We start from the raw sequence: 143,807 nt of genomic DNA on the forward strand, positions 1-143,807 counted from the left end.
TGGTCCCGACCGAGGGGCCTCTGCACCCGGAAAAGGCCTCCATCATATGGGTCCTTTTGATCCCAAGATTCTGGCACATGTGCTCTGACAGCTTCTCAGCCAGCCTCATCAGCTGGCTGATGTACTCCTCCACCGACTGCCTGAGGCAGTCGGGGAGGACAGTGGTAGTGCTGTCAGGGTGGTGCCAGACGAAGAAGCTGCTCTCCCAGTCGCGGTCGTGGATGTACTCATTGTTGGTGGTGGAGAGGGTCTTGGCGGTCTCTGAGGCCAGGAAGGCGGGCTTCATGGCCTGCTCGTAGTGGGCCTTGGTCAGCGCCTTCACCTTCTCCATCACCTCCGTGTCCACGCTGTGATTCTCGATCTGCAACACAACCAAACAAACTCCATCACTTTCAATGCAATACATAATGGTCCTGTATAAGAAGTTGGTTAATTTGTCACTTTCGTTACCATGAAGAAGCCCCATTTCTCGCAGGCCTCGTGGAGGAGAGCCATGGTTTCGCCTGTCTCGAGCTTGCTGAAGTCGATCACCGGTATCTCCATCTTGATCTCCATCTCTCAAAAATATTCACTTCTTCTTTGCTCTCTTTGATGTGTGTGTGTGTGTGGGTGATGATAATTTGCTAACTTGGTTGGATATATATAGGCGTGGCGTGGACACGTGATGTGAGAGAGGGAAAGTAGAATTAGAGTTTGCATGATTCCCCGTACACTCTCGTCACTTAAAAATATGAACTTTTTTTATTTTAGCCTGTCCATTGAAATTATTAATTTTTCATTTTGAAAAAATCTCTCCTTTCTAATGAGATAAGACTTATTCTTATTTTTTTTGTCTTACTTGCTCTACCAATTATGCATTAAAATGTGTATATGGTAAAAAGTTCATATTTTAAGGAATTGAGAGAGTATAAAAATGAAAACAGTTAGATTGCAGTTACAGTTAATAAAAATGGACAAGTCAGATCGTTAGATTACAGGATGCATGTGATCTCTCCTTTTTTTTTTAACTCGTCAACGCCCCTGCACTCTATTGTATGGTATTGCCCTTTTCTTCTGCTCTAAGTTGCTGTCTTGTAGCTTTAGATCATTGTTTTCCAAAACTAGGTGCACTTATGGTAATGGAGTTTTCTTCAACAATTTTTCTAAAGAATTTTATATGAACAATCATAAATTTCAAAATTTCGTACGTTCTAGACTTCTAGCAATAGGTTTTCTGATGAATTTTGATACGTATCGTTTAGATTAACTAATGAGGGGCTTCGTGGAAATGGATAGTTTATATGTGAAGAAATTTATATTATTAAAATTTATTCTAGTTAAAGGATAAATTGTTAAGAAATAACATAATATTGTCAAATTCTGGTTCTATCTCACACTTTTGAAAAATCTAAAACATAAATTATGAAAAATGAAATTTTCTCAATTATCACCTTTTCTCATTTTTTGTGACTTAATTACACGCTGATGTACAGATGGTTTAAAATATGTGCTTAAAACTTCATTGAAAAAATGATATTTAATTTTTTAAAATCGAAAGAGACTAAAGTAATACATTTCTCTTACTTTAACTATCTCTTTAATTTAACTGTTAAATATTATTTTCTTAAAATAAATGCTTAAAAGAAACGCATAGCTTATCATGTGCAGGAGGATTAATTTATTTGAGAATTTTACCCCACTATAATAAGATGCTGGAAGATTATATTTCATTCGTCTCATAAGAATATTTAATTTTTATTGGACATGAATTTTATTGCACAATGAATAAAATTAGAGAAAAGTTAAAATATTATTAATAGAAAATATGACACTATCTTGTTAGAAAAAAAAATATGAAAATAATACTCCCTCCGTTCCAAGATATTAGACTCTTATTTCTGTTTGGAGTGTCTCAACATATTTGAATCATTTCTATTTATGATAAAAATGTACTTTACTACCAACTCTACCTGCACCATTAAACAACATCTCCTAAATTTCTGTGCTTAAAAAAAAAGACTTTAATATCAATAAGTCTATGCAACCAAATTTTGTACAACCAAAAATTGGTTTATTTGAGAGAAAAAGTAATTTATATATACATTTAATTAAAAAGTATAGACATACATATAGTATAGGGAACGTGCATAATATTATGGTATTTGTGTATAATTTTTAAATTTTTTTTGAACCATAAAATGTAATTAATGCATACTTTAATTCAAATTTGAAAAATAATAGAGAAATAATTCAAATATAAAAATAAAAAATTAAAAATGAGGCCAAAGACTAATAAATTATTTTTAATTTGTTAACTAACTATATTTATTATTTTAATATTTAATTAACATATCAAAATAACTAATATAATCTTATTTTAGTTGTACAAAATTTAGTTGTTTATCATTACTCCTTTAATATATCAGGATAGAAGGAGCAATAGTATTATTGTTGGACAAGAGAATAAGTTATTAAAACCGCATGGAGAAAGGGAAGGGGTTCCAAATTCCAATGGGCAGTAAGATCTGTGGGCGCAATTATTAAAATTTGACGGAACATGTTTCTATGACACAAACAGCCCTACTCCTGGTCTAATATGAGTATTTGGTATTTTGTGGATCGCTAATTTCTTCTAACCAATTATTACAGAGGTATCATTTCATGAGCTTTTTGAATACTAAATGCTCTTTCTTGCTCTATAAAAATTCAATATTCAATGAGCGGACTTGAATCCATCATCGAACAACTAAGACATTTCAAACTTTTATCATTCACTCCCACAAAAATATGCATCCATCATCGAATAAGTAAGTTATTGCAAGCTTTTATTACTCCCTGCCATAAAAGTGAAGTGGATCGTGAATTTTGGATGAACACAAATTTTAATATATAATTGATAAAGTAAGAAAGATTGAAAGATAAAATAAATTATACTTTCTCTGTTCATCATTAAGAGTCTCATTTCTTAGCGGCACGAGTTTTAAGAAATATTAAGAAAAATGGATGGAAAAAAGTTAGTCAAATTGGGGTCCCACTTTATATATTAGTTTTAAATCAAATGTGAGTAGAATGAGTTAGTGGAAGGTGGGACCCTATTACCATTTATGGTAAAAGTGAACCGGGATTCCAATTCGCGAACGGACTAAAATGGCAAAACGGGATTCCTATTCGCGGACGGAGGGAGTATATAATTAATGGAAAATGAGTTTCACCTTATTAGAAGGAAAAAATTTCTAAAATTAAAACGTGCATACTTTTGTGGGACAGACTGAAAAGAAAATAGCGCATACTTTTATGAGACATATGGAATAGTATTATTTGACCAAGGAAATCATTATTTAATAGGGAAATCCTTTTGATTTTTCAAGCTAATATTTGAATATCAAAAGTGATATACTCCATCTGTCCCACTCTAAGTGGAATATTTCTAGTTCGGCATTTTATGTATTACTCTCCCGTCTCGCTTAAGATGATACGTTTTCCTTTTTAGTTTGTCTCAAGACACAGTTCCTTTTTTGAAAATTTTCTCTCTCCAATTAATAAACCAACAACTTTTTCTGACTCCAATTAAAATATTCATATTTCTTTATCTCTCTATTTTAATACTTTCACCCACCTTTTCTCTCTCCAATTAAACACTTTAACCAATACTACCTCCGTCCCCCTAATTTTGACACGGTTTACTATTTCGGTCCGTCCCTGAAAATTTGACACACTTCATTGTTAACCAATTTTGGTAGTAGACCTCATATTACACCAACTCATTTATACTCACGTTTTATTATAAAACTAACTTTAAAAGTAGGACACACATCCCACCAATTTTTTCAACTCACTTTCCATTACATTTCTTAAGACCCGGACCGCGTCAAAGTATGTCAAAATTTGGGGACGGAGATAGTAACTCCTAAAATCCCGTGCCGGCCAAGAAATGTGTCATCTTAGCTGGGATGGAGGTAGTACTATTTTGTGAGTAAATTAGAAAAATAAAGTAAAAGATCGGAAAAATATATAGAGTCATGTGATGTTTTTATATTTAAAAATGCACACCCTCCGTCCCAAAGTAGATGTCACACTTGGAAATTGGCACGAGATTTTAGGAGGTGTTATTTTATGTGTTAGATGAAGAGAGAAAATAGTATATTTATATTAATTAAGGAAATGTGACATATTTTGTGAGATAAACTAAAAAAGAAAGTGTAGTATCATTATTAAATATATCACCTATAATGAGACACATTTAATGAGATAAAATAGAACGGAGAGAGGGAGTAGTTAGCTCATAAAACAGTTTGTATGATCCATTGTCGTCTATTATTGTCCAAACCTAACATTGTGCCTTATATGTCTTTTTCATATGTATATATATTTTGGGAGGGCATTGAGTTTTAGTTTGCTAGTACTACTATAGATTGATTTTCCTTCTTATTTTAACCATAGTTCCCTAATTCTACTATTAATTAAATACTTACGTTTCATTTTTTTCAAACATGATTATTTAGTTTATCCATGATATACAGTTACAACTTACAGGTACATGCCATTAATCATTTTCAGTGAAAACATAGTATATTGTAAGATTGGCTAGTATAGGAAAAATGTCAAATATGTGTTCATTAATATGTGACCATTAACAATTACACATGTGAACTATGGATAGAATCACGCAAAAATATAGTCAAGTCAAAAATAATAATTGGATAAAATCAATAATCGAAGGCAATGTGGTTCTTGTAAATTTAGAGCGTCTTATGTTATTATCTTATGTCTAACACTATAGGGCACGTGGGCATGATAAATAATCAAAGAGGATCACTCGGATCTTGTATTCTTCCAAACACAAATTTATTTCGAAAAACATCTCACATATCACGTAAAAAAATCATCGTGCCCACACGACTCCTACAACAACGCCAGCCCACCTAAAATTCATTTGAAAGAAACAAAAGAAAAAAATAGTTGATCATTGCAAGAGATTTTGTGCAATCCTGAGAAAAATGGCGTCGGCTAAGAACAAGCAGAAATTAGTAATGCGGAAAATATGCCCGAATTTCGAGCGCGAGGACACGCTGGAGACCGTGCTGGAGGTGCCGATCCCGGAGGAGATGTTCGCCCCATTGGGCAGCAACGGGGCTCAGCGGTGGCAGGCGATGTCGGCGTGGATGAAGGCTCAGACGGCTGACAAGTGGTCGTCACCGCTGGTTGTGGGAAGGTACAATGAGATGAGCTTCATTCTTAGCATCGTGGGGTGCCCCATCCTCCCCTTCCAGATCAAGGTGGACCGTTCCGTTGAGCGCGCCGTCAAGCACGCCTCCATCGTTAGTAGTAGTAGTAATAGTAGTAGTAGTAGTAGTAGTACTGTGTGTGAGTTGGTCAAGCAATAGAGAGGATAATGTGCGATCTTTAAATTTATATTTAGTTACTCAAAAAACAGAATTTAAATTTAAAGGCCGCACTAACTTGAACCTGAGATATTTGGCTCAGGCATTAACCTTTGTAGTCAGTAGTACTAATAGTAGTAGTAGTCCTGCCTTTTCGGTGACTGAGCGTGTGTGCATGCAATACAGGAGGCGTCGACGGCCAAGTACATCGTGCAGCAGTACATAGCGGCGATGGGTGGGCAGGCGGCGCTGAATGCCCTAAGCAGCATGTGTGTGGTCGGACAAGTGAAGATCAGCGCCTCCGAGTTCTACCAGGGGGACGAGTCCGTCAAGTCCAAGAGCAACGAGCAGGCTGGCGGCTTCGTCCTCTGGCAGAAGAATCCCGACAAGTGGTGCCTAGAGATGATCATTTCCGGTTCCAAAATCATCTCCGGTAGCAACGGCAACCTCTCCTGGAGACAGTCATCCAACCAACTCAGGCCCATCTCCAAGGGCCCACCCCGATTACTACGCCGATTCTTACAGGTATCTTATCTGATAATCCCTTTCTTGGGCGGCATAGGATTTTATGCTAATTAATTTTAAAATAAGAGAGATGAAATAAAGTAGAGACAAAGATGTTTCTATTTTTAGGAATGAGTCATCTTAGTTGGGACAAACTAAAAAGGAAAGTGTGTACTTTAATCAATTGCTTGTTTCGCCACACTCTGAATCCTACTACTAGCAGGGACTGGATCCACGAGCCGCGGCCAATTTGTTCATAGACGCTGTCTGCATTGGCGAGAAGATCATAAACGACGAGGATTGCTTCATTCTCAAGATCGACACCAACCAGTCCACGCTGGAGGCGCAGAGCAGCCCGAAGCACGAGATCATCCATCACACCATATGGGGCTACTTCAGCCAGAGATCGGGACTCCTCGTTAAGCTCGAGGATTCAAGGCTGCTCTCTGTTAAGACCTGCAAGGAAGATGGAGACGTTTTCTGGGAGACCAGCACCGAGTCTGTCATCGAAGATTACAAGCTCGTCGAGGGCGTCAACATCGCCCACAGTGGCAAGACCTTCTTCACCGTTTTTCGATACGGTGAACAGTCTGCAAACCACAAAAGGGAGTTGCAGGAGACATGGAAGCTTGAAGAGGTTGATTTCAACGTCTACGGATTGAAACCCGAATTCTTTATGCCTCCAACTGAATTTAAGCTGAAATGAATGTACAATCTGATTCTTGTTAGGATCACTAGCAATAAAATTAATTGGTATACTAATGTGTTCATACATGACTTGCTCTTTTTATCATTGTTACAAGTTTACAACAAATTTGTTCCAATTAAATACAACATTCTGGAATTTGCTCATCATACATGACAACACCTTCATCCTCCATCCTCATCAGCGTGCAATTTCGCACAAAATGAAGCCGATCTAAGTGTGATTTCTGCAGCTTTGATCAAATACTAACTATGCAAATACAGCTTGTATGATCATCTTCAGTAAATACACAGGCAATCGCACGTAACCTTCCTTCAACTTCACGTCTTTCGTTCTCATTATGAACCTTTCCATCCCTGCATCGATTTCATATCCAGATGTAGTCAATCTTGCCAACAATCGGCTGTCTACCAGAGCTTAGAAGTTGAAGAATTACGTTGGTTAGCTCAGTCAACTGATAACTAAGCAACGTTTCCATAATTCTTCGTCTACGAGCTTAGTTTGGATCTGCGGATCCGCCTTCCTTTATGCTCCAAACACCTTTTATTGCCTTGAACAGGGCATCTTTTACAAGGAGAGTCATCTTCCAAAATAAATCCACAAGTGAGGTTAAACTTTTTGCTAGTGGCTTTCTCATCGTTAAACTCTTGATCTGTGTGTACACCAGATTTCAGGCTGGCTGCATTAGGAGGGACTCTTACTTTTGTATCCAACTTTAAACTATAGCCGTTGATTCTCAGCCCTTTGTGCACAGCACATCGTTTTCTTCCTGCAACTGGTGATGAAGTGCAAACAGATCCGTGACCAGTGGCAACTCCACAAATATTGTCGCCACAATCAGATTGTACTGGTCTTGCCTGCAACCTCCTAACCCCAAGTATTCTCGAGAATATTGTACTATTACCCGTTCCACTTAAATTAGAGCTGTTTCCGATTTTAATGCCCACTTCCCTCTGATTGGAGAAGAGAAACTTTTTAGCAAGAAGAGAAAACCTGGATGCTTTTTCAAGGCGTTCAAGTTTTTTGTAGATATCATCTTGGCGGCGTGAAACATTGCTGCCCTTGTTCCATGCATAATCAAATCTGTCAAGCAGCTGTTTCTCAGTTATCTCGGCGTCCTTCTTACTTTTCATCTGAAAACAAAATTCGAGAAATGAGACCAAGTCCTATACTAAGACAAATTAGCAACATCAAACATTGATATGTTATCCAAGGATTCAATTTGAGTTTAGACTTTCGATTCACACACAACAGACTACCTTAATTGTCCATGCTTTACTGGAGAAGCACCAAGTATCATTACAATTTACAAGTATACATAGTTTCGACAATTTCATGCACAACTATAATTTTGAGCCAAATAGTCGAGTTTCAGGTACCATAGATTCAAATAATTAGTTAAATATCTCCTTTTTTTTTCTTTACAGTAACGAGATAGAGCCATATTGGCGATATTTTGGGGAATGGGTCACAATTTTCTTTATCCGCGTCCCAAATAAGCAAACCTATGAGAGATTAAGATGAAGAGCAGATCCAAACATAATCATAATACAGTCGGTGCAATGCAAGTTTCTCAATTTTCTGCAAATGGACAATTATGTTGAGGAAACGCAGATATAGTACTTACAGGAGCACATCTATAAACGATTGGCAGCCCTCTTGAGAATATATCTGTAAACAATCCGAGTCCCTTATGAGCAGAAACACTTTGGCAATCAACAGTCTTGCTAGTTGAACATCCATTTTCCAAATGGGCACCATCACGGCCATACTGCTGCAGTCTGTTCCTAAGTTTATCAGCCTGTCCGAGATAAACGGGAATGACAGAAGCTGAGTCCAGTTTTCTGGTTTCTTTTCCAGATTGTGCAACCCCGAGCTCATAAACTCCCGGACATGAAGTCCAGTTCGGGAGGTTTTGCGTCCTGTACCTTTCTACTCCTTCTTTTCCCATCGAATGGTCTTCCCAATCGAAAGCTCCAATTAGAATCTGATCATAACAATGATATACATCAGCATCTAGCTAATGCATCTCGTTCAACATTTGCTTTCAAAACTATAGACTTTGTTTGCAAACAATTGTCAGTCTCATTCCTTTGGCAATTAATATTCCATTCACATCTCGCTAATGCTAAATTGTGATTATAACTTATAAGCATCTATTTTGAAATTTTGAATAATAAATAACTTCCTTGCGTGATTAATCCAGAAATCAAAGGAGGAGATACGCCTATGAGTATTTTGAATTTTTATCTAAATAGATCTACGCCCTAAAATCAAACTCTCAAAGCCCCAATAAGAGAATTCCCCGCATTTTCTCTTTCTGTTGGAGAGTTAAAGTCAATCAGAGAAGCAAGATCAATTAATTCATCAAGAGCACAATTGAAAAGCATGGATAAAAGAGGTTATGCAGCTAGAAATAGAATAAGTGTTAAATTGAGGAATGATGACCTTCCAATGGGAGAAAGCAGAGTCATGTTTGGTACGACGGAAATCTTCTCTCTTCAGCCGTGTGGTGGTGTCGGAAGCGGAGCTGCGCGGTCGAACTCCCATTGAGCTGAGCTGAGCTGACCGTTGAGAATGGTATCACTATGGGATTCTCTGTTCATCCTAATTAAAAAACATGGAATCTGCAGATTTGGGCCTTTTGTTCTTAGTGGGCCGAGTCCAAATCATCCATATGTATGTACTAATAAAATTAAGATCCACTCCAGGGCAAGAATGATTTTAAACATACGACGATTTTATGATTATGATTCAGAATATTATTTTTTGAATTATTTCATCCTATACAATTGAAAATGAGCTAGATATAGTCCTTTTTGGACGGCACCGTGAAAAAGTGACTTTGATAGGTCGCTTTAAGGAGGAATTAGCGGAAATTGAATCGGAGAAGCAATCGAGCTCGTCGGAGCTATCATTGCTATTGTCGTTGAAGCAATTGCAGTGGTTACAAACCCATTTCACGGCGGAGGACGTCTCGTTGTTATCCTCCATGAAATTCTGAATCATTTTATCCAAATAGGCTGAGCTCGAACGAAATCCGGAGGACGCCGGTGAATGGACGGTCAACAACTGCTTAAGCTGAGACTTACACACCGACGACTTCACGACATCGCTCGGGATCCAGACGATCGACTAAATTCTTGTCGGAAAAGGTGATTTTCCACCACGTTGGAATCGCTCATCATGTGGGTGCGGCACCTCGTCGTCCTCGAGGTGGAAGCGCTTGTAGGCGGCGTTGGCAAAAGACAACGCATTTCTTTTTTCTTACTTTACTTTCTCTTACTTTATTATCTCTTCATTTCTCTACTATTTTCCTTTTCTACTTTATTCTTACTTCGCTTAACTAATTTTGAACACAATTTCTTAATTCTTGTACCGAAAAGAAAAGGTTTATACTACAGAGGCATGGACGAATTATTCATTTCACACTCACCCAGAAGAAGCATCCGAAGTTAAATAAGTACTCCATCCGTCCCATAAAAATATGGATATTTTTCATTTTGAGATTTCCAATAAAAATAACTCTTCTACTTTTGGTAACTTTTTTCTATCTAATAAGGCGCGCTTCGTTCTCCACTAACAATACTATAATTACTTTTTATTTTTATCTCTTTCTTACTTTAACAATTTTGCATTAATTAATTTCTTTATCGTTTCAAATGTCCATATTTTTATGAGAAGGCGGGAATAAATTAAACAAGCCTTTAACTATGATAATATATCTATCTCAGATAGATTCACCTGACAAAAATAAAAAAAAGTAAAAATATAAGTCGGAGATATTACTCTAAAATGAACAACAATCTACCGCCTGAGAATTGATATCATTCATCAGTTTCATAGCATCAATCAATTATATAAGGTAACAATCTAAGGTTTGCAGCGATCAAACGTTATGACGAAGCAGGGGAGCACAGCCCTCGGATTAAAAACCAGAATCTCATCCTCCTCGTTATTTCCCAACACCGAATCGAACCCGGGATCTTCCTTATCCACCTCCCACGGGTCGCACGCAACCCGACCCGCCACAACCCGGCACACGAGCACAGCCCGCCTGACGTTCATGAACTCGAAATCCTCCTCGATCTCCGCCGGCATTGACACGTGTGCTGTATAGCCAGTCGGCAGAGTGGAGATTCCGTCCATCTTGGGCGAGAATCCGCTCCGGATGATCCCACACAGGCTGCAGTAGACCCGCCCGCATACGCCGGACTCGAGCTCGTCACACGCGAAGGTGGTGCAGTGGAACCTCAGCAGCTCGTTGCCGTCGGCCGCGCACCGCCCCGCCGCGGCCGCGCGTGACTTGACGCGCTCCCGGTGCTCCTCGAAGCGGGAGGTGATCGTCGGGCTGTTGTGGATTTTGAGGACCCGGTGGATGCCTGGGATTCGGGCTGGGTCGGGCCAGCCCGTTTTGAATATGATCCGCACGACGTTCTCGTCGCCGTCGGCCAGCTCTGAGATGAGGTGGGTGGTGGAGAGGTGACGCTCGAGGAGGGGCGGCGATTGGAATACCTCGCCGCAGGCAGAGCACGGATGCGCGTCGACAGTGAGGTGCAAGGAGCGCGTGGAGGAGGATGGAGAGCGGGTCGGGGGTGGTGGTGGTACTGGGGTGAAATTAGAGGATGCGGATGCGGATGAGGATGAGGAGAAGAGGCGTTTGAAGAAGGAGATGATATAGCTTTTTGGGGCGGAGGAGGAGTTGCGGCGGCGGGGGCGCGGGGAGGCGGAGAAGCAAGGGATGTGGAGGTGGAGGAGGAGGAGGAAGACGATGGGGAGAATGCTAACCATAGTTTTGTGAAGAGAATAATTGAGGTTTGAAACATGGAAATAATGGAGTAAAATTTATTGGAGGGGGGACGAGTGCTGGCTGAATAAAGCTAAAATATGGTGGGTCGAAGCTATCTTGGATTCTAGAGAAAAGAATTTTACATTTCATTAGCTTATTGGTTTTTGGTATTTGATGTTATTGGTAACTTATATGTTTCAAATAATTATTTTTCTTTGTATTAACTAAAATATACAATGTAGATCATACATTGATCTTTGTACGATTTTAAGATTTTTGTCGAACAAGCAAGTAACATGTTCTCTCTGTCCCCAAATATTGTCCCACTTTGATTCGGCAGGAGTTTTAAAAAATGTAATGAAAAATGAGTTGAAAAAGTTAGTGGAATGTAGGTTCTATTTTTATTATTTTATATTAATTTTATAATAAAATGTGAGTAGGAATGAGTTAGTGAAATATGGGATCCACTACCAAAAATGGTAAAAAATGAAATGAACCAAATTTTGTGGACAGACGAAAATAGAAAAATGAAACAAACTTTCAGGGAAGGAGGGAGTAATACATACATAAACAATTAACATAAAAACATTATAGGGAATATCAAAACCTTAAATTATACTATCATGGACACCACTGAATAAAATCTCGTGTCGGAAACCATATGTTTCATATTTATTCAAACTGGAAGTATAATAATAACTAGTAATATAATTCAATTTCCAATAAGATCCATGTTGACATTTTTTACACACCGAGTTGACATCTTGTAAGATTTGATCTTGTCAGAGCCCGCATTTCCTAATGATAGAAAACACAGGTGATTGCTACTAGGTGGGGTTGGGGGGAGGGATTAAGAAGACGGGGAAGAAAGGGGAAAAAATTGAGGAGATGGGAATACATGGACATTCAAAACGAAAGATCACTTATTATATATCATACTACTATTTGGGAAGACAACTAAAAGTAGGAATGGATCCAGTGGAAAGTACTTATAACTCAAAAATATGGTACGAGACTCGTAAGACTCTATATATCAAAGTTTGTGTATCAAAACTTGGTGTATCAGAATATAGTGTACCAAAACTTAGTATATCAGCGGAAGCAATTTGAGAGAAATAATGTCGTCACGTGTGAAGACACAACGCATTCGACATCAAAATTACTAAGGACTTATGTGACTTGGCCTCAACGCCCACCACGGTTCTATACCATCTCAACTTCCACATAGGCAAAACACATGCAAGGCAAGTTTACTCAGTGGACACATGCCAAAATAATTTACGGTAAAAGTTTGTCAAGCCAACTAGAGAGTGAAGTCGAGATTTTGCTTTAAAATGCTCACAACACTAAACATTTTCCATTTTCGTAAAAGTAGGTTGCAACCATTGACCTAAACCTGGTCTATTGTCAACCGAACTTTATTTCAATTCAACTCAAATCTATCATAAATCCATAGCCAATTTTATAAAATAACACTAGTCATAAATGTAATTACACTTGTAACTTATAACCGTGATTATTATTATGAAATAAAAATAATTATTGTGCTAAATAAAAATGTATTGTTATTATAAGTAAAAGCGATTATGTTCATGATCTTGATTACATACAATCTGAGTTGTTTATGTGAAGCAGTTATTTCATACTAATACATGAAATATCTCATTAACCACGTATACAAACCCCTTAAAATAGAATAAGATTAAAATGATACACGTAAACTAAGAAACAGAGGAGGAGATGAGGAATGTAAGAACTAAATAATGTTGACTACCTGATTTCTAATGTACGGAAACACAAAAGTACAGATATTATGTACAGAAACACAAAAGTATACATATTATGCACAGAAGCATAAAAGTATAAGAAGTCAATTACACATTCATGTGCTCAGACTATCAATTGCCGAAGTTGGTATGACAACTCTTGGTTTTAGACTGTTTATTGCATCTCTAATTATTCAGACATTATTCGAACTAACTGAGCGTGGAAGTATTACAAGATAGTTTCAGCTTAAAGGCAACTATTTTACTCAATTGGGAATTATGATCATAAATCAGAATTAGTTGATAGGATGAACTTACTCTCCACAAATGCAAACCGGATATAGGAAATAGAGATTAAGATCTAGAATCACCACTGTAAATGTAAACCTAAGATCAATACTCCAAATTTTATTTCACAACATAGACCATTACAACTAACCAATTGCATGCTTACATCACATTGTTAATTAATTCGACTATTACATTCCCTCCAGTAGTATGACCACCTGATGCACTTTTTATTAGCACTATAAATACCTGCAAGTATACAGAGTATGAATAGCATAGCTAAAGGTCAGTACCGGATATCGATCACGGGGAAAACAATCACAGACTGGCTACCCTCTACTAAAACTCAATTACTATTTGAAAAAACCGAAAGATTTGAAGATTTTTGAAAGCAAAACAATTTAAAAGCAAATAAACAACTAATTGCAAATAAATCACGGGGATAAAAGTATAGAGATAAGGGAATTCCAGGTATGTGCGTTCACAGTTATGGTTATACAAATTCCAACTACAATACCCTAGCACAGTTCTTACTTTGATAGAACGAGTCACCTAGTTTATGCTCATGCGACGCAAACGTTGGTTACAAACATTAGGGTTGTCAATCCTAAATACGTAAATCCTAAAAGCTCCTAAAACCCTTGAAAAGTCATCACTCTCAATTAACAGTGTCGTTTTAAAGGAAGCTAATTGTAGTGTCTATTAATAGGATCTAACTCGCCAACCTCCTCTCATGATTATGTAGCAAGTTATATTAATTCATCACATTCAAACGTGAAGAATTATCCAACAACTTAAGGAAGAAACAAAGTAAGAACAAAACGGATATTAAATAGAAAAGGAATTGTATAACCAAAGTCGTTATTAACACATCCCTATAAATCCTATGAATTTAGTTACACATGATAGAATAATCTAAAAACATAGATAGAATGGAAAACAATTGGAACATAAAACTAAAACAAATAAAACCCAAAGGTTGAATCCTTGTAGCTTTGATGTTCTTGAATCCTTCTCCAACTCCTTGCACAATGAAACACTCTAACTTTTAATCTCTAGAAAATATGTTGCAAAAAGAGGATCCTAACGACGAAGCTTGAGGGGCTATATGTAGGGGAAAAACCGTCTCCTTCAAATAAGACAAAGGGTTGCAAAATATGGTAAATCTTGGAGAGAAAATTAGGGCAAATCTGTTCACCGCATTTTTGTGGTGGACCGCTGCACCTTGGCCAGCGGTCGCCATGTATTGATATGAGGCTTCTGACTCTAGGCGTGTCTTCATTCCATGCACAATATTCCCGGAACGGGCCGCTACAGATGTGGCAGCCGCTGAGCGCCGACGGTCACCAGCAATGTTGCAGCGGTCGCAGGACGCTACCAGAAACTCCAGATTTCCTACTTCGCGTTTTGACTTCCTTTTTATAATAGAAACTCCAGAAACTCCAAATATGCACATTTCTCACAAAACATGTCAAAATACCAACTTTGACATTCAAAACGGACCAAATAATGGCCTTAAATGTTAGGTTTGGTATACTGAAAAGCATGTTTCGAGCAAGTTTCGCTCGAATAGAATCTTGCTTGTATACGAAATACTCTACAATCCACTTTTAACCCGATTCAGTATTATTCGAGCAGTTTCACACGAATAGAATCAGTATATTATTACATTGTGTTTGCTTGTGCATTTATAAGATGTTTTATAAACATTTAAATGTATAAGAAGCAAACAAAGTCTAAGTCTTTTGCTTAGTAGACCGGTTGTGGGCGACGTCCACTTTAAGGTAACACTGTCAGTTCTATGCAATGCTTTGAAAAAGAGAAAGAAGAATTTCACAACCTAGATAGACTTTGGCTACCTATCGTGAAAGGTTGCAATGCCAGTCGATTATTTCTTAGCCTTTCTGAAATAAGATGACGTTGGTGTGGTATAGCACTGAATGGATCTAACAGCAAGACGTGTCTTTATGCTATCTACTGAAAGACTAGGTCTTGATAAAATACTATTTCTTAATCTACATACGTTAACATTTAGCATACTGTATTGATTATGCACTACTTTGACTTATCAAATGGTGCGGGTTTTTCACAACCCAATAATCCCGATATATTGGGTAGTGGTGATTAATATCTAGCGGTGCTAGGATTGCTATTATGTTGAATCATGCGCGAGGTGAGTCTCGTTTGATAATGTCCTCAAGAAGAGCTCGAAAAAAATTTTTATTATTCGGATGACTGGCCAGTTGGAGTTTTATCACTCTATGAATAATAAATAAGTGTTTCTTGCTAAGTCCACTCTTGGAATTAATAAGATGTTAATTAATTAAGTCCATAGCAGACATTAGTTAATTAATGGACATTTATATCCTAAGCGCGAGAAATAAATAAATAACAAACAATGGAAACCCAGATTACTTGTAATTTCGGATTTGGATGGGGAGTGCAATATTACTTCTGTAGTGGCTGCTCGTAATATTCCAATTAAAAACTTATATTAAATTGGGGTTCAATTTAATTAGTAAAAAGCTAATTGGAGGAGCCCCTATCCAAAACCTTCCATAGATCCCTGACTGGGCCCAATATGAACTTAATATAAATAGGAGAATAAATGAGACAGAAATCACCTTTTCCATTGAAAAATAGCGTCTACTCCAAATAAGAGAGAGAGAGATGATTTTTTTCTTGATTATTCTCCTTCGTGAGGAATTTTCTGTCTTCTTTATTCGAGTCCTATTATTTTGATAAGATCAGCCCACCCTGATATCGAGATATAGTTCGGGAACCAGTCAGAAGATCCGTGGTCTAGTATTGAAGATCATCATCGTGGAGAAGACGCAAGCAATCGTCGATTCTTTGGGGAATCAAATCGGTAACTCTAAACCGTAGTATTCATGTTTTATGATTTATATTCTTTGAGCATGAACTATTTGCGTTCTAGCATGCAATTATATGTTTAATATGTGAATTGATTAATCGCATAATCGGTCAACTAGATCCATGTCTGATTTATTTGTTTTGTACAAGTCTTCCGCTGTGCAAGGGGCACTAAACCCCATCATTAAAACCGTGCAAAATTCAAACGTATCAGCACCATGTTCTCAGAGTTGTGACAAATGGACTTTGTATCTCAATTATATCTCTGACGATTAACAAATAACTTTAAGATCAGTTGCACAAAGTTCAAGTTGTGACAACAGCCTTGCATCACAAATTAATGCAAAAAAGAAATTTTTATTTATTAATATAAAAACAATTACGTTGCACTCTGTTCTCAAGTTGACAACAGACTTTGTAGCTCAATTATATGTCTAAAGATGAATAATTAGCTTTAAGATTAGTTGCACAAGGTTCATATACAATCCCATCGAATCGAACCCTACCCTTCTTTCTTTCTCTCTCCATCTCCACTTCTTTAGAAACCCTTAAGCTCTCCGCCTCCTCTACCTAGCGCCAGCCTTTAATGGCGGTGAAAGCTAGAAATTGAGCTCGATTATCTCAAATCGAACCTTATCCCTATCTCTCTCACTTACTCTCTCCATTTCTTCAGAAACCCTAAAGATTCCATCGAATTGAACCCTATACCTCTTACTCTCCCTCTTTCCACTTCTTTAGAAACCCTAACTCCCCAACAGTGCCAAGTCCTCACGGGCCTTCAATGGAAGATGAGTTCTCTATCCAAAGTGTTGATTTGGGTCTCAATTTAATTTGCAGATGCCAGAATTTGAACATCAACCAATGTCAAACTCAAGGTCAATCGTTAGCGATTCTCCAAACATCCTCGTCTAATGCAATGGTTGCAGGTCAATCGTGAGCCATTTTCCAGCAAATTCTCGTCCAATACAATAGTTGCAGCCACTTGAGGAGTCCACCACTTCTACACAAGTGTGCTTGGTTTTGAGCGAGTGGCTAGGCCCTCCTCCTTCACTCTCCCGGGAGTTTGGCTCCACGGGCATGGGATAGGTATCCACCTTATCCTGACCGAAGATGTGGACAAGCTGCTGAAGAAGACGCCCCTCGACCCCAGAAAGAACCATGTGTCATTCCAGTGAGAGGACTTGGAGGCAGCCGGTCAGAGGTTGGTCAAACTAGGTATTGATGTCGTGCGACAGACCATTGTCGAAGCCGGAGTGGTGGTGCATCAGATCTTCTTCCATGAACCAGATGGGTACATGGTAGAGATCTGTAGCTACACCAACCTATGGGTGGTGCCGATCTAGCCGTTCCTGTTTCCCAGTGGTGCCGATTCTAGCTGTCCCTGATAGATCGCTTTCTTAATATCTTTAATTACACTATCATGATTTGTGGCCTTTCTGTAATCGCCCCTATTATATTTTAAGGATCTAATTGATATGAAAGGTTTGGGTTAAAAAAAAACCCAGAAGTTTAGATGTTTCTATACATGAAGATTCTCGGTTTTCTCATTAGCCGATAAAGTTTATTGCAATTCTATGGACTTCGTCAGCATAGACAAATCGCATACCTTTATAATCTTTGAAGAAGCTTTCAAGTTGAAATTTTCTTTTGAGCTCTTCCTCATTAGTAAGGAGGTGGAGAATGAGTTCACATTATTATCAGGATTGGGTTCGAGTAGGATAACTCTATATTGATAATAGTGGTGTACAGAAAATGTATTAAATTTTGAAGTAGAAAATAAGTAGAAAGTGTGGTGAATGATTTATGGTGTAGGGAGAATATAGAGAGTGACTTATATTTAGATTTTTATGAAATAGTGTACAAGGAGTCGTATTTATAAGGAAAAATTGCCTAAAAAGTCATAAATTTTGGGGAAAGTTTGATTTTTCCCACAAACTATAAAAGTTGCACCTAAAGTCACGAACTTTATCGGATCGTGCAAATTTCCAAAACTATAAATTTGCACGATCCGATAAAGTTCGTGACTTTAGGCGCAACTTTTATAGTTTGTGGAAAAAACCAAACTTTCCCAAAAGTTTGTGACTTTTTAGGCAATTTTCCATATTTATAATTACTAAGAAACAATCTAGTATGAAAAACTTAAAATACTTAAGAACCATCTAAATAATTGCATCACACTTATATTCTAGATGATTGAATTTCTCTTTAATATAGTGAGAATAATTAAGAATTATCTAGAAATTTGCACCACTCTTAATACACTTCTATTTTCGCATGTAAGGGTTATTATTCATTTTGACAATATTTCATTTCAATGTATCTGAATGCAATCTTAGAAAATGGTATCAAAGCCAAGATGGTTTAGGTCAGGCTCTAAAAGGACTTGCTTAGGGTCGGGCGCTCATGTTAGACTCAGGCCCTGGATGATCTAAGGGTTAGGCTTAGGAAAACTCAGTTTAGAAGCGAGCCCAGAATGACTCAATGTATCGACTACGTTCCCAACTTTTTAGAAAAGTATTCAAATTAGCCTAGTACATTGATTGAATGGAGCTGTAAAACATGATTAATTGTAACCAATTTTCAAAAATATAATGTCTCATTAATAAATAAAAACATTGTCAATTAGTTATAATAGTCAAAATAAACAGTATTAAGTGGAGTGGATGATCTCTCGTTGTTGGAACAATGTTATGAGTAGTACAAAGGATAGCTTGAAAAGGCGTACAATGGTAATCTTGATTGTAATAAGCAAAATCTCATATTTAAAGACTTCTATTGTTGGTGTCGTACCAATATCATCTACACAACCATTGTATTAAGAAACTATTTACACATTCTTTATTCCATATAAATTTTCTCTAATAATCATTAGCACTCTCTATCTCTAAATAGTTCATAAAATATGAAATGGTCTGTATGTAAATTTATTTAAGCATATATTTAATACATATATAGTGCTAATAGATTTACATAAAGAAAAGATGGATTTATGCCATTTTAGAACCAAATTCTATTTAGTACTTATACGTCATTATAAAAGTGTGTGTCAGTTTTAAAAGATACTCCATCTATCCGATATTTATATTCTCATTTTGACTTGGCACATATATATTTTAAAAAATTATTTGACTTTATGCAGAAAAATAGGAAAATGAGTTAGTGGAAAGTGGACCCCACTTTTATATACTCCATCCGTTTCGCCTTAATAGAGGTGTTTCATTTTCTGAACTCGTTTTGGAAAAATATAATAATAAATAGTTGAAGTGGGGAAAAAGTAAAGTAAGAGAGAGAATAATGTAAAGAAGACTATTCTCTAAGTTATTATTTTTCTTACTTTACTCTTTCACCACTTTAACTATTTATTATTATTTTTTCAAAACGAGTATAGAAAATGAAACGTCTCTATTAACATGGAACGAAGGGAAGTTTTATAATAGAATGTGATTGTAATGAGTTGGGTGAATAGTGGGTCCCCTTACCTAAAATGGAAAAAAGCAAATAATCACAGATATCCCAAAATGGTAAAATTTGACATTATTTCACACACGGAGGGAGTAGTACTTTTATCTTGAGTTAAACTAAAACTTTTAAAATTGTAACTGTAGGAATCATATCGACATGATTCACTAATTACCGAGACCTCTTTTATTACACCGTAATAGTGAGACAGTCAATCTCGTAACTGAACTGACCGTAACATAAAAAGATTCAGGAGCCATTTGGTCACTTTGTTTCATAAAGATAAGGTTTTGTAACTTGGTGAAACCACTCGACTGGTTGTCCATTTGGACTTTTACGGAGCCCGTGTTTGTATCCACAAGCCCACACTGTTCATATGTTTCTGCCGACTCACCCCATGTTTGAGTTAACTAACCTCGATGCTGATACGCTCGGATTTTGCACTATTTTAAGGCCGTTATTTGATCTATTTTTAATGTCAAAGTCACTCTACACGTCCATTATTTGCATATTTTGTCTATTTTGGTATTTTGACGTGTTTTGTGAGAAACGTGCATAATTGAGCCAAAAAAGGGAGCCAAAACGCAAAGTCTAAAAATTTGGAGTCAGACGGCGACCGACGACCGCCGCGGATGTGTGCGGCGACCGCCGGCGCCTCGGAAAAATACGCTTGGAAGAGAAGTCTCGCCGCAACCGCCAGAAGTCGTGCGGCGGTCCACCGCCGAGGGAACAGACACTGTTAATTGAGAGCGATGACTTTTCAAGGGTTTTAGGAGCTTTTTGGAGTTACGTGTTAGGATTGACAACCCTAATGTTGTAATCAACGTTTGTATTGCATGGGCATAAGCTCGGTGACTCGTCTTTTCAAAGTATAAACTGTGCTAGGGTATTGTAGTTTGGAACTTGTATAACCATAACTGTGAACGCACATCCCTGGGATTCCCTTATCTCTATCGATTATCTCCATGTTTTATTTGCATTTAGTTGTTATATGCTTTTTATTGTTTTTAGTTTTCAAAAGTTTTCCAAAACCTACTATTTTTTCAGATAGTAATCGAGTCTTAGTAGAGGATAGACACTTTGTGTTTGCCTTCCCCGTGTTCGATATCCGGTACTGACCTTTGGCTATACTATATATACTCTGTATACTTGCAGGTTTATTTAGTGCTAAAAAATAGTGCATCAGATGCTCATGTCCGATAAATCATTTACGTCAATTTTGCCCTTCGCCCTTATTATATTATGAAATTGTAAAACAGATTTTCCCAAAATCCTCCCAAGATCGACTGGTACAAAGAAAACCCGAGACAAAATCTTCAGTGTTTATCATCTTTCCCGCATTCAATAAAGTTGAGTTCTATCATTTATTTCTCTCGCTTTTTGCACGTGTTATTTATCTCAGTCATTGGAGTTTATTTCTCCTTCAAAAGTCGTAAGCGAGCACCTCTCGTGCGTAACCTTGGCATATCACCTTCACTCCTAACAGAAAACCCTTATTTGTAGAGAGAAAGCTAAGAAACGTTCGAAAGAGAGAGATTGAGTGAGAAATGAGAGAAAAGTGGAAGTGAGGAATCACCGAAATAGTAAAAATGAGTCGGTGAGCTCAAACCACCTAGTAGGTGATACGTGGCTAGGGTTATACAAATTGGGCCAACAATTAGGAAGTGGATAATGTGCTTGAGACATAATGTGATTGGGCTTCCTGAAAAGGGCCACAAATTCCACAGAACTCATCTAAAATATACTCTCTCTATCCTAAAAAAAGACTAGTTTTATCATTTTTTATCGTCCCTCAAAATTAGACCAAGTCTAAATATGAAAAGTTTTCAAACAAATAAAAATCATACACATCATTAAGTGGACCCGGCAATCCACTACCTCTTCCATGTATCTCTCTTTCTTTTTCTCATCTCTCTTATTTTACCAATCACAAATTAAAACCCATGCAATTTACAAATTTGTCTATGTTTTGAGGAAGAAGAAAATATAAAAATAAATAAATATATAGATACGCAGTCTTGAAAGAAATGGGTTTTCATGAAACTTAAACAAAATGCTAAAAAAATTTAAAATGAGGCTAACAAATGAGAATGAAGGGCATCAATGGAAATTCCTCCTGCTATTTTGATTTAATCTCAAAAAAGAGGTATTCTAACCCACCAAAATGGTGGATTAATTTTTCATGGTAAAACATAGGTTTCTTAGCCGCTAGATACATGATATGGGTCTTTAAAATAACTAAATTACTTATCGAACGCATGATAAACCCATAAAACACAAATGACATACCTACTAAACGACCCCTTATAATTATTTTAGAAATTTTTATGTGATTTGATTTTATTGTTAGAGACTGGGCTAATCGCAGGTGTCGTATGCACGTTACCAAATTGGCCCGAATAAAACCAAGCTGAAGCCCAAAGCATGATTTCTTTTCCAACAAATTGAATGAGAAATTTGTAGAGATGTTTAATGCTTCACTTAAACAGTAAAACTGCGAGGTGACTACTTCTCTCTTGACCTCACTTCCCATCTCTCTCTACAAGAGCTAAACGGCGAGTTTGTGAAACCGGAGCTCTCCTTTGATCAATCTCACAGAAGGTAAATCATCTGATTTGTTGTTCTATCTTAATCGTAAATCGACTTGTTAATCGTCTTTATTTTCGTACCAATTCTTCTTCTCTAGGGTTTTAGGCGCACTTTAGATCTGCGATTTTTAACTTTTGGTTTAGGGTTTAACACTATGTAAATTTGCAACGATGATATTTTGCTATGATCCATGGTTAGATGTCGCGATTTTGTTTTTTATTTATTTATTTAGGAAGTCTGTGGAATGTGTCCAATGTAGAAACGTAATTCTATCTGCCAATCGGTAACTGGAATTGCAGCGCGAGTGGGAACTATCATGATCCTTTCGTTTCCCCTAGAAACCTTTTTTCAACTTGAAAATTAGTCTATGCTCAATAGTAGTATTACGTATTTTCTCTTGTTGAACAGAAGTTCTAGTTTTGAATCCTTTTAATTTCATCTTCACTGTCGTGAAGGATATATTATTTTAGGTGGTTTGAGTTATAGGTGGTTTTATTCGAAAGTTTCCTTCATTTTGCAAATTTCCAATTTGTGCTGGAAAAAAATGGTGCAAATGATGTAATATGTTTATCAAATTTAGTGGGGAATTAATGGCCTTGTTATGGATAAGTTGTCCATAACATGCAGCCCGTGGAAAAGAGCAATCATGTGCTACTTGCTGAATTGGTGCTTTGGTTGGTTGTGTTTAATATAATGCGTCATTTGCGTTTTTGGTACTTGCATTTCGCGGAGTAGTTTGGCTAGGAAGTGGTCGGCGACTTTTTTGTATCTATTTTCTTCTGTCAATTTTCACCTTATGCTGGGCATTCTCAAACAAATTATTGGAGAGCTATGTTTTGTTTTCTTGGTTGGATAGTCGTCCACCTTATATTATTAGCTGAATAAGGATGAACAGTAGTGGCAGTGTTACGCTATTTGAGGAACTTTGGATTCTAATTAGCTAGAAAACAGATAAGAATAAGTGCTACAGTGCTACTTAAACATCTTTGTACATGTTGATATGCTTGCTTTGTGCCTCTGTTATCTTTTATCTCTGGAAGAACCTCTTATGAAACTTTTATTGTTCCCGGCAACACTTTAAAACATGAACATTGGGAATGGCAGCACAAAAATCTTGCATAAAAGGATGAAAATGGTTAGTTAACTGCTATGTTTTTGTTGTACAAGATTCACTTAAGAGTTTAATGGCAGCGAGATTACAGCAATTGCAAAGCAAGGCTTGCCAAGCCAAGCAATATGTGACCAAGCATGGAACCACCTACTATAAGCAGTTATTGGAGCAGAACAAACAATATGTAAAAGAACCAGCAACTGTGGAAACATGTAGTGAATTATCCAAGCAGCTGTTTTACACTCATCTTGCCAGGTTACATTTTTTCTTCCTTTGTTTCTCATAAGCTCCTTTTCAGCATTTTATACAGAATGATTTTATATTGATAGCTAGCCATCAATACAATTGTTAATATTAGTAATATGAAGCTCTACCCATTGTCGAGCTAAATACTTGAGACAGATCACAAAGCTAAATGATGATGCTCACTGTGTAATGGTTTCACTGGATTGCTTCTATGATTGATTGGCACTCTTGACTCTTATCACGCAACTCATTTGCTTGATTCTTCTTCTATTCCTGGTGAAATTCGTTGAATCTTGTGATGTGTTTAGAGTTGTTATAGGAATTTGAAATGCATTTTTGTTCTCCTTGGTTTCCTTGGTGTAGTTTTGAAGGTTTATTTGTTTTTGTGCTGCCTTAACTGTTAGTCAGTGAGTTGGATAATGTCAAGCGGCGTCTTTTCATTATGTAATGTCTCCTTGTTACGGCAATTGCAGCATTCCCCGTCGCACTGAGACCTTCTGGAAGGAGATTGACTATGTGAAGAATATGTGGAGGCAGAGGCAGGATGTGAAGGTTGAGGATGTTGGAATCGCTGCTCTGTTTGGGCTTGAATGCTTTGCCTGGTTTTGTGCCGGTGAAATTGTGGGAAGGGGATTTACGTTTACCGGCTACTATCCCTGAAAACACAATGGGAAATAATTGTGGGAATGATTTGACGTACTCATGGTCGGGCAGGTTCATCACGCAACTTTTTTGATTTAAAAGAGAGTTTCAGAAGCTGATAAATCAGTATTAAAATTGAAGTCTTCAATAATCAGTACATCGGTCTTTGAATTTTCTCTGTTTTGAACTTCCATTGTTTCCATTTTACGTTTGATGATACTACTACTGAGTTGGATGTAGCTTAGCTCCTTATAACAGTTTTGGTGTTGCCATGAGAATTGCCTCTGTTTGCATCCATAATGGTTTAATTATTATCATTTTGACAGTGGCATAAGTAATTAGTGTAATTAAATTAGAATTTGAAGTGTAATAAGTTAACACCTAACCAGGGAACACTAAATTAACTCTAATATCTTAATTAAATAGCATAATTTTTACTTAAATTAGAAATAGTGTAAATTGTTTGGGACAATCTGAGAATGAAATGTGCAAGTAGCACGGGACAGAGGAAGTATGATTAATATATTTGCGATGTGATTAAAAAATTGCACTCCATGATTCATTCATTTAATCTAATTTCGAATTTAAATTTTATTAGTATCAGTTGAAGTAGTTGAAGTAAGTAATAGTAATAATATTTTTAAATAAACAAATAAAATTACACAAGAAAAAAAATTGTCAAGAAAATAAGTTTATAAAACCAAACAAGACTTAACCGAACAAGGATATAGTACTTCTACTAAGCTTCTACTCCCCCCGTCCACGATTAAAAGTCCCATTTCTAAATGACATGGGTTTTAAGAAATGTCAAGAAAAGTGGGCGGAAGAAAATTAGTCCGGGAATATTTTTTCTCACGAATGAAAAAATTCATGTTATTTTAATAGTTTGAAGAACAATTTTGTAGGATGTGCTTCAAGAAAAACTATTTTCTAATATTGAAAAACTTGAAGCTCTCAAAATTGTTGTCGAGAAATTACGAAAAAAAAATCCGTATCATAATATTATTTGTGGGAATTTTTTCATTCGTGGGAAAAAACAAATACAGGGTAAAGTTCGTGATATTATTTGTCAATTTTAAAGTTCAAAGGAAAAACTCAACTTTTTGAAAGTTTCATGATATTAGATGTCAATATCCCTTCTTAAAATGAAAACAAACACCAAAACATTGAAAAAATTTCTATTTTACTTTAGTTCTAACCTATCATACCCATACTTTAAGGATATCAATGTAGCCCATAATCCGTGGGCTGACTCGAATAGCCCGTCAAATTTATAGGGTTAGACTATCTCCAAGGGTATACTAAAACCTAAAATGAGATAAGTATTTAGTTTCAATAATACTCAAAAACCAATCTCATTTTTGGTTTTTGAGAAAAAAACACCTATCTTTAGGTTTACACTAAACCAAAACTTAAAAGTTTTTCAAATTTTATGAGTAAAAAAGGCATAATACATAAAACATTCTTTTAAGTTTGTGTTTAGTGTAAATGATTGGAGTAAATGGTTGGAGATGCTCTTAGGACTGGAAATTTCTAGCCCGATAAAATCAAAACCCTATTAGCCCGCACTTGATTAACCCGCAACACGTCAGGGCCAGACCCGAAAACCCGATAAAATTTTTATTATTCTATTCTTTTTACTGCTAATCGACACTCCATTCATTAATTTCTACTAAAAAAATAGCTTTCAATTTTATAATAAATATACAAATTATATATTAAATTTTTATTAATATAATAATTAATAAATAAATTAAAAACTTCAAATTCACTAAAAAAATATTTAAATTTCTAAAACATGCATTAAAATTCCACGAAATATCTCAAATATTAGTATTTGATCATGTTTATGATTGAGTTTAAGCACATATTTCAAATATATCACATAATTAAATATTTTACACTGTTTAAATATTAGTAAATTATGATCATTATTTATTGGATTGATCGCATGTTAATATTATCGGTAGCCACCCGATTAACTTGTTGGGCTAGTCTAAACCCGAGTTTTTAGAGTTAGGATTAAACTTTTATAACATGAAAGAAATCACAACCCGATTAGCCCACACTCGATTGACCCGCAACCTGGGTAGAATTAACCGAAACCTGACAGGCCGGCTCGCCTGACATCCCTACCCATTCTGTATTTCAAAACTTATAGAGAATCTCTCTGTCGTGTAGCTTCAATCAAAAACCCAAACTCATTGGATCTTGAGAAATTTTACAATATGAGATTAAATTCGTTGACCTCTTTAATTTTTGTCATTTTCTTTTTTTTTTTCTAATGAAAATATGAATTAACCAAGTTACCCCATATAGTATTTCTTTCTTAATCATTTTTTTCATCTTTTCTTGTTTACAAACGCTAATAAGATAATTTGAAACACCAATTCTGAAACCCTCGTCACTTGCATATTTTCATCGGACATATCTCCTTCGACAATGAACCGAAGCCAAGCGGACTTCTATCCCTGCTGTACCCACCAACTCGCCAGACTTATGTCGTTGCTGCAATCGAAGCCACAGACACCGAAGCCTTGTACTCCCTCCGTTTCTTCATAGTTGAGGCGGAACTTTTCGACACGGAGTTTAAATGAATGTTAGGTGTGTTAAATAAATAGATAAAAAAGTAAGAAAGAGGAAAAGGTAGAAAGAATAAAGTATAAAGTGAATAAAGTAGATAGAATAAAGTAAGAGAGAGTAAAATGAAAGAGAGGAAAAAGTTACCATATAAGAAAACGACTCAACTACGAAGAAACTTTCTGAAATGGTAAAATGATTCAGCTATTAAAAAATGAGAGTAGTATTTAGTGAATTGAAATATAATTAATTAAATATGAGAGAGAATAAAGTAATAAAAAAAATCAAATACACTAATTTTAATATTTTTTTTCAAGGCAAGTGCGATATTTTGTTATTTTTCCCCACTCCTAGTCAATGGTTGAGAGAAACAGGCACTTGTCACTTGTTGGGCTCCTCCTTGGCCGTTATCTCTACTATTAACAAATTTCATAGTCTCGCGTCCCAAAACCCTCTCCATTCTCTTCTTCTCTCAGTCTCGCGCACACAAATCGGCCATCCCCTCACAAGTATGTACAGAACGGCTTCTTCTCGACTCAGGGCTCTCAAGGTCTGCATTTTCTTATTTTCTCCCCTTTTAACCCTAGCACCCATTCACCCCCCGCATTCACCCGTTGTTTTTGTCTTCGTATCTGTTATTTACTGCCTCCTTATTTTCATCACTGCGTGAATGATTCTATTATTTAGATCTGAAGGCTGCTCAGTGATGAATTGAAGATTTTAATTTGTCGCCTGCCCTTCTTTGCAAGCGTTCTCTAATTTTGAAACAAAATTAGATCTTTTGATAGACAAAATTGGATCTTTTAATTAGATTCCTGTTTTTTCGTGCTGATTTTGGATTTTGTGAAAAAAGGATGTTGCTTCTAATAGACATGTTACAGTATATCAGTTGATTTTGTTATTGGGTAGTGTTTAAAAGGTTATGCGATGGACAGTAGAATTTATCTAACTTTTGCCAATTCCTCAAATATTGTTCAATTCTTCAATTGATCTGGAAATTTGTAGTTCTGGGCTTCATGGATGGTTGACTTTGACTGATATATACATTTTTATGTGACCAAAATACTGTTATCAAACAATAATACTCCTCCTTTTCCTAAAAATAGGAACTTTGGAAACGGCACCATTTAATGCAAAATTGTTAAAGTAAGAGAGGAAGAGAAAAAATGGGTATAGTAAGAGAGAGGAAGAGAAAAAGTAGTGTTAGTGGATTGTGGGGTCCATTTCTAAAATGGAGAGTTTCTATATTCAGGAAACGGACTTAAAAGGAAAGAATTTCCATTTTTAGGAAACGGAGGGAGTATAATGTTATGCACAGAGATGATATCCTGCTTGAAGTAATAACAATTAATTAACATTTGCTACTTCACGTTCTTTGTCTTAAATATTATTTAGAGGGGATTGGTTCTACTTTCTAGTGATCTGTTAAGAAAATAAATAAATTCGGTTTTTTTTTCAATTGACAGGCCGGAACAGGGTCTAGAGGCTTCGCTAGATATGCAAGTACAAGTGCTGTTGCAACTAAGTCATCTGGAGGTATCTTCAGTTGGTTAACCGGTGAAAAGTCTTCTTCACTTCCACCACTAGACTTTCCGCTTGAGGGTATTGTACTTCCCCCTCCGTTGCCAGACTATGTTGAACCTGGGAAGACCAAGATAACTACCCTTCCCAATGGCGTCAGAATAGCTTCAGAAATATCTGCGGTAGGTGTCAATACTACTTTTATTATATCCGTGGGATTTTATTCATCCTCCCCCTCCCCCCTTCCATTTTCCTCTTTTTTAACTATTGGTGATCAGTATATTTCTTCGTCAGAACCCTGCAGCCTCAATTGGACTTTTCGTTGATTCTGGCTCAATCTATGAAAACCCAGATTCATATGGAGCCACACACCTCCTGGAGCGTATGGCCTTTAAAAGTTCCACTAACCGGAGCCACTTGCGCATTGTGCGAGAAGTTGAGGCAATTGGTGGCAATGTAACTGCATCAGCCTCCCGGGAGCATATGAGTTACACCTATGATGCACTTAAAACATATGTACCTCAAATGGTTGAGCTTCTTGTTGACTGTGTTAGAAACCCAGCCTTTTTGGATTGGGAAGTTTGTGAACAGGTACATTTGTGTTTGTTTTCTTAGGCTCACTCCTCACTCTGTTTGGATATTGTACTGGGATCCTGATATGCCCTCTACAGATCCTCAAGGTGAGTGCTGAGATTAGTGAATACTCCAAAAACCCTCACCACCTGCTTCTGGAGGCTATTCATTCAACTGGTTACTCTGGTGCTTATGCAAATGGTCTTTTGGCTTCAGAAGCTGCAGTTAACAGGTTGAATGGCACTGTTTTGGAGAAATTTGTGTCTGTAAGTATAAGTTCTGAACATCATTTTTCTTCATCTTCTTTAATTATAGGAGAATAAGTAAGTTTTTCTGTTATGAACCTTTGATGTTGACTATGATTTGTTTCTAATTGGAGTATTTACCATCATTCCCTCTAACTGATTTTATATGGTTCAGGAACACTACACCGCCCCTAGGATCGTCCTTGCTGCATCAGGTGTTGAGCATGATAAACTGTTAGAATATGCAGAGCCACTTTTATCCGATCTTCCTAAAGGTTCTAGCCCAGCAGTGGCAAAGCCAATATACACAGGAGGAGATTTTCGCCGTAAAGGTGATTCAGGGGTGTGTATCAACAATATCCTGGATAGCCTATATATTTTGCATTTTTATTTCTAGTCTCATACTTTGGATGTTGATTTTGGAAATTAGGCTTTAATATATCATTCTGAATGCATGTGCAGATGACTCATTTTGCTATGGCCTTTGAAGTTCCTGGTGGCTGGATTAAGGAGAAGGATGCTATGACATTGACCGTTCTTCAGGTTTGTTTGCTCATTTGGACCATCCTTAATTCAACCCCAGATGCACTTTCCTTAAGAAGAAATGATCAATAGGAGAGGATGCTTAAGCTAGCTTGAAATTTCAGAGCTACTTTTCGTTCATGATTCGGTTTCCATTTTTAAGACACTTCTGATTTTCATCTTATAAGAAGACACTTTCTTTATCAATCATGTAGATGCTCATGGGAGGAGGAGGATCTTTCTCAGCTGGTGGTCCTGGAAAGGGGATGTACTCAAGATTATGTACGCTCCAGTGATAGTATTTTAATTTTGAAACTGAATTTAGAAACTCTCGTTCAACACAAATCATGACTTGAGCTGTCTTAGATGCCTGTCTTGTTTAATTCAAATTATGTGGCTTAAAAAGACTTTTCTGCCTACATGGTTTAATTTTATGCCTCTATGTCATAAGAAATGCCAGTTTAACGATGTTAGGTGTCTGCACTTTTTCTGTGATTACTTTTGTATCAAATGGAGTTTCACATCTCGTTATCTTAATTATAAGCAGATCTTCGTGTCCTGAACGAGCATCCTCAGATCCAATCTTTTTCTGCTTTCAACAGTATCTACAATCACACCGGACTATTTGGAATTCAAGCTAGTACTGTAAGAAAGCATTTTAGATTTCTGCGTCTTTTTAAGCTTTTAAGGAATATTTGTGTTGTCCATGTTTTTTTATGGGTGGTACCGTGGTAGATATCTTGCTTCTACATCTGTTAAACTTTTTGCTTGGTAGCATGGTAGAACTGGGTGAAGAATTATCTCATTGGCAATCTGCCTATTTTTATTTTATGTACACGTAATGTAACTTTTAAGCAAGTTTGTGATCATATTCAGTATCCCAAATGAGCATATGATTCTTCAGATATTTTGGATGATATTTTCAGATTCTGAAAATTGTTTGTGCTCCTGTCACTCCATCACCGTGAAAAGTGTAAACATCCAACAGAATGACTTAAATTATATGTTTTGATGATTTGATCACAAAGATGTCAATGTATGAATATTATGAACCTGTTTTTGAGGTGACCAAAAACTAATGGATAACTTGCTCTCTGCAGATGATGTTAGACATGGAATATCAGCTTCATGCCTCTATTTTGTGCATATTTAGTTTTGAATCTAGACTGATGAAACTACTTCTTGAATGCAGGGATCTGATTTCGCACCACATGCTATGGAAATTGCCTGCAGAGAACTAACTGCTGTGGCATCTCCTGGAGATGGTTCTATTCTGACCTTTCTTAACTATCTTTTATTCGGTTGAATCTCACAATTTATCAGTGTCCTTGTTTTATGACGACTGTCGATCAAGATAGTCTTTCAGTCCATATACTTTCTTGTACATCATGTATGCACATCTTGCCCCGCAGACAGAATTACTGAGCTTTTGTGGCTTTGATTCTTGTAGTTGATGAAGTACAGCTAAACCGTGCAAAACAATCAACAAAATCTGCCATTTTGATGAACTTGGAATCCAGAGTATGCAATTTTGTGTTGCATCATGGTTTTTAATCTCATGAATTTTTCCTTCCATATGGATTTGTGCCAAATATTCTACTTATTGTTTGGGTTATCATTGCAGATGGTTGCATCTGAAGACATCGGTAAGCAAATTTTGACGTATGGAGAGAGGTGCGTCTAGTAATAATAAGTATTACTTTCAGATTTGCACATTAGTGATTACTGATTGAGTGATATTGATTGGGGCCGATGTTTGATAGTTGATGCTTGGTGTTTCCTTTTTTTAAACTTCCACAGTAGTGTCCACTAAGCCAATCTAATTCTCTTAATTGTAAAGTGTTAAAGGCTTAATATGTAGGTTGTTACAATCGTGTGTTTGTTTAGTCCTTGACGTAATGAAAACATTAGGATGTGGAAATCTAGACTTTGAGCCATAAACTATATCCAAATGGTGGTGGTAGTAATAGATTATACTCCCTCCGTCCCACTAAATGTGAAACATTTGCTTTTCGGCATGAGATTTTATGAAGTGTTGTTTTGTGAGTTAAGTGGAAAGAGAATAAAGTAGAGATTATGTTGTTTCCATTTTAAGATATGTGTCACTTTAAGTGGGACAGCCCCTAAAGCAAAGTGCTTCACATTTATCGGGACGGAGGGAGTACTAAAAGTAACAAGATTTACTTTGGTTTGGAAATATTTGTTTTGAGATGCATCGATGAGGTCAGGATTTATTTCTCATCTTATGAATACATTCACACTCTACTTAGTCTGGCCTGCCAAAATTTCAATTCCAAGACTCTGAAATTGTCTCTCTCAGTTGATGACTCTTCTTCCCTTACTGACAAATTAACTTGTGCTAGAGCCTACTGTTTCTGTTCTTATGAATACTTAATAAAAAAAGTGTGCATCAGTTGATTTAAAAGAATTCTTATCTATGCTTAGGAAACCGGTGGAGCATTTCTTGAAGGCGGTTGATGAGGTCACAGCGAAAGATATTGCTACAATTGCACAAAGGCTTTTCGAATCTCCCCTTACACTGGCATGTTACGGCGATGGTAACCTTCTTCTCAACATTTCTTTCTTTCTTTCTTGTATGGTAAGATTTGATTACCCTCCCGTGCATCTCACACCCCTCCCCTGTATATTATGCAGTGCATCATCTTCCAAGCTATGACCACATTAAACGCAGGTTCAAGTAAAAGTTACCCTTGTTACTGTTGAGATCAGAGAACTGATCGGAGAAGTTCCCCATGTCCCCTGTTTTGGGTGGCGTTTTTGAAACGATGAACAGAACAACCTTTCTCTATGATGATATAAGAGAAAATAAGGATCTCTACTGAAACAATAATTGACGCATATGTTTGCAAAAATCACTTATGCCTGATTCTTTGTATGTTTTGTTTGGGTTCTGAGTGTATGCCAAAGTATTGATCTGTTTTTGTCATTTTCTGCGTGGAGTGGACTTTGACTGGTCCCACATCTTGATCAATGGGTAATGTTTATTTTCCTACTTTTCATCTGAATTTGATAATTTAATAACCGTAATCAGGATGTTCCTTTTTGTACAAAAGGAATTGCCTCTCTTCCAAGGAAGATGACCTCTTTCTTTCTTGGGCGGTACGAGAATTTATAAATTATTTTGTGTGTTAAGTGGAGAAAATAAAGTGGGAAAGAGAATAAAGTAAAGATAAAGATTTTTTTTTTAGTAACGAGTCATCTTGGCAGGGACAAATTTTATATTTTATAATTTTGGCATACACCATCTGTTTATACTTTATCCATCCTTAGAAAACTGACTAGCTTTACAATTTTTGGCTGTCTTTCAAAATTAGACTAGTTTTACACGCCACTAACAATGTGAACCCACAATTCACTTACACTACTTCCGTTATCTTTTTTTTTGTTTTTTTATCTCTTTCTTATTTTTTTCTATTTATTTTTACTTTATCAATTGTACATTAAAGCTTATGTTATATACAAGTTTGTCTAATTTTTTGGGACGGAGGCAGTATAAATCAAATTTGTTTTCTAAATGTGTATAGTAGTATAACTGATAATATTTTGCCGTCGATATATATTTGATTTGAATATAAATATGAATATTTGATTTGATAATATTCTACAGTCGATATATATTTGATTTGAATATAAATACGAATATTCGATTTGATAATATTCTACACCCCTGGCTCCTATTTATTGCCCATTTTTGTCCATCCCTCAATTGTCCACTTATTTTTTTTTTCACCATAAATGGTAAATATGCCCCACACTCCACTAACTAATCCACTTACATTTTATTACTACTTCCGTTCCACATATAGTCACCATTCATATTTGTTATATTTCTTTGTTATGTTTAGTTGTATTTTATTGAGTTAATTAGAAATACTACCACAAGCAATTTATGCTCGTGTACATTATATTGGCCTCACCTTTTGGTCAGCAATGTGAAAATGCTTTTTATCACACTTCTCCGGCCTCCCTCCCCTCTCTCAAATTCACACATAAATTTTGATCCTGTTGTCCTAAAAGTGGCCCATAATTAAAATATAATTTAACATGATTTCCAAAATGATATTCATCGTTTGTATGTTTGGTTAAAAACAAGGATTCCAGTGAAGCCTTACATATAAGGAATGGTAAAATGGAATATAGGCAATAAATTAGACAGAGACAGTCACGGGCAACAAGAACCAAAAAGGGCGATGTTTGTAATCTGAATAAAGTGCATTTCATCATCAGAAAGCAACTTGTGGCTCAGATCCCTCGTCTGTCCATAAATGTCAGTGGAATCACCCGTGATCTTTCGTCACATTCCATTTCCCATTCTAACTAAACTAAACCAATAACTTTCATTATCATCATTATACTATTATTCATTCCCTCTCTCTATATTATTCTTACTTGTTGATCGCAAATCAAAATCAAAATCAAAATCAAAATCCATGTCTGGTTATTGCAGGCTGTTGTTGCTGTTGTTGTTGTTGAGCGCGATTTCGGGGGCGCATTCGCACAGCAAGGGCGTGAGGCGATCAAAGCCGCGGTGGCACGTGGGCGTGAACATGAGCGCGGTAGAGTATTCGGAGCAGCAGTTCATGAAGTGGGTGAATTTTATGGGCAGCTTGAAGCACTCGGTGTTCAAGGCCGCGAAGAACAAGATATTCCCTTCATACACTCTCACGGTCGACAAGAATCCGCTGAGAGGAGATTTCACGACCATTCAAGACGCCATCGATTCTCTCCCTCCCGTCAATCTTGTCCGAGTAGTCATCACGGTTCATGCAGGCCTCTACTCGTCAGTCTTTCCCCTTTTCATTTTTATTACTCATATTAGTAGCAATAGATTGAATGTTTTATTGATCAGGGAGAAGGTGACGATACCTCAGTTGAAATCGTTCATAACGATAGAAGGGGCGGGAGCCGACAAAACAATAGTTGAATGGGGCGACACGGCGCAAACACTCGGCCCCAACGGCCGACCCCTCGGCACATACGGCTCCGCTACTTTTGCAGTTAATTCCCCTTATTTTATAGCCAAGAACATCACTTTCAAGGTATGGATCGGAATCGGATCCCTCTTTTATTTATATTCATACATGTCATACTCCCTCTATCCAATGTTACTTTCATTTTTCTATCCCGGCTCGCTCGTCTCAAACTAAGTACATTATTTGTGTTTAATTAAGTATTCTATTATTATATGATATTGATACTAATTTAATTACACTAAAAATCAATCTCAAATTAATGACCTGAAATGAAAAGTGCAAGTAATATAAGACAGAGGGAGTACCATATAATAATGAGGCATGCAATGCAGAACACGACGCCGGTGCCAGCGCCGGGAGCGGTGGGGAAGCAGGCAGTGGCATTCCGGATATCGGCGGACACGGCGTCGTTCGTGGGGTGCAAGTTCCTGGGGGCGCAGGATACGCTGTACGACCATGTGGGGCGGCATTACTACAAGGACTGCTACATCGAGGGATCGGTCGACTTCATCTTCGGCAACGGACTTTCCTTGTTCGAGGTCGGTCTCTCTGTTTAATTTGTCTCTCCCTCTCTTTAATAAAGTTTTGTTGTTAACACTCGTAGCTAAGAGTACTACAGAACTGCGACGTGCACGCGATAGCGCCGGTGACGGGGGCGGTGACGGCGCAAGGGAGAAGTAGCATTCTGGACGACACGGGCTTCTCGTTCGTGAACTGCAGAGTGACGGGGTCGGGTGCACTCTATCTCGGGAGGGCGTGGGGCCCTTTCTCCACCGTTGTCTTCGCCAACACTTACATGGACAACATTATCATTCCGAAAGGCTGGTACAATTGGGGCGATCCTTCTAGAGAAATGTACGTTCCATCCCTAATTTATCCATTCTAACTTTTCAATCTCAATCATTTTTATCAACCACTTGCTCCTTCTATCTTCCAACATGTGTCCCACTTTGATCGCATTAAAAAAATATAATAAAAAATGGTTTGAAAAATTAGTGGAGAGTGGATATTATTTTTATATAGTTCAGCTTTATATTAAAATATGAGTGAAAATGAATTAATAGATCCACTACCAAAAATGATATAAATAAAATGGAACAATTAATATGAGATAGACTAAAATGGAAAACTAGGGCACATAATAGAGAGATGGGGAAGTACCAAGCATCTCTTATCTTTCTCTTTTTAAACAACGAGTTTGTATTCCATCCGTCCGCGAATAAGAATCTCATTTTTTTCGGCACGGTTCTAAGAAATATTAAGAAAAATGGGGGAAAAAAGTTAGTGGTATATGTATCCTATTTGTATTTATTGGTTTTAAATGAAATGTGAGTGAAATGAGTTTGTAGAATGTGGAGCCTATTACCATTTATAGTCTAAATAAATTGAGACTTATATTCATGGACGGACTGAAATGGAAAAATGGACTCCTATTCTCGCAGACATATGGAGTATATATAATGATACTCCCTTTCGTCCGTCCTAATGAAATAATCCATATCCATTTATAAAAATCTTTTTCTCCTATTTTATTTTATTATTTATGAGCTCATTATCCACTATATTATTTCAATCACTTTTTCTCGATCTTTCTTACTTTATACGAATTAAAACTGTGTCAACTCTTATCAGCTTATTTCTTTTAAAGAAAAAGTTAGTTATGGATAGGATGTAGCATGGCACAAAATGCAACAGAATTACCAAGGGATAGAGCATTAACAAATTATGTGAGAGCGTGGGACGGTGCCAATCATTTTAAACACGGATAAATATATATTCTGAGCTAATAGATATGGCTGCACCTTAATCTATCCTCAAAGAAACCTCCATCTTCTCTTTTTTAATCATATATGTATCTTCTTAAATTACATTAGCACTATTTTTTTTCTTTATACAAAAAAAATGTTGTTTAGTAGTTGTGATCACATCATCTTGACCACTGAATTTGTCTCTTTATATATGGATGGATGGTATTTGCCTTTGTCGTATACTTGTAGTGGCATTTCACTTTTTCGTCATTGTGTACATATTTATCTTACCCACTTTCAAAAATCATTGGATTTTATGTTTAGTTTTTCATTTACATTATGGCCTAACTATTTGAACCGCCTCATCTGTTGATTAGAATCAAAATAATTGACTGATTCACTTGGCTGTATCTGATTTTTTCACATGTTCCTCTCTCCTCCACTTTTTCCCATCTTCTGATTTCAGCTTTCAAACAAAATGAAATGAGTAGGAACTTATTGATGTTGCTTGTAGTTAATTAGGAGTATATATTATGCATTTAAAAACTGCGTGTAACGGTGTCAAACACATTGTAAAATTTTTAACTTCTTAACATAGTGTCAACACATTATAAAATTTTAAGATTTTGATGTCAATACAACGTCAACCATCGACACCGTATTGACATTTTTTATTTCTGTTATTTTGTCACCTTGTCACCTGTTGACATTTTTTAACAGTACAGATCATAGTTTAGAATTTGCATTTGATTACATCTTTTATAGGAGTATATGTTATTGATAAATGTGTAAATGGTTATGTAGGACTGTATTTTATGGACAATACAAGTGCACAGGGCCAGGGGCTAATTTTGCAGGAAGAGTTTCATGGTCAAGAGAGCTTACTGATGCAGAAGCACGACCTTTTATTTCCCTCACTTTCATTGATGGGTCTGAGTGGATCAATATGTAAATCATCACCTCCTTTTACATAATTATATTTTCACATACACTTCTTTTATTTTCTTGTTTAATACTCCTATCGGAGGGTGCTCAAACAAAAATAATAATCCATAATCTGTATAAATATGAGAGTGGGGAGCTTAAAATAAATAACTTGCTGGCAGAGCTTTTGTATTAAATGAATTTAGAATAAATAACAAGTAGTGTAAGATTTTAGTTGTGTCTCGTGATATACGGCGTCGTACTTGTTAACTCTATTGGCCCATGTAGCCTTTCATATTTGTAGGTGGGAATGTCAATTGGGCTTACTCAGTGGATTTGGGGTCAATTTTATGTGGATAGTGGGTTAACTGAGTGTGGATTAATCAGATTAAAATTTTATCGAGCTACAGATTTTTAACTATAATCTTGAATGTTCATTGAACTAATTGAATTACTAATGATAAAATTAATAAGATCAGTTCAATGCACAATGATGAAAATTGTCATATTTAGAGAATATAAAACAGTTAATTATGAGGATTTTGTGATATAGCTTAAACTCAAACTTAAATAAATAGGATACTTCATTTATCTCATTAAAAATGGACTATTTTTCTTTTTGGTTATCCCATTAATAATGACATGAAAATAACATTATCTTTACTTTTTCTTGCTTACTTTATTCCCTTTCCATTTAATTCACTAAATAAAACTATATAAAATTTGATATCAAAAACTAAATATTTTTATATTTAGTGGTACGAAAGGAGTATAAAAATAGAATGACATTTAATAAATTTTAAATTGTTGAAAGATAATGTATAAACATATATTAATATGGATCATTGAACATCTAATTTAATATTTCTAAAATTACAATGAAACATAAACTCGTTTTTAGTAATTAAAACACATATAGAGGTCTTCCATCTGGCTTCACATAATTGGAGAGTCAAAAGTCGATGGAGGCGACACGAAAAGAAAATTCTTGGGCTTTAGGTCCTGGTGAACCATGGGAGATGACAATATCAAAATATGTATCTACATTTAAGAGCATCCACCTATATTGGATGCTTTTTGGTGGAAAACTTTTTTTTTTCATAGCCCCATTTTATTTGTCCACAGTCACGAAAAAAAGTGTCCGCAGTAATAGTGGACACTTTTTAGTGGACAAATTTCACTTTATTTTATTTGTTGTATATTTTAATTCAATTACAATTAAAATTATCGGACTATAAATAATTAGAGAAAAACGGCTAGTGCAATAAAATTAAAATTGAAAACTAAATTTTCGTCGGATTAAAGTGAGGGGAACATTACAACGAAAATTTGATCTACGGAAAATCACACATGTTCTTCACGCTACGCCGCCTCCCCTACGTGCCCAGACCTCTTCAATCAAATCGACCTGGAGTCATGTGCTGTGCTCCTGCGTATATCAGCGAAACGTTGGATCAGATATTCATTACTACGTGGTACACCCATCTGCATCGGCGCGGAGACAACGCCGTGACTTGAACTTGCACCATCTTCCGGTGCCCAACGTTCTGCAGCAAATCCTTCATCTTCTATTATCATATTGTGCAATATGATACATGCTACCATAATATTCGCGACATCATCTTCGTGCCAAACTCGTGCCGGGCAGCGTAGAATGACCCATCGCGCTTGGAGCACACCAAAAGCTCGCTCAACATCTTTCCTAGCGGCCTCTTGTTTTCGCGCAAAATATTGTCTCTTAGCTCCAGCCGGTTGGCGAAGTGTCTTGACGAATACGGGCCAACAAGGGTATATTCCATCTGCCAAATAGTATCCCCTGCGATACTGCGTGCCATTTGCTACAAAACTGATCTCTGGACCCTCTCCCCGGCACTCATCATTGAAGATAGGCGACGACTGCAGGACGTTGATGTCGTTGTTCGAACCTGCAACACCGAAATACGCATGCCAGATCCGCAAACGGTAGTCAGCAACGGCTTCGAGGATCATCAACGGATGTTTCTGCTTGAAACCGGTAGTGAACTAGCCTTTCCACGCCACCGGCAGTTTTTCCACTCCCAATGCATGCAATCAGTGCTGTCCATCATCCCTGGGAAACTGTGCACCGCACCGTGCATATCTAGCAGTCTCTGGCACTCATCGGGGTTGGCTTTCGTAGGAACTCCGGACCAAAGACTTCCCGAATGCCCTTATAAAACTGTCGGAGCACATTTAGACTAGTCGTCTCACCCATCTGTAGGTATTCGTCGAACATATCAGCCGGGCCGGCATAGGCAAGCTGCCTAATTGCAGAGGTGCGTTTCGCAAAGTAGACAGTCCGATCCGGCCAGTGCAATCACTCCGGAGCGTGAAGCACTCGAACCGGTCCGCCAATGTCGTCGCTATATGGGTAAAGAGCGGTCGCGACATTCTGAAATGCCGACGAAAAATCTCAGCCGGGTAACGAGGGTCAGCGCTGAAGTAGTCGGCCATAAGCCGATCAGCCGCTCCGACATGGTCTCGTGGGATTGTCCGACGATGACGAATCGCACGAGGGATCGCCGCCGCCGCCGCCACCGCCGCCGCCGCTTCCTCGTCGGCCTCCCTCTGCACCTCTTGAATCAAAGAATCCCATGCTTGATTCCACAAATCATCCATAATTGAAAAGCTTTTAGAGATAGAAAATTTGGATAGAAAGTGAAATAGGTGTGAAGATGTGTGTGGAGAGAAGATGAAAATGGGAGGAATATTTATAAAAAAACCAACAAATTCGAAATTTAAAAAAAAAAAAAAAAAATTTCGGTGACCGCCGCGGCGGTTTCGCCGCGCAATAGATAGGCGCGGCGGCCGCCGCGCTTCTCTCTCATGCGGCCCGTCCTCGCCGCAAAGCCGGCGATGCCCCTTCCGCCCCAAGATTTTCGTCCGCCCGCAAGGCGGACGCCTTCCCCCCTATAGATCGCCACGGCTAATCCGCCTCCGGGGCGGCCGGCGCGCCGCCCCTATAGTGGTTGCTCTAAAATCCGTACTATCACAACTTTTACATTTTCTTCCGCATATTTTCCGCCCCTAGAAAGTATCCGATCTAGTAGCTCTCCTCCGTTGCAAAACTCCCAGCATTGGCATCGAGTGAGGTTGGCTGATGACTAATAATAGCATGTTCCCATACGACGAAGTCTTGACCCACAACACGAAATAAAATCTCTTGTTTTGGAATAGACTCCCTAGACAACATCTGCTAGGGGCTCCTTTTTTCCCTTGCCCATAACATTAAATCCTTCTACTTTTTGCATTTCTATTTATCTTGCAATCGATCTTCCATGAAGCTTAGACGTTCAAGCTCGTTTGTATTATAAGCTTTACCTTCTGATGGTGGAGCCAGTATTTCCTCTTCGACTGCCCTTTCCGCTTCATCGACATACTCGAAATGGGCTACCCCATAACCTTGTGCAAATCCAACCTCCTCTTCAACTACTAACAATACCTCTTCGGCTCTTCCTCTCCAATTCAATCTCGATTAAGTAATTTATCAATTGCAGTATCATCATAATGAATTTCACGAGATTGTACTGATTCCTCGATATCATCGGAAAATAACTCGACTAAGCTATACCTTATATCGGGCCTGCACGGTGGAGAGATCGCGGCTGATGGTGTTGTCGCCGAGTGGGGGCTCGGTGGATGCCAGCGATGCGGTGGTGCTGGGCTCCTGGTAATGATGGTGTTTCTACCAGTAGGCGTCCGCTTGTTGCACTGGCTGCTGGTATTGATGGTGATCCTTCCCGCAGGTGTGGTGCTGTTGCAGATCCTTAGGCTGGTCGCGGCAATAGACAGCCTGATGGCGGTGATTCGTTGAACTCTGCTGTGGTGGCGACGGCTAGCCGGTTGGGGTAAATTGTCGGTAGACGTGCTGGTCTTGCTGCCATAGCAACGCATTCGTATTGGGCAAGCGTGCCTACGTATATGGATCGGTGTAGGGCTGGGACTGTAGTGGTCGGTGTAGGGTGGATATAGCGGTTGTCCGTATGGTTTGGTGTAGAGTGGGTGTGGTGGCTGTTTGTAGGTGTGCTATTGTGGCATCTCCAGCCGAGAAGGCGATACCCGGAGTTGTGGCGGCTGTAGGACAACAACGGGTTGTTCATGGAACAATGAGAGAAACTCGTCTTACTCGTCCAACCTCTTGTCTATTTTGTTGAAGATCGACAACCATTATTCGATCAAATAGGTAAGACAAAATGATTTCCTCATAGTAAGTCATGGATGGAGGATGAGAACGAGATGAAAGCACCAGATGTTAAGGGTGTTTCCCTTATTGGGGTGATCGGCTTTTGTACATCGTTGATCAAGGGTTATCGTGCGGGAACTTTGTCCGTCGATCAAGCGAGAGAGTTTTTCTAGCTACTTTTTGCGTGAATAGTAAAAAGACGTGAAAATAGAAGATAATTGTATTTCTTAGTTAATTGTACACAATAACAATATCTCTAATGCCATTACCCTAACTTAATGAATAAGAAAACAAATATTAAGCATATATGAGAAATATAGAGTAAATCAGTAATAGACTAAATAATAAGATATTGGAGATATGAAAGATTATGGTGTCATATTAAACTTATACTCTCTCCGTCCCACTCTAAGTGACACATTTCCAAAATAGAAATATCACTTTCTCTACTTTTTCCTTCTCTCTTATTTTATTTTGTACACTCAACTCACAAAATTACACTACATAAAAACTCGTGTTGGAAAAGAAATGTGCTCCACTTAGAGTGGGACAGAGGGAGTATAACAATACATTTTCTATATCTTTCACTGAACTTAAAATTTTTATATTAATTTATTGATAAATGTTGACTACTCATAAAACAATGTTTGCAAAACGGTAGATAAACCCTAGACTGTCTATGTATATAAAAACTAGAAATACAATGTACCGTGCATTGCACAGGTGTGATATTAGTTCTTTTACAACATTAACCATGTATTTATGGTAGCTGCAATTTCAATTTTTCTTAACGACCTAAGAAACCGCTATTTCAAGTGTCCTTACGAGATAACTTATTCATTTTGTTTATAAACTGTGTTAATCATATACTCCCCCTGTCCCTAATAATTTGTCACTATTTGACCTGACACGGGTTTTAAGAAATGTAATAGAAAATGGGTTGAAAAAGTTGGTGGCAAATGGGTCCTACTTTATACTTCCTCCGTCCCCGATTAAGAGTCACACTTTGACCGGGCACGAGTTTTAAGAAATGTAAAGGAAAGTTGGTTGGAAAAGTTAGTGGAATGTGGACCCATTTTTTTTTATTGGTTTTATAATAAAATGTGAGTGAATTGAGTTAGTGGAATGTGAGACCTACTTACTATTTATGGTAAAAATGAAGTGTGACTCTTAATTGGGGACAGATCGAAATGGAAATGTATGACTCTTAATCGGGGACGGGGGGAGTATATTAGTTTTATAATAAAATGTGAGTGTGAATGAGTTAGTGGAATGTAGGGCCCACTACCAAAAATGATAAAAGTGAAAGGTGATAAATTTTAAGGGACAGACGTAAGTGGAAATAAATGACAAATTTTCAGGACGGAGGGAGTAACTTTTTTTTTTTTTCTCTTTCTTTCTTTCTGGGAACCATCACACATAAAAATAAATAATTAAAAGTGAACTACAAAAACAGTCCCTGAACTATGAATTTATTTCACCAGTAGTCCCTGGATTTTAAAAATCATGAAATAAAGCTTATTTCATCGGCGATCCTTTTGCAATATTTTCCCCGAAAATACACCCAGAAGTGAGATGAGCATATTTGTCCATTCACAATCACCTTTTCAATCTGATATTATTTCAATGATGAACTAAATCTTATATTATTTCAAAATTATATTCTTCTTACCTTTGCTATCCTTCACTTTGTTTTTCGAAGTTTTGTTCGAGCTGGCTACATAGTTTTATTTCTTTGTATATAGTTGTGAGTCGAGAAAGAATACATAAATTAATAATTTTAATTAAATATAATTTTTTACTCCCTCCGTCCCGCTTAAGTGACACGTTTTTCTTTTTAGTTTGTCCCAACTAAGAAAACATATTTCCTTTTTTGGAAACTTTCTCTCTCCAATTAATACACCCAACAACTTTTTTTCACTCCTGTTAAAATATTCATCTCTCTTTCTCTTTCTATTTTAATACTTTCATCCACATTTCCTCTATCCAATTAAACACTTTAATCAATAACTCTTAAAATCCCGTGCCGACTAAGAAATGTGTCATCTAAGTCGGGACAGAGGGAGTAATATTTAACAATCTAAATTTTAAATTTAATTTTATAAAAATAAAATATTTTAAATAATAAACAAAGTGAAAGATGACAAAAGGAAGAAGAAGATAATTTTGAAATAATATCAGATTTAGTACATGTTTGAAATAATATTAATAATGCAAAAGGACCTCCAATAAAAAAATCTCAGCTCAAGGTCTATTGGGAACATTTTTAAAATCCAGGGAGTGCTGGTGAAATAAACCCTTAGTTCAAGGATTGTTTTTGGTGTTCACTCTAAAAGTAAATAAACGTCATTTATGTGTAACATTGTCTTTCTATGACGTCACTTATAAGTTATATTCTCTCCATCCATAAAAAATAAGCACATTTTAAGACGACACGTATTTTAATGAAAAATTGGTAAAATAAGAGAGATATGTAGAAAAAGTGGGGAAAATGAGAAAGAGGAGAAAAAGTAGGTAAAGTATAAGAATAAAACTTTCCATTCTTAGATATAAGACTATTTTTTATGGACGGAAAAGTACTATAAAATAGGTAAACCATGAATTCATAGAAGTCTTCGGAAAACTAAGACCCAATATTTGTTTGTCCTTAGGATTGCCATTTTACTACTAGACCATCAAGGGATTGAAATCTGTCTTCTAATATAAACAAATACTCCCACTTTATCAGTTTCAAACAATTTATTTTGTCCCGTATTAGAAGTCTTAATTAGAAACTCTCATAAATTGTAATTGTACCACATTCAACTAACATTTTATTATAAAATTAATAGTAGCATATAAAATGAGATTCACATTCCACTATATTTTTTTACCAACTTTTTCTTTATATTTCTTAGAATATTTATAACTCAATTAGGACCGCTAAAGTGAAATGGATGGGATACTGGATAATTCTAAAATAAATAAAATGGGTAGATCTAATAATATATAAAATCTAAAAACGACTGGTAAAAGATAAGTATATGGAGTACTAGTATATATAGGTATCAAACAAAATATGGAAGGATAAAAGAAAGTATGGGCCAGTGTTGATGGATAAATACAAAAGTAAAGCAGCAAGTATCATTGAGGTCCAATAAACCTTTACTTTCAGTACAAACATGATACCATCTCAGAATTTCAATTTTCACCGATTTGGGAATCGACTATCTCACTGCCTCCAAAATTCCCATAAAACACAAAATGAAAGTAGCAGTATTATTTTTATCTGTCAATAAGTACCACGGTGAAAATATTTTTCTACGTAAGTTGGTGGCCAATTATTGGAGGAGATTATTTTACTGTCTTGGGATTCGTCACCTCTGTTTTTAAAGGTACATTAAATTTTTTTTCTTTGCCTAGCAGCAATATAGTAGAGGTACCTAAATGTACATTATTCTATTTTCAGAATACTGCAAATCATAGTGTTATCGATTTTCTTAGTGCTAAAATTGACAAATTATGAGAGAAATTAGAATTGAAATATGAGGACAAAAAAGATTAGCTAATAAAAATTAAAAATTCCTGCAAATCTAATATGTTGGCTGCACTAAAATTGTTTGTCAATTGGAATAAAAATCTGATGACTTACCAAAGTTGGACATGACAGCATTTTTGAAACTAATGGCTTCCTGAGCTTGAGAGCATGACCTCTGCATCCTCACACCACTCAGGCTACTCCTCGACTCCATCATTTCTAGCAGCGACATCCTCCTCTTCGGGCCGGGCTCGGGCCTCTGCTTCGGCGCGCTCTGCGACCTCACCTTCGCCTTGAACGACTGCGTCTTCGCCATGTAGCTCGGGTTCTCGCCCCTCTCGCTCTTCGCCGGCGTCACGCTCCCGCTGAATCTCGGCGTACTCTGCGCCGTCGACGACACCTGCTCCCCCCATTCCGGGATCCGACACTGGAACGGGGACGCCTCCGCCGCCATCCACGAGCTGGCCCGCCGGGTTCTCAACTTGGCCCGACAGCCCGTGTCGACCTCCACGATTTTCGGGCTCTCGTCGAACGAATTGGCCGCCGTGTCGAATGACGCGGACAGCCTCCTGCTGTGGAACGACCACGGATGCTCGCTCCCTTCATCCTGAAACTTATAGTTACCCGTTCACATTTTGCGGTAAAAATATTAATGTCTGAAGCTAAAGGTCTCAGGTTCGAGTCCTCTCATTTACTCATAAAAAAAAAAAAAAAAAAACTAACCAGGGCATGGTAGGGAGGGGGGAATTCGTCATTGTTGATAAGGCGTCTCATTTTCTGCGCTCGAACGCTAGCCTGGGCTCTTATGAGGGCTTGCATGCTATGAAGAGTTGCGGCGGCTTGTTTACGGACCAGAAATCCCCGCACGAGGGCCTGGATTTTCACTAGGCCCTTCAGGGCCCGAAGAGCCTTTCGGGCCTTGATAAAACAAAAATTTAAAATAATGAATCGGAATCGGAATTGGAATCGAAAAATTAAATAAATAAATCTTACCAAGAATCCACGAAAAAGTGATTGAATCTTGACAGCGGCGCACTTCTCCGCGGTGGCGCTGCCGCCGCGGGTGGTGAGGCGGACGACGGCGGCGGCGGCCTGGGCGGCGGCGACGGCGGCGTCGGCAGCGGCGGCGGTGGCGGCGGCGACGGCTATAGCGTGCTTGTTCTGCTCCTTGTCGTTGTCGGTGTAGAAGGATCTGAGCCAGGCGGCTTCGGCGGGGGTGATGTTGGGGGGAATGGTGGTGGGGTTGTGGCAGAGGTGGCCGGAGCTCCAGCGGGTCAAGTCGGGGCGCTCCTTAATTTTGAAACCAAACAGGGCCTTGAGCCAGCGCGCTGCTTTTCCCATTTAGAGGTTCAAGAATGGAGAATCTAGTTCTAGCTAGCTAAGTTCCTGCGTTTCGTAGAAAAGCTGCTTTAAAAGCACACTGTGAGGAAAAAGCAATATTTTTATTTTTTTTATATTTGGGTAGGGAGAGATTAAAATGATAAAGTGAAATAATACAGCTAGCAATGTAATTTTGCTGTGTAAGGTAGGGTGCTGTAAACTGTGAAGTACGAAACTACGTCAATAAAGTGAAAGGGGAGGCATTGTTTATTTTGGTATTGAATTTTGGAAAATACCAAACACCCAAAATAAGTACTAGTACTAATCTTAACTATTTTGCTTTCAACTCATACTAGTATTAGTTTAGTTTAAGTTGTAGATATTTGTGAAACGGGCTCATAAAATGTATTATTGGTTCTATTCTAGAACGGGAACAGACTACATGTTTGGACACTTTCTTTATTTTTTCAATATTAATGGATCAAAAGATAACCTTGGTTGTACATGTAATTTTTGGTTTTTTTCGTTATTTGGGAGAATCTGGAATATAGGTTCTCTTACGTGGAACCTTTTTTTGTTATACAGCTTTAGGAAAAACGCAAAATGAATCAGTGTGTTTGGAAACGCGATAAGGAAATGCGTTTTTGGTCACGCAAATGATCACACAATATCTGAAGTGGCCTCGACGTTCTCCGGCATTGCAATGAAATGATATACTACAAAAGTAGGCAATAGACACGCGCTTGTTGTATCAGATATTCAAAAAAGTATATCATTTTTATTAAATTATTATCATGCTCACGCTCTTCTAAATTAGTAGTCAATGACGATGCAAGTAATCCGCCATTTTAAAACTCCCTCGCACTAGGTACAATACAAAACAATTGGTAACCCAATATAGTCCAATATTAGTCCCCCATATTCATCATATTCCACGTGACAGGTTTGCCATCGAATTTCTGCACATCCTCTAAAGTCACAATAGCCTTACCAATTGATAGATGAAAGAATGTCACCGCTCCACCAATCTAATAATAAGAAAATGATCTAATTCACGAGGTTTTTTACAATCGAACATCCTAATATATTGAATAACGACAGGGTGAACATTATCCATGCCCCACGCTTCTTCCACTCATACCTTTGGCAATTTAACTTTGTCTCTTGTTCCCAGCCCAAACACTTAGACAAATATGAACACTCTGCATATATAATATTGATGGGTCATTCGGACTACACAATAGCGGATTTCTTGAAGAAGACACCATTCAGTAATATCTACAAAATTAGTAAATTTATTTACAACAAAATTCCATCAAAGTCAACAACATATTTACAATACACACACCTCAAAATTACTTACACAACACAACCCCATAATATACTTTACAAAACTCTCAATCCACACCATACATAATCTACTTCACACATTTCACAACACAAAAACAAACACTAAATTCAAATAACCTACAAAACTTCACAACTAATGAATAATAATAACGCAATTAGTATAAGATACATACATGAACATGAAAAATAAGGAAAAGAACAAAACTTACCAAATTTCTAGCCGGAAATAGCCTCTACCGCTGGTAAAAAGTAAGTAGATGTCGTTGTCCACAATGGAGGAGGTATTGGCTAATTTGGTATGTAAAGGCAAACACGCAAATTTCAAAACTCAATTTAAATTCGCATGACTAAACCCTAAGACGCATATTTGAATTGCATGACCAAAAACGCATTTCCGGTTCGCGGTTTTAAGCACACTGATCCGTTTTGCATTTTTCCCGAAGCTAAATAACAAAAGAGAAAAGTTTTCCCCAATAGGGAACCTATTTCAGGATTCGCCCCAAATAAGAAAACACCGTAATTTTATTTGTTTTCAAGATGTGTGGGAACATTGATTTGTGTTAAATTTTGATACCAATGCAGCACAAATTTTGTGATTTAGATCCAAATTTTATGTTAATTTTAAAGGATTAAGAATGAAAATTTATAATTCATTTTTCAGTCTAATTAGCTCACAAACCGAAGAGGATTGGTTCGATGAATTGACTTAAGCCATGCTACTACTGTCTATTCTTTTGTGTTGATTTTGATTAAATGAAAATCTACGTAATATTTTTAACTGATTTATATAATTTTATATTATACATATAGCATCCTTATAAATACAAAAAAAATGCATATCTAAATTTCTATAGCGTTTAGCATTATTATTCTGATGTACTAACCCGAATCCTAAATGTTTAAGGTTAAAATTGAGAATTTCTTACCTAATACAATGAGGGTATGAATAGCTCTCACCTAATTAACCCACAGTTCGAAAAGGACTGATCTAAATTTGAATCAGATTAACATTGTACATAAAATAAGATATTAATTCAAAGAAAATGACTGACAAATTACAGCATACATTTTGCTTCAGTTTGAATGGAATATTGACCTGGCCCAAAACTCAAATAGTAGTAACTAGTAAGTTGGTGCCACACATAATTTAAAATATAATACTAAAATATTGCATTCCAAGAAAAAATGGTTAATGTAGACCTCGTGAGTACCTTTGTATTACAAGACAAAACTGAGCGGCTAAGTTCAGCGATAGCAACGTTAGGATAAGAAATCCAACATCTCTTTTTCTATATATACACGTCCTAACAGTAACACTTCTTATTTTCCCTTTTCTTTTATATGTTATCAAAAATATTTTATTTAATTTTTACTATCTTTAGTAAATGTATTTTATATTCCACTAATTCATTCTACTCACAATTTAATTACTTCCTTCGCCTTTGAAAAATATAAATATTTGATTCAACACAAATTTTAAAAGTGATTGAGATAAATTATAATTAACTCAGTTTAATTCAACGCTTACAAGTTAACTTTGAAACTCCTTCTCATGGATTTAATTAAGAGTTACATCATTGTACTCAATTATTAAAACACGAGATCCGCTAAACCTATATGGTTGTGCACAAAACAAGCCGCAAATTCCTTAACAGGGAATATTCTTGTCTTGAAATCAGAATAGCTTTTGTGATTAGACATTATTAAAGCTAAGGTAAGGTCATATTTCATTTCATCCAATTAAGGTAGTATCATTGATTTAATCACATCAGATTAAGAGAATATGTTCTGGCTATTTACAGGAACTAGAATAGTATGGAGATGGTGGGTGGGGCCCACGAGGACACATACACATCTCTCTCTACCTTTACTTTTCCCGCGTCTTGTACAAAACAAAAACATTTTACTACAGTATATAGGATGGTCCCATCAATGCCGGGGGACTTGAATTGAAGATATATGTATGTATTAACATATTCGAAATTTGTCCATACACAATAGTAATTTCAATTATTAATCCATCACGAGACAAGATATATAACAATATAACTACGATCCAAATGAATCTAGAAATATTTTTATAGGTAGACGAAAGCAAAAATAACTACTCTCTCCGTCTGTTATTAGGAGTCTCATTTCATGGTGGCACAAGTTTTAAAAAATGTTAAGAAAAGTGGTTTGAAAAAATTTAGTGGAATATATGTCCCACTTATATATATTAGTTTTAAATGAAATGTGAGTGAAATGAGTTAGTGGAATGTAAGAGCCTATTACCATTTATAATAAAAACGAACTGGAACTCTTATTCATGTACGAACTAAAATGAAAAAAACGAAACTTCTATTCGCGGACGAAGGAAATATTATATATGGGAGATAAGTTTGTCCACCGCGGGACTTCCCATCTAGAAAGACTAGGGTTTTCGTGTTTTGTATTTTGCATGAAAGGATAAAAACAAGAAACTATGAAAGATTCTTTATATTTCTTTATGATTAAAGATTATGGAGGACTCCACACATTTATAATATGTGTGGATACAAAAATATCCTACGAAAAAGGTAAATTAAATCTAGCTAATACTAATATCCTAAGCATACATGAGAGAGATATGTGTGACGCCCCAACTTTCTAAGTATAGAAAGCTTGGTTTATTGTGCAATTGGTGGGAGATTGAAGAAGCGGGAAGAAGAGGAAAACAATTGTATAAATGGACTTGGCTCGAAACCATATAAATAACTTGAATAAAATCAGAGTATCATCTCGATAATTACATGAACTCGAAAGAAATACTCCCTCCGTTCCATAGTAATGGAGGTAAAACTTTTCGGCACGGAGATTAAGAAAAATTGTGTTAGGTGAGTTAAGTAAAGAGAGAATAAAGTGAAAAATGAAAAAGGTAGAGAGATGAAGATAGAAAAAAGTAAGAGAGAGTAAAGTAGGTGTGGAAAAATGTGTTGATTTTTACTAAAAAGGGAAATGACTTTATTACTATGGAACGGACGAAAATGGAAAAACATCCCTATTACTATGGAACGTAGGGAGTACTATTTTAGCACAAGCAATCAATGAGCGAATGATATCATGTGTGGAGACATGATGCATCCAAATTCCAATCACTGTTCTACCAAAGAACATACGTAATCTCTACTCAACCAACACCGTCCATCGTTGTCACTGCTCAACCTGCACATTTTTAAAACATATGCAGGGCTGAGTACTTGATATACTCAGTGAACACATGCCAAAATACATTTTCATAAAAATATCATGTCAAGCCCTCATTCAATGACATCATGGTTTTAACTTTGAAAGAGCCCGAGTACACTAAAACATTTTCTCGTAAAAATGTGACTGTGCAGTCAAACTCCCTTTTCCTCATTCACCATATCCGAACTATACATGACATAGAATACGGCCGCATTCGAAGTCACTAGATCGGCCAACTCGAAGGATGGCGTCGGATCTACATGTTGTGTACACTAGTCCGAGTAGGGTTTGCAGCCCTACTGAGATCCGAATTCGATTAGCTATACATGGTAAAAGCCACTTCAGATAGACACTCCATAAAACAAAACATGGTATGACATAACATACGTAACATTTATTTTCTCATAGAACGTGCTTGAAACATAAAGCCCACCTCGTTCGTTTAAAATCCTTAACTTGCGTTTCTCGCTCCAACCTTAACTCGTTGAGAAAGCCTTTTCTCAATTTTCGCAGCCGCCCGAGGCATCGCGGGCAACGCCGGTCGGCCGTTCACGTCTCCAAAATCCTTACTCCTTCGTAAAATTTTCTTAAATTAATTCCAGCCCAAGAATTACATAAAAAGCAGCCCAACTATTTAAATCTTTTGGTCCAAAGCATTAAGTAATTTGGCCCAAACTTTAACAAGCCCTAAACATATAAAAATAAAGTTAGTCCAACCATTCCGGCCCATCCCTTTTATTTGATTTAGAGGAGAGGCCCAATCATCCCTTTCCATCCTTCACGCCTCCAATTTGATCAAAACATAGCCCACTCTCTTCTCTCACGTGAGTTGTTTAGCAGAGATGGAATAGAGTAACTATATATGTGTCGTTGAACCATTATTGGAAATCAATTTGAGAATAAAATTGTGGTAAATGGTGGATTAAAATCTAAATTGATTTGGTTTAACTGTCCAACATCAATTCCAGATAGTGGAGGAGAAAACGTCTGTAATTGAAAGAGGAATTGGCGGATTGTAGTGAAAGTTGGAAGAGTGTGAGTACCATATTGTAGAATATGGTTAATCTGTGTCTTTGATTGTGAGAATTCAATCCCAATTATGTGGGTAATAAATTTGGGTTAATGGCTAATAATTTGGTGTAAAACATGATTTAATGTGTTTAATTTTCTGCAATGTGGCGCTAGGAGAGAAATAATTCACGGCGGAAGAGGAGGAAATACAATTGGCTCAAGAAGATATAGGAAGGGTTAAATAAACTTGAAGCCCAACTCTATGTATTTTATTTTGAAACGATTAGGCCCACAAATAAAAACTAGAGAAATTCTCCGACCTCCGTTGTTTATTCCATGTAATATACATAATTTGAACAACTCTTGATTGACAGTACCGTCCAATACTCCTTAAATCAAGAGTAGGAATTAAAGAAAAATTCAGTTACAAACTCGACCTCAACTCTATGTCTAGGTTTTGCCACTACTCGCGTTCGTGTTGATGCAGGCGCTGCCGATTTAAATAAACTCGTATCACTGCTACTTCCGTGGAAATTTATAGATTCTCTTCATGACCAATGACTCACTGCCTTATTCCATATATATATAAAAGACATTGTTGGAGTATCAAACATGTGATCTTTTATAGCATGGAGCACTAGTCGTTCAAGTTGGTTGACAAAATGAAGGCAATGATTGACGTCCTCTATGATCTGTCCGAATATGATTTTATCGGCCACTTGAGTAGAAAGATATTTCATTATTTGAGGCTAATGTTAATACAAACAGTGCGATCTTCAACAAAGAGGATATTAAAAAAGATGCACCCGCAGATTTTGTGTAAAATCAAAATAACTAATTCAAGTACGAGAAGGTGTGGGGAATTGCTTAGTTCCACTTCAATATTTACGGATTTATAGAATGTGCTAATAAAGTTGCAAAGATGAAGGTGAAGTGGAAGGTTAGGAGCATTGGAACGAGTGTTCGACTCAATTTTATGAGGTGACCGAAAAATGGGTTGAACTTGCATATACTATAAAGGGTTGTACAAAGACACATTGAGGACGATTGAGACCCGGTGGCAAAAGAACGAAAATTTTGTCGACCAACTTGGATTCAAATCAGGATTTGTGTTATTATTTTTTTTTTAACTTTGTCTACGTTGTTTATTTATTTAATTTATTTATTTTACTATATAATTTTCAAAATTATGAAAGTGTATTTAATTTTGAAAATATTGCAATCAAAATATTTATTCCATATGAAATTGAAAGTATGGTATGATTGTAATTTGTCATAGCTTGATCTGTGTGGTGAGGTTTGAAAAGTTGATACGTGCACGTGAATAGTAATAAGTCTTATAATGATTTTGTAGTATGTATTGAGACAATACTATTGACTATAGATGGCGATGACCTAATCATTACGTATTCTTAGGCGATGAAATTAGGGTACGCAGCCAAGTCGTAGATGGGTTTAATAAATGAGCAAATTACAATAATTTAAAATGGATCTCACACCAATTAGTTGGGTAGTGTATTAATGGTGTGGATACAATTGTACTATAAAATGGTTACAATTTTGAATTTTTATTAACTAAACAGTTTCCAACTCAAATTCATATCGCGTAAAGGTTTTACACCTAGCTAATTTTCCTAAGTGTTTTGAGGTTATTGTGTAATCTACATCAAGCAATTACGTGTTGGGTACTATCTTTATCATTTAAAAAGAAAAGGAAGACTAACAAACTTAATGATTGTTTGTACATATTCTAGAAATTATTTTAGCTAGAATAAACTTGTAAGACATGGATGGGTAATACCATTTTGGTATGTTCGATCTCTTCTTTATTTTAATTTGATTAGAAAAAGTTTTGTGTATGCCGGTTAAATATTTGGATTCAGTTCTTATTAATCTCCTTTACTAAAAAACTCTGGGCCTTAGCTGTCTATATTTATATAGTAATAAATGATAAATCTAAACTTTACAAGTCTTTAATTAGTAATGTGATAAGGAGCGGTGTATTTAATTGACATTAAGGGGATAGAATCGAAGTCAAACTTTTCTTGTTACTTTCATTTTGACATTAAAACAGGCTGCATACGAACATTATAAATAGAGATATAAATTAAATACGGTATATACAAAAGTCGAGATTGAGAGAATTAAACTCAAATCTAGATCGATGGCACAATCATCTACAATGATCGGTGGCGACGGAATCTACAGCTACCAAAAGAATTCTACCTTACAGGTTAATATCTCATATATTTTCTTATTTAAACTACGGCAAAATACATTTTTAGGTCCTTATACTTTAGTCAAAATGTTTATTAGATCCTTGTCCAATTTTTTCGTTTTAATAGGTTCTTATACTTTTCACAATATTTTTATCAGGTCATCGTACAATTTTTCGTTTTAGTAGGTCCTTATACTTTTATCATAACTTTCATTAGGTCCTTATACAATCTTTTATTTTAGGAACTTTTTTACATTTATCTTAGATAATAATCTAAATTTAATTAAACTTAATGAACTTTTTAATATTCCATTATTTAACTTAGCATAATCTATAAAGATAATACCATCTTGTTATCCAATAATCTAAATAAGTTGTAGAGAATAATAAAAAGATTAACCGTGATGATTGAAGATTAAAATGGAAGTTTTTTTTAGAATAACTATCTGAATTTTCAATTGATTATTTATATTTATATTGAAAGATACGTTTCCCAGAATAATCATAAGATAAGATAAGTTAAATAATAAAATTAAAAGGTTCATTAAATTTAATTAAATATAAATTATTATCTAAGATAAAAGTAAAAGAATATCTTAAATTAAAAAATTGTATAAGGACCTAATAAAAGTTATAATCAAAGTATAAGGACCTACTAAAACGAAAAAATTGTACGAGGATGTGTTGAAATTTATGAGAAAGATATAAGGACCTATTAAAACGAAAAAATTGTACAAGCACCTAATGAACATTTTGATTAAAGTATAAGGACCTAAGAATGTGTTTTGCCTTTAAACTACCTCCAATAAATATCTTATTTCACTTTTACTATTACTTTTAAAAAATGGACCTTACATTTCACTAACTCATTATATTTACAATTATAATAAAACTAATACTCTCTTTGTTCCAATATGTACTCTTTTCTTTAAATTCTGTCCCACAAAAATATACTCGCACACTTTTTAAATTTTGACACTCTTTTCTCTCTATTAAGGTGAGACCCATTACTAACAATACTTTAAATTTTCTCTTATTTTACCAATTGTACATTAAAATTCGTGCCAAACAAAAACTGCATATTTTTGTGGGACAGAGGAGTATCTAAAACTGAGGTTTATATTCCACTAATTTTTTCCATCCACTTTTTTCACAGAGTCAAACAATTTCTTAAAACTTTCACTGACCAACTATGAGATATTTAAGGGGACCAGGGGGATTAATAATACTCCCGTCGTCTTAACTAAGTTGAGTCGTATTCCTTTCTTTAATGTTTCAACAAGGTTGAGTCATTTCCTTTTCTCGACAAAAAACAAAATATCCAACCACTCTTACTTTATTAAATCAACTAATTTTTTTTTTCTTTCTTACTTTATTATTATCTCCATACTCATTTTTCAACACAATTTAGCTCAAAAGTTTTGGTACAATTATGTTGGCACGAAGGGAATATATCCCTTCTTCCATTCCAACATTCTTTTTTCTCTCCCAACTCATTAATTTGTTACCATTACAGAGGGATGGGTTCGAAGCAGCGAAGAAGGTGATAATCTCAGCAATCACTAACAACCTCGACATAGAAAAGATACTCATCCAACCCTCAAAAACAATCGCCATCGCCGACTTAGGATGCTCAGTGGGCCCCAACACCTTCTTCGCCATGCAAACCATAATCCAAACCCTCCAACACAAACACCACCATTTCCAATTCCAAGTGTTTTTCAACGACCAGACTTCCAACGATTTCAACACCCTCTTCGCCTCCCTCCCTCACCCCCGACCCTACTTCGCCGCCGCCGTGCCGGGCTCCTTCTACGGCAGACTCTTCCCATCTTCCTCTCTCCACATCGCCTTCTCCTCGTCCTCGCTCCATTGGCTCTCGAGGGTGCCGCCGCCGCTGCAGCTGAGGGACTCCCCCGCGTGGAATCCCGAGAGGATTCACTACACGGGGGCGTCCGACGCGGTGGTGGAGGCCTATGCGGATCAGTTTGAGGAGGACATGGGTGTTTTCTTGAGGTCGAGGGCTGAGGAAATTGTTGAGGGTGGGATTGTTATTATCATTATGCCAGGTGTTGATGATGGAGTTGTTACACATGATGTTGGGATAGCCATTACTTTTCTTGGATGCATTCTCATGGATATGGTCAAAGAGGTAATATTACTCCCGTCCTTTAAATTCTGTCACATTTTGATCGTCCTTTAAATTCTGTCACATTTTGATTGAGCATGGATTTTAGAAAATATAATAAAAAATTGATTGAAAAAATTAGTGGAATGTGAGTCCTACTTTTTAAATACTCTTTCCGTCTCATATTTTATGGCACGAAAATTAAAACAAAATTGGTAAAATAAGAGAGATTGAAGAGAATGGTAGTTAAAGTAGTGTTAGTGGTTAGTGAGACTCACATTACTAATAGTGTTTAACGGTGGTATAAGTTGTAAATAAGTTGATGTATATAGTTAATAAATTGGGATAACTTTTTAAAAATGGAATGCACATACTTTAGTTGGAGACCGAAAATGAAAAGTGCATATATTTTTATGAAACAGAGAGAATATTAGTTTTATAATAAAATGTGAGTGAAAATGAGTTTGCGGAATGTGAGGTCCGCTACCAAAAATAGTTAAAATGAAATATGATAAATTATGTGAGAGACGGAAACGAAAATACGTGACAAATTTTAGGGGCGGAGCAAGTAAATTTATTTGAACTTTTTCTATTTTCGACTGTAGGTAGATCATAATTTTGCTTGATTAGTTACATAAGGAACATCATACTAAATGACAAAGATTATGAGATAAAATATTAAATATGGCCGGTGTAAATTATATTCGGAAGTGGTTAATTGCTTTGTTAGCAAGAATAATTGGTTAATCTCTATTTCACATTTAAGCTACTGGAGTCGGTCATATAATTAATGGCTTGTGTTGTGTAGTTAGATATGGAGATCGTGATTATTTCAAACTTCGTTCACACTGAGGCGATGAACACTGATTTTTTCGATAGTCTCAAAAGTCATAAGTCGCCGAACTATTTGACCATATTAATTAGAGTCATAAGTAGCCGAACTATTTTTACGATAGATAGTTGTCATGCATACTTTATTTTTGAGTTGAATATCAATTGTTAACTGATGATATTTCGTTTTAGATTTCACTTACTCTTTTCACTAATATTTTATTATTAAAATAATATTACCTACTTAAAAGACAAACTTTTTAAACAATACAAAATTAAACGCATAATTGGTCAATTAAGAAAGAAGAGATAAAATTAAAAAGAGGGAGATAAAATGAACAAAGTAAAATAAATGAAAAGAAGAAGTAAGAGATGGAGATAAGAATTGGTAAATGTTATCGACTAAAATGAAAATAATTTCTATTTTTAAGGATGTAGTATATAAAGACTTATATTCTACTAGCTTGTTTAATCCAATTTCTTTTATATTGCTTAAAACTTATATCTAGTTAAAAGTGGACACTTGATCAGGGAAGAAGGAGTACATTGTTTATCAAATAAGCCACTTTCAAGAATTGAAAAGTCAAGTAAAAATCTACTCATATCTATAAGTTGTGTCAATGGATACTCAAACGACGAGATACTTTTGCTAATAATGCTTAGGCTATGTTTAGATAGAAAATTAGTATAAGCATGCCTTGAAATTGATAATACTATATACATATATATTTGGAAAACAGGGTATGTTAAGCCAAGACAAAGTGGACACATTGAACGTTCCTCATGTATATCCAAGTGTGAAGCAAATGAGAAGAGCTATGGAGAAGAATGGATGCTTCGAAATCGTGGAAATGGAAATAAGGAATGCAAGGTCAAACCAGGAAGCCCCAATTGACATAGAGAGTGCAGTAATGCATCTTAGAGCTTTGGCAGAATCAACAATGGCAAATCACTTGGGATCTCACATTGTGGAAGAGCTTTTCAATCGAGCAGTTGAGAAAAAAACCTTGTTTTCTCAGATGTTGTATTCTGCTGGGATTCAAATCGGTTCTCAGCTTTTCGCTCTTCTTAAACGCAATGATGTCTCTTGCTGATGTAGTGATTTGAGGCACAACAGCCAACTATGTTTGTCATAATAAATGTTAACATATGAACACTACATGTATGGAAATAATATGATTTCTCTTTGAATCGCTTTGTTGATAATCAAGATTTTTTAGAATTTCTAGGCTCACAGAGTTGCAGATATCACAATTCTGAATTATATTGTAAAATTTAGTTTTAGGTGCCTTTAAATGATTGATAGGAACTTTTACTTATCAGTTTATACAATAGTACTTTATTAGTTCCTTTATAGATGAGTTTTCTTTTTGGCCTATTCCAATAGTTAAATTAGTTTTCTTATCGTCTGTTGCTACTTACCAGTGAATATCAATCCGTTGCAATATTGTTTATAATTTATTGCCAACGACATTTGTTTGTTGCTACTTAGCGGTGCAAATTAGTCCGTTATAATTCCGTTGGTAATTTATTACCAACAACATTTGTATGTTGCTACATACTAGTGAATATCAATCCACTGTAATATTGTTGGTAATTTATTGCCAATGAAATTTGTTTGTTGCTACTTAGCAGTGCAATTGAGTCCGTTGTAATTCTGTTGGTAATTGTTTACCAACAACATTTGTCTGTTGCTACTTACTACAGAATATCAATCCATTGCAATATTGTTAGTAATGTATTACTAGCAACATTTGTTCGTTGCTACTTACTAGTGGCTATCAATCTGTTGCTATATACGCTGCTAATTATCACCCGTGATTGAAGAATCAAAATTCATCATAAGTTTGCTACTAATTTCGCTAGTACAATTACTAGCAGATATTCCGCCCCCAATCTGCTACTAATAGCGACATACTATATCTGCTACTAATTTTCGCTGGTAAATGACAGTTTTTTGTAGTGCTCTTTTCTCATATTTTACATTCTCTTACTTAATTCTTTTTTTTTATCTCTCTACTTTTTCTCCTTTCCTACTGTATTATTTATTTACTTAACTCACTTAATATTCCCTCCGTCCAATCTAAGTTGACTCAACTTTTGGCCGCGTAGATTAAGATATTATTTTGAATAATAGGAAAGATAAAGATGAGTAAAGTAGTTGACAGAATAAAGTAACAATGATTAAATATTTTATTTTTTGTCAGAAAAGGAAATGACTTAACTTAGTTGGGACATCCCAAAAATGAATATGACTCAACTTAGTTGGGACAAAAGAAGTACTATAATTTTTCATAAATCATGTGCCGAAAAAAATATCCCTACTACGATTGGACGGAGAGAGTATTTGCATAAATCTGAAAATTCATAAAAGAAAATAAGAAAGTTGGTAGAGGCTTAAGAGCAATCACAATAGGTGTGCCGTCACGCCGCCGTGCGGACGACTCCCCCGTCGGCGCCTATTGGAGCCGAAGGCAGCGGGACGGCGGTCGACGGGCACCACAATGAAGGGAAGGGGCGAGCGGCGCTTGCTCGGCGCCTATTACGCGTCGTCCGACCGCCACGCGGGCACCGTCCGCTAATTTTGATTTTTTTTATTATTTCAACTCTATATATACAACTTATTGCAATTCATTTATTCACACCTCTCATTCTCTCGAGTATAAATTTTCTCTCTACATATAATTGTTAGGACTACTGCAGCGGAATACACGGAAAACAAACAGGTCCTTAACGGATCTATTTAGGTGATTATGCATTCGATTCCAATTTTATGCAATAAACATAGATCTATAGATCACACATCAAATATTCACATAAACATGCATATTCGACGTGAATTAAATGTTACCTCATAATCCGACATCGGATTGACGTTGCTTGCTGCACCTCCGGGCGATCCCTGGTTTACCGACCATGTATCTTCCGATCTATTCCATTGTCCTTGACAATTCATCCGTGTGGGCGGATCTTGAATAATCAACAATAGCTTTGGTGAGATTTAGGAAGAACACCACACAAAACAATCTATCTCGATTTAATTCTATGGATTAGAATGAACAAGACAAGGCTAAACCAAAACCCTAGATCTCCTTGTTCTATGGCTCGAAAATCGAGGCAAGAAGGAGAGAGAGGCCGAGTGATCGGCGGCTAGGGTTAGGGTTTGAGTTGTGAATTGTGTCAATTGTATATTAGGGTTTCCACATCTCACCACTATTTATAAAAGACTTATTGGGTTAGAATGGGGATCCATGGAGTGAAATAGATGTTGGGCTCACCCATTAGATAAATATCTAATTAAATCAAATGACCCATGATTTAATATATTATCAATGGAATATTATTTTATTCCACTAAAGAATAATATTGCACTCCCATCTAAATCACCAAATTACAAGTAACTTGGGTCCATTTTATTTTATAATATTTCCCGCGTTTAGGATTATCTTGATCCGTCAATGGATTTCTAGGGTACAATAAATACGGCGACTGCTACCAAGGCGGACTTAAAAGCACTAAGAACATAGACTAGGGTTTCATTTAAAGAGATTTGAAAAAAGGTTTTAAACAATATAAAAGAAAATAACCCAAGGTTTTCCCGAAAATCAATGAAGAATAGATACCATAAACCATGACCCAAAAGTAAAGGGGTTTGACATAAATTAAAACAAAACACAAATATGCCGATCTTCAAATTAAAAAAGGAATACGTTCAAAACAACCAAATGATAATAATAAGTTTCATAATTCGGGAAAACCAAGAGAAAGTAAAACCCATGTATAAAACAGAAAAAAAGTTCAAAATATCCATCTTTTTTAAATTTAAATTTTTCCCAACACCCCCAAACCCCGGTGCCATTAAATTTTTGAAATAAGAAAAACACATCGAGAATTTTTATATTTAAATACCCCGTGGAATAATCCAAAACATTTTATTAATTATCCACCCCCTTTCCATTATAAATCATGCATGTATCAACGTTTCCCCTTTTTCCCACCGATCCGGTTTACATTTATCATTCAAAACCAAGACACGTTCATCATATACTTTGTACACTCAACAATCTTGGATCTAACATCAACTTATGTCACACATGAGTGTTATTCACACGTCACATATACACACGCGCACACACGCACGCATACACACACACACACACGCACATGCACCTCCTATATACCATTTATCCCACTTTCACTCAATCTAGATGCATGAGGGTTCAAGAATACCGATTAATCGGTTAGATGAAGAAGATTAATATATAGGTACCTTTTCTTGCTAAAACAAACGGTAGAAACAAAGTAGGGACTTGATTCTTCAACGATTCTTGAGGCTCAAACTCTACTTTTTCTCAAAAGATGAAGAATTATTGGAGAAAAGCAGAAGAAAATTGAGAGAGAGTGGAGAGAGAGGAGTGGCATGTGATATGGGGTGGGGGGCGATTTTTGGGGGTCTAGGGTTTGGTTTTGCTCCTATTTATAGGGTTCAATAAAATCTCTAGGTAATTAAATAGAATTTTTGGGAAGATTTGATTCTCCTCAATTAAATAAATAAATAAAGATTTGGAGAGATATGGTGGGAGAGATTGGCGTTAATATTGATGAGGAATAAGGGGATTTCGAAATCTTAGGCTATTTAATTAGCCTATGATTTAATTTAGATATTTCATGGAGTAGAATAAAATATCACGGAGCAGAATAAAAATAATAATTCTCCCACTAAGAATAAGGAATAGGCGTTAATATTGATTCCTCCATAAGGAATCAATTCCAAATATTAATTCAAATAAGATATGGCAAGATCTCCTTGAGATATGGTAAGATTTGCTAGAATATTTATATTTATTCATGGAAGAGAATAAATAAGAGATCAAATAATATAATTAAATATTCTCCTCTCCCATAAATAAGAGATTTTTGAAAATCTACTTATAATAGGCATGGGGGTCGAAATTTCATGAAGGAAAATAAGGAAAAATCGGACTTTGGATTTAATTTAGGTAATTATCTCAAGCAATAATTAAATCCAAGAAAAATAGAATTCCTTCTCCAATAGTAGTCGGGATCGAAAATTTCAAATAAATAAATAATGATCCTATTAAATCTCACTCATCCCTTAGGTAAATAATTCACCACAATATTATCAACAATATTGACTATTTAATTAAAACTCAACTCCAATTCGCAATTAGGTCACAAGGAATCATGCAATAAATCACTCATCATTTAATTCACGTCTCCCACGTCATCAATAGTATTAAATAAAAATTTTACGGCTCTAAAATTAGGGTTCGAAATTTCGGGATGTTATAACAAACCCCAACAATAATGAATCACGATAGCTATTCCCTCGAACAATGACGAATTGCAGAGATGTTTTTTTTTTTTTTTATTTTGACGAAGTATGTTTGAGTTTTTCAAGGTTTTTTGGTGCAATTAATTTCATTTTTATAGTTTTAATATTTGATAAACACCAACAATTAAAATGAATTAATTTGAGGGCTGTGAGGTTGGTTGATGTGGCAGGAGGTATTTTTGGTAAGGCTCTCCCTATAGTGGGGTTGGCAGAATCAATCCTCCGCTCATTCTCTCGCTACACATGCTTGCAGCTCCTCAATCTGCAATCTTGTTCCAAAATTAATCCAATCTGCAATTGGGTTTAATGCATAATTGATAAAGTAAGAGAGAGGAGAAAAATGATTAGTTAAAGTAGTGTTAGTGGATAGTAGGATCCATATTATTATTAGTGTATAATGAGTTGTAATGGTGTGTCATAGTGATATACGTTGTAAATAAATTGATGTATATAGGTAATGAGTTGTGGACAACTTTTCATAAATGGAAATGCCCGTATCTTTATGTGACAGACTAAAATAGAAATTGTGCACATATTTTTATGGGATGAACGAAAATGGATATTTCACATATTTTTATAGACAAAGAGAGTATGTTTTATCCATTATTTGCATGATTTGGTTTTTGTTTGATCTCGCTAAGGATTCGGTAGGACAAGTTGAAAATAGGCATGTATGATCATCTTGAGTGAAATTTCCATGCAATGCTCCATAATTGACCCGTAGTTTATTATATTTGCATATGTGATTACTGATGGATGTAATCACGAAAAATATGGTGACTACCTCTTTAGTCCTATGCCTATATGGTTAATGATAAGATTGATCAGGAATACACTGTGTGACCGCATATTTGAGCACTCATTTGGTTTGAACAAATTTATTTGGTGTTGTGTGTTGCTCAAGTGGGAAATTGTTGGAAATTTGGGCTTCATTGGGTTTTTGGCTTCAGAAACCAAAAACTTTCCCGAATTTCGATTTTTCCCACAAACAATGAGATTGGATTTTAAAACCACGAACTTTCACTTCGTTCGCTTTTTCCCCCGGCGGGTCAACAGCCAGACACGGTTTGTCTCTGTGTCAATTTTAATCGTATTTGTCATTAAAGTGATTACTTGGATCCTATTTGGCAAAATACTACATATAGTCACAAATTTCTTTCTTAATAGATAATTACTTTTACACATAAAACACAACTTAAACAAATACTTAAACAAAATACTTAAACAAAATACTTAAACATCTCCACATATCTTCCCCATTTCTCACTGCACACTGCACAGCCGCGCGCTGCCGTCTCCACTCGAAATCACGGCGGCTTCAGCGCCATCGCCGGCGTCCCTGTCCCCGCTGCTTATAGCTCTGTTCCCATCTCTCTTTCATTTCTCTTTCTCAGCTCGCCCTCACGATCAGATGCAGCCACCGGGGAAGCTCACGTCCAGCCTCCGCCCTCGTCTAGATCTCGTTCCATTCACGTGGTCACATCTCGCAACGATCTTCCGTCGCCGTCACTGCTGCTAGCCTTGTGCAGCCTCCACCGCGGCAGTGCATTGCTACCCATCCCCGTCACCGGCGTGGCTTCGATTCTTCTGTACTTCGACCACCCCAAACAACTCATTTACGAAAGGAATCGACCTACGGTTTGTGAGGACGGTCACGAAGATGGAATGTAAACTCACAAAATTGATTTGCCTACCTGAGATGGAATGAAGATGGCTGAATTCGAAGTGAGGATGAACAAAATCAGACCTCCAATTCGGATTTTAGGGTTTAGGAGAGTTGTGTAGTGTTTTAAATGTGATTGAGTGTAAACCGACGTCGTTTAAAGGTAAAAAAAAAAACCGATGTTAAAGTCATTTTTGCGGCTGTCCACGTTGAACAATTCTGCACCGGAAATGTGTTATTCGGGTCGGGTTTGGAAATAGCGAACGAAGTGAAAGTTCGTGGTTTTAAAATCCAATCTCATAGTTCGTGGGAAAAACTGGAATTCGGGGAAAGTTTTTGGTTTTTAAGGCCAAAAACCTATTAATTTAATGTGTATGACCATCCTTCAGTTATCCGAATAAAGTGATCCAATAAAGATTAAAATTTGGCTAAAGTGTATTTACTTAATTGTGGAAATAAGTATTGATATCATATGATATTTTCTATTTGTTGAGGGACCGAATATAAAATAAAATGGTCTTATATTTTAAATTAAATATAAATAGGGTTATAGTCTTTGATCGTTTGGAATAGAGGTGCCCACGGTTCAGGAACCGGCAGTTACGGTTCGGAACCGCCGGTTCCGGTTTTGGAAATTGTTGAACCGGAACCGAACCGCGAGGGTGTTTCGTGGTTATGGTTTCGGTTCCAAAACCGCCGGTTTCAGTTCCCTATTACCCAAGGTGTAAAACCAATGGATAAAGGCCTACAACTAATGGACAAAGGGCTTGACTTTCAAAAGCTAATTTTATCTACTAATCCTACACTAAAGGCACGAAAATTAAGTGAGAGGAATGACTAAATGGCTGCTACACAACTAACTAAGCAAGAGAAACACAAAATCAACACTTAAACTACCTAATCATGCATTGAAAACAAAAATTAAAAGCTGAAAGTTAAAACACTTAAACAAGATGAAATAAGCTTAAAAAAAGAACAACAATGGAGGATGAAATACAAGACAAGAAATTAAGCAACAAACATTAAACTTAAAACATGCAAACTAATTTATCTAGGTGATTTAAACTCTAAACAAGAACACAACTTTTTTTCTTCTTTTCTTCTTCAAACTTTCGAAACTAGCAATTAACTAAAACAATTAAAACTGAACTAAAGACATTGGGAAAGATTTTTACTAAGCAAGAATGGTTTAACAAACACTAGAACAAAGTAGAGCATATTTAAAAAAGAAAAATTTTTCAACAACTTCTCTCTTACGTTTTTTCCTTCCCTCTTACTAATAATATGGACCTCACATTCCACTAACACTACTTCTCTCTTACTTTATCAATTTCACATTAAAACACATGTCATTCACAATGTGTCCTACTTTTCGTGGACGGATGGAGTAATAAATAGCATTAAATTTTTTTCAAAGTGGTAATGCACTTGACACGATTTTTACTTGTTTGCAATAGTTATTTAGTGATTAATTTGATATTCGTAGTCGTAGGTGACAATCTCTTTCAGGGCAGTGATAATCGTACATAATTGTACGTACATAATCAAACTTTTTTTTTTTTTAACATTTTACATTGAAAATCGATTTATAAACATTAATCGATTTAAAATAAATTTCATACTAATCATATTGCAACATTTCGAAAAAAATTGAAATTTTAACTTAAATATTTGTATATCTAAGAGAAACTTATTTTTTACTAAATATTTATAAATTAATTGAAATTAAGCTCGAAATCATGAATATTTTAATAGGAGTGGGAAAATGTGGTTAAGTGTATTAATTATTGAGAGAAAGTTTCCCAAAAAATGAAATGTTTCATCTTAGTTGGGACAAACTAAAAAGGAAAACGTGTCATCTTAAGTGGGACGGAGGGAGTAATAACTTTCAATTTTGTGTATTAAAATTATCAACACAAAGACATAATTATATCAATACAACATGTAAAATTTAAATATCAACGGAAAGACATAAGTTTATCAACACAAGAAGATTGATAAATCCATGTCTTTGTATTGATCACACACCATCAAGTTTCATAAAAAAGAGAGAGCTTCTACTAAGAACCTTTCGTACGCTGGGCGAGCCGAACTTATTAGATCAGTTATGCAAGGTGTGGAGTGTTACTGGCTCCAAGTGTTCCCTTTGCCTGGGACTGTCATCGATAGGATCACCCGCTTGGCGCGTATTTTCCTATGGAGCACTAAACAAGCACCAGTAGCTTGGCGCGACCTTTGACTTCCGAAGGAAGAAGGAGGTCTTGGTTTCCGAAGCCTTATATCATGGAATACGGCGCTTATCTCGCGTGTGCTTTGGAATATCTTCTCCAAAAAGGATTCTCTTTGGATTAAATGGGTGCACAATGTGTACATTGGAAATAGGGACTTTTGGGACTGGACCGCGAGGAAGAGGGACCCGCCACTTATCAAAGCGTTACTAGCCAACCGGGATTGTCTACTCCAAAATTTGCCTCGAGACCAAGTAGTAAGCTTGCTGGGGACTTGGTACCAATCTAGAGGGTCAACAGAAGCATATGAATGGTTTAGACTGAAGGGTGAACGTAGATTTTGGCCCAAATATGTGTGGAAGGGGTATATTCCACCCAAATACTCCTTTACCACCTGGTAGGCCATCAAGGGAAGACTCCCAACCCGAGACAGACTCACATACCTTGACATTGATTTGGTTTGTCCACTCTGTAACGAGGAACCAGAAACAGCCGCCCACATTTTCTTCTCATGCAATAAAACTCGTAGAACTTGGCATGAGATCAAGATGTGGCTCGGTATCAGAAGACCCCTCACAACAATACCAAGTGCCATTAAATGGATGGCGCGAGAGAATGTTGGCTCAACAGTCAAGAAGAAAGATAAATGGATAGCCCTCGCGGCAATGGTAAGTCTCACTTGGAGAGCGAGGAACGCGCTGATCTTTGATACCAAACCGTTCGATCCTTTTCGTTTACTTTTTGAGATTAAAAAAGGGTTACGTACGTCACTCTTTATTCATTGTTTCCAGAAGACCTTGTTGTATCATCCCTTGGGCACTAATTGTTTATAATGAGATGGGTCGCAAGGCTTTTGCCTTGGGTGTGTGTGTATGCCACTGCCATTGGAGTTTCCCCCATGGTAGGATGGCTTTTGCTTTGCGTCTGTGATGTTATGCGTACAACACGCGCATAAACCTTTTGCCAAATCGTCCGAGGGTCTCCCGATGCGACTCGGTGTTGCGGTCTCAAGACACCAGCAAATCGGCCGCACCATCGCGGGCCCATGCGCACAAACCTTTTGCCAAACCGTCCGAGGATCTACCGATGCGACTCGGTAGGATGGCCACATGAGTCTCGTCGTTTTTCTCTCGAAACAATCTGTGGGACGACGGCTATAATTTAAGGTGCCGACTTTGCCTAACAAAGCATTCGAGTGTTACCATGGTGGTGTCCGAGGGTCTGCGAAAGGGACTTGGTGGTGCGGACTTGTGTTCCCACCTGCCGACTCTTCGTCCCGCACCACCGCCTGGCCACTCCCACCCGAGTGGTCCTCCTACATAGAGAAATGATCCCAGTTTTCCGAACTCACCAGTATGGCATATATGGTTAAGAACGATAAACTTCAAGCAGAGGTCAGGGCATCGAATGCACAAAATCCTAACAACGGCCACACCTCCCCTTTCCCCTGCTCCTTAGGGTACTCTTTTTCCTCTTGGGGATTTTATCCCAATGGGTTTTGCCCCAAGAGGTTTTAACGAGGCCCGCCCTCTACCGCTGGAGGGTTCATGTTTGTGGTTTCGGGGGTAGACCCGGACTACCCCCACATAGGTATGCCTATGTTCCCCTTGTAAACCTCTACTTGGCAAGGACGATTGTCTAAGCCCTAGGCTCTCTAGGTTTTCGACAATAGTTTGGTTCTTCATGTACACCGGCTTGATAAAAGCCCTTGGGTATGCCCAAGTTTCAGTTGTATTGTGTTCATCCCACCCCGGCCCGCTAGCTTGACTAGTTGGCTGTATCCCTCGGGTATACCCGAGTTATAATTGTATTTCGTTTTTATTTTAGTGAATTTATTTAAACACCAAAAAAAAAAGAGAGAGCTTCTACTTGCAAAATAAATCATAGAGATCAAGAGGTAGAGTACTTCACTTGTGCAAGGAGTTGGAGAAGGATTTCAAGAACGACAAGGATTCAACCTACGGGTTTTATTTGCTTTAGTTTTATGTTCAAATTGTCTTCCCTTCAATCTATGTGTTTAGCTTATTTCATTATGTGTAATTAAACTCATAGGATTCTAGGGATGTGTTAGTAACGATTTTGGTTATACAATTCCTTTTTCTATTTAATATCCGTTTTGTTTTTACTTTTTTTAATATAGCTTGCTTCATAACTGTGAGAGAGTTCTATCGAGTTAGATTCACTTAGTAGACGCTACAGTTTGCTTCCCTTAAAACGACACTGTTAATTGAGAGTGAAGACTTTTCAAGAGTCTTAGGAGCTATTCGGAGTTACGTCTTAGGATTGACAACCCTAATTTTGTAATCAACATTTGCATTGCATGAGCATAAGCTAGGTGACTCGTCCTATCAAAGTAATAACTGTGCTAGAGTATTGTAGTTTGGAATTTGTATAACCATAACTGTGAATGCACATCCCTGGGATTCCCTTATCTCTATCGATTGTCTCTGTGTTTTACTCGTATTTAGTTGTGAATTGCCTTCTATTGTTTTCTGTTTTCAAAGTTTTCCTAAACCTTCTGTTCTTCCAAATAGTAATTGAGTGGTAGTAGAGGATAGACACTTTGTGTTTGCCTTCCCCGTGTTCGATATTCCGGTACTGATCTTTGGCTATACTATATATACTCTGTATACTTGCAGATTTATTTAGTGCTAAAAAATAGTACATCACAAACCCATATATATCAAACATCTACCAACATGTACCTGGAACCTATTATACCATAACAAAGTAGATACATATGTTGAATAAAAGAGATTATATATCAACATACAACAATGGTTAGAAAGCTAAAACATCAAACAATTAAACTATATACATAAAAGTACACAGGATAAATAGTTTAAAAATAATTTAAAAATAGTTTCATACTTGCATTAGTCATCAATTTCTCGAGCACGAGATATCCAAGATTCTGCAAAACCATCACCATAAAGCCAAATTTATAGAATATTAGAAGCCCTTGGAATTCTGCTCGTTGGCCTTCCTCTGTATCATTTCATAAATTAAATTGATGATAAATGTCTTGACCATTCAAATTATTGTCTATTAAAAAATTTAATTTTATTTAATAAATATTTTTTAATGGCATTCTTCTAAATTTCTTCAAAACTCTCCTTTTATATATATATAGATATAGATATAGATATACATTTCTTATCTGTTATTTTGGTTAATCATCAAAGAGAGTTTTATATAATTATTCATTTATATATTTAACCATAATGCACTACTTCAACACTCCAGTTTATTAAAATCAACATCCTCCCTTAAAAAACGCATTTGGTCAAATATCATGTATAATATCGCAAGTGCTTTTAGTTTAATATGGATAGCATGGTCAACCAAAATAATGGATAGTATTTTATCTGTAACGGTTACCTACCCAAATTAAAAAACAATGCCCGACGGTTTCAAACAACAATAAGAAGCATTTTCAAATGATGAGTCAGCCTTAAACATGTAGAATAAGATTTGATTAATTGGTGCACGCATCCCAAAAATAGATCAATAAATAAATAACACCTAGATTAATCTTCATCAGAAGATAACGATTTGAAGAAATGAGAGAGTCATCTCCGATGAATGCAGGGGATGGGGCGTATAGCTACACCAAGAATTCAACTGTGCAGGTCTTCTATTTTCTATATCTCTCTAGCTATATTTATACTCATTTTATTCGTATTTTCATTAAGCATATAATTTGTAAATTAGAATCGGTGACTGTATGGTCCTGTTCAGTTGATAACTTTCTTAAATAGATAACTGACGACTATATCAACAATCTACTATATGGTCCTGTCCAGTTGATAACTATTTTAAATTGATAACACGAAGACATTTATACATCAACTAATATAGTTGACATATATACGTATGTCTTCTATTGACATGTAAATATAGATGTCAACACGAACACACTTGTATGTCAACTAAATCCTTAACGTATATTATTGATATAATTGTCAGTTATTAATTTAAGATAGTCATCAGCTGATCATGTCCCGGTGACTGTATATGATCAACAGAGAGATGCGGCAAGTGGCGTAAAAGATGCAATAAAGGAGGCAATAATGGAGAATTTTGACATAGAAAAGGTATTAGGTGGTTTGACCACTTTCACCATAGCCGACTTAGGGTGTTCGGTGGGACCCAACACTGTCTTTGCCATGGAAAGCCTACTCGAAACAGTGGAACACAAGTGCCGCCAGCAAGGCTTAGAAGATCGGGAGTTCCAATTGTTGTTCAACGACCAAATCGGCAATGACTTCAACACCCTCTTCGCCGCCCTCCCTCAGCCAAGAAGCTACTTCGCCGCCGCCGTGCCAGGCTCTTTCTACGGCCGCCTCTTCCCTTGTTCCTCCGTCCACATAGCGTATTCGTCATTCGCGATCCACTGGCTGTCTAAGGTGCCGGATGAGCTGCAGCGGAAAGGCTCCGCGGCGTGGAATGCCGGTAGGATTCACTACTCGGATGACTCATCCGAGGCGGTTCTCGAAGCCTATGCGGATCAGTTCCAACGAGACATGGAGGCTTTCTTTAGAGCTAGAGCTCAGGAGATTGTGCCAGGTGGGGTGATGGTCATCGTCGTGCCCGCCGTCCCCGATGGAGCTATCACGTTCAGCGGAGGCGTAGCCTTTCGTTTCCTTGAGTCCATACTCTCGGACATGGTCAAAGAGGTACGTTGAATGACAGTCCTACTTTGATATATTCTATCCGTCCCATAAAAATTGATACTTTGGGAACGACACGAGTTTTAATGCAAAAAATTGGTTACACATAAGAAAATAGAAAGAAAAAGTGATTGAAGTATTGTTAGTGGAAAATGAGGCCTACTTTATAAGAAAGAAAAAACTTGCCAAAAGTAGAAGGTAACTAATTTTGTGGGACACCCCAAAATCTAAATGGAAGACTATTTTTATGTGATGGATGTGATATTAGTTAAATGATAAATATGAGTAAAATTCGTTAAATGGAATGTGTGTTGCACTTGCCAAAAAATAATAAAATTGAAATGAGATATTTATTGGGGGTGGAATGTTATGCTAATGTATATCCATGCGTGTAGGGAGTTATAGAGCAAGATCAAGTGGACTCGTTCAATGTTCCTAATGTATATCCATGCGTGAAGGATCTAAGGAGGGTTGTCGAAAGAAATGGGTGTTTTGAAATTGTGAAAATGGAATTTGGGGAGGTATCCATCGGCAAGGTGGAGCCTGAGAATTCAATAATGATTATTAGAGCAATATTTGAAGGATGCATGGCCAATCATTTTGGAGCTATGGTTGTTAACCAACTTTTCGTGAGGGCAATGCAAAACAAACTCCAATTTGCTGAGATTCTAAATTCAGCTGGGATTCAAGGGACTATTAGTCAAATCATGGTTGTGCTCAAGCGCATTTGATATTATACATCCTACATTTATGACCCTTAAATTTCCCTTCTGTATGTTATTAATATTATTGCAATGTAAAATGTTCAAGTCATCGAAATTTTACAAGTGGTAGGACGATTTCTTCAGGTATAAAGCATGTTCATAAGTGCACTTCACAAAACCATTCTTGAGAAAATATTCATTGATTCTCCATATTTCACATATCCTTCACGTTGCACCACATGAATTTATTCTTTAGGAAAACCATTTAAAAAGGCCGACTTAACATCAAGCAGATAGATCTTTCAATTGTGTTTGCGGCTAGTGAGATAAATTTCTTACACCAGTTGTTTTTTGGTGTACTGGTAGTGTTGTCAACGATCAAATATCATTTTTTTTTTATTGCATTAATTTCTTCATCAAATTGCAATCTTCCATTTCCTGTCTTGTACAACATCTACATAAGCCACATGATCAACATCCATATAGAAACAAATAAGATTCACATTGTCAGCTCCAGTTTCATCAACTTCTTTCGTAGCTCCTTAAATATCACTTAGTTGTGCATTGTTCATGTCCTTTCACTTGGACCTGGAGATGAAGTAGGTGGTTCAAGTTCTTCGATTTTACGTGCATCTTCTAGCTTTCAACTTTCTTATCCTCTCAGCTTCATCTTTGATCTTTTTCAAGCACCACATCACGACTTATTATCACAATCTTCGTGAGTGGTTTATACAAATTATAACCCATAACTCGATCACCACATTGCACAAAGGTTCATTTTTTCATTTGTCATCAAGATTGATTCTTCTAGCTTCATGATTTTTGGTAAAAGCAATGCAGCCAAAAACTCTCAGGTGTGCTAGATTGGGCTTAAACGAACTCCATGCTTCTTTAGGCGTCATGTTACGACCACTTTTGGTGGGACATCGATTCTGGAGGTACACTGTTGCTATAGCTTCAGCCCAAAATTCTCGAGGTAAGTCTTTCCATTTGATTATACTTCTCGTCATATCAAGAACTGTTTGATTATTTCTTTCCCAACAACATCAGTTGAGGTATATATGGAGGTGTAAAATGATGAATGATCCCATTCCCTTTACCAAACTTTTCGAACAAATCAGGAGTAAACTAGCCAACTTGGTTGGATTTGAGAAGTTTTATATAGTGCCCACTCAATCTATCAACAAGAACTTTGAACTCTTTGAAAATTTCAAACAACTTGGATTTCTTCTTCAGAAGTACACCCAAGAGTTTCTAGAATAATCATCAATTAATGTTAAAAAGTATTGATTACCTGTAGTAGAAATAGGTTTCAGATGACCACAAATGTCTGTATGAACAAAACTCAATGGGCGTGATGCTCTCCATATAATTTTTTTAGAGGATCTTGGCCTATAATGCTTGCCATGTATGCATCGTTCACAAACTTCATCAGCATTACCGATATGTAGCATGTCTTTCGCCATATTTTTTGTGGATAGAAGCTTTAAACCACCAAATTTCATATGTCCAAGATGCAAATGCCATAATGATATAATCATGCCATCACACGAAGTGGTTGAACCGTCAAAGCCAGCCAACGACCGAGAGGATACGTTTCTGACTGAAGAAATAACCAAGAAAAAGGAGATGTCACCGAAAAAAGGAGAAGCAACGTGATAAGCCGAAAGGCAAGCAAGTGCATAAAGGCTCTGGAAAGAAGCACACCGAGTTGGGAAGGAAAGTCCGGAAACCGGACCGGTATGAGAGCTAGTTAATTTATTTGTATTCATTATTTAAAGTTTTTGCTTTGGTTATTTTTTGAGAATTATTTTACTGCTTTTAGTTTTATTTTTTAAAAGACATTATTGAGTCGGACGGTTTATAAGCCCCATTCGGGTTTTGTTTGTTGGTTCTTTCCCGAATGACTAGGAGATCGAACCAACCCTAGGGCCCTTAGTCTTATAAATGGGAAAATATCAATGTTTGTTGGTTCTTTTTGTGTTCATCGTGATTTTGGCTGTTTGACGGGAATTTCCCGCAAGCAGAGAATTTGTGAAGCCGACAATCGAGCCTTACTAGCCACCGGAAGTGTTTGTTAATCGCGGGGAAACCCCCTTGCGGTCGCTGTTAGGATTGAGTCCTAACACATGTTTCATATTCATCTTTAACAATAGCTTTCATTCAATTCAACATATCATGTTTCGTATTCAAAGCAAATAATCTATTTTTGGACATATTTACACATGCAACCAAATTACTGCAAACATCATTGATAATAAGATAAGAATTCGAGCATCCACAATGGTCGCTCATAACTAAGGTATTCCATACGCTATTCCATACGCTATTCATGGGCCTCATACCACTTTTATTCATTTTTTATTTCATTCCTTAACTAAGAACAACACCTCCAACATTCCATTCCTTCCTTAACTTTTCATGGATCCACTATTTCATAACTTATTATTTTAATTTTTTCTCAAACAATTTAATTTCAATTAAATATTAAAAAAATTATAAAAAGTGCATTTATATTAAAAATACCATTATATCAAACATAAATTATAATAACAATCGAAATTACATAATTTAAATGCAAAAATTAAAATTTAAGAATGTGGTATTTATAGATGATTTATGGATGAATTGGGAGTTAAAAAAATGAAAACAACGGTATTATTTTTAAAAAAATTAGTTTCCAATAGATAAAACGACGCCTACTTGCTGCGGGGGAGGGGGAGTGGTAGGGTGTTCACTTGGGTTGGGCGCCACGTGGGTTGGGCGGTGAGATTGGAGTTTCTGACCACTGAGTTTGATGACGCTCACTTGTGACTATTGGTTGAAGCGTGTGGGAAGGTTCTTGGCCCGGTGTAGTCGTTGTTGCGACCTGAGCCATATCTTGACATACTTGACTTTGTCTCTTCTTGTGTATTTCTGATTCGATAGGATCTTTCCCTTAGGTTAGTAATTCGATTACTTAGTGTGTAGGTGTTCTCGGAGTGAGTTGGATGTCTAAGTCTAGGGCTCAGATAGTTATACCCTGCACTAATAATAATTGTAATCTTGTGTTTCCTTTTGTATTCGGTTTGTTCCTTCTGAGATTAGCTATCTAAGTACGCGGTGTAACAAAAGAGGTCCCGGTAATTAGTGAATCCATGGTAGTATGATCCTTACAGTTGTCATATATAAAACCATGATCTCCATTCTTTAACTTAATCAATATATAACATATTCCTTGTACTCCAACTTTTGAAGAATTTCCAGAAGTAACATCCCCAAAAATGCCTTATTTTGCTCAATGAAGAGTTTCTTATTTTCGCACATATGGTTACTAGCTCCAGTTTTCAAGTACCATGTACTACATTGATCACCTTCAAGTCCTTTATGAGTAAAAAAAAAGAGGTTGAAATTTCCTGCTCGTTACTGAAAAGTCGCATTCTAGGCCTTGGTTATTGGTTTGTATGATGAGTTTTAACATGCATTATCTGCAGGAAAGTTGCTTAAGTGTGCAGAAAAAGGGGTACAAGTCAGCAAGGAAAGAGCCGGAAGATTCAAGTTAAAAGGACGCTAGAAGGGTGCAATACTGGTCAGGATGCATTCCATAAGGCTCGAGATGGAGAAGGGAGGATTGCAAGAAAATACCGACTATTCAAAAGGGCAAAAGCAACATTTCCACATCAGAAGGCAACCCTAAGAATGAGAGCAAGCCACCCTATAAATAGAAGGTCACATGAAGGAAGAGAGAGACGCTCACTTAGCTAGACAACATACTACACTCTCGGATACCCTATGTTCCTACCGTGGAGACTAGCTTTGCCACTTCTTGTTCCTCGCCTAGTCATGACCACTTGAAAACTCCGGTACTCTGCCAGAGGGAGTTCACCACCGTTCCATCCGGCCGTAGTAGTCGCCAGAATCACTGTTTTATCGTCCGAGGGGCCAAACAATCTTTACTCGCTTTCCGTATTTTAACTCTAGTTTACTTTTTTTGCTTGGATCCCTTGTTGATCGTCGTTATTATTTGGATTTTACGTACTTTGTTTTGGATCTGATCGTTATGAAGTTAAAATTTACCTTTTGTTTATCCTTCGGTTGCAAATGTTTTCTTCCTGCCTGGATTAGTTAGATCTAGTAGTTTAGCGTAAATTTCCAACTGTTTGAGTATGGATTATCTTGGATAGGATAGATCTGGTTTTGTTGAGTAAATTTTCCAAGTGTTTTCTCGTTTATTTCGAAGTGGAATGCATGAAATCTATAATCGCGTAGTTTTGTCACCTTGCATGTTAGGCAGTCTGCATGATCTAGGATTATTGGTTTTAATCTTCTCGATTTAGCTTTTACTTTCATATCTAAATTCCTAGAATGTGTTGATTCAGGATGTTGTTCATGGAGTTTTAGTTTATCTACAATTGTAGCATACTTGTTGGAGAAGATAACATCCAGATCTGATTTGTGGACCGCTTTTCATTTTTCAGCTAAATTCCCTTTTGTCCTCCAATTTCGCCAACTTTTCTGTGGATCTGGCAGTTCGTCAGCCAGTTGGTCGAATATTTGTTACAGTCGTTGTTTGTCCATTTTTAGTAAACTTTCAATTTTAGCATGCACTCCAGTCTTATACACCCGCTTTTCACGTACTCGACTTCATTCCGATATGAGATCGTCTTACTTGTCAGGATAGTATAGGTCCCTTTTTAAGTTTTGTGTCTAGATAGATCTCAACCCAAAGCATGGTAGCTAACCAATCCCTTCCAAATTATCATCTCAATCACATTTCGCACTCATCCATCTCTATGGGATTCGACCCTTGCTCCACTATACTAGCCAGTAGAAGTGGGTTGAGGAATATTGTTGTTAACAGGTTTTTAGGTCCTCGTGCCAGCGACACGCTCAGGTTTAGGATCTCCCCTATTAGTTGATTACACGAGCCTGCACTAAACCTGCTCTTTCAGTTACTCTCTTCACCTTCGACATAGTTTACTTTTGATTTGACGTAGTATTTCTAGTTGTTAGACATTAATAACTATAATGCACGAATTCATAACGAATATATCACTCAACATTTACTTTATCAAACCCTTGTTGATTGTGGGCTTGAGAATAACCGCCTCTATGTCATCCTCGGTAGGTGAACATTTAACGCCCTCCCTCATTTTGACAATTATGGCCTTGTTGAAGCTTCCTGTTGGTTGTGACAGTACAAGTGTGGTGTGTGTGCAGTGTTGTGATATTCAAATAAGGCAGGTTCCCCAGATCCAGCAAGTCCACTAGATCACTTGGTCTAGGAACTCGTAGGTTGCGTTAAGAAGAGTGAAAAAACTCTATCCATTACGCTGCATGCTCCTCTCTATTTATAGGCGCTTTAGTGGGTCCAGCGAGGTATTGATAATGACTTTGTTGCCCTCAGCTGTAGACTCCCCCGTCACGCCAATTTTCCTTGTAAATCCTGCTCATTTCGTCCTTTTTCTTTCGCTAGACCATCACCTTCCTTACTTCCTTGATCTAGCGATTTTCTTCACACACCTGGCTTAGGAAACGTGTTAGACCCAGCAATTTATAACATTTTTTTACACATTACCGATGCATGAAATTAGCCTTATCACTCGTCCTCCTTCATTTTGATAATTTTTTTACATGTCATCCTCGACCATGATAACTTTAGCCTCGATCTCGACTTCAGTTATATCCACCACGGGATGTCCCAGGCTCAAAATTCTTCTCTTTTTTCATTATATGTTAATCGGTAACTTCCAAGCTGCTCTGCAACTGATCAATAGACATGATATTTAGAACATGGGCTACCGACACAACTTGGCTAGCTTGCCGATGATCGTACTACCGTGCTGTTGCAGCAACAACTCCGCCTTAAACTCACGCTAAACTCTTGCCCGAAGGCGAAGGGGAACCGCCGCAAAACATGTCGCGAACGTAGCCATGTTCGCCATGTTCAAAATTCACGAAACATTGATCACATAACATATTCTTGTATGCAATCATTAATGATCACAAACATATATATGTCAATCAAACATGTCATCATTACACATGTTTATATAATTCACACGAAATTAATTAAACGATCTCATATGTAATTGACATCTTGCATCCAAACAATTCACATAACATGAAATTAATCCACATAATCAGAGCCAAAAACCTGGCTCTGATACCAATTGTTAGAGTTTGGTGCCCCTTGCACAACGGAAGACTTTGTACAAAACAAATAAATAAGATACGAGATCTATTTGACCGATTATGCGATTAATCAATTCACATGTTAAACAGATAATTGCATGCTAGAACGCAAATAATTCATGCTTAAAGAATATTAATCCTAAAACATGATTTCTACGGTTTAGAGTTACCGATTTAATTCTCCAAAGAATCGTCGATTGCTCGCGCCTTCTCCTCGATAATCTTCAATACTAGACCACATATCTTCTGGCTGGTTCCTAACTGTATCTCGATATCATGGTGGGCTGATCTTATCAAAAACCAGGGCTCGAATAAAGAAGACAGAAAATTCCTCACGGAGGAGGAAATGAAAATCTCACTGAGGAGAAAATCAAAGGAAAAATAGTCTCCTACTAAAGAGAAGAAAGAGACGCTATTTTCTATAAAATAAGTGTGTTTCTGTCTCCTTTATTCTCCTATTTATATTAAGTTTATATTGAGCCCAGTCAGGTATTTATGGAAGGTTTTGGATATGGGCTCCTCCAATTAGCTTTTTACTAATTAAATTGAACCCCAATTTAATATAAGCTTTTAGTTGGAATATTACGAGTAGCCACTACAGAAGTAATATTGCACCCCCCATCCAAATCCGAAATTATAAGTAATCCGGGTTTCCATTGCTTGTAAATTATTTATTTCTCGCGCTTAAGATATAAATGTCCATTAATTAATTAATGTCTGCTATGGACTTAATTAATTAACATCTTATTAATTCCAAGAATGGACTAAGCAAGAAAAAGTTATTTATTATTCATTGAGTGATAAAACTCCAACTGGCCAGTTTTCTGAATAATAAAACCTTGTTCAAGCTCCTCTTGAGGACATTATCAAACGAGACTCACCTCGCGCGCGATTCAACATAATAGCAATCCTAGCACCGCTAGATATTAATCACCACTACCCAATATATCGGGATTATTGGGTTGCGAAAACCCCCCACCATTTGATAAGTCAAAGTAGTGCATAATCAATACCGTATGCTCAATGCTAACGTATGTAGATTAAGAAATACTATTTTATCAAGACCTAGTCTTTCAGTAGATAGCATAAAGACACGTGTTGCTGTTAGACTCATTCAGTGCTATACCACACCAACGTCATCTTATTTCAGAAAGGCTTAGAAATAATCAGACTGACGTTGCAACCTTTCACGATAGGTAGCCAAAGCCTATCTAGGTTGTGAAATTCTTCTTTTTCTTTTGCAAAGCATTGCATAGAACTGACCGTGTTACCTTAAAGTAAACGTCGCCCACAACCGGTCTACTAAGCAAAAGATTTAGGCTTTGTTTACTTTTTATGCATTTAAATGTTTGTGAAACATCTTATAAATGCACAAGCAAACACAATGTAATAATATACTGATTCTATTCGTGCGAAACTACTCGAATAATACTGAATCGGGTTAAAAGTGGATTATAGAGTTTTACGTATACAAGCAAGATTCTATTCGAGCGAAACTTGCTCGAAACATGCTTTTCAGTATACCAAACCTAACATCTTCAGCTTCCTGTCCGGACACTGGTTCAACATAACCATCTTGAACAATATCCTACATGTCTTGTGAGTGCAACACAACTTTAATTTGAATACTCTGACTTCCATAATTGTGTTTCTAATTTGGGAATATGGGTATGAACCATGTTTAACGTTGGCGGCATAGGTAGGATCGAATGGCTCTAGATACCAGATTTGTTGGATATTTGATATAAATAAAATATAGAAACTCTTAGGGATGAAATATGGATGACAAGTTAAAATTAGACATTTGAGAAAGGCTTATACAAAATACAAACAAAAAAATGTGCTTCAACACTACAAAGTTTCCCTCTTTCTATCTTAGAGCTTGAGCTCTTTCTAACACTCTCCATTCTAATCTTTCTAATATTCTCAATTCTAATTTTTGATGTTTCACAATGAACAACAACGACCCCTATTTATAGTTTTTCATACATGAAAAGTGATCGATTATTGCTAGCGATAGCTTATATCTTCACTATTGACATATACAGATTTTGCATGTTTTTAAAGGCTAGATTTGACTCATTTTAAAAGTCAACCATACAAATTATGTTCTTAATTGCATATGTTATACATGTTGGTATTTGAAGGTTACAGGTTCTTTCCCTAGTTTTACGTATGTAATTTGGAGTGTATCCAACTGATCAGGAAGAGATTCCCGACCCAGCTGAGTCGTTGGTACGACAACCGGGACCTGGCTTCAAGCAAGTTTCCTCAACCCACTTCTACTGATTAGTATAGTGGAGGTAAGGGTCGAATCCCACAAGGATGGACACGTTTGGATAACTGCGGTGACTTTCCTGGGTGTTTTTGGTTAGCTACCACGCTTGGGTTGAGATTTTACCTAGGCAAGAAATAAAGGTGGCACTCTACTGACTAGTGGGTGTGAAAATAACAGGCATGTGGTGGTGTTCGTGGGAATAGGGGACAAGGTGTCTCAGAGGCATATGAAAAGTAGACAGTTACTAAAAGAGGAAATTTAGACTACAAGGCATATCTGGTGGCTGGGTGGCTCTCTGACAGGTCTGGATAGTACAACTGAAAAGTAGGGAACAAAAGCAAAAGTAACTTAAAAGTAAAGTGGTCCAAACTAAAGTTGATTTTGGCGTTTTCTTCTTCACCAAGTATTAACAAAAATCATATGAACACAAACACCATAACTAAACTCAGATTCGCAACCTCAAACTCAAGATCCATTGAATTAAAACGCTCGAACTTAAAATAAACGGTGGAACTGCAATTTACTTTAACTGACTAACATGCAAGGCGGTGATCACAGCGCAGAACAGAAACTCATGCACGAAAATTAGACTGAAACATAACTACAACCTCAGATCGACAACTCCAGGTAAGAAAACACTTAGAAATTAAAAGCAACAACTAGATCTAATTTTCCTAGGCAGAATGAAGCAAACTAGAACCAAAGCGACATACGAAATAGAAACTTCATAATTTAAGCGTTGGAACTTCACAAAGTACTTCAAAAGGCAACAACGATGAGTGTTTGCAACAAAACCAACGACGAAAACAAGTAAAGATTAAATTAGAAAGCAAAATAACGATTGTTTTGCCACTCCGGGCGATGATACTGCTATACTACTACGGCAACTGGCTGGAACGGTGGATCGATGACTTCTCCGGTAGACTCTCGGACGTCAAGTGACCATAGCTGTGGCGAGGAACGAGAGGTTGGACAATGCTGAAGGACTGATCTTCTCGAGAGAATTCTACTAAGTGTGTTTTTTGAACCGAGAACTTAGAGCTCCTAACCGAACTCTAAGGAACCAACTCTAAAGGCGAACTCTTTCTCTCTTTCCAAGTGGCTTCTTTTATAGGGAGGCTTGCCCTTGCTTTTAGGGTAGACTTCCTTCAAGTTTTGACTTTTCTGCCCTTGTTAATGATCATCCCAGCTATCCTTCTTCTCCATCTCGAGCCTTTTCTCTGGCATGCATCTTGGTCAGTATTGCACCCTTCTAGCGCCCTTTTCACTTTGGCATGGATCCTTTAATCCTGCACACTTGAGCAACTGTTTTGCAGATAATACATGCATTTCACGACATATTGACCAGTAACCAAGGCTTAGAATACGACTTATCAGTATTTTTGACGTGTTTGTTGATAAATGATATATAATGACAGAAAAAGGTGCAAAAGGGTCAAGTTACAACAGCCTCAATTAAAGCAATTTTCCCAGCATTGTTGAAGTCCAACCAATGATTCTTTCATACTATTCTCTTTGAATTCAAAAGAACTTCGCGTGGATACCTTGCACGTCTCAATCAAAGTTATGTGGAGAAAGTTATGACCATTCTACGAACATCGCGCAGTGAAGTCAAAACTGACGGATATTCAGGTGGAAATTCAAGAAATAAAATAAATTAGTGCTCAAATATCTCCCATTTCTTGTAGGGCACGAAAATTATAAAAGAATAAGCCTTTGTCTAGCCTATAAATACCTCTTAAACCTAATTCATAATCTTGATTTCAGAGTCTACAATCCTTCCCCTCTCTACACATTCTTCCATCCCATATTCCACACATATTTCATCTATCTTCCATTGCAGCGGAGCTCTGCAATCCAGGCAAGAGAAGACTAAATATTGAAGATTCAACCTTGGATTTTATCAATTTCTTTCATTTCTAGTACTTTTATTATTATTATTATTATTATTATTATTATTATTATTATTATTATTATTATTGTTATTATTATTGTTTTTACTACTTGTCTTTGAGTAGTTAAACATCATCTGTAGATTTTTCGGTGAAGACTATTATGAACATATTTGGCTTTATTGAATTGAACCTTTTACTAGTTCTTGTGATTGTTTTGCTTGTTCTTGTGCTTTTATTGTTCTTTTGTATTTGATAGGTTAGTTTTCGTCACTCGGAATTGATCACTATTTGCACTATATGTTGAATATTTGCGTGAAAAATATGCTTTTTGGCAGGGAATGGATCAATAAGTTCGGAAGCTGCTTAATGAAGGCACGAAGAAGAAAACATGCAAAAAGGTGGAAAAATGTGCAAGAATTAGAAATAAAATGAAAGAATGACAAACTGCCCAAGCTGTCATCTTGGCCAGTCTGGACCCAACGGAAAAACTGCATGAAGCCACTTGAGCATAATTACAAGACAGCTCTATTGTTGCTACACGTGTCCACATCCATCCCTTGGGCATGAGGAAGGGGAATTATCCTTTTTTTTTTCTTATGAACCAACGAGTCACTGATCACTTTCTTTAGTTTAGTTTAGTTAACTTTGTCTCTCTAGGAAACATTCATCTCTTCCTTAAGAAGAGAGATCTCAAACTCAAGGCTGCCAAGATCATTGTTCATCATGGGTTGAAGTAGTAGTAATTTAGTAGTAGTGTTTATTTTCTCTAGTTGCTTGTTATTAGCTTTCAGAGTTCTTTTGCATCAATCTCACTCTTAGTTATGATTGTTGTTCTTGTTTTAAAAGCTTATTTCTAGTAGTAATTTCTTTAAGTGTTTGTGTATTTAATGTACTTTAAAGTTTAGCTCTTGTTTATTTCTGGTTTTAGCTTGTTGTTTAGCTCTAGTGTTGCTTATGTTCTTGTTTAGTTAAAAATCCTTTCAAGCTTTTAAAATGAGTTTCTTAAGCATTTTCTTAGTTAGTTTGTAGTTAAAAACGTGGAGAAAGAGTTGGAAAAGTTAAAAAAAAAAAAAAATCAGCCATGTTATTGTGAATTTTCGGTGCCTCATAGAGTGTCATTTTCGTATGATTTGGCATGAGTTTGATGAGCTCGGTTCTTGAGTGTTCTTCCACCATGTTTAAGTGTTCTTAAGCTTTCTTTATCTTCTTCAATGAGTCTTTATGTTTCAACTTTTAGTTTGGTGTTTTCAATGCATGTTTAGGTGGTTTAATTGTTGATCTTGTGTTTCTCTAGCATTTTTAATTATGTAGCAGCCATCTACTCTCTTTCTCCTCCTTAATTTATGTGCCTTTAGTGTAGGATTAGTAGTTAAAATCAGCTTTTAGAAGTAAATGTAAGAACCATTAGTTGTAATCTTTTATCCAATGGTTTTACACCTTGGATATTAAGGTTTAGGAGACAACAAGTACATGATTCCTTTTCACTTTTGGCAGCCCTTTTAACTTAGTTAAGTTCTGCACTCCACCTTCCATTTACATCTAATTTAGTTTAGCTTGCTTTAGACAACCTTTTGCATGTCACTTTCCTAGTTTCTAGCTTTCTTTAAGAGTTAACACTTAGTAGTTTATTTTCCTTAGCTTTTAACTTAGTTCCTTTGCTTCTGAACTTAGTAAAATTCGTGCTAGTTGTTGCTTTGTTCTTATTTCCAAAATAGTTCTAATTTTTGCCCCTGCTAAGTTGCCCAGTTTATCAGAGTACCCAGTCTGCGTTCTAGTTTAATTGCTTTCTTCTTATTGTATTTTATTTGCATGTTTAGTTCTCAATCTTAGCTTAAGTGTTATTTATATTTCGTAGTTCAGTTCTCACCCCCAATTTAAAGTGTGGCGGCAACGCCAAAACCTTTCTAAGTGTGGAAATACATAACGGATGCTACCGTTCCTCGTGGGTTCGACACCCGAACTTACCATAAGCTAACTAATAGTATTTTGGAAAGTGGGAACTTATAAATCTTGTTGAATAGGAATGGACACGTTCCTACGACACGCGTGCAAAACCTCGTTCCTTTCAATATGACCAACTTTAGAACTATATCCATTTAACTACATTGATCGAGAGATAGCTAGTTTTACGTGGTAAAAGGAACGAGTATAACACATAGGTTTATCTGCAATCAAGAGAGGGGACCCTTTGTGAGGGCTTGAGTCTTAAGAACTTAAGGAGTTAGAATCTAATCTATTAGAATGAGACTTCGATAGTTAGAGTCTAATATAATGGATAGTGATGTGAATCAAATTATAGTCTTTTATTGTATTGTTTTAACACACATTTTTAGGTGAAAAATAGACTCATTTTGATATATTGTAGGACAAAAGACCAATCCATAAGAGAGAGAGGAGGAAGAAAACAAAGGTACGAATCTGATCAGTAATCATCCCTGCAAGATTAACTTAAAATGCTTCTACAAGTCCACCATTCCATTCCCCTTCGAAAGAGCTTTGCGTGGATACCTCACACGCTTCAATCGGAGTCCGGATGAAGAAGATACGGCTGTTTTACGAAGACTGCGCAATGCAGTGCAAAACGCGCGACCTGCGAAACGCGCGACCAGGCGTCAAAACGCGCGACCTGATCGAGAGTATGACAAAATTCCCGATCGGGAATTTTTCAATTTTTCAAGGTGCAGATCGCCCGACCGGGCAAATGGTACTAGGCCTATTTTTCGAGCCCTAGCTATTTAAATAGCTAGGACACGACTTCCAATGCATCTTTTGGCGGCTGGAGGTGATTTTTAGAGAGAGAAAGAGGCTTGGAGTCCATTTTTTGGAGGAAGAAGCTTGAGGCTAATTCTTCCCTAATCTTGCCCATATGGTAGCATTTACTTGTTTTCTTGCATTGTTGCCCACTATGAGTGGCTAGATTTTAGGGATTACTCCTAGTTAGTTAGGGAAGCTTCTAAATATGAATCCATGATTGTGTTTTGATTCATTTCCATATTTTGGTTATTGTCTATGTGTTTATTTTAATCCGTGTTGGGTTTTTGAGTAGAGCCTAGGAGACGTGATCATATCCTAGGTGTAAAATTCCACGATCAGTGATCTGCGTGAGAGCGTAAAATCAACACGATCCCGATAAATATTGGAAAGTAATTAGACATTAGGATTCATGTGAATAAGTAACCCTAAACAAGGTAGGAGTAGTCTTCCCTCTTTATCGTGATTCTCTTATTTTTTTTCCTTCTCGTTTCGTCCTTCACCCGCCTCTAGATCAAAAACCCAAAATTAAACTATTTTACTGTTTTTTAGTTAGATTTACTAGTTTTAGCAATGATCTCCTCCATGTGGGTTCGACACCTTTTACACTGCATTGCACGTCTGTATACTTGCAGAGGTAGTATTTTTAGGGATTTATTACTTGTTTTGTGCACTTAAATTGCACCCTAAAAATCACAACAGATAGCTGCACTCGAGAGAATGCTTATCCTAGAATCATGACTTTCCTAATAATCCTAGAGACACATAAAGGTAAAGGTTCTCTAAATAGTATATGATGCTTAGTACATGATAGCCGGTTGCAATCTTATTCCATGTGTTCGATATCTCGATAAAACCTTTAGCTATAATAGATCTACCGTGTAAACTTGAAGGTATATTTAGTGCTAATAAATAGTGCATCAACTATGTCACTCTCTGTTATCATTTATGAAACCATTTCCTTAGTCATGAAGACGAAAAATGTTAACCATACACTCCACCTTCTAATGATGTAGTGTAACAGCTTTCTTTAAAACAAGAACAAGAATTGAAATTGAACGGAAGAGGAAACTTGAATATATCTGTGAATCAAATCTTGTGTACCAGTACAAAATGAATGAGAGAATTAGTGATTAAAAACCCTTGCTCTTCGACTAAGTAAGAAAGGGAAAAACAAAAAGGAAAAACATCAAACGGTCCAGATCTAATCCATCTCACTTAAACTGATCCGACGGCTGACATTTAATATTCACAGCTGAACTAAAAACGTGCTCCGGCTTAAGCAACTTTACCTTAACAGAGTCTGTTACTCTCCAGCTCATGACTGAGCTCAAGTCAGCAAACAACCATCTTCACAAATCTCCACATTGGTTGCCTGACTTTGAGTTCACTAACTCCTCTTCCTCATGCCGACCAGCTCCCTGCACAACTCAAACTTTTCTCGGTTTAGTGGCTTAGTTAGCATGTCGGCCGGATTATCCTCTGTGTCCACCTTGAACACAAGTATGCTCCCCTTCCCAATCTCTTCCCTCACAGAATGATAACGCACGTCTATGTGCTTGCTGTGTTCGTGAAAAACCTGGTGTTTCGCCAAACTTATAGCACCGCTGTTGTGACAACCTATAGGAATCGTCCTCTGCACCACTCCAAACTCTCCAGCAATAACCCTAAGCCAAAAACTTTCCTTCACTGCAGCTGTGATAGCCATATACACCGGCCTCAGTGGTGGACAAGGCCACCACACTCTGCAATGTCGATTTCCAGTTATCAATGTTACCAGCAAACGGTCAACATCGAACGGTCCAGATCTAATCCATCTCACTTAAACTGATCCGACGGCTGACATTTAATATTCACATGTGAACTAAAAACGTGCTCCAGCTTAAGCAACTTTCCCTCAACTGAGTTTGTTACTCTCCAGCTCATGACTGAGCTCAAGTCAGCAGCCAACCATCTTCACATACTTCATCACTTACACAAAAGTATTCCTTAACATTAAAATAATTGAGATTATCAAAGTCAACATCCACCCTTAATAAATGCATTTAGTTAAATATCACGTATAATATCGCAAGAGATTGTAGTTAATATAGAGAACATGGTCAATCAAAATAATAGAGTAGTATTTTATGTGTAGTGGTGACCTTCCCAAATTAAAAAATAATGTTGACTGTTTCAAACAATGATAGGAACCATTTTCAAATGATGAGTGACAGCGTTTAGCCTCTATAATAAGATTTGATTAAGTGGTGCACCCGTCCCAAAAAGAGATCAATATAAATAAATAGCACCTAGATTAAGCTTCATCAAGAGATAACGATTTGAAGAAATGAGAGAGTCATCTCCGATGAATGCAGGGGATGGGACGTATAGCTACACCAAGAATTCAACCGTACAGGTCTTCTATTCTTCTTAACCACTCTACCTATAGTTAAACTCATTTTATTTGTATTCTCTTTAAGCATATAGTTCATAAATTAGAATTGGTGACTGTGGGTTGAACTATCTTAAATTGATAACTGATAACTATGTCGACGACCTTATAGATGTCAACATGAATACATTTGTATGTCAACTAAATGTAGTTGATATATATACGTATGTCTTCTATTGACATGTAAATATCTCATTCTTCTGTATTGTAATAGTATAAGTATACCACTTAAGCAAACTTCGTTTCATTTAGTTCAGTTTGAGTTTAGATTTATTTTGTAAAATAAAAAAAATAAGTATGAATGAATTCTAAATAAGAACATACACAGAAGACATACATATATATGTCCACTATATTCAGGGGTGGATCTACATAAGCTTTAAGTGGGGCATTTTCCCCTCCTCATATTTTATACTACATGTATATTTTTGTCATTATAAATTGTACTTTTAATCTCTCACTAAATGCCCCTCCTCAAGTTCTTAAAATTCCTCCGTAGATAAATTTGCCCCCTTCCTTACAAATTCCTAGTTCCACCCTTGACTATATTTAGTTGACATACAATTGTCTTCGTGTTGACATCTATAACGTAGGTTGTTGACATAGTTGTATGTAATCAACTAATCATATCCCAGTGACTGTGTATGATCAACAGAGAGATGGGGCAAGTGGCGTGAAAGATGCAATAAAGGAGGCATTAATGGAGAATTTTGATATAGAAAAGATGTTAGGTGGTTCGACCATTTTCACCATAGCCGACTTAGGGTGTTCAGTGGGACCCAACACTGTCTCCGCCATGGAAAGCCTACTCGAAACAGTGGAACACAAGTGTCGTCAGCAAGGCTTAGAAGATCTCGAGTTCCAAGTGTTGTTCAACGACCAAATTGGCAACGACTTCAACACCCTCTTCGCCGCCCTCCCTCAACCAAGAAGCTACTTCTCCGCCGCTGTGCCGGGCTCTTTCTATAGCCGCCTCTTCCCTTGTTCCTCGGTCCACATGGCGTATTCGTCATTCGCGATCCACTGGCTGTCTAAGGTGCCGGAGGAGCTGCAGAGAAAGGACTCCCCGGCGTGGAACGCCGGTAGGATTCACTACTCGGACGACTCCCCCGAGGCAGTTCTCGAAGCCTATACGAATCAGTTCCAGCGAGACATGGAGGCCTTCTTTGGAGCTAGAGCTCAAGAGATTGCGCCAGGCGGAGTGATGGTCATGGTTGTGCCCGGCGTCCCCGATGGAGTTGTCACATACAGCGGAGGTGTAGCCTTTCGTTTCCTTGAGTTCATCCTCTCGGACATGGTCAAAGAGGTACGTTAGTTGAATGTGAGTCCTACTTTAATATATTAGTTTAATAATAAATGTGAAAAAAAAGTAGTTAGTGGAATGTGTTGCACTTGCTAAAAATAATAAAATTAAAATGAAATATTTATTGAGAGGAGGAATGATATGCAACATACCTTATGTGAGCACCATTCTCGGTTGACGCACGTTTAATGTTGTTGGTTTTTATTTTGATTCTAATACATTAAAAAATGTTATTAAAATTTTTAATTTCACAACATTCATAAAAATCAAAGCTTGATTTGTTATTGTATATTAATTTATTTGAATATATAGAGAAAACGAGGAAATCGAGTATTGATTTTTATGAATTTTGTGAAAATATAAATTTCAATAACATTTTTTAACGTATTACAATTATACTAAATATATAAATCGAAACGAAAAATACTAAACTTGCGTCAAACGAAATTGGTGCTCACATAAGATATGTAGCATATCATTCCTTTTTATTGGGGATCATCTAAATAAGGAAATATGAGACGTTTAGGTTGGATCGGTGAGAAAACTACATCACTAACACTTGATAAACTATTTTGCGTGCAGGGAGTTATAGAGCAAGAGCAAGTGGACCTGTTCAATATACCTAATGTATATCCATGCGTGAAGGATCTGAGGAGGTTAGTCGAAAGAAATGGGTGTTTTGAAATTGTGAAAATGGAATTTGGGGAGGTCGTCGTGGGCAAGGTGGAGCCTGAGAATGGAATAATGCTTATTAGAGCAGTATTTGAAGGATGCATGGCCAATCATTTTGGAGCTGTGGTTATTAACCAACTTTTCGTGAGGGCAATGCAACACAAACTCCAATTTGCAGCGATTCTAAACTCAGCTGGGATTCAAGGGACTGCAATTAGTCAGATTATGGTTGTGCTCAAGCGCATTTGATATTATAAATCCTACAATTATCAACTTCAAATTTCCCTTTTTCGTATGTTATTCATATTATTGCAATGTAAAATGGTCATCGAAATTTTACAAGTGGTACTGGTAGGACGATTTTTGTTATGGATATTTTTCTCATTACGAAATGCTTAAATTTATTATTGAAATGAGAATAAGAAGTATAGAGGGGAGCACCAGTGTCCATCCACCATTATAGTAATAATACATTTCCAACCGCATGTTGTCACGTGACATATATACAAAATAACAATGCTATGGTGCAAAAAGACATTGATGGATACTCTCTACGTTCCATGTTAATAGAGTTATTTTTCTATTTTGGGATGTTCCAAGTTAGTTGAGTCATTTCTATTTTTAACAAAAAGTAATTCATCTATCTTACTTTATTCTCTCTTCATCTCTCTTACTTTATTCACCTTCCATTTAACACACTATTTTTATAGTACATGTAAAAAAAAATGCCTATTAACTAGGAACGAAGGGAGTACTGTAATGAATTTACGCATGTTGCATTATAAACTCTCTATGTTGCATAATAGATGGTTTATGTTGCATTTTAGACTAGGAGTATCGAAACGGGTAGCGGGTAATCCCTAACCCGACCCGATACCCGGCGGGTATCAGGTATCCGTTACCTGACGGAATCGGGAAACGGGGCGGGGTTGGGTATAATATTTTAGATTTTGCGGGTATCGGGTATCCCGATATCCGACCGGGTAATCCCGATAGTCCCAAAATACCCGATATGTATATTAATATTTTATAATTTTTTATTTTTATTTTAATACTTGCTGACTGGGCTAGCTTAAGAATCATAATGTAATTTTTTATTAATAATATATTATAAAACGTGTTTAAAAGTTTTTAATTTTTGTTTAGTTTGATGATTATTGGATTAATTGTTATTCCAAGTTGGCTTCGCTGAAATCTCAAGCATATACGATACTGCAGCAAAATGAAAAAAGCAAGGATTTTTGCAGTATACTGTGTGAAGTATACTGTGTGACAGTAGCAATGATTTTATCTTCTTAACTTATTTAATCTTCTACTTTCTTATTTAATCTTGAATTTAGATGTATAACTGTAACAATATACTCCCTCCGTTCTATAGTAATGGAGATGTTTCTTTTCAGCATGGAGATTAAAAAAAATTGTGTTAGGTGAGTTAAGTAAAGGGAGAATAAAGTGGAAAATAAAAAAGGTAGAGACATGAAGAGAGTAAAAAGTAAGAGAAAGTAAAGTAGGCATGGAAAAATGTGTTGACTTTTACTAAAAAAGAAATGACTCTATTACTATGGAACGTACAAAAATGACAAAATGATTCTATTACTATGAAACAGATGGAGTAAAAGATTAAGAATTTTAACTTAAAAATTAGAAATAGTCGAAGACAAATAATCAAAGATTACATGGCTTGATCTCAATTCTCAGCAAAATTAAATAATAAAAATAAGTTTCAAGTGACACTATTACATTCAGCAAGTAGTATTTTAAAAAAATCATCTAAAATATACAAATAATATTTAAAAAAAGAAGATTTAAAAAAAAAAGTTAATGTTTTGGGTAGGGTACCCGCGGTGTTGGGTGCGGGATACCCGACTCGGGTATCGGGTAATACCCGACTAACTGCGGGACGGGTATCAGGACCAACTTTTGGGCCAAAATCGAGTGCGAGTACCGCGGGTACATGTTTCGACACCCTTATGTTAAGACATTGACTTCAATAATGCTAAATAAACTATCTTTAATGCAATATGGGATTGTAATCAATGTTGAAATAATTTGAAGGATCAAACTAAAGACTAAATTTCAGCCATCTAATTTTTAATCTTGTGGAAAAAATAAATTAAGGAAATCTTCATTATTTAATCAAATAAATCGGCTGCAAGGGTTTAATAAGAATTGAAGATTTGCATCAGTTAATAATGCTTCAGTTATCGAAGGATGAGATTTTCAGAATCTACGTCCATCTCATGTGAACTACCGGCGCTATCTCCATTTTTATACACTGCACACATCGTCTCTTTCTATCACTCAACCAATATCAATGGATTCAACCACCCCCACGCCTACACCTGACGATTCTTGACGAACATCAATGGATGATTTTAACTATCCCCACGAGAATCGTCCAGATTGATCCCGAGACTCGATCGCACGAACGAAAACAATCAAGCATCAAGAATCAATCGCTCCACATTGTAGGCTCAATCACGAGATCGAGAATTGACAGATGACGATTGGATTCACAATGCTCTCCTAATGGTATATCCATATGGAGGATTTAATATTGGATCTATATTGCCAAATTAATCCCGAGAATCGTTCAATATTGAACCACTCCACCTTTGACGATTCTCGTAGAACATCAATAAAGTTAACTATGTTACACGTCAAGCAGTATTAATGAACTATATTTACTAAATAATGAACCAAATGAAATTATGACATTTTAATGAAATACTCTCTCAGCCCACAAAAAATAGACCATATTGTGAATGACACAGGTTTTAATTTGAAATTGATAAAGTCAGAGAGATAAAAAAAAGAAGAAAGAAGTAGTGTTAGTGGAATATGAGGTCCATATTATTAGTAGTGTTTAATTGTGTTAGGTAACAAATGTGGGGTACTTTTTCAAACTTGGTCTATTGTTTGTGGACAACCAAAAATGACAAATGTGGTCTATTTTTGTAGACGGAGGGAGTATATTATAACAACAAAAGTTAACTATGTTACATATCTGAATTATATTTACTAAATAACTAACAAAATGAAATGCATTATATTTACTAAATAATGAACCAAATAACGTTAGTGATGAACTAATCTTGACCTTTTAATGAAATACATGTTTTAATTCAATATTAACAGTTACTTAATTATTTTTATCTTGTAGCATTATTTTTTTTCTTTTTATTAATATTATAATACATTATTTAGTTACTGTTTTTGTAGGGATCAGATCACTCGGGATTCGCTAATTACCGGGACCTCTTTATTGCAATTGATCTGAGATGGCTAATCTCAGAGATACAAGCCAAGATACAAGGTATACAATCGAACTATACAATCTACTCGAAGCTACAAGATACAAAGAAACCCTAGCACTAATCTGAACCCTTGACCAGTTCAGAACCCATAGCTATATCTTTGAATCTTGACCTGCACACTAAGTAGAGCAATTAGTATAGTAAGAACTTAGATCCTAAAAAGGATCTGACACTAGAATAATCTGAAAACACAAGTAATAAACCGAGGGACGTTAGCTCAGGTCGCACACGCAACTTCACAAGGGCCAGAGACCTCCACCGTCTGCACCACGAGTCACAAGGGAACACCGTGAGACTGAACAACCCCAAAACCCTAGGGATTAACCGATTACTACTTTACAGAAGCGATTCACCACAGAAATCACAAGTTCTCGTCTCAATCAACAAGAACACAGCCAAAACATCACCAACTGCCTCCTACACACCAAGATCTTCTCCAAACTTCACCGAATGCAAAAGATCAGAACTCAACCGTTCGATCACCAACAGATCCACCACATCAACACAACGTTGAAAGGATCTCACTCTTCCTTACGCAACAAGAGAAGGAATGATCGGAGAAGATGACCGGAGAAGAATGAGAGAGAGAGCAATCGCTAGAGAGAAGACAGAGATGAGAGAGAGAGAGAGAATATCAGAATGAATCGGCGGAGAGGGAGAGATAGAGTTTAATAACTCATAACAAACACACCCTAGATCCAACAGCCAGCATTCACAATCCGGGTGACAAAGCTACGTGGCAGACATCGGTTAATCCCAGGTAAGTTACGGGCCACAATACATTGGGCCACAAATAATAGAATCTGGGCTTCGAATTAATTAAGCCCTCAATTAATTCCTCCAGCCCAATTCACAATTGGTCCATATATCTCACATACTCCACCTTGGACCACATTGGGTAAACAGTGGAGAGCCCTGGTCCACGTGTGTCTTCATCACAACCTACAAGGTAAATCCAAGACACCAAAGAACAAGGTTCATTAGTCAAAGAAATACCAGGTTGCCTCTAGGCACCAGAGGACCAAGGTCCATTAGCCAAAGAGGTCTTTTGAGCCATAGACACAAGAGAATAAAATCCTCAAGTCTGGGTCACATTATCCGAGGGACATGCAATGCTAACCACAATCAAAGTACAACTTTTTGATGCCGGAAAGCAATTTATCAACAGATAGACACTTATTGCCCATATCTGCTGGGTTTTGATCAGTGTTAATTTTATGCAATGCAATCTTACCTTTTTCAACAACATCTCTAATAAAATGAAACCTAACATCTATATGTTTGGTTCTATCATGAAAGACTGGGTTTTTGCACAACTGAATAGAAGATTGACTGTCAGAGTATACAACAGGCAAAGACTTAATAAATTTCAGTTCAGAGAGCACTCCCTTGAGCCAAATGGCTTCTTTCATGGCTTCTGTTATAGCAATGTATTCAGACTCAGTTGTTGATAGAGCCACAATGTGTTGGAGTTGGGACTTCCAACTGATACAAGATCTGCACACAGTAAAAGCATAGGAAGTAGTGGGCTTTCTCTTGTCCCTATCATTAGCATAGTTAGAATCCACATAGCCACACAACTCAACACCATCATCACACTTTGAGAAACACAGACCATACTTAGAAGTATGTTTCAAGTATCTCAACAACCATTTCAAGGCTTCCCAATGCACAGGGCCTGGATTTGACATATATCTACTAAGCACAGAGACAACATAAGCAATATCAGGTCTGGTGCTAACCATTAAGTACATCACAGAACCAATAGCATTTGCATAGGGAATCTTTTTCATGGCAGCAATATTATCATCAGACTTAGGACAAAGATCTTTACTCAGTAAAAAATGTGCAGCTAAGGGAAAAGAAGCAGTTTTAGCAGCAGCCATATTAAACTTTTGAAGAATCTTATGCACATAAGGCTCTTGGTGAAGCACCAGGATAGACTTCTTTCTATCCCTGAAAATATTTATCCCCAATATTTTTTTTTTTAGCATCACCAAGGTCCTTCATGCCAAAGTTCTCACTAAGAGCAGTTTGCACAGACTTAATAGACTTTAAACAAGGTCCCATAATCAGCATGTCATCCACATAAAGCAACAGAAAAACAGGAACACTACCAAGGTTTTTAACATATAAGCATGCATCAAAGGTGCTCCTAACAAAGCCTAGCTTCTGCATTCAAGAGTTAAATTTGATGTTCCACTGTCTAGGAGACTGCTTCAAACCATATAAAGCCTTTTTTAACAGGCAAACATGATTGGGAAACTTAGGGTCAACAAATCCTTCAGGCTGTTTCATATAAATGGGTTTATCAAGATCACCATGAAGGAAAGCAGTTTTAACATCCATCTGTTTCATTTCCCAATTAAAGTGAGCACACAAGGATAACATAAGTCTGACTGTGGTAAATTTAACCACTGGGGCAAAAATCTCAGTGTAGTCTACCCCCTCTTGCTGAGTAAACCCTTTGGCCACTAACCTGGCCTTGTACCTGATACCATCTATTTCATTTTTAAGCTTATAAAGCCATCTGCAATCAACCACAGAGGCACCAACAGGTAAAGGCACAAGAATCCAAGTATGGTTTATCAACAAGGAATGCATTTCATCTTTCATAGCCTTAAGCCACAAGTTCCAGGCTTTAGACTTCTGAGCCTGCTTATAGGTCTGGGGTTCATCCCCATCAGATTCAAAAACATTGAAAGCAAGAGCAAGCAAGTTTACCAAACCAGTGTACCTAACAGGGGGGTTATGAGGCCTTCTTACCCTATCCCTAGATAACACATAATCATGCAAGTTTGGCTCATCAACTACAGCACTATCTTGGACAACAGTTGAATCAGGGGGTGCATCAATATGATCTACATCTACTGGGTCCTCAGCATGGTCACCATCAGGTCCAGGAGTTGGATCAGTGATCCAAACCTGCTCCACCTCACTTGAGGCACCAGTAGGAATCTCCACCTAACTTTGAATGTGGGTAGGAGACTCACTGGTTAGAGCAGACTCCCAGAGGGTTTAAGGCAAGGGAATTCAGTTTCATTAAAGACAACATCCTGCTAATTATAACCCTGAACCCTGGTTCATCCCTCAGCCATACCCTATACCCTTTAACACCATCAGGGTATCCCAGAAAAACACATTTCCTAGACCTAGGATCAAGTTTATCAACCTTCTGATGAGTAAAGGCAGTGCAACCAAAGACTCTTAGATGAGAAAAATCAATTCTCTTACTAGAGAACACAGACTCAGGACATTTTCCTTTCAAAGGTACAGAGGGTGATCTATTCACCAAGTAGCAAGCAGTAAGAAGAGCTTCCCCCCAAAACTTTTTAGAAAGACCACTTTTAGAAAGAAGGCACCTAACTTTTTCAAGCAGGGTCTATTCATCCTCTCAGCTACTCCATTTTGCTGAGGGGTATAAGGAACAGTTTTGTGCCTCTTAATACCATAAGAGACACACAGACTATCCATCTGGGCATTGCAGAACTCCAACCCATTGTCAGTTCTAATAGCCTTGATGGATTTTCCAGTTTGATTTTCAATCAAGCATTTCCAATTTTTAAAAGTGTCAAAAACATAAGACTTTTGCTTTAAAAGAAAACACCAGACCTTTCTAGAAAAGTCATCTATCACAGATAAGAAATAGACAGACCCTGAATGGGTAGTCACAGAAGCTGGTCCCCACACATCCATGTGTAGGTACTCAAGAACTCCTTTACTGATACATTCAGTAACAGGAGAGGGAAAAGACACTCTATGCTGCTTACCTAACACACAAGTATCACAGAAAGGAAGATCACTTTGAAAATCTTTTGAGGAGAGAAGCTGATCCTTTTTCAAAATCTTCAAACCCTTATCACTCATGTGTCCAAACCTATTGTGCCATAATAAAGTCTTAGAATCATTTACCACATTTGCAGAACTGTTATCATCACATAGGGACTGAGCAGAACACACATACAAGTTGTACTTTTTGAAAGCTTTGAAAACACATAAAGACCCCTTAAAGATTTTCATAACCCCCTGCCCCCATTTTCCCTCAAAACCATCTTTTTCAAGAGAAGTACATGAAAGCAGGTTATAGCATAGATCAGGAACATACTTAACATTTTCCAATTTCAAAGTAAAACCATTTTCAAATTTCAAACACACAGTCCCAACCCCAAGAATTTGACACTTTTTATCATTTGCCATTGAGACAAATGAGTCAGAAATAGGTTTGAAATCAGAATACAAAATTTTGAAAGGAGAAATGTGAAAGGTACATCCAGAATCAATCAACCAGTCAGTTTGGGCAAAAGAGCAAGCAGAGGCAGAATTCACAGAGAACATATCATGATTCATAAAACAAACTCCTTCAGAATCATCATTCTTAGCAAGATTGGCAAGAGCATCCCCATTTTCATTATAAGACTTTGCCTTTTTAGGCTTTGTACATTCTCTCTTATAATGACCAAGTTCACCACAGTTAAAGCACTTCCTGTTGTTCTTATTGGGATTCCTACTCTTAGACCTAGACTTTCCTCTATTTGACTTTTTCCCATTATCATTTTGCTTCCCATTGTTATCACCCTTGAATCTAGATCTACCTCTAACATTCGTGGCTTTATTTTGACTGGTTTTAACCTCATTATTCTCCCTAAGTTCAAGTTCTTTAGACTTAAGAGAACTAATGATCAACTCAATGGGAGCAGAATCCCTCCCATACTTAATAGCAGCCTTCACATCACTGTATGAGTCAGGGATAGCATTCATTAAAGCTATGCTAGTATATTCATCCATGGTTTTATCACCAGCACGTTTAATGTCTTGAACAAGCTTTTGAAACCTGTCCACATTGTCATCAATGTCCTTAGTAAGATCAAGCTTAAATTTGAAGAGTTTTTCCAACAAATACATCCTACTAGACATGGAAGTTTCAGTATACAGCCTGTTGTTCTTATTGGGATTCCTACTCTTAGACCTAGACTTTCCTCTGTTTGACTTTTTCCCATTATCATTTTGCTTCCCATTGTTATCACCCTTGAATCTAGATCTACCTCTAACATTCATGACTTTATTTCGACTGGTTTTAACCTCATTATTCTCCCTAAGTTCAAGTTCTTTAGACTTAAGAGAACTAATGATCAACTCAATGGGAGCAGAATCCCTCCCATACTTAATAGCAGCCTTCACATCACTGTATGAGTCAGGGATTGCATTCATTAAAGCTATGCTAGTATATCCATCAATGGTTTTATCACCAGCACGTTTAATGTCTTGAACAAGCTTTTGAAACCTGTCCACATTGTCATCAATGTCCTTAGTAAGATCAAGCTTAAATTTGAAGAGTTTTTCCAACAAATACATCCTACTAGACATGGAAGTTTCAGTATACAAGGTTTCAAGAGTTTTCCACAATTCAAAAGCAGAATCAATAGTTCCAACCTTCCTTATGACAGAGTCACTCAGGTTGAGGATAATAGTTGACCTTGCCAACTCATTCATTTCAGCTTTCTTTTCCTCTGATTCAGTTTCTGGAATAGTATTTTCAATAGCTTTGAAAACCTTTTTGCTGTATTAAAATGCACTTAGTCTTTTGCTTCCAAATGCTAAAATCATTTTTACCATTGAAGGGAGTAATCCCAACAACTGGAGCAGCCATTTTGAAAACTAAAGGGGTTTTTGGCAACACACAGAAAAAAGAAAAGAAACACACAAGGCACAGCACACAACCCTGCACAGACAAACTTTGATGAGCTAAAAGCCACAGAGACACAGAGAACTCACCAATAAAACAAGTAATGCAGGGATTTGCTAATCTAGGACACCACAGAAGAGCAAGTAATCAATCAAGATCACACACAAGCATGCACACACAGGTGGTTAGCACAGAATGTGTTCAAGAATGTACCCAGGTCAATCACAGAGATTCTCCCTATCTGTCACGAGCACCCTGGCTAGAGGATTTCCCAGTTCACAAGCACTCACTGAATGAGGGCGCAGGGTGTCACTCTAGGCAGTTTGGAATAGCACTTGGTGGATAGGTAATTTTCTCTTTACAAGCAGTACAAGGAAAAAGCCAGAACACACAATTTGCTAACACTTAAAACACACCAAAGCACACCACAGCGGAAGAAGAAAGAAAGCAGTAAAGTACCTTGGAAAGCAGTAAGTCCTAGAAGACCTATACAAGAAAACAAGAGCAGATAGCCTAAAGCCGCGGCAAGCGACTACTACCAGCAACAACAACCCACCCCTAAAACTAGAAAGCAGTAAGAGTTTAAGGGTTTAGCCAATTTACCAGAGCGAATATCCTTCGTAAAGGAATACTCGTCTTACCTCAGGGCCTATACCGGAGGCCGAGCTTTACTCTGAAGAGCCCACCGCCTTAATTTCCTACCCGGCGCGCCCAAGTGATCCCCCCGTGGCTCTGATACCACTGTAGGGATTAGATCACTCGGGATTCGCTAATTACCGGGACCTCTTTATTGCAATTGATCTGAGATGGCTAATCTCAGAGATACAAGCCAAGATACAAGGTATACAATCGAACTATACAATCTACTCGAAGCTACAAGATACAAAGAAACCCTAGCACTAATCTGAACCCTTGACCAGTTCAGAACCCATAGCTATATCTTTGAATCTTGACCTGCACACTAAGTAGAGCAATTAGTATAGTAAGAACTCAGATCCTAAAGGATCTGACACAAGAATAATCTGAAAACACAAGTAATAAACCGAGGGACGTTGGCTCAGGTCGCACACGCAACTTCACAAGGGCCAAAGACCTCCACCGTCTGCACCACGAGTCACAAGGGAACACCGTGAGACTGAACAACCCCGAAACCCTAGGGATTAACCGATTACTACTTCACAGAAGCGATTCACCACAGAAATCACAAGGTCTCGTCTCAATCAACAAGAACACAGCCAAAACATCACCAACTGCCTCCTACACACCAAGATCTTCTCCAAACTTCACCGAATGCAAAAGATCAGAACTCAACCGTTCGATCACCAACAGATCCACCACATCAACACAACGTTGAAAGGATCTCACTCTTCCTTACACAACAAGAGAAGGAATGATCGGAGAAGATGACCGGAGAAGAATGAGAAAGAGAGCAATCGCTAGAGAGAAGGCAGAGATGAGAGAGAGAGAGAATATCAAAATGAACCGGCGGAGGGGGAGAGATAGAGTTTAATAACTCACAACAAACACACCCTAGATCCAACGGCCAGCATTCACAATCCGGGTGACAAAGCTACGTGGCAGCCATCGGTTAATCCCAGGTAAGTTACGGGCCACAACACATTGGGCCACAAATAATAGAATCTGGGCTTCGAATTAATTAAGCCCTCAATTAATTCCTCCAGCCCAATTCACAATTAGTTCCAATTCACAATTAGTCCATATATCTCACAGTTTTTACAAGCTCTATTTCGATTGTATTACATCAAATGCATTAGTTTGATGTTGATTTCTTGCCATTTGTCAGTAATCTTTTTAAAAAATGTTTTACTACAGGTACATGTATAGTTCAGTATAACAACAATATAGGTCATTATAAACAAAAAAAATAATCATTGAACTGTACTAAATTATTGATGATGATTTCTTGCCATTTGTCAGTAATCTTTTTAAAAAATGTTTTACTACAGGTACATGTATGAGTAATCTTTTTAAAAAATGTTTTACTACAGGTACATGTATAGTTCAGTATAACAACAATATAGGTCATTATAAAATAAAAAAAAAATCATTTAACTGTACTAAATTAAAGGCTTGAATTTAACTAATGAATGTCCAATGGGTTACGCCTAATCCAACTTCCATACTTCTCTATCATAGTCCATCAACATAACTCTATAGATATAGATAGGGGACTTGAAGAGAGACCGGTACCCTTGCCGCCAGAGACAGAAAAATTGTCCATTCTCTCTCTCTAGAAGGGATCGATTTTTCCATCTAATGTGCAATCATAAATCTGTTAGTTTATAGTATACTGTCAAACATCTTTCTAAGGCTTGTATAAGTAAAAACGTTTTAGTTATTTTTACCAATTAATAAGAAATAATATTTTATTGCAATATATTTTATTTATGCTATATAAGATGTTTGATTGAGGCAAAATACATTCTTAGGTCCTTAATTATACTTTAGTCAAAATGTTTATTTGGTCATTGTACAATTTTTTCATTTTAATAGGTTCTTATACTTTTCACAATATTTTTATCAGGTCCTCGTACAATTTTTTCGTTTTAGTAGGTCCTTATACAATCTTTTATTTTAGGGACTTTTTTACATTTATCTTGAATAATAATCTTAATTTAATTAAACTTAATGAACTTTTTAATATTACATTATTTAACTTAGCATAGTCATAAAGATAATATAATTTTGTTATCCAATAAGATCGACATTTAAATACACGAGGAGCAAACAAATCTAAGTCTTCAGCCAATAAGAAGACTAGCTGTGAACCGACAATATTCACAATAGGTAACACAATAGAATTCCACAACTTTAATAGACTTTGACTACCTATGGATTTTGTGTCACTCCAAAAATTCTTTTACCAGAGGAAATGAATGAAAATGTTGTACTCCCTCCGTTTCTTGTTAATAGAGGCATTTCTTTTCGGCACGGAGTTTAAGAATATATTATGTTAAATGGATGGTGGAAAAAGTAATAGAGAATAAAGTAAGAGATATGAAGAGAGAATAAAGTAAAAGATAGAATTACTTTTTGCCAAAAATATAAATGACTCAATTAACTTGGAACTTCCCAAAATAGAAATACGACTCTTGTAGCAATATCTGCTCCCCCGGAACCAACTGCGCTAAGCCCCTGCGGGCAGAAAAACGACTCTAATAACATGGAAGGAAGGAAGTACTATAACAGTAGTGCGCTACCTAAAGACTAATAAATTATTGGCCCATTATTAGCCAAAGTGATGCAGTTCCGGCAATTGATATCGACGATGCTAAAGACGTGATAAAAATGTATTTATGTCGGAATGCCTTGAAATTTGTACGGTGCTTACAAAATCAAGCTTGCTTATAAGCTAATTGGGCCAACACATTGGGCCTCCCAGTTTATATAACTGGGCTCATATAAAACTTTTCTGCCGATAAATACATTTATCCCCTTCGTATAATTAGACATTGTTTATTTTGTTTATGCATCAAAATTAACTCAATGTATTCATGATTAAAAAAAAATCTCCACAAAAGTATGTCTCATTTTCTAACTATACTTTAACAATTTTTACCTCTATTTTCTTTATTTCATCAATTTTACATTTAAATAAGTATCATTCATTATCAATATTTCTTCCATGCAACTAGTGTTTAAACATTTCTTTTAGGTATAGATATATTAAGGAATAAATTTAATTTTAGTAAATTTAGTGAAGTGATAATAAAGTAAGAAAATAAAGTACTCTCTTTGTTTAAAGGAAGATGACCTCTTCCCTTAGACGGCACGCGATTTTATGCAGCTTTATGAAAGGATTGGCAGCGGAAGCGTGCGTTAATTTCAATTCAAATACATCAGATAATCAAGATCTATTTAGTCGATTATTTAGACAAATTCTATTCGCGCAATTATCACATGTATCATGGTCATAACTCAAATAAATCATGCTTTAAATTAATTAATTTTATGTTTTTCTACGGTTTAGCTATTTTACCTTGATGATTCTCCAAAGAATCGAAGATAACTCGCGCCTTCTCCATGTGAAGATCTTTATTACTAAACCACAGATCTTCTGTCTGGTTCCCGGACTGTAAACTGATATCAGGGTGGGCTGATCACACCAGTATACTAGCACTTAAATAAAGAAGATGGAAAACCTTTCTCACGGAGGAGATGAACGAGGAAATTTTCGTCCTCTTCAAAATAGAGAGGGGGACGAAATTTTTGTGCTCAAAGCAAAGTGATTTCTGTCTCCTTTATTATACTATTTATATTAAATCACATATTGAGCCCAGACAGGGATCTATGGAAGGTTTTGGATATGAACTCCTCAAATTAGCTTTTATCTAATTAAATTGCACCCCAATTAAATATAAGTTTTTAATTGGAATATTACGAGCAGCCACTACAGAAGTAATATTGCACTCCCCTTCCAAATCCGAGATTATAAGTAATCCGTGTTTTCATTGCTTGATATTTATTTCACGTGCTTAAGATATAAACATCCATTAATTAATTCATGTCTGCTATGGACTCAATTAATTAATATCTTATTAATTCCAAGAGTGGACTCAGCAAGAAATTCTTATTTATTATTCATAGAGTAATCAAACTCCAACTAGCTAAGTTCCGAATAATAAAACCTTATTTCAAGCTCATTTTGAGGATGTTATCAAACGAGACTCACCTCGTGCACGATTCAACATAATAGCAATCCTATGACTGCTAAATATTAATCACCACTACCCAATATATCAGGCTTATTGGGTTGCGAAAAACCCGCACCATTTGGTAAGTCAAAGTAGTGCATAATCAATACCGTATGCTCAATGCTAACGTACATTGATTAAGAAACAATAATTTGCAAGACCTCGTCTTTCAGTAGATAGCATAAAGACATGTCTCGCTATTAGATCCAATTTAGTGCTATACCACACCAACGTCAACTTATTTCAGTAAGGCTTAGAAATAATGGGACTGACATTGCAACCTTTCACGATAGGTAGTCTAAGCCTATCCATGTTGTGAAATTCTTCTTTTCTTTGTTCAGAACTGACCGTGTTACCTTAAAGTGAACGTCGCCCACAACCGGTCTACTAAAACAAAGACTTAGACTATGTTAAGTTACTTATACATTTAAACATATAGTAATAAACATCCATTAAATGTAAAACATAACAACATTATGACAAAAATAATCTATTTTATTCCTTGGAAAATAAAATAAGAGTTTTAACAGTATTCAATCACTCGAAAGGTGATTTCTAATATACAAATTCTAACACTTTATTCTATGTGTTAAGTGGAGAGAGTAAAGTAAGAGAGAATGAATAAAGTAGAGATAAAAGTATTTCTATTTTTAATAATAGATCATCTTAATTGACAAACTAAAAAGAAAAATGAGTCAATTTCAATGCGTGAGCATGAGATAGACCGAGAGTATACTATCAATTAATCAATCTGTAATCCATCCAAAAAAGAGAGTGAAAATAAAAAGAGCGTCTTCTTTCTCTTAGATAGACTTTTGTGTGTAAATCTAATAAAGCTTGTGTCGTTTGTCATCGCACTTTCATTAAATCAATTCTTAGTTTTTCCGCTAATATTTCATCCTATTTCATTTTAAGTGGAGTATTTCTTATATATTTAGTATTGTTTTGTAATTTAAATAAATAATAAAAAAGTAAGAGAAAATAAAATAAATAATAATATTTTATTTAAAATATGTCATTAAAATGAGATATTCAAAAAGAAAAAGGCACTTGAACGTTATAGGCAAGAAGAAAGAGTGTAAATATTTGGGAACAAATATGCGCATATGAAGTTTTTCATCGTTAGGCAGGCCGTTTTTGCGGCCCAATTAGTCACTTGAACGTTACAGGCTAATTGTTTTATTAGTCTTGGGCCCAATTAAGGGATAGAGTGGGCTATCTACTGCAGAGAGTCCAGTATAACTAGAAAATATTAAATAGAAGTCAAAATTAATTAGAAGAATCAACCATTACACAACTTATTTAATTGTAAATAAGATCTTATGTTTAGTGGTAGAACGATTAATATCGAATTAAAAGTCTAGAGTTTGAAACTATCATAATGCGGTCAATTTTTTGTTGATTTGTCTTTCAGAAAATTCTTATTGCTAATTGATAGCAACCATAAGAGAAATAAAATGCTATGCCTATGCTTAGACATACCAATTTTAATCAAAGTCTTAGAAATATACAAATTTTTAACCAATAGTTCAACGATACGGCAAAGTTAATCTCAACTGAAAAATAAAGTGTTATGTAATATAAATCCCGTTAAGAATTGTGCTAACCAGATTAGCCTATTCGGTCTAATGGTTTAAGCGTGTCAACCCGGGAGAACCAGACCGGTAATCATGTGGTCAAGCTACACTAAAGCTTATAATCAAAACAAATTTAGATATCATTATACTAATATATATTTTATTTCTTTAGACTAGAAATAATGGTCACATATAAAACAAATACTCTCTCCATCCCACTTTAAGAGTTCCGGTTGAGTCGGGCACATGTTTTAAGAAAAAAGTGTTTGAATGTGTAATAAATAAATATTGTAGTGGATGTTGGAATCCACTTTTAATTGAGTATCCAATAATAAATGTTATAGTGGATGTTGAGACCCACTTTTAACACCCTTTTATTAGTTGTAGTGGATGTTGGGATCCACTTTTAAACACCTAGGAATTTTTAATTAATTTATCTCAACCAGGACTCCTAAAGCGGGATGCCCAAAATTGATCAACCGGGACTCCTAAAGTGGGACGGAGGGAGTAATAATTTAAAAATCAATCGCAGTGGGGCGGACGATAAATCGCGACGATGATCGGTCGCACCCTATCGTGTGCATGGGCGTGGCATCGTCCGCCCACTTGCAGTGGCAGACGATGCCACAATGACACTTGGGGCATGGCACCATTCACCCCATTATGGATTCGTTAGACCATCTCCAATGATACACTAAAACATAAAATGAGATAGGTAATTTGCTCCAACAGTACTCCAAATCTAATCTCATTTTTTATTTTTGGGAAAAAAAATACCTATCTTTAGGTTTACACAAAACTCAAACCCAATTTTTTTTTTCAAATTTTGTGAGTAGAAAAAGCATAATATACAGAATATTATTTTAAGTTTGAGTTTAGTGTAAATTGTTAGAGTAAAATCATATTTGATGTGACATTTACACTAAAATGGGTTTGAGTATAGTGCAAATGGTTGGAGATGCTCTTAGAGCATCTACAATGGTCAGATGATCACCCGCCGTAGTGTCTGCCCTAGTGATTGCCACATCAACATTTCTTAGTCCGGCCTTTCCTTCTGCAATGGTTCCTCCGCCCTAGTGTGCGACCTATCAATTCAACCCATTTTGCATTTAATTTTTAATGTTTTTATTTTTTATTTTCGTTTTCAATTACTATAATATCAAAATATATTATATTAAACACCACAAATTTTAAAAAAAACACCTATATTATTTAACTAAAAAAAAACTACTACTCCCTCTGTCCCGGCTAAGATGACACATTGCTTAGCCGGCACGGGATTTTAGGAAATACTCCCTCCGTCCCGGATAATTCGGGTCACTTTGATTGGGCACGGGTTCTAAGAATTGTAATGAAAAGTGAGTTGAAAAGTTAGTGGAATGTGGGTCCTACCTTTATATATTAGTTTTATAATAAATTGTGAGTAGGAATGAGTTAGTGGAATATGGGGTCCACTACCAAAAATGGTAAAAGTGAAATGGGAAAAATTATGTGGGACAGACCGAAATGGAAAACTGGGACGAATTATCCGGGATTGAGGGAGTATTGGTTAAAGCGTTTAATTGGAGAGAGAGAAGGTGGGTGTAAGTATTAAAGTAGATAAATAAAGAAAGATAAATATTTTAATAGGAGTGAGAAAAAGTGGTTTAGTGTTTTAATTGGAGAGAGAAAGTTACCAAAAAATGAAATATGTCATCTTAGTTGGGACAAACTGAAAAGGAAAACGTGTCATCTTAAGCGGGACAGAGAGAGTACATCATACTTAATTAAGGAAAAAAAAAATTACATTACTAAATTTAAAAAAACATTACTAGTCATCTAAATTTAACTTCTTACTCATATTGTTGATCATCTTCTCAAGCCTTCGTCGGGCGGCCGGATAGGTTTTCTTCTGAAGGATGTTTTGTGCGTCAAGTATAAACCTATACTCGCACACCTCGCGAAAACCACCGAACTCATGTAGTGCTGAGACCACGAGCTGAGTAGACGGAGCTTGCGGGAGAGCTGATCCAGACGCGACCGCCTTCCCTTTGGCCTGAGCTCTGGTAGTCTTGTTGCCAACGGGACACCTAATAGTAGATTTAGGCGTGCCAGAACTCCTAATAATATCAATGTAGTGCATTCAATACTATATGCTCAATATTACTTCCAGATATTTAAAAAACAATTAATCACGTATACGTCGTACTTTGATTGACCGATAAGTAAATATTTATTTTAAGATATTCTGATTCAGTGATATATCAAATCTAGGATTGTCAAATCATGTGAATTAAGTAGTTATCAGGTCAACCCGTTATTGACCGAACCCAATAAGGTCCGACCCCAACCCTACTCGAAATCATCGGGTCCTTATCAGGTCCCAACCCAATAGATTCGTGTGGATTGTCGTATCATCCAAAAAAATGTCAATCCTCTGTTAATGATAGTTAGTTACTATACAATATAGATTGGCACGACAAGATAACGACTAAAATATGATATTATAATATTAAAACATGATACTAAACGATAAAATAAGATATTACAAAATTAAAATATTTATTTTTTATAATCTAAATAGTAGAATTAAAATATACTCTAGAAAAATTAAATTAAAATAACTACTACCTCAGTCCATGAAAATTTGTCCCATTTTTTCATTTTCGTCCGTCCCCCAAAATTTGTCCCATTTCACTTTTACTATTTTTGGTAGTGGACCACATATTTCAGTAACTCATTCCTACTCACATTTTATTATAAAACTAATATATAAAAGTAGGACCACAATCTGCTAACTTTTTCAACTCACTTTCCATTAAGTTTCTTAAAATTCGTGCCGGGTCAAAGTGGGACAAATTTTGAGGGATGGAGGTAGTATTTTTTACAAGTACATTAATTATTTATTTAATAAAGATAATTAATAAATGTAAATATTTTTTTAATTAATAAACTTAAAGTATAACTAATTAGATTAAAGTATAGTATTTTTTTAAAAAAATAACTAAAAAGTTAAATTTTCATATATTTTTACAATGGATAATCCAAATCCGGCCCAACCGAACCCAACCCAACCCAATCGGATTCTTATTGGGTATAAAGACCCAAACCCTATACGTCAGTGCTCGAGCCGGGTTAACTTCGTGACGATTCACAACTAGTGTCATCAGTCACCCACGATATGAAGTGATTATAATTGACTCTACAATCTATCATAAAAGATTGTAACATTTATCTAGGTTGTGAATCATAACTGAAAGATCCTCTGTAACTTGCAGTCTATCATTCAATCTACAGTATAGAAGGAGGACTCTTTTGGTTATTTTATGGAGTCGTATTTATTTTATGAACTAAATCAACAACAATAATAACAAAAGAAAAAACATGTGATAGAATAATTTCTTCTCATATATTTAGGAAATAAGGATTACACAATACTCCCTCCGTCCCATAGTAGATGTCACACTTGGGAGATGACACAGGATTTTAGAAGATGTTATTTTGTTTGTTAAGTGGTGAGAGAAAATATAATTTTATAATTGATATGAGAAGGAACTTTTTCTAAAAGTGAAAATGTGACATCTTCTGTGGGACAAACTAAAAAGAAAAGTGTGACATCTACTATGGAACGGAGGGAGTACAAAGCAACACTAAATATGTTTCATATATTTAGGAAAAAAGGATTACAAAATACAAAGAAACACTAAATATGTTCAGTAATATCGTAACACCACCATGGAATTTAAGTTTATCTCTTTGTATCACTTTCGTCATTTAAAAATAGCAACTTTTAAAATGACACTAGTTTTAATACAAAATTGGTAAAGTAAAAGAGAGAAAGAGAAAAATTAGAGGAAATAGTATTAGTGGATTGTGAGATCTACAATGTTAGTTGTAACAGCCCGCCCTCCTAGGGTACAATAAATGCGGCTGCTATTACCCAAAACCGACTCCCAAGAGTAAACATAGGCTAGGGTTTCATTTAAAGAGTACTAACCAAAAGAAATGGAAGAAATATCAGAGTATTTAATGCAACAACTTAACCTAGAAGTTCAAAGGAAGATAGATATCATAAATGATGGTCAAAACCTTAAGAGTACGACATGGTATCCAAGAAAGAATCACGAGAAAAGGGCTAAGGCCACAACCGAAAGCAAGATGCAAATATTCCAAAAAGAAGTTCTAAAGAGCATCAAAATTCAGCGGAAAACGACCAAGAGAAAGAATAGCTATGTATGAAGACACAACTATGCTTGAAGTTCATAACATCCATCTTAATTAATTATCATGCTCAACACCCGCCACCGCTCGTCGTCATTCAACCTGCACATAAGGAAAACACATGCAGGGCTGAGTATTTTGAAATACTCAGTGAGCTCATTGCCAAAACATTTTATAAGTTATGCCACCCTTACCAAGTGAACTCGAGTTTTACAATTTATAAAATATCAACGAGTATCACAAAATATTTTCATAGATTGGCCAATCAAATATCTCCCATTTTCTCATCAAATTCCACAATCACAATCATATCCATGTGCGACGAAAGTGTGGCCACACTTTTCGCCCACGAGACCGGCCGACTAGCAAGGACGGCTCACGATCCCCACGTGTACACAGCCTGGTAGGGTTTGCGGCCCGTACTCAGACCCGAATTCGTATAACATATCCAAAACCTTGGCCCAATGGAGCGAACTCACAAACTAGGCTTCAGGCACAATATCACAATAAAACAAATATAGGCATGGCATAACAGTTAAACCACCCTTATAACACCAATCAATATTTTGCAAGAAATAAAAGAGTTTAAGAATAAAGCCCACCTTGACTGCTTAGATTTCAAGTATGTTCTTTCCCTTTGTTATCCTGCTTCGCACTCGAGGTTTCACCTTTTAATCACATAATCGCATATTAGATTTAATTCCAACTCCTAACTCATGCATGTCTCATCGCTTTTCCCTTTCTCTTGACTCATCTTAGTATCGCATATTCATCACAAACAAATTATCCTCTTATGTCACATGCTTATCATAAAAACTACCTATTCATCATGCAAAACTACGTCACATACTTGTCACATAAATTCTATTCCTTCATGTCTCATAATTATAATAGAAAACTATTTCGTACTCATCATATAAATCTAATTACATCTCGACTTAGATCACACATTAGTATTTCATCCACTATTTCACCACACACAACACACACATCACGGTACACACACAACACACACATGCATACATATTTTCATATTCCCTTCATCCCACTTCACTCAAATAAGATGCATGAGGGTTCAAGAAGACCGTTTAATCGGTTAGAAAGAAGAAAAAGATGAAGACGAAGAAAAGAACACTCATATGTAAACGAAATACCTTTTTAGAGAAAAACGATCGGTAGAAACAAAGTAGAGACTTGGTTCTTCAAGAATTCTTGGATTAAACTTCGATTCTTCTCCAAAAGATAGAAAAATATTGGAGAGTAGAAGAAGAAAAATTGAGAGAGTGAGAGGATGGGGGGGGACGAAAATAATGGGGTTTAGGGTTAGGGGTTCTCTTATTTATAGTGCTCAACAAGATCTTTAGGTAATTAGAATAGAATATTTGGTAAGATCTTATTCTCCACAATTAATAAAATAAATATTATGGAGTAGGGAAGAAGAATTAACAAAAATAGACTCTAAGGCATAATTCCATGATATTTTCAAAAATTAGGCTAATTATTTAGCCAAGATTTTGTTTTGGTATTTTTTTCCGGAGTAGAATAAAATATCACGGAGCAAAACAATTAAAATAACAATTTCTCCCCCATTGGCCTAGAAATAGGCGTGTATTTTGAGCCTAATCAAGGCATGGATTTTTTTTGAATATTAATTAAAATAAGTTATGGTAAGGATCTTTTGAAGTATGGAAAGATTTGGTAGAATATTTAAATTATAGGTATGGAAAGAAATCAAGTAAGAGGTCAAATAAAATAAAACAATTCCTTTCTTTCTACATGTGATTTTCGAAAATCACAAAGAAATAGTGCCTAGTATTTATGGAAATTTTCTCTAATATTCTCACTCACCCTTAATCAAATAATTCACTTATAAATTAATTAATCACATAAATCTCATAATTCAATCAATCACATGCCACATCATTAAATCAAATAGTTTGACTTTTCAAACTTTCAACATAAACTCATCTCATGAAATAAAAGCATTCTCGATTCCACGTCATCAACAATTAATTCTAGGGCTCTAAAATTAGGGTTCTAAATTCCGGGGTGTTACATTAGTAGTGTTAGTGCTGTTCAAAAGTTTCCTAAAATAAAAAGTGCATAATTTTAAGGGACGGACCAAAGTGAAAATAGTTGATGTTTTTAAAGAATAGATGTAGTACTATTAAGTAGTGGAAAAATCTGAGTAGCTTAGAAACCTCTAAAAAGATATCCTTTGTTGGAAGTAGTCAATGTGCACACTGTTAGCCAAGTAACAAGAGGTCGAACACATAATGGCTTGTATTGTGGTAAGTTATGACATATCCATCAGCTGACTAAGTAAGGTCAATAAATAACTTGACAAATTCATTAATCAAAGGGGTAAGTCGTGATTACATTTTTAAGTAGCTCAAAGGAATAGAATTGAAAATTTTCTGAGGGCAAGGGAAGCAAGCTTATGGCATTTCTTCTTCTTGAGGTCGGGCATTTTACTATTTGTAACCAATTATGTCATTGTGAAGTGTCTTGTTAGCCAAGCCTTCAAGTCCTCCCTTTAGCCTATAATGGACATGAGTTTGGAGGAGAGGAACACACAACACTATTCCAAAGTAAGTCTTCTCTTACGTTCAATTTTTCGCTTAAGCATACACTAATTTAATTATTCAGAAGTTTGATTCTCTAAGTTCTTGGAAGTCTATTAAGTTAGTCGGTCAATCCCTAGTGGATTTGGGGTGTTTTTATATATGCTTAGAGAAAATCGTTTTAGTTTTTGGGAAATATACAAATCTAAGAGCACTGGTCATAACATAATTTATCTTGCAACAAGATAATTTTCCACAACATGACTTATACTTAATTATTTTTATTCTTTTCTTGGTAATTTCTGTAACTCAATTTATATTGTTTCTTTCAATTGATTGTAATAGTTAGTATACATAAGGGTTCATGCTTTTTGTCACATTTCTAACATTTCCAAGATGAGTAAAAATGTGGCCAATTTTGATTAATTTAGAAACTATTATTCTATGTTAAAATATGCAATAGGAATTACATCCGGAAACACAACAGGAATCACATATACCGCTTGGAAAGTTAGAAATATATTAAAGTGCTTTCCAAACACAAAAATTATGTCATGTAGTCAAATATGTATGGTGGAATAACACTATGGGCGTAAAAAACCTTTCCATTTCATTCGGCTTTTATCAATTGAATATTATCCAAGATAGATTATTAAATTAAATTTGATGTTACAAAAGCATTAAATCAATTGTGTGTTAGGACATTATATACAACCCTTGTCATATAGCTAGGCTATAGCACATGTCACACAACACTCGTAATTAACTGGGCTTCATTCTTTAGCACTAAAGTTCTATACATGTCACACTTTTTGACCACTTTTTTGAGAAGAGAGATCACTAACAAACTGGGATTATTTTTTAATCTAAAAGTTATGCTAGATAATGGGGATTAGAGGAATAAAATACTAACAGCCCACAAAATGATATTACCACGTTGTATCACATGTTAATTTAATAAGCAAATTTTTAACTATAAATCGTGGTACTATATGGAGTGTGTCGTTTAGCAAGATTTTCACAACTTAGAGCCACAAAATTAGTTAGTACAGTAATTATTATATTAATAACATCAATTGTTATGAAATAAAAAGCACTAAAGCTTGTCGATTGATTGAAACATTATATAATTCAATTCATCACGATTTCATTTTTCCGTAGTCGGTGGTAGTTACGAATGCAATGTTCATATATAACCACGAGGATTAATTAATCGAATATATTATAAAAGATAAGGTTCTAAGATGGGAATTTGAAAGTTGGATGCAATTTGTTTAGGCATCTAAGACTTAATAGGAGAGCCACTAGCAATTTCTCGGGCATTTTAAATGTGCGAAATTCGTTGCTATAGCACTTTTTTCAAAGAATATATTTTCTAAGTCTAATACATTAGTATCTTTTGCGTGTATATATACGAGTCATAAATCTATGGAGTTTTCGTGCTCTTTGGCTAGCTGCTCATATTTTGATCACAATATTTTCTCATAAAACCTCCAGAAGTTGTCTCATTTAGTACTGCATGAATGGAAGATCAAGAATGGGCATAGAGCGTGATTATTCTCACTAATAGGTATGTTCACCTATTTCATCATTTGTTCGAGCTTGTTACATAAATTTTGTGATTGACAGGTATTGTTGTTATGAATTGTCGTGTCACGGTAGAACTGAGCTATGCATATAAGGGTGCGTTATATTGCTAACTTTTTAAATTGCTAATTTTGTTAATTCATCAACGCAGTATATTAAAAATGTCAACACGATGACATTAAAATATCAACACATAATGTCTACACAATATATTGAAATGTCAACAAAATTATGGATTGACATTTTAATGCCATAGTGTTGACATTTTTAATACACTGCGTTGATGAGTTAGCAGGGTTAGCAACTTAAGAAAGTTAGCAACTAAGCAAATCAATAACTGAAATTTTGTCAAAATTCAAAGCAAATCTCAGTCATTGGATCTTGTGATGTAACCGTTAGATTAATGTCACTTGTCATCTAATAATGTAGATATAGTGTAGTCTAATAATGTAACTCGCCTAATAATGTAATGCGTTTTAGAGTAATAATGTAACTCGCCTAATAATGTAATGCGTTTTAGTCTAATAATGTAGCTCAGCTAATAATATAATCTTTTTTAGTCTAATAATGTCGTTCGGATATTATTATCACGACCATCCAATCTAAGGATTCAAAGGCTGAGATTTGCTTTTATTATTGACAGAATTTCACTTATTGGCCATAGTGTGCCCCTATAAACTACACATTTTTTGTACTTTATTAAAAAAATAAAAATTGTATACTAATTTCACCTAATTAGAGTTTATACTTAATCTATTCGAAATGGTTCACTCACCCCCTTAAAATGTGGGACAAGATTTGAGATATTTAATACGACCCCGCACGTGTGGCCCGGTATGACACATCGAACTTTCATCACGTGGATAGGAAAGACAAGAGATAAAAATAAAATTCATCATCGACTTGAGCTCACTCTAATACCATATTAGAAATTGATTCATAAAAAGGGTGGGTTCTCCGCCTTTATACAAGTGACAGAGAATCTGATATAAGTTTGTGGGACTAAGGTTTAAGATATTTAACAAACTTAAATCTAAACTAGGTTTAATGTATATGTTTTAACTTCAATCAAAACTAAACTAGCTAAAATTAGTATACTTATTAAGTTAGTGCCCATCAATTAAATAATTATATATATTCCTTGTAAATATTCAATGGGCTCTTCCTATATTTGATTTTCGAGATAGCTTTTGTCACGAAATGTCCCTTTATTTATTATTCTTTTGGAAAAGAGTCTGCAAATTTTCTAAGACACTACTATGTTTATGCTTTACTAATCCAAAGATCCGATACCTTTGTAAAGATTATATTCCTCTTTCCATAAACGATGAAATTCTGACCTCGATAACAATTAACAACATTAGACGTTTGGAGTTAAAAGCGCTTATATGCATCAAACCGAAAACATTAATAATAGTGAATATTTTAACCTATCACCGAACACTTATTAAAAATGCTACCACAATCTTTGTCTAAACTTATAAACGTCACTCAATTAGTGAAAATCCCCATATCTAAAAGGGGAAATTGTTGACTCTGCGCTATTAGGTATAATCCTTGTTTATATGTCAATGGGATTTAAATAGTCACATTTAGTATACTCCTTCCGTCCGCCATTAAGAGTCTCATTCCTTGGCGGCACGGATTTTAAGAAATATTAAGAAAAATAGAATAGGTGTCTCACTTGTATATCTTAGTTTTAAATGAAATGGGAGTGGAATGAGTTAGGTGAAGGTGATACCCTATTACCATTTATGGTAAAAGTGAACCGGGACTCTTATTCACGGACGGATTAAAATAGAAAACGGGACTTCTATTCGCGGACGGAGTGAGTACAATATATACCAAAGATGTACTCCACTGTTTTATTATCTATATATTGAGCTATATAAGTAATATACACGTAGTCACATTTCAAAGTGCCATATTGAATTATCATAAGATCTTTTAATCTCAAAGAAAATGATAGGATGATAATTCTCATCATTACTCTATCTTCATGATTGTAGTACTTTGAAAAAGATACTCCATTACATTAAATTGATTGAAGTCCCAATTGTGTCAAAAAACACTCGTTTATCGTACTTAATTTAACCATGAATCCGACCTTTACCAACCTTGGCATAGTATGGTAGTGTTAAGGCCAAAAATATTTTAAAAGTAACAAAAATAGATTGAGTTTTTCCATGAATAGGTTAATTTTTTTGATGAATTAATTATTTTTCATTTCCAAGATGAGTTTTTTTATTTTTGGATAAATTGAATTTTATAAAATACTTCTGTCCTAACTTGTAAAATATTTATTTGTCTTGTCATATACATCTTTTATTATTTAAATTATTATAGTATATTTTATTTAGCAGAATAAGATGGCTGGAGTAATTTTTAATAGGGTCAAGAAATTAGCTAGCATCAATCCCTGAATTGTAAATTTGATTCAAGTGAATATGGCTATTTTATAATCTTAGTATTTTTCTCCACATATATGGTTTTAAATTAGGGGTTCATTGATCGGAAATGTCAAATGTAGCACTAAGAAAATATATCACCAATCAAACCGAAATTGATTCGCTTACTTTTTATACATTATAATAAACTTTATTTTTTCATTCTCGATAATCTGATCAATTCTGTTTCTTTTGGATTTCCTTTTTCAGGAAGGATTCATTTTTGCAAGCTAAAGAAACGTCGACCATACTTCTAAAAAGATACGCGAAATCAAGTAAGATATAGTAGTAAATGATTTATTTATTTATTTTGGCTAAAAAACTATCTATTTCCCCCTTTAAATTGATATATTTCTTGCTTTTCCTGTATGGCCACAAAATTTATTAGTGCAATAATGCACAAAGGCTAGGAGGTGTAGAAAAGAGAGACCCAACCATTAAAAATACTTTTTATTTAAAAGTAAGATCAGAAAAAGATATGCTGCCAACCCATTAATCATGCTGCAAGGAGAATTTTCTCCTAATATTCCAACAATAACTAAATTATCAATTTAGTTAGCAGCAAAATCTGATTTGCAGCTACTATTAGCCACACTAATATATCCTCTGATTCATAGTGCACCAATAAAGATATTTAACTTATTAAATTAGTGGACATGCAGAATCACAGTAATATACTATTTCCCAGCAGAAACCTAATACAAATATTTAGACACGTTTCATAATTGGATATTCTATCTTTGTGCACTGTCTAATTATCGTCTCAATTAATAATGAAGATGCTAATTATTACTATTATTATCATGATTATAATAATAATAATAATAATTATTATTATTATTATTACCACTACTATTATTATTAAAACAACTAGTATTTTTATCAGTTGTTCAGTTAGTTATAAGGGGTAGCTACATATATAAGTAATGCACTTTTATTTGATTAAACAGGAGTAGGATATAGAGCTCTAAATTATTCGAGGAATACTGATCGGCTAATTAGTAAGTTGTTCGAAAGAAATCATATCGATGATGAGTGGATTGGGGAAATGCAATTCACATTTTTACAACTTTAGAACTTTTTGTGTGGAAAAGAATGCAAGATGAATAGAGACGTTTTATTTGGACTCTCAACGTGTAGTACGAGGAAAAGAGTGAAACCCGTAATTTATCAATCATATCCAATTTATTTTAATTTGTTTACCCTTAACCTAGATCTTCAACATATATATGCCTCTAATATTAGTAATATACTCCTTGAGACGTGTCCTTATTTAATTACTTGCACTTAATACATTTTTCATTTCATCTAATGGTTTTAAATTAAAAAATTATAATAATCGGTTTAATTAGTTTAGGGCAATCTAAAGGGTTTTACTCTGTTTTACTTAGTTGAACAATGTATTTACTGTGCTATGCTATCTAATAGAGTTTACATTGTAAAGGAAATAAAATCTCCTTGAAATCACATCTCAATTGTACTAAAAGTCTTAAACCAAATATAGTTAATTATATCCATATTTATGTGAAAAAGAAATCCATTTTCACTATTATACTCACTTAGCCAGTACTATTAATTCACCAATGCTACAGTTTATTAACTGTAATGATTAAAGTTGAGTAGACTCCCCAATGTGCTTAAAGTTGATTAGATAAAACTTTCACATTTAGCATGCAAAATTTTAATATAGGTTTATTTATAATCGAAATGACGAAATATGAGCAGAAAATTGATTGAGGAACTGTAAATTAAAACTGACTTTTTCGGTAAATGCATGCCCTTTACCGACTTTGAAAAGATTAAATAATAGGTAAACAAAAAAGCTTGATCAAAGCAACTTCACAATTGCCAAAAAGCAAAAGATAAAAATGAGGAAATTTTTTTAAAAAAAGGAACATCCAAAAAGGGGGAGCAATAAGACAGCGGTCATGGTCAACTTTGTTTGAACCCTACTTATACATTAGAGTTTTATGTTTTTGGTGCTAATGAAAGTGACTTCCACGATTCCAAATATAATATTTTAATTATCTTGAGTAGTCATCATGTAGGGCTCAATTTCGTATCATTCTTGCTCATATTTGCTTATTTAATCACACAATCTCTCAACCACATTTACAGGAAAAACAAGGGTTCTTAAGTTGCACACTACATATTAATTAGTGATTCCTTCTATCAAAATCTTAGCTTCTCTCACACTAAATTTGGGAATGCATTCACCAGAAAAGGAGGAAGCCAAGTTGAACGATATGGGTGCGGAGAAGGAGATGAGGAAGAGTCCATCCTTAACCATCATTTTCAGATATGCTGACTGGCTAGACATTTTGCTCATGTTGTTGGGCACATTTGGGGCTGTTGGAGATGGAATGTCGACAAACTGCTTGCTCGTGTACGTTAGCCGCCTTTTCAATAGTTTGGGCTATGGCAAATCGTCTCAGAATAATACCAATTTCTTGGATGAGATTGAAAAGGTTTGCTTTCATCTCTAACTAACACTTACTAATAAGTTTTCTTGCATATATATAGTGTGCTTTATATATGTATTGATTACTTTTGTCTTTCTTATATTACTACTTTTGTAATCATATGTTTTCATTGAATTCTTCTTATAACAGTGTAGCTTATACTTTGTCTACTTGGGGATGGCAGTTATGGTAGTAGCATTTATGGGTAATTTCCTCTAATCTCGATGTCTTTAATTTTACATTCATTTTAATTTTTTGATGAGAAGTGTAATTAATAGACAATGCCTTTTTCTTGGTCATATTAATTGCCCCCCTATATCCAAGTCATGAGATTATGAACTGATTAAAGCAGCCACACAACACACAAGAAAAAGAAACCAAAAGGAGAATTAAAGGGAACAATTATGAGACATATATATCAACGAAATTGAAATTCTTTCTGGGCCATATTAAATCCCCCAAATATGTATACTTTCATACTCATGCATGAGATTGTGAACTAAAACAGCCACACAAAAGCGCGCGCGCACACACACATAAAAGAAAAAATAAACCGGTGTGCGTGTGTTGACCTGACCTAGTGGTGGAGTGATTAATACCTGAAGCTAAAGGTCTCGGATTCGAATCCACCGTGAAGCGAACTTTAAATTTCTATTCATTTATCAATCAACAAAATCGGGAACATATAGAACTTAGTTGCAAAACCCTAAGTGATTTAATTGGAATGCAGAAGGGTACTGCTGGAGCAAGACAAGTGAGAGGCAAGTTTTGAAGATCAGGTACAAGTATTTGGAGGCTGTGCTGAGACAAGAAGTGGGATTCTTCGACACACAAGAAGCAACCACCTCTGAGATCATAAACAGCATCTCAAAAGACACCTCTCTCATTCAAGAGGTCCTAAGCGAAAAGGTATTTCTTTAATAAGCTTAAATTTTAAACTAGCTAGCAACAATTACCACACATATATAGCGATATGATCAGTTGATAACTATCTTAAATTGATAACTGATAACTATATCAACAACCTACATTATTGACATAGAATGTCTTCGTGTTGACATTTATAACATAGGTTATTGACATAGTTTTCGGCTATCAATTTAAGATAATTATAATCCTAAAAGACCATGTATATATATATATATAGGTGCCGATATTTGTGATGAACATGTCGGTGTTTGTGTCGGGGCTGGGCTTTTCCGTGTACTTTTCGTGGAGGCTGGCGCTGGTTGCCTTCCCCACGGTCGTTCTCTTGATCATACCGGGCCTCATCTACGGGAAATACCTTGTGTATTTGTCTAAGGAGAGCTTCAAAGAGCATGGGAAGGCAAACTCGGTGGTGGGGCAGGCGCTGAGCTCTATTAAAACTGTCTACTCTTTCACGGCGGAGAGGAGCATCATTGAAAAGTATGGTTCCATTTTGGACAGAGCAAACATGTTTGGGATCAGACAGGGAATCGCGAAAGGGCTCGCTATTGGAAGCACCGGGCTTTCTTTCGCGATATGGGCGCTGCTCGCGTGGTATGGCAGCCGTCTCATCATGTATAGAGGGGAGAGTGGTGGGAGAATTTACGCCGCCGGACTCTCCTTTGTTTTGGGTGGACTGTAAGCACTCTACTTCTCATTCACTGTTTTTCCATTCGGGTTTGGATGCGCTGCTGTGGAGAGAAGCACAGGGATGCTGTCTGTCTCTGACACATCATTATTTTATAAAAAATGAAATTAATATATTTAAATAATGGTATGTGAGAGACAGCATCCTCTGCCGTACATCTCTCCACAACAGCCTTTAATTAGATATATGTTTATTCTGGTATTGGATTGCAGTTCGCTGGGATCTGCACTGCCGGAAGTGAAATACTTGACGGAAGCATCAGTGGCAGCATCTAGAATCTTCGAGAGGATCGACCGGGTCCCGGATATCGACGGCGAAGACAGCAAGGGCGTGGTGCTAGACAAGATACGAGGAGAGATCGAATTCGAGCACGTGAGATTCTCGTACCCATCGCGCACGGACACGCCCGTGCTCAACGACTTCAACCTCAGCATCGAAGCGGGAAAAACAGTAGCTCTCGTCGGAGCAAGCGGAAGCGGGAAATCCACTGCCATTGCATTATTGCAGCGCTTCTACGATGCCAGCGGAGGAACCGTGCGTGTCGATGGGGTCGACATCACAACTCTACACTTGAAATGGCTTAGACAGAAAATGGGGCTGGTTAGCCAAGAACACGCACTGTTTGGAACATCAGTGAAGGAAAATATCATGTTTGGGAAACTGGATGCAACCATGGATGATGTGATTGCCGCAGCCATGGCTGCCAATGCTCATAATTTCATCAGCCAGCTTCCCCAAGGATACGAGACTAAGGTCAGTATATACTTAGTTGCTACTTCTCCACTTTAACTATTTCCTATTTAATTATTTATTATCATTTTCTCAAAACGAGTTAAAAAAAGAAATGATGCAATTAACAAGGGAACAGCAGAAGTACTATTTATTGACATAATTGGATGTACATAACAGGTTGGGGAGAGAGGAGCATTGCTATCGGGTGGGCAGAAGCAAAGGATTGCGATTGCTAGGGCCACCATCAGAAACCCCGTCATGCTTCTTCTAGACGAAGCCACCAGCGCACTCGACTCTGAATCCGAGAAGCTCGTGCAGAACGCACTCGATCAAGCCTCAATGGGCAGAACAACACTAGTAATTATATCTTTCTCTCAATACTAGCATTACTTGTACTTGTACATACATTTATATAGGAGTCTTAATTTTTGTCTATGTATAAATTCATAATTTAGGTGGTAGCACACAAGCTCTCCACAATAAAGAACGCAGATTTGATTGCTGTAGTGGTTAATGGTAGTATAGCTGAGACCGGCACACACAACGAGCTCATCGACGCCAACGGCAACTACGCAAGATTAGCCAAACTTCAGAGGCAAATGAGCGTCTTAGACCAAGAGCAAAACCTCGAGGCGTCCTCCGCTGCCAGGAGCAGCACCGGAAGAAAGAGCACAATAGGATCAAGCCCTGCTTCACCTCTATCAATCATTTCCTTTCCACCACCACCACCACCACCAGATGCTTCCCCTCCGCCCTCATTCCGCCGCCTACTTTCACTAAACTCCCCGGAATGGAAACAAGGCCTGATCGGCAGCATCTCAGCTGTGTTATTCGGCACCGTGCAGCCAATCTACGCGCTAACAATAGGCGGCATGATCTCAGCCTTCTTCGCCCCGAGCCACGCAGAGATGCAAACCCGCATCGAGAGATACGCCCTCATATTCAGCTCCCTCTGCCTCGCCTCCATCACCCTGAACCTCTGCCAGCACTACAACTTCGCCTACATGGGCGAGTGCCTCACGAGGCGGATCCGCCTCAAGATGCTCGAGAAGATCCTCACATTCGAGGCCGCCTGGTTCGACGAGGACCGCAACTCCAGCGCAGCTCTCTGCTCGAGACTCTCCAACGAGGCATACATGGTCAAATCCCTGGTGGCAGACAGATTGTCCCTGCTGATCCAGACGGCCTCGGCCGTCACCACCGCAATGGTGATGGGGCTAATCATAGCTTGGAAGCTGGCTCTTGTCATGATCGCAGTGCAGCCTCTCACCATCTTCTGCTTCTACATAAGAAAAATCATACTCTCCACCATCACAGCCAACTTCGTCAAGGCGCAGAATCAGAGCACTCAGATCGCCGCGGAGGCAGTTTACAACCACAGAATCGTGACCTCGTTCGGGAGCATAGGGAAAGTGCTTGAGATATTCGACCAGGCTCAAGACGCGCCGAGGAAGGAGGCGAGGAAGAAGTCGTGGCTGGCGGGAGTCGGGATCGGGTCGGCTCAAGGCCTCACTTTCATCTGCTGGGCTCTCGATTTCTGGTACGGCGGCACGCTGGTTAACAGAGGAGAGATATCGGCCGGAGACGTGTTCCGGACTTTTTTCATTTTGGTGAGCACCGGAAAAGTTGTGGCGGAAGCCGGCAGCATGACTTCCGATCTCGTCAAAGGATCCGCGGCGTTAGCTTCCATTTTCGCAATCTTAGATCGACAATCACCAATCTCCGGATCCTATAATGTAATTGTGACTAACTAATTTGTTCTTTTTTTTATATGTATTCAGTATTCAATTGATCGATCAGTTATTGGATTTGGTTTTTGGAACAGGGCGGAGACGGAAAAGGAGGGAAGATGAGCGGCGACATAGAGGTGAAGAGGGTGGATTTCACGTATCCAGCGCGGCCGGAGGCGCAGGTGCTGCGGGATTTCAGCTTGGAAGTTAAGGCAGGGACGAGCGTCGGGCTAGTAGGAAAGAGTGGATGTGGGAAGTCGACCGTTATAGCCCTTATCCAGAGATTCTACGACGTCGACCGTGGCTCGGTTAAGGTGGACGGTGTTGACATAAGGCTGTTCGACGTGGAGTGGTACCGGAAACACATGGCCCTCGTCAGCCAGGAGCCAGTCATCTATTCCGGCAGCATCCGCGACAACATAGTTTTTGGGAAGCCCGATGCGTCCGAGAATGAGGTGGTGGAGGCCGCGAGAGCGGCCAATGCACATGAATTCATCTGGTAAGAAAGCGTTCAATATTACTCCCTGCGTCCTACAGTAATTGGGGCATTTCTTTTGGACACGTGATTTAAAAAGTTAATGTGTTAAAATAATTTTTTTTTAAAAAAAAATGAAATGACTCAACTAACTTGGCACGTCGAAAGTATTAAGCAATTCATTTATGTGAATGAACTAATAGTAAACACGCAGTGGGCTGAAGAAGGGGTACGACACGGAATGCGGAGAAAGAGGGGTGCAGCTATCGGGAGGGCAGAAGCAGAGGATCGCCATAGCCAGAGCCATCATCCGTGACCCAACGGTGCTGCTGCTGGATGAGGCGACCAGCGCGCTGGACGTGCAGTCAGAGCAGCTGGTGCAGGAGGCGCTGGACAGGGTGATGGTAGGGAGGACGACGGTGGTGGTGGCGCACCGCCTCAACACAATCAAGAACTTGGATTCTATTGCTTATGTTTCGGAGGGGAAAGTGGTGGAGCGTGGGACGTATAGCCAACTTAAGAGCAAGAAGGGTGCCTTCTACGATCTTGCTAGCCTTCAAGGTGTATCGGCTCATCATCTCTGAATCTTGCCTTGGAATTTGGATACTAGTATGAAATAGACAAGGAATAACCTACCAGGTTAAGAGTCCTTTCTAGTTGTAATCGTTATTATAACAAGCAGCTGTTCTGTTAGTAGTAATGGTAATGAAATAAATGGTCTACATCTATGGAATGTGAAATCTCACGCATTGATTAAATTTCATCAAATCGAAAACATTAGTAGTTGTATAGTTAATATTTTGTCATTTTTAGAGCTTGCGATCAATGATAATCCATCCTTCCATTATTTAAAGAGTCATTTTAATTCATCGCAACTTTACGAGTTTCAAAAAAGAAAAATGTTTTAGAGACATAATGTCTCCAAGTCATAATGCCATAATGAGGTTAAAATAATCATTTTAGATTGTTTTAGATTTTTATTTAAATTCATGTTATATTTATTTACTTTTTTACCCTTTATATTAAAGTATTCATTAAATAGACTTATTTAACGACATTGCACACTAATTATGCGATTACAATTTTATTAGCATCCGATCCTCGTATTTGTGATGTCAGTTTTTTTATATCTTATTCCATTTATTTAAGGACACATGTTTAAAATAATAAAATATTGTATTTCATTGAATTTATATATTTAGTGTACATTTATTTACCTAATGAAATAATAATATATTTTATTAGAAAATGAACCGTATAACAGATTTCTTATCAAATTAATTTTTAAAAATTTTAATTTAAACAATTTAATAAAATAATTAGCTCTACAAAGTATTAATATTTGTTATCTTATTTTATAAATAGTAAAGAATTAGATTACTATGGTTAAAAATAATTATTTTATAATCAAACTGTAATTTTTAATATTGATAAATTTGATTTTATCACTTTTTTATTTAGAAGATTCTTTATAAGGAGTATTAAAGCTTTTAGCTCAATTTACGATAACATGGTATGCATTCAAATTTGATATATAATGTATTAATACTAATTGAGTTTAATATTTTGATTTTAAAAAATTTAATAATATTAATATTAATTTTTTATTTTCTTTATATTCTTAAAATTTGGAACATTAAATTTGAGCCTTAATCAAAAAATATTTACACGTTCTGAACTCACCACTTTAATATGTTAAAGACTGTGAATTATATTTTCTGTTTTACTTAATAAAATATTAGAGTTCTTAAATCAATTCACTTCTATATGTGTTAATACTAATTGGGTATACTGTTTTAAATTGTACCGTTTCAATAAAAATAATCACATACTTAATAAAAAAAATTACATATTCTTAATTCATCTATTTAATATTCTAAAAATATAGAGTTAATGTTTTCTCTTTTTCTTTATAAATTATTAGAGTTATAAGATTATTTACTATATTATGCAATAAATTAAAATTTGATACATAGTATATAATAATCATACTGATTGAGTTTCTGGATATGATTTTAATTCTTTACGTTAAAAATTTAATTTATTTATATCTTAATATTTAGAATGCTATAATCGAACATCTATAAGAAAATAATCACATGTTTTTAACTCATATATTTACTATTTGAGTTATATTCTCTTTTTTCTAGTATAAAATATTATAACTCTTCGCTCGGTTCACTATATCTTGGTATATACATGTCGCTATTTAAACAACTTAAAAATTTAATAGCTTTTAAATGATAATACTAAGAAATTTGAATGCAAATTTATTATTTCGATGAATGATAATACTAAGAAATTGAGTGTAAATACAGGTAGTTGTTTCCATAACTTATAATTTAAATGATTATTTATGACTAATAAAATAATTTAATTTGAAAGACTATTTTTTTTGAATGATAGCACTAAATATATATAATCATTTATATAACTTAAAATTTAAATATTACTATTTAATCTCATTTTAATTTATTTAATATTAGACATAAATTATTTTTTATAACTTACAAATTTTATAACTATTTGATAATAAAATAATTAGATGACAATGACTATTATAATTATAATTTACTTTTTATTTTTATAAATTAAGTTTAGTTGTTTAGAATTTTAAGAATTATTTAATAATAAAATAGTTATATATAAATACTCATTGAGTAGCGAAAATAGTTGAGAATTGGTTAAAATTTTGACTAAAAAATGTGAATCTTAATTGATAGTACTTACCATGTATTAATTAGATATAGATAGTTAATTTGATTAGCTTTCCTTCCTTAATAAGTACTCCCTCCGTCCCATTAAATATGCAATATTTAGGAATCGGCACAAGTTTTTATGTAGTGTTGTTTTGTGAGTTAATGAAGAGAGAGTAAAGTAAGAGAGATGAAAAAGTAGAGATAGAGTATGTTTCCATTTTAGGAAACGTTTCATTTTTAATGGGACAAACTAAAAAGGAAAACGTTTCATTTCTAATGGGACAGAGGGAGTAGTTATTTTCCTTTTATCTAAAGTAAGGGTATACTAGTACATATTTAAATAAGATTATGGAAAAGTGACATAGGGGTATTATGGCTTAGAGATATTATGTCTCTAAATCACTACTCTTTAAAAAATTGTTTGATTTTGTAAAGAAAAGTAAAAGGAAAAAGTAAGTGGAAAGTGAGACCCTTTTTATATTAGTTTTATAATGGATTGTGAGTGCACATGCAATACTTTTTCCCATTATAATGATCTCTCAGTCCCAACGAAGATGACACATTTTCCTTTTAAGTTTGTCTCAGTCATGATAACACATTTCTATTTTTGGTAACTTTTTTACTCCAATTGATACACCCAACCATTTTTTTTTCTTCAATTAATACATTCAACAACTTTTGTTCTCTCCAATTAAATATTCAACTCTTTTTTTCCTCTCCATTTAATATTTTCACTCACCTAAAATATTTTAATATTTTCTCTCCATTTAATATTTTCTCTCCATTTATCTCTCCAATAGCTACATTGACCAACAACTCCTAAAATATTCTTATCTAACTCTTATCTCACCATGTTCAAAAGTAAATAAAATGCAAATGTCTTCTGTTCAATATCAAAGGTCTAGTGTAGTTAATATCTAAAATCAAAATGTTAAATTATGAAATCAAAGGTTTTCGATTCGAGTCTACTGTAACACATTCTTTTAACTTTTGTTCATTAGCCTAAAAAAAGTGAAACGTTAAGTGCCACATGGTAATTAGAAAAAACCATGACACTAAATTACATAAATAAAAATATTTATAATTTTCCCGCACAATCTTCAATAACTCTCTCTCCGACCCTAAAAAGTAGTATAAACTATTTACTTTTTAATTCATCTTTAAAAGTATGAACTTTCTAATTTTAGAATAGTTAAACAACACATTACTCATACACATCATTTTATTTACAACTTATATCAGTGCACTATACTACTAATTATGTAGAGCCCACTATCCAGTAACACTACTTGTATCTCTCTTTTACATTACCAATTATACAATAGAACCCATGTTAAACCAAATGTTCATATTTTTATACTTTTCTAAGACGGAGGAAATATAATATATATGTATAAAAAAATGTACTCCCTCCGTCTCACTGAAGATGTCCCTCTTTCTTTTCTTTTTTTTCCAACCAAGATGACTCATTATTAAATTTGGGAATTCATTTATCTCTACTTTATTTCATCTCTCTTACTTTACTCTCTCCATTTAACGCACAAAATAAAGCTGCATAAAATCTTATGCCGCCCAAGAAAGGGATCATCTTCCTTGGAACGGAGGGAGTATGTTTTCTTGCCAAAAATGGCTCGGATTACATTTTTGTAAATTTTTAGAAATCTGTCCTTTTATATAAGTATCGACATAGATTTGAGATTTTAAAAATTTGAGAAACCTTACGCACCCCCTTCTCGTTGCGACTCGTTAACTCGCAATATGCATCACCGCGGCCTTCTCATAGCCCGTCACGGCAACGACCCTACGGGCCGACAAACATCGCCTGCCAATCATAACGAAGCGGGCATCAAACCCTAAGGCTACGTTTGGTAGCTATGTTTCGCTTAGATAAGAGAGTAATCAGAGTTTATTTGTGTGTTTTGTAGTCATGTTACCAAACATAGTAGCCCGTGTTTTGTATCCGGCCCGCACAAAGCCCAACCAAAATCCTATGTTTTAATCATATTTGTAACTACCCAAAATCCTATGTTATTTATTATGGAAGCCTAGTTAATTTAGCAAAATACAATTATACCCATCAAAATATCTAACCCTAAACCAAAAACCAAAAAGAATGCAGACACAGTTCGCTTCTTCACAACAATAGCTAGAGTTCTTCCTAAATTCTCTCAATCTGCCTCCCTCCATTTCTTCCGGCGACTTGAATTCTTCCGGCGACTCGAAACCTTCAGGCGACTCGAAAACTTCTGGTGACTACATCTCTCCCGACGGCAGGAGAGAAATAATGGTCGCCCGATTGCTTATTGAGTTTGCCCCTTAGTGAACTGGAAAAACGTTGCAGACACAATGGGTTATCACTGGTTGGTGGAAGAGAAATAATGGTCTCGATTGCTTTATCTGGAGGAGGCAGAAAGCAAAGGGGTTACGAACTAGATGATGAGTTAAAGTCTGCTCATAGCCAGTCAAGCTCTGGAAGATACCCAAGTGGACATACTCAAGCGGACAGAAGGAGTTAATCTCGGAAAGGGAACTAGGGAAACAACCAATAAGGGGTGGTAAAATGGATGACAGTGTGCAGTCAATGGGGAGAGGACCAATTATTTCCTCTCCAGACTTACTACCTGAGATTAACAATGGCAGAAGGAAAAAATGAATCAATTCTCCCATCCTCTAAGGAAAAAATTAATCAATGAGAGAATGAGGAAAGTGATGAGGAGCGTGATAAAAGTACTAGAGACCTGGGATTAACTTATTCATCTTCTGGTAGTGAAAATGCTGGTGATGCTGTCAACAAAACAGAGGAGCTGGACCTTACTACTGATGCTATACTAGTTTAGTAATTTACTTAAATTAATGAGGATAGTTTTGGCAATCATAATTTTAATCCTTGCCTGTGACTTATTGTACCAAACACTACAATAAGATAACTCAAAATTATCTTAATCTACCAAACACCCAATATATATAAATTAATTATTTGAAACTATGATTACTATCATAATGGTATCATGTCTAGTCGAAACATGACATAGCTACCAAACGAGCCCTAATTCCATCTACTGTGTATGCTCTAATTAAGCATAGAGGAATAAATGTATACAATTTTACTGTAAGTATTCGCTATTTTTAAAAATCTTTTCTTACTCTCTGAATATTGATTGACGACTACGCACTTTGAAATTATTTTTAAAATTGATTTAGGAGTAATTATTTATAAAAATACCCTCAATTATATTAGATGAAGTAACGAAATGTTGAAGTTCTTTCCTCTCTAAATAATTATGACTAGAAATGGAATACCAACGTAAACATAGCAAATAAATAAATAGTTTATCTAAGCTAAAAACGGTACATCATTAATTTATTTTTAAAGAGATATTGGTCTAATATTATAAATTTTTTAAAAAAATTGTTATTTTTATAAATTTTAAATTTATCATAAAATATTATGAATTTAAATAGTGGTTGAATTTTTCCCATCAGCAACAAAATCTGGTTACGTTTCATTTGTCGTTTCATTTGTCATTACATTATGTATATGATTACCACTAGAAAATGATAGTGATGTGATTACAAAGTTCCTAGAAGTCATATATGATTATCCATCTCATTTTAATGTAGTTGGATTTTGTCATCCGTGGAAAAAAAATCAACAACTATTTAAATTCGAGATATTATATGTCAAGTTCAAAGTTCATGAAAAACTACAAACTTTTGAAATGTATCGTGGTATTAGACGCCAATATCTCATTTTTAAATATGGGTGTTTTTTTTTATTAATTATTATTATTTTAAAAAATAACATTAAAAAACAAGTACTCCCTCTGTCCTATAAAAATAGGGATATTTGGAATGATACGAGAATTAATGTATAATTGGTAAAGTAAGAGAAAGGAGAAGAATGATAATTAAAGTAGTGTTGGTAGTTGATAATGAGATCCAAATTATTATTAGAGTATATGGTGGACCCTAGTGATATAAGTTTTATATAAATTGATGTATATAAGTAATGAGTTGGGAAGAATTTCCATAAATGAAAATGAGCTATTTCATTGGACAGACGGAAAAGGAAAGTCTCCCTATTTTTATGGGACAGTAATAGTACTAGTAGCGGCCCTTGTCGCGTAATAACTGTAATACCCCGACTTTTTCTATCTTTATTGCTATTCTCAAAGTACATCAAATCTTAAGTCGAAATTTTTTTATTTAATTCTTATTTTTTTTCAAGGTTTAAAAGAGTTTTTGACTTTTGGGGCCGATAAAGAAGAATTCTATTTTTTTTTTTTTTGAGCTCATTTATCTGAGAAGCCTTTTTTAACCAATTTAATTCATTTGAGTCCTAAGTGGCTGATTAATTTTAGCCCAATTAAAAGCAATTTAAGTTTCTTGTGAGCCCAATAGTATTTATCCTTGTAGCCCAAACATATTGTTCATCTCCAATATGCCATTCCATTCACTCCTTGGCAACTTTTCCACTAGTTACAATTTAAGTGCACATACCACAATCAAAACCTGTGTGTCTACAACATTAGACGGCAGACCATCTTGTTATCTAACCAGCAAGCAGCCAATTACCTAAAACTTTATCAAGCTCCAATCAATGAACTAGCGGAAATAGAATAAGTGAGGAAGAACTTATCTATATCCTTTGGTGAATCATCATGGAGAAAGAGCGAGCAACAGAGGCGACAACTTCTACGTTAGTATGTTGTCGCGAGAAGAGAGAAGGAGGGTGAGGGCTGTGATTTGAAAACGTGAGAAGAAGAGAGAAAGTGACCGAATTTGGGAAGAATGAAGAGTGAGGGATGCGTTTTGTATCGAGAGAAAGAATTCAAAGCTCACTGAAATTGGGATGTTGGAATAATTGTGTGAACAATTACACAAACCTCTCTACGATGATTAACCAAGAACGATGGAGAATGAGCACAAACAATAAAGCGGAAGTGTACCTTGATCCATCTAGAATACAACAGCGAAATTGCTTTGCAGCGGCTATGGATCTTCCAAACGATCAGAGACGTTCTTCGCAATAGTCTGTAGAGGGAGTACAGAGATATTGAACAATTCTTCTGACGTCTGGGGACCATAACCATAACTTATATTTATAGAAATCATAAGTTCCTTTATTTTCTATTTGGTCCCTCAACAAATAGAAAATCACAAATTGGTATCTACACTTATTTCCATAACAAATAAATACACTTTAGTCAAAACTTTAATCTTTATTGAATCACTTTATATTAGACAACTGAAAGATAGCCATACACATTAAATTAGTCATGTGGAAGCCCAAATTTCTAACAATCTCCCACTTGGGCAACACATGACATCGGATAAATGTGTACAAACCGAATGAGCGCTCAATATGCTATCACATAATGTATTTCCAAACAATCTTATTATCAACCATATCGGCATAGGACTAAAGAGGCAGTCACCATATTTTTTCATGATTAAACCCATCAGTAATCACATATGCAAACATAATCAACAACAGATCAATTATGGAGTGTAGCATGGAAATTTCATGCAAGGTGATCATACATGTCTATTTCCAACTGGTCCTCCCAAATCCTTAGTGAGATCAAACCAAAACCAAATTACAAAAGTAATAAACAAAACACAACACGTCGTTTCTGCAGAGAATAACATGATTTTATAACTTCATGTTCAAAAAACAATATAGAGCAACAACCAAAACTACTCCCACTGGACGGAAGTACCCTTAAACAACATAACACCCATTTGGGCTACATGCCCATGAAAGAGCTTGGGTGATAGTCCGGTAATGAACGGATTTTTCATCATTAAATCCGTTTCCTTATGCTCTATATGTATTTGTCCATCCCGAACCCTTTATTTAACAACCAGGAAGCTCCTGATGTTTTAGAATATAATACCGCAAAGTTATTGTCACAACATAACTTAAGTGGTCTTTCAATACTTTAACAATATGCAGCCTCGTGACAAAATTTTTGTAGTCATATTCTTTTACTAGATGCCCCAAAATAAGTTACGAATTATGTTGTCATGGCAGAAGTAGCTACAAGTGTTTGCTCAGCACTTCTCCACGAAATGGCTCTACAACCAACAGACATACGTAACTTAAAAATGGATCTTTTACTATATTGGCATCTAACAAAATCAGAATCAGTGAATGCCTAATGATCTCTCCAATTCCAAATGATCTAATTTTTCTGTATATGAGCATGTAATGCTTCCTAATGATCCATACCGGATTACTGAGATATCTGCCCAACATATTAACAATATAAACCAAATTGGGTCTAATACATACTTGAGCACACATTAGGCTCCCAGTCGCCAAAGCATATGGAATCTTCTGCATTTTCTAAATCTCAAGATTTAACTTAGGGCACTGAATGAGACTAGGTTTGTCTCCCTTAGTCTTAGAGGTATTTCTATACTTGCAATTATGCATCTCAAATACTTTAAGTACTTTTTCACTATATCCATTTTGTGACAATCGAAAATAATTTCTTTCGATTCTAAATACAAAAGAGGCTTCCCCAAGATCTTTCATCTCAAATTTCTTTGAGAGAAAATTCTTGGTGTTGTGCACCATTTCCTTATTATTAATGACAATAAATATAAGATGCATTTGCCCCCACTGAACTTGTGATACGCACAACCATTAATGACATTCTTTCTGAATCCAAATGAAAGAACTACTTCATAAAATCTGTGGTACCATTGACAAGAGTCTTGGTAGAGGTTGTTGAGGTTGATTTTAGATGATCTCATCAACATGAGATTGAATGTTTACAACATTACCATACTAAGGTTCTTGATCTGCTTCTTCTTCAATGGTATGAATTGATCCCTGAACATTGTCAGAAGCAGTATTAGGTGTCAAAGCAGACTCCTCCTCAAAAGTAATGTCCATTATTACATTCTTCCCCCCAAACTCAACATCCTCAAGGGATACTATATTTCTCGTCCCCAAATTAGTTCCTTTTGTGGGATCATAAAATTTAAAGAACCCCTAAATTCTTCTGGATGACCAAAGTGAGAATATATGCTACAATCTTTAATGCCTCTCCCCAAAGTGAATGTAACAAGGAAGAACGAGAAATCATATTCCTTTATATATCTGTAAGAGTTTTATTTCGTCTTTCAGCTACACCACTCATGCTAGGCGATCCCGGCATGGTGTACTAAAGGACGATCTCACTCTCTTCCAAATAGAGGGCAAACGGTCTTTGACATTGTTCACCTAAGCAATCATTTCTGTCGTAGTATTCACCACTACAGTCAGATTTGACTTTCTTAATGCCTTTGTTGAGTTAGAACTCTACATCAGCCCTGAATATTTTGAACTAGTCTTAGAACCTCAGACTTTTGATGTATTAAATATAGGTACCCATAATGAGAACAGTCGTCTATGATTGATATAAAATATTGTTGAACACTCCAAAAACCGAAGGGAATGAACCACAAATTTCCGTATATATCAATTCTAAAACGTATAGTTTTGTTGGTACCTAATTTCTTATGTTTGGTCTGCTTTCCTTCGATGCATTGAACACACAAATCAAGTTCTGAATAGATAAGTGTATTCAATATAACATCTGACACAAGTCTCACAATCCTTTATTTTGAGATATGACCCAAACACTTGTGCCATAAATTACCGAATTTTCATTACTTAATTTTCGTTTAATCCTTTTGATTCAACATGTAAAGCTTCTGAATATGAAGTACATAATTAAGCATGTAAAGATTGTCATGTCATGTGCACTTAAGCAAACAGTGTCCACAATACTGGAATTATTTGAAGGAAGAAACTTAATATTTTTGAATGAACAAGATAAACCAAATTTGTCCAAAGCAGAAATAGAAACCAAATTTTGTCTAAAAGACAGTACAATAAAGTATCTTTCAACATCGAAAATTTCCAGTCTTTAATGACAATCTATATGCCCAATAGCTTATACTTCCACCGATTTGTCATATCACACTTAGATGTATCTTTCACCATCAGTTGACTTTCGGCAGCTCAGACAACATTGCATTGATAACCTTATGTGAGTAGTAGCACCAAAATCTACCCACTAAATATCATTAGGGACTAATGCCAAATTAACTTCAGAACAGACCAAAACAAGAATTATAACTTCCTTTGCACGCCATGCGTGATATTTACAATTCTCCTTTTAATATCCATGTCTACCACAAAGAAACAACTATCATTATCCTTATGTTGTTTCTTTTGTGATGAACCCTTATTCTTAACAACATTCTCCACACACTTTTTCTTAATACCCTTTAGATTATATCTTGAGATAATGACCAAATGTGCAACACCAAATGCACAAACAAGTCTTTAGAATTCAAGCTTAAGTGAAGCAACGTAAGACATTTGCATAATGTACTCACTTATGTTGCCCTTGCTCTTATATACTTTATTGAGATCAAGCATGCTTGTCTCAACCTTATCGTTTTTCGCAAACGTTCCTTAATTTTGGCAAGGTATTCACTGGCCTTAGTGATATACTCAAATGCAGTGCCTCGAAAGGCTTTTGGATGCTAAACCCAATGATCAGTAGACTTACACGATTCGAGTATTCCTACTTCTCGTAGTTTCTCCTTTTATAAGAAGTAATAACGTCCGTAGGAGAAGTAGGTTGCTCAATTCTTAGCGCGTAATCCAGATCCATGCAACCCAGAGCAATAAAAATATAATCTTTTCAATTCTTAAAATTTGACTCATTCAACACTAGCATATTGTTCGTGTTGGAAGAAACTGTCGAAGCCGACATTATAATTGAATAGAGAACAAAACCAAATTAATCGTCATGCTCACATCATAAAATTCAAATAAAATGGTAACATCTCAAGGTACCGGCACAACATTCAAATCAAGTCTGTGGACAGTAATATGAACTTACAAGTGGTAACCTTTTGCAGTAATCAAACACTGACAATAAGATCATGTCAAGTAATGTCCACCTGTGGGCATCACATTTACTCACACGAAAACTGGATAATCATCACATATTTATCACCACAAGTATGTGTGTATCTCGTGCCAAATATTAATCTTCCTGTGGGCCGACTAATATCCGCATTAAAAAACACACACACTTACCATCCTAACATTCGCAGTAAAGAAGTCTAGACAAGAGAGGTTACTGCTGCAACGTCTTATTTCGACTAATATTTTGAACATTAGTAAAATATATCGAGGTACTGAGTACAACATTCACAATATGTCCTTTGACAGTAATGTGAATTTGTAAGCGGTAGCCTCTTTACAGTGATCAAACACTAACAATAAGATCATGTTAAGCAGTGTCCACCTGTGGGTATCACACATTACTTACACGAAAATTGAATAATTGTCACGTGTTTATCACTAAAGGTATGTGTGCATCTCGTGCCAAATATTAATCTTCATGTGGGCCGACTAATATTCGCATTAAAATACACACACATCAATGAAGGAACATGAGATGCATCCTAAAATTTGAATTCAAAACTTTAATTAATTCTCAAAGAATTCTTAATTCCCAATTAATTAGCCAATTAATTGAAATACTTTATGTGAATTAATTATTCAATGTAAAGACGTTACGAAAGTAAACACACATAAATCACATTAAATTGAATAATTAATTCACAATTTAATTGTACTTAATACAATTAAATTGAATCATTAATTCATGTACTTAAAACACATTAAATTGAATCATTAATTCACAATTTAATTGTACTTAATATAATTAAATTGAATAATTAATTCACAATTTAATACCACATAAAACACATTAAATTGAATAATTAATTCAATTTATTACCATAATTGTGAAACAACCGTTTCATTCCGAATTGATCATCCAAATAAATCCACAAAACACAGTTTAAACTTTATGGATTCACATAAAAAAATAGGAGCGGAAATCCAAATATTTCTTTTCATAAATAAAAGAAAATCCATGCTAAACCATAATTCAGAACTCAATTCACCATATGCGTATATGTATACCTAATTATCTCACGCACATAAACATGAATTATACTTCTCAAATCATTCTCGGCGGACACAATATAATCAAGAATTGATAAAACAATTCATCATCAAAATCAAATATTATGTAAATTATTCACCACAATGAATTCCCCATGAATACGAACACGAAGGAATTCAATTCTGTAACAAAAAATCATTCCATATATATTTAGCGACCATATGTATACAACTCATCAAATAAGATAACAAAATTAAACCATGAATAATCAAACAATAACCAAAGTGATGTCTGCATATTTTTGCCTTTCATCAAAAAGACAACCGTAGGAATGAACTCAATTTATTAATCCAAAGCAAATCTGGAATACGAGTACATACATCCAAATGGACATCAATAGAATTCTTATCAACAAATTCTAATATACTCCAACAGATTCAACATGATTCACAATTCATTAACATAAAACGGAGTGTGAAAGGAGACCGGGTATGGTCGGTAAACACGCTGTGCGCACAGAAAGAATATAACAGGTTCCCTTGGTCCAGCAAATCCACTAGATCACGCGGTCTAGGAACTCGTTGGTCGTCGAAAATCCTGGTCGTCGGACACACAGAGCACTCTTTCAAAAACCCTCAACCACTTTACTAAACCTAGCATAGGGAAGTAGGGATCGATCCCACAGAGATGCATGCGTAATAATCATGTTCAAGGATTTGGACTTATTTTTGGGGTTGGCTGCTGCCACGCATTTTTCTTGGATTGAGGAAAATAAACTTAACTTGGGAATTTAAACTGCTACGCTAACGAGCTAGAGCTAGGCGAAACAACAAAAGCATGCACGAAAATTAACCGAACAATCACAAGATCTAAGAAACTACTCTAATTACCTAGACCTGGGAAACAAACTGACTGTGGGGACATGACTGAAAAAGCAGAGTACGGACGAAAAGCTGGCAAAACAACTAATTCTGGTACTAACTAACAGCGACATCATCTTCTTCAACCAATTTGCGTAAAAACTCAGAAGAAAAACAACATGAACGAAATCGGAACAGAGCAAACTGAATCTAAACCATTTTAAAGAGTAATAACAAAGAACTAAACAGATCTACAGATGCTAGACGAAGCAAAACAGAAAGCAATCGGAAAACTCAAAATCCATGCACAACTCAACCTCCTCACTTCGGATCCAACCTCAGACGCTAAATCCACTCCGGATCCAAGCATCCGACACAAACTCCAACCAAAAGAAACATTTCATAACTTCAGATTTAAACAACAACCTCCAATCAATCAACAAACCACAGATCTATCACCAAATTCCCAGATCAAGTACCACAACAGCAAAAACAGAGATCGACATATAACTTGTCAAAATAAACTCTCAACAGCAGGATCTACGTAAATCAACTTGAAACATCACAGATAAACGCAAACTAACAGAAGTGAATAGATAATCAGTAGCATCAACAACCGCATCGACTCCCAAAAGTGAAGTTCGACCGTAAAAGTACAAAACAAACTGAAAATTAAAGAGATTGTATCTTCGCCCTCACGGGGACGGTGTTGCCACTGAAATTTCTGAAGAAAAAACCCCTTCGGAACCGAACTACCCCAGATCTCCCATTCCCAAGTGTGTGTTGTGTGTGTGAGCTAAGAGTGAGCGAAAAAAGTGATAATTTGTGTGTTGCATGCTCTTCTATTTATAGGCGTTGGAGTGGGGCCCAGTGAGGTATAGATAGACTTTGTTGCCCTCAGCTACTTGACTCCCTCCTTCACGCCTTCTTTTTCCTTAGATTCTGCTCATTTTTACTTCATTCCTTCGCTAGATTGTTTCCTTCAGCACCTCCTTGATCTAGCGATTCTGTCACACACCTGACTTATAAACCGTGTTAGACCCAGCAAAATGTAACGCTTTTCACCATATAACCGATGCATGAAATTAACCTTATCAGAGTGCATCCAAAATAAGAAATCAAATCTTCAATTCATAAACCATATAAATACACGCCGCCAACACTAACAAAATTTAACCGCATCATTTTATTCATAAAACCAAAACCTTAGTTCTCCTTATTCTAATTCTCATAGAATCATCAATAGAGTGTCTCTGATACCACTTGTTGGAATAATTGTATGAACAATTACATAAACCTCTCTACGATGATTAACCAAAAACGATGGAGAATGAGCACAAACTATAAAGCGGAAGCGTACATTTATCCATCTAGAATAGAGCAGCGGAATTGCTTTGCAGCGGCTATGGATCTTCCAAACGATCAGAGACGTTCTTCACAATAGTCTGTAGAGAGAGTACAGAGATATCGAACAATTCTTCTGACGTCTGGGGACCATAACTTATATTTATAGAAAACATAAGTTCCTTTATTTTCTATTTGGTCCCTCAACAAATAGAAAATTACAAATTGGTATCTATACTTATTTCCATAACAAATAAATACACTTTAGTCCAAACTTTAATCTTTATTGAATCACTTTATATTGGACAACTGCAAGATAGTCATACACATTAAATTAGTCATGTGGAAGCCCAAATTTCTAACATGGGATGTATGTGCTGTGGAAGAGAGAGGATAAGAGAGTGAGAGCATCCCCATCCCTGCTCTTTGTGAGTCCGGACCCACATTTATTCATTTTTAATACCTTGCGCTTCCGCAAGAGCACAACACCCACATCCATGCTCTTCCGCAAGAGCATGCTCAAGGGTCCTACCATTCTATTATTCAATTTAAATACTTCTATTACTAAAAACATTTCCACAATATTAAAATGCATTCAAAATACCCGAATTACTATTACAAATTACTAAAAAAATAAAGATTACATAATTAAAACCCTAAAAATTAAAAATTACGTACTTAATATCCTAAAATTTAAAAATTACATAATTAAAATCCTAAAAATTAAAAATTACATCCGTGGCAATTTAAAGAATACTAGTTTGATGGCGGCGGGGGTATCCCCAATTGCTGTCGAAGGGTTCGTATCATCCAATAGTGAGCATCTTTTTGCTCGTCAGTCATCCAAGACGTATCGGCGTTAATGGCGTTAGTCAAAATGGCCCATAATGTGTCGGAGTTTGGAGACATTGCAGGTGGTGGAGGCGGTACAAAGGGAGCGAGAGCCGACGGTTCGGTTAGGGTCACGGCGCAACAGCGGCTGGTCGTCGCCGTTTTTCTTCTCGACGGTCGGCATTGGGAACCGCTCAGGCCGACGTCGGAGCTATCCATGTGAGCTCCGGCAAGCTGGCTTGTCACCTCATCCTCGCCGACATCGGATAGGACCTCGACATTTTGATGGAGGAGCCGGAGGAGGATTGGACGCCTCCCTTATACTTCGGATGATGACGCGCCTTTTGCCAAGTGTTGAGATGCTTGAATGGATTGTAATGCATTGTTTGGTAGACCGACATGGCGACCATGATGATGTTGATCTTGTTGGTGCCGCTCCCTGCCGACCGTTGTTCCTTAAAGTAATACCCCTGGAACTTTTGGATTTCTTCGTTGGCTCTTCCGGCGACATTGCGCACCATACTCTCAGTGCGTTCCATTGTTCCAACCGGTCGGTCGGCATTGTACCGACGAGTGACGCGGTACCAAAACTTGTCCCGCTTTGGTTCGTGCCTACCTCTGCATCTTCGGAGATGGCGACATATACATCAAATATCTTCTTCGTCTCGGGGGGAGAGTACAAGGTGCGGACACTGCCACAGGTACGGACACGGACACCACGACCGCCGTGACTGTCGGAAGCGTCCTCCGGAATTTGGGACAATGGTTGCGTCGAGCCGCTCCCTCCCGAGCCGTGTTCGGGTGCAAATCCGTATTGCCCATCGGGGGCATTTTGCATGTCCACCAGGTAAGGCCGGTAGCCACCCGGAATTTGCGAACTTTGGGTAAGAGGAGGGGGCGAATTATTGGTATCCGGCGAAGGGAATGGCGAACCACCGAACCAATCGTGGTTCCATCTGCGGGAGTCAGAGGGGTATTTACCGGAGCCGAACATTTTTGCGAGAGAGAAAGAGTGAGAATTTTGAGAAAATGAGATTGATGAGAGAGTTGTCTGGCGTAGTGTGATGTGATTTTTTGTGTTGAAATTGGGGGTTATAGATGAAAATGTGAATTTTAGATAAAAATAATGAAAAATAAATTAAAAGTGGAGAAAAAATTGATATATTTTATTGGGAAGTGGGAAAATATATATTTTTTTATTTAAATATGAAAAATCAGATTTTTTGAATTTAAAAAAGATATAGGAAAAATGCCAACGGCATTGTTGTTGGCGAATCGGAACGCGCCACGTCGTTGTGCTTTTCGGCACGACGGGTGATCGTTGCGACGTGCACCGTTGTGGATGCTCTGAGATGGATAAATTTGGGGCATCTAGAGTTAAGTGAAAAGGGGAGAAGGACAGTGAGTTGCTGGATAAGAGTTTTGGGGTCGGTTTGAATAAAGAGAACGGAAAGGACGGGCTACTACGACAAATTATAAGGTTGGATGATGGTTAGTGCGAATGGCCGGCCGAAGTTACCAACAACGCCTCGGGTGGCCGCAAAAATCTAAAGACGGTTGAAGTCGTGATCTAAAGTCACGGAAAAATTCAGCATCTCCAAAGAGGGATCGAAGGGTGATTTTTGCATCCTACTTTAAAGCCAGAACGAAAAGTCAAGTTGTGGAAGGAAGCTATCGAGGTGGGATTTTCTATCCCATGTATATATGTGGACATTATTACCTAAACTCGTTTATAAAAGATATGAGTATGGTATAAGGGTGGTTTAAATGTTATGTCATGTCGTGTTCTTCTGTTTTTGAATCGTCTATCTAATTGTCTACCGGGATAAAATCCTAACTAGGGATTAAGTCCCTACTTAGGCTAGTGTACACTGATGGGGATCGTGAGCTGTCATTTGGGTTGGCCGTGTTAGAGTTTGTATACTAGAAATCACGTTTCGAGTGATTGAATATTGTAAAACTCTTATTTTATTTTCCAATGAATAAAACAGATTATTTTTGTCATAATGTTGTTATGTTTTACACTTAATGGATGTTAATGCATGTTTAAATGTATAAGTTAACTTAACAAAGGCTAAGTCTTTGTTTTAGTAGACCGGTTGTGGGCGGCGTCCACTTTAAGGTAACACGGTCAGTTCTAAACAAAGAAAAAGATGAATTTCACAACCTAGTTGGAATTTGACTATCCATCGAGAAAGGTTGCAATGTCAGTCCACATATTTCTAAGCCTTACTGAAATAAGATGACATTGGTGTGGTATAGCACTGAACGGATCTAACAGCAAGACTTGTCCTTAGGCTATCTACTGAAAGGCGAGGTCTTGATAAATATTTGTTTCTTAATCAATGTAGGTTAGCATTGAGCATACGGTATTGATTATGCATTACTTTGACTTATCAAATGGTGCGGGTTTTTCGTAACCCAATGATCCTGATATATTGGGTAGTGGTGATCAATATCTAGCGGTGCTAGGATTGCTATTATATTGAATCGTGCGCGAGCTGAGTCTCGTTTGATAATGTCCTCAAGAGGAGCGCGAAACAAGGTTTTATTATTCGGAACCTAGCTAGTTGGAGTTTGATTACTCTATGAATAATAAATGAGCGTTTCATGCTAAGTCCACTCTTGGAATTAATAAGAAGTTAATTAATTAAGTCCATAGTAGATATTAATTAATTAATGGATATTTTTATCTTAAGCGCGGGAAATGAAAGTTAAACGGAAACCCAGATTACTTATAATTTCGGATTTGGATGGGGAGAGTTCAATATTACTTCTGTAGTGGCTGATCGTAATATTCCAATTATAACTTATATTAAATTGTGGGTTCAATTTAATTAGCCCATATCCAAAACCTTCCATTGATCTCTGTCTGGGCCCAAAAGGAACTTAATATAAATAGGAGAATAAAGGAGACAAAATTATCAAAATTTTTATATTTAAAATTTTTGAAAATTTCGACTCCCTCTAGCTGAAGAGGATTTCGAATTCTACTCCTATTCCCAAAAGGATTTTTTCTGTCTTCTTTATTTAAGTCCTAGTATTCTGGTGAGATCAGCCCACACTGATATCGAAGTGCAGTTCGGGAACCAGAGAGAAGATTTATGGTCTAGTATTCAAAGCGTTACGTGGAGAAGCAGCTAGCCATCTTCAATTCTTTGGAGAATTAATAAGGTATTTTTCTGCTCCGTAGAAAAGCATGTTTTAGGTTTCAATATTCTTAAAGCATGATTAATTCAAGTTATGAGCATGATACATGTAAGAATTATGTGAATAGATTTTGTCTAAAAATAATCTGCTAAATAGATCTGATTATTATGTAATTTATTGGTGTGATTAATAATTGTTAAATTATGTTAATCCATGCAACACTGCTTCCGCTGCCAGTTCCATCAGGCCGGTCCAGCGATCAAGTTTGTGGCCTCATTCTCGTTTCACAATATGGCTGTTTGTATGTGGTATATGATGCATGATGATATTTGTATGTACATACACCTTTTAGGATGTAAGAAATGGTTTAGTGTTTTTCGACATTTTTAAAGTAAAACTCGAAATTCACTCAACGTTGGATGGAATGACTTTATTTATGAAAATATTTTCGGCATAATTTCACCGAGTGCATCAAGGACTCAGCCCTTCATGGTAAAGAAGGTAAAAAAATCGAAAACCGAATATCCAAACCGAACCAAACCGAACCAAACCGAAATTTTGAAAATCGGTTCAGTTTTTCGGTTCGGTTCGGTTCGGGCAAAAAAAATAACCGAAAAACCGAATTATATTTTAAATATAATATTATATATTTATTCTATTAATTTAATATATTATATCATACATATAATATATATTCTTTTAATATATTTTATATAATATGTATTATATATATTCTATTAGTTTTATATTATATATATTTATATTCTATTAGTATATATAAAATAAATTATATTATATATATATTAATATATACTATTTTTTCAGTTTTTCGAATTTTTTTTCGAAATTTCATTTTTTCGGTTTTGTTCGATTTTTGAAGTTCGGTTTTCGATTTTTTGGTTTTACGGTTCGGTTCGGTTTGGATTTTGAACGAAATTTGGTTTTTTGGATTTGGAACTGAAACCCGAATGCTCACCCCTAGTTCCAAATATATTATGTCTTCATGCAGAATATTCTTCTTATGCTGATCGTTGTTTCTTTTATTTTTCATTGTCGTTGAACATCATTTTCTTTCTACTGTTGAACTACCATAACTTGTTACTCAGATTGGATGTTTTATGTTCCACTTTTTCATCATAATTCGAGCCCAATTGATTGTTTCCCCTATTTATTACTTCATACGTCTCAACTAAGTTGAATCAAAAATTTTGGTCACGGAGATTAAGAGACTGTGTTGAAAAGTACTAGGAGAGAAGAATAAAGTACTCCCCCCATTCCATAAGTCATTTCCCTTTTTAGTAAAAGTCAACACATTTCTTCTTACTTGTTTTACCTTCTCTTACATTATTCTCTCTTCATCTCTCTATCTTAACTCTCTTAATACTCCCCCCGTCCCATAAAAATAAGAGCAATTGATATGACACGAGAATTAATACAAAATTAGTGAAGTAAAAGAGAGGAGGTGGAGAGTAGGTAAAGTAATGTAAGTGGATAGTGGGACCACATTATTAGTAGTATTTAATGGTGGTATAAGTTGTAAATAAGTTGATGTATATGGATAATAAATTGGGATAACTTAAAAAAAAGGAATGCACATATTTTTGTGGGACGGACGAAAATGGAAAGTGCACATATTTTTATGGCACCGAGCGAGTACAATTTTTCTTAAATCACGTGCCGAAATCAAACGCCTACACTATTGTGGAACGGAGGGAGTAGGAAAAATACAGAGAGAGTAAAGTAGGTGATTGTATAAAGTAAGAATGATCGAATATTTTGTAGTTTGTCAAAATAGAAAATGACTCAACTTAGTTGGGACATCTCAAATAAGAATACGACTAAACTTAGTTGGGTTGGAGGGAGTATAATTTTTTTGGATGACACGATATTCTGCACAAATAAGAAGAATCCGACGATTTCGGGTCGGGTTGGGTTTGACCTTATTAGATTGGGTCGATAACGGATTGATCTTATAACTACCCAATCACACGATTTTGACAGCCCTACGCGGTGTATTGGCTGGTGTAAAATTGTACTCCCTTCGATCTTCAATAATTGTCCATTTTAGTTCCAACACGAGTTTTAAGAAATGTAAAGAAAGTGATTTGAAAAAATTAGTAGAATATAAGTCTCATTTTTATGAATTAGTTTTATAATAAAATGTTAGTGAAATGAGTAAATGAAATGTGAAACCTACTTATTATTTTTGATGAAAAAAGTGAAAGTTGATAATGAGTGGGTGCGGATGAAAATGAAAAATAATAAATAATTAATACTCACTCCGTCCGCCATTAGAAGTCTCATTCTTTGGCGGCATGAATTTAAGAAATGTTAAGAAAAGTGAAGAAATGTTAAGAAAAGTGAGTAGAATATATGTCTCACTTATATATATTAATTTTAAATGAAATATGAGTGAAATAAGTTGGTGGAATGTAAGAACCTCTTACTATTTATGGTAAAAATGAACCGGAT

General features: G+C 36.2%; 13 protein-coding genes and 1 long non-coding RNA gene across 19 annotated transcripts in view; 8 read left to right on the forward strand and 6 right to left on the reverse strand.

Annotated features, from left to right (window-relative positions):
* The window catches only part of LOC125190663 (1-aminocyclopropane-1-carboxylate oxidase 1), a 1,205-nt gene extending 607 nt beyond the window's left edge, over positions 1-598 (reverse strand). Inside the window, exons 1-2 of the mRNA XM_048088013.1 lie at positions 451-598; positions 1-361 (exon numbers count right to left, since the gene is read on the reverse strand). The exon at positions 1-361 is cut by the window's left edge and continues 607 nt beyond it. Of these exons, the coding sequence (XP_047943970.1) occupies positions 1-361; positions 451-555 (466 nt within the window). The 5' untranslated portion in view covers positions 556-598. The remainder of the gene's footprint in view (positions 362-450) is intronic.
* A 4,359-nt stretch (positions 599-4,957) lies between these two features.
* On the forward strand, positions 4,958-6,571 carry LOC125187547. Its single transcript, XM_048084158.1, has 3 exons — positions 4,958-5,297; positions 5,547-5,885; positions 6,088-6,571. The coding sequence occupies exons 1-3, from the start codon at positions 4,977-4,979 to the stop codon at positions 6,568-6,570; spliced, it is 1,143 nt and encodes a 380-aa protein (XP_047940115.1). The 5' UTR covers positions 4,958-4,976; the 3' UTR covers position 6,571.
* Positions 6,572-9,144, reverse strand: LOC125187548 (protein EFFECTOR OF TRANSCRIPTION 2-like). Its single transcript, XM_048084159.1, has 3 exons — positions 9,019-9,144; positions 8,198-8,557; positions 6,572-7,703 (listed from the first exon to the last, which is right to left on the reverse strand). The coding sequence occupies exons 1-3, from the start codon at positions 9,118-9,120 to the stop codon at positions 7,059-7,061; spliced, it is 1,107 nt and encodes a 368-aa protein (XP_047940116.1). The 5' UTR covers positions 9,121-9,144; the 3' UTR covers positions 6,572-7,058.
* A 1,117-nt stretch (positions 9,145-10,261) lies between these two features.
* On the reverse strand, positions 10,262-11,367 carry LOC125186004. Its single transcript, XM_048082303.1, has one exon. It carries the CDS (start codon positions 11,359-11,361, stop codon positions 10,444-10,446), a length of 918 nt encoding a protein of 305 aa, XP_047938260.1. The 5' UTR covers positions 11,362-11,367; the 3' UTR covers positions 10,262-10,443.
* Positions 11,368-22,195: 10,828 nt separating this feature from the next.
* LOC125186003 lies at positions 22,196-24,612 on the forward strand. Of its 2 annotated transcripts, XM_048082302.1 has the most exons (4): positions 22,214-22,347; positions 23,440-23,470; positions 23,538-23,701; positions 24,166-24,612. In XM_048082302.1, exons 2-4 carry the CDS (start codon positions 23,462-23,464, stop codon positions 24,350-24,352), a joined length of 360 nt encoding a protein of 119 aa, XP_047938259.1. In that variant the 5' UTR covers positions 22,214-22,347; positions 23,440-23,461; the 3' UTR covers positions 24,353-24,612. The 2 variants fall into 2 exon arrangements, with proteins under 2 accessions (XP_047938258.1, XP_047938259.1); XM_048082301.1 differs by lacking the exon at positions 23,440-23,470 and having other exon boundaries at positions 22,196-22,347; positions 23,503-23,701.
* Positions 24,613-27,307: 2,695 nt separating this feature from the next.
* Positions 27,308-32,788, forward strand: LOC125188962 (mitochondrial-processing peptidase subunit alpha-like). The gene is made up of 13 exons (XM_048086093.1): positions 27,308-27,464; positions 28,381-28,617; positions 28,730-29,026; positions 29,107-29,274; positions 29,429-29,596; positions 29,716-29,796; positions 29,991-30,057; positions 30,323-30,420; positions 30,968-31,040; positions 31,226-31,296; positions 31,400-31,449; positions 32,221-32,333; positions 32,431-32,788. The coding sequence occupies exons 1-13, from the start codon at positions 27,426-27,428 to the stop codon at positions 32,475-32,477; spliced, it is 1,509 nt and encodes a 502-aa protein (XP_047942050.1). The 5' UTR covers positions 27,308-27,425; the 3' UTR covers positions 32,478-32,788.
* A 1,232-nt stretch (positions 32,789-34,020) lies between these two features.
* On the forward strand, positions 34,021-37,517 carry LOC125187013 (probable pectinesterase 53). 3 transcript variants are annotated; one of them, XM_048083521.1, is made up of 6 exons: positions 34,021-34,063; positions 34,244-34,576; positions 34,646-34,835; positions 35,102-35,308; positions 35,374-35,624; positions 37,322-37,517. In XM_048083521.1, coding segments are annotated over exons 1-6 (1,131 nt in total). In that variant the 5' UTR covers positions 34,021-34,061; the 3' UTR covers positions 37,470-37,517. The 3 variants fall into 3 exon arrangements, with proteins under 3 accessions (XP_047939478.1, XP_047939476.1, XP_047939477.1); XM_048083519.1 differs by having other exon boundaries at positions 34,062-34,576; XM_048083520.1 differs by lacking the exon at positions 34,021-34,063 and having other exon boundaries at positions 34,066-34,576; positions 35,389-35,624.
* Positions 34,451-35,179, reverse strand: LOC125187015. Its single transcript, XR_007170549.1, has 3 exons — positions 35,075-35,179; positions 34,663-34,939; positions 34,451-34,589 (listed from the first exon to the last, which is right to left on the reverse strand). It is a non-coding gene; the product is annotated as an uncharacterized LOC125187015 (long non-coding RNA).
* A 1,322-nt stretch (positions 37,518-38,839) lies between the features above and the next one.
* On the reverse strand, positions 38,840-40,078 carry LOC125189562. The gene is made up of 2 exons (XM_048086827.1): positions 39,671-40,078; positions 38,840-39,337 (listed from the first exon to the last, which is right to left on the reverse strand). The coding sequence occupies exons 1-2, from the start codon at positions 40,076-40,078 to the stop codon at positions 38,840-38,842; spliced, it is 906 nt and encodes a 301-aa protein (XP_047942784.1).
* A 5,144-nt stretch (positions 40,079-45,222) lies between these two features.
* On the reverse strand, positions 45,223-46,598 carry LOC125187327 (protein IQ-domain 26-like). The gene is made up of 3 exons (XM_048083892.1): positions 46,153-46,598; positions 45,883-46,077; positions 45,223-45,766 (listed from the first exon to the last, which is right to left on the reverse strand). The coding sequence occupies exons 1-3, from the start codon at positions 46,498-46,500 to the stop codon at positions 45,245-45,247; spliced, it is 1,065 nt and encodes a 354-aa protein (XP_047939849.1). The 5' UTR covers positions 46,501-46,598; the 3' UTR covers positions 45,223-45,244.
* Positions 46,599-54,190: 7,592 nt separating this feature from the next.
* LOC125187735 (loganic acid O-methyltransferase-like) lies at positions 54,191-58,415 on the forward strand. 2 transcript variants are annotated; one of them, XM_048084364.1, is made up of 3 exons: positions 54,191-54,280; positions 55,782-56,417; positions 57,965-58,415. In XM_048084364.1, exons 1-3 carry the CDS (start codon positions 54,212-54,214, stop codon positions 58,316-58,318), a joined length of 1,059 nt encoding a protein of 352 aa, XP_047940321.1. In that variant the 5' UTR covers positions 54,191-54,211; the 3' UTR covers positions 58,319-58,415. The 2 variants fall into 2 exon arrangements, with proteins under 2 accessions (XP_047940321.1, XP_047940320.1); XM_048084363.1 differs by lacking the exon at positions 54,191-54,280 and having other exon boundaries at positions 55,666-56,417.
* Positions 58,416-69,984: 11,569 nt separating this feature from the next.
* Positions 69,985-71,957, forward strand: LOC125187892 (loganic acid O-methyltransferase-like). Its single transcript, XM_048084541.1, has 3 exons — positions 69,985-70,103; positions 70,500-71,150; positions 71,540-71,957. The coding sequence occupies exons 1-3, from the start codon at positions 70,035-70,037 to the stop codon at positions 71,873-71,875; spliced, it is 1,056 nt and encodes a 351-aa protein (XP_047940498.1). The 5' UTR covers positions 69,985-70,034; the 3' UTR covers positions 71,876-71,957.
* A 15,268-nt stretch (positions 71,958-87,225) lies between these two features.
* On the forward strand, positions 87,226-89,798 carry LOC125190908 (loganic acid O-methyltransferase-like). The gene is made up of 3 exons (XM_048088330.1): positions 87,226-87,344; positions 88,036-88,686; positions 89,266-89,798. The coding sequence occupies exons 1-3, from the start codon at positions 87,276-87,278 to the stop codon at positions 89,602-89,604; spliced, it is 1,059 nt and encodes a 352-aa protein (XP_047944287.1). The 5' UTR covers positions 87,226-87,275; the 3' UTR covers positions 89,605-89,798.
* A 27,752-nt stretch (positions 89,799-117,550) lies between these two features.
* LOC125186336 (putative ABC transporter B family member 8) lies at positions 117,551-123,306 on the forward strand. 2 transcript variants are annotated; one of them, XM_048082685.1, is made up of 9 exons: positions 117,551-117,913; positions 118,058-118,112; positions 118,638-118,816; positions 119,055-119,512; positions 119,735-120,275; positions 120,432-120,611; positions 120,710-121,990; positions 122,080-122,483; positions 122,674-123,306. In XM_048082685.1, the coding sequence occupies exons 1-9, from the start codon at positions 117,653-117,655 to the stop codon at positions 123,041-123,043; spliced, it is 3,729 nt and encodes a 1,242-aa protein (XP_047938642.1). In that variant the 5' UTR covers positions 117,551-117,652; the 3' UTR covers positions 123,044-123,306. The 2 variants fall into 2 exon arrangements, with proteins under 2 accessions (XP_047938642.1, XP_047938643.1); XM_048082686.1 differs by having other exon boundaries at positions 122,663-122,795.
* The last annotated feature ends 20,501 nt before the right edge of the window (positions 123,307-143,807 follow it).

Source organism: Salvia hispanica, chromosome 5, assembly GCF_023119035.1.
Source record: "Salvia hispanica cultivar TCC Black 2014 chromosome 5, UniMelb_Shisp_WGS_1.0, whole genome shotgun sequence".
NCBI classification, from domain to species: Eukaryota; Viridiplantae; Streptophyta; class Magnoliopsida; order Lamiales; family Lamiaceae; genus Salvia; species Salvia hispanica.

What these genes read in the sequence shown, in the direction of transcription:
- LOC125187547 (XM_048084158.1), top strand. Translation starts at nt 4,977, where the DNA reads ATGGCGTCGGCTAAGAACAAGCAGAAATTAGTAATGCGGAAAATATGC. An exon ending in CCGTCAAGCACGCCTCCATC is followed by an intron (nt 5,298 to 5,546) that starts GTTAGTAGTAGT and finishes CATGCAATACAG; the next exon opens with GAGGCGTCGACGGCCAAGTA. An exon ending in TACTACGCCGATTCTTACAG is followed by an intron (nt 5,886 to 6,087) that starts GTATCTTATCTG and finishes TACTACTAGCAG; the next exon opens with GGACTGGATCCACGAGCCGC.
- LOC125187548 (XM_048084159.1), bottom strand. Translation starts at nt 9,120, where the DNA reads ATGGGAGTTCGACCGCGCAGCTCCGCTTCCGACACCACCACACGGCTG. An exon ending in CTGCTTTCTCCCATTGGAAG is followed by an intron (nt 8,558 to 9,018) that starts GTCATCATTCCT and finishes TGTTATGATCAG; the next exon opens with ATTCTAATTGGAGCTTTCGA. An exon ending in TCGTTTATAGATGTGCTCCT is followed by an intron (nt 7,704 to 8,197) that starts GTAAGTACTATA and finishes TTTTGTTTTCAG; the next exon opens with ATGAAAAGTAAGAAGGACGC.
- LOC125186004 (XM_048082303.1), bottom strand. Translation starts at nt 11,361, where the DNA reads ATGGTTAGCATTCTCCCCATCGTCTTCCTCCTCCTCCTCCACCTCCAC.
- LOC125186003 (XM_048082301.1), top strand. Translation starts at nt 23,520, where the DNA reads ATGGCAGCGAGATTACAGCAATTGCAAAGCAAGGCTTGCCAAGCCAAG. An exon ending in TTTTACACTCATCTTGCCAG is followed by an intron (nt 23,702 to 24,165) that starts GTTACATTTTTT and finishes CGGCAATTGCAG; the next exon opens with CATTCCCCGTCGCACTGAGA.
- LOC125188962 (XM_048086093.1), top strand. Translation starts at nt 27,426, where the DNA reads ATGTACAGAACGGCTTCTTCTCGACTCAGGGCTCTCAAG. An exon ending in CTCGACTCAGGGCTCTCAAG is followed by an intron (nt 27,465 to 28,380) that starts GTCTGCATTTTC and finishes TTCAATTGACAG; the next exon opens with GCCGGAACAGGGTCTAGAGG. An exon ending in TTTTGGAGAAATTTGTGTCT is followed by an intron (nt 29,275 to 29,428) that starts GTAAGTATAAGT and finishes TATATGGTTCAG; the next exon opens with GAACACTACACCGCCCCTAG.
- LOC125187013 (XM_048083519.1), top strand. Translation starts at nt 34,227, where the DNA reads ATGTCTGGTTATTGCAGGCTGTTGTTGCTGTTGTTGTTGTTGAGCGCG. An exon ending in GTTCATGCAGGCCTCTACTC is followed by an intron (nt 34,577 to 34,645) that starts GTCAGTCTTTCC and finishes TTTATTGATCAG; the next exon opens with GGAGAAGGTGACGATACCTC. An exon ending in CCAAGAACATCACTTTCAAG is followed by an intron (nt 34,836 to 35,101) that starts GTATGGATCGGA and finishes CATGCAATGCAG; the next exon opens with AACACGACGCCGGTGCCAGC.
- LOC125189562 (XM_048086827.1), bottom strand. Translation starts at nt 40,078, where the DNA reads ATGGATGATTTGTGGAATCAAGCATGGGATTCTTTGATTCAAGAGGTG. An exon ending in CGACGAATACCTACAGATGG is followed by an intron (nt 39,338 to 39,670) that starts GTGAGACGACTA and finishes AACGTCCTGCAG; the next exon opens with TCGTCGCCTATCTTCAATGA.
- LOC125187327 (XM_048083892.1), bottom strand. Translation starts at nt 46,500, where the DNA reads ATGGGAAAAGCAGCGCGCTGGCTCAAGGCCCTGTTTGGTTTCAAAATT. An exon ending in CACTTTTTCGTGGATTCTTG is followed by an intron (nt 46,078 to 46,152) that starts GTAAGATTTATT and finishes TGTTTTATCAAG; the next exon opens with GCCCGAAAGGCTCTTCGGGC. An exon ending in CCCCTCCCTACCATGCCCTG is followed by an intron (nt 45,767 to 45,882) that starts GTTAGTTTTTTT and finishes TATAAGTTTCAG; the next exon opens with GATGAAGGGAGCGAGCATCC.
- LOC125187735 (XM_048084363.1), top strand. Translation starts at nt 55,698, where the DNA reads ATGTTGGCACGAAGGGAATATATCCCTTCTTCCATTCCAACATTCTTT. An exon ending in TCATGGATATGGTCAAAGAG is followed by an intron (nt 56,418 to 57,964) that starts GTAATATTACTC and finishes TTTGGAAAACAG; the next exon opens with GGTATGTTAAGCCAAGACAA.
- LOC125187892 (XM_048084541.1), top strand. Translation starts at nt 70,035, where the DNA reads ATGAGAGAGTCATCTCCGATGAATGCAGGGGATGGGGCGTATAGCTAC. An exon ending in CCAAGAATTCAACTGTGCAG is followed by an intron (nt 70,104 to 70,499) that starts GTCTTCTATTTT and finishes TATGATCAACAG; the next exon opens with AGAGATGCGGCAAGTGGCGT. An exon ending in TCTCGGACATGGTCAAAGAG is followed by an intron (nt 71,151 to 71,539) that starts GTACGTTGAATG and finishes CCATGCGTGTAG; the next exon opens with GGAGTTATAGAGCAAGATCA.
- LOC125190908 (XM_048088330.1), top strand. Translation starts at nt 87,276, where the DNA reads ATGAGAGAGTCATCTCCGATGAATGCAGGGGATGGGACGTATAGCTAC. An exon ending in CCAAGAATTCAACCGTACAG is followed by an intron (nt 87,345 to 88,035) that starts GTCTTCTATTCT and finishes TATGATCAACAG; the next exon opens with AGAGATGGGGCAAGTGGCGT. An exon ending in TCTCGGACATGGTCAAAGAG is followed by an intron (nt 88,687 to 89,265) that starts GTACGTTAGTTG and finishes TTTTGCGTGCAG; the next exon opens with GGAGTTATAGAGCAAGAGCA.
- LOC125186336 (XM_048082685.1), top strand. Translation starts at nt 117,653, where the DNA reads ATGCATTCACCAGAAAAGGAGGAAGCCAAGTTGAACGATATGGGTGCG. An exon ending in CCCAAGGATACGAGACTAAG is followed by an intron (nt 120,276 to 120,431) that starts GTCAGTATATAC and finishes TGTACATAACAG; the next exon opens with GTTGGGGAGAGAGGAGCATT. An exon ending in CAATGGGCAGAACAACACTA is followed by an intron (nt 120,612 to 120,709) that starts GTAATTATATCT and finishes TTCATAATTTAG; the next exon opens with GTGGTAGCACACAAGCTCTC.